This window comes from Sebastes umbrosus, chromosome 11 (genome assembly GCF_015220745.1).
Source record: "Sebastes umbrosus isolate fSebUmb1 chromosome 11, fSebUmb1.pri, whole genome shotgun sequence".
NCBI classification, from domain to species: Eukaryota; Metazoa; Chordata; class Actinopteri; order Perciformes; family Sebastidae; genus Sebastes; species Sebastes umbrosus.
This window is the reverse complement of record NC_051279.1, coordinates 29,735,380-29,838,731: the sequence shown is the minus strand read 5'-3', so window position 1 is coordinate 29,838,731 and position 103,352 is coordinate 29,735,380. Positions and strand designations below refer to the sequence as shown.

At 41.9% G+C, this 103,352-nt stretch overlaps 5 protein-coding genes across 9 annotated transcripts; 2 read left to right on the top strand and 3 right to left on the bottom strand.

Moving 5' to 3' along the window:
• Nucleotides 1–1,877: 1,877 nt before the first annotated feature.
• On the bottom strand, nt 1,878–8,912 carry prdm13 (PR domain containing 13). Its single transcript, XM_037785961.1, has 4 exons — nt 8,665–8,912; nt 6,969–7,100; nt 6,746–6,866; nt 1,878–4,599 (listed from the first exon to the last, which is right to left on the bottom strand). Exons 1-4 carry the CDS (start codon nt 8,830–8,832, stop codon nt 3,104–3,106), a joined length of 1,917 nt encoding a protein of 638 aa, XP_037641889.1. The 5' UTR covers nt 8,833–8,912; the 3' UTR covers nt 1,878–3,103.
• A 6,422-nt stretch (nt 8,913–15,334) lies between these two features.
• On the bottom strand, nt 15,335–20,537 carry zgc:172323 (uncharacterized protein LOC564165 homolog). The gene is made up of 12 exons (XM_037785960.1): nt 19,956–20,537; nt 19,575–19,734; nt 19,248–19,397; nt 18,733–18,852; nt 18,554–18,649; nt 18,336–18,470; nt 18,142–18,252; nt 17,945–18,055; nt 17,675–17,799; nt 16,222–17,128; nt 15,842–16,128; nt 15,335–15,694 (listed from the first exon to the last, which is right to left on the bottom strand). Exons 1-12 carry the CDS (start codon nt 20,177–20,179, stop codon nt 15,601–15,603), a joined length of 2,520 nt encoding a protein of 839 aa, XP_037641888.1. The 5' UTR covers nt 20,180–20,537; the 3' UTR covers nt 15,335–15,600.
• Nucleotides 20,538–23,666: 3,129 nt separating this feature from the next.
• tstd3 (thiosulfate sulfurtransferase like domain containing 3) lies at nt 23,667–27,429 on the bottom strand. Its single transcript, XM_037785582.1, has 4 exons — nt 27,143–27,429; nt 26,862–27,032; nt 25,638–25,797; nt 23,667–24,231 (listed from the first exon to the last, which is right to left on the bottom strand). Exons 1-4 carry the CDS (start codon nt 27,270–27,272, stop codon nt 24,174–24,176), a joined length of 519 nt encoding a protein of 172 aa, XP_037641510.1. The 5' UTR covers nt 27,273–27,429; the 3' UTR covers nt 23,667–24,173.
• An 836-nt stretch (nt 27,430–28,265) lies between these two features.
• usp45 (ubiquitin specific peptidase 45) lies at nt 28,266–73,334 on the top strand. Its single transcript, XM_037784530.1, has 18 exons — nt 28,266–28,654; nt 31,180–31,290; nt 31,685–31,854; nt 32,913–33,013; nt 33,447–33,547; nt 47,116–47,267; nt 49,319–49,414; nt 50,784–50,914; nt 59,260–59,347; nt 62,799–62,880; nt 63,285–63,376; nt 64,070–64,126; nt 64,358–64,489; nt 65,777–66,440; nt 67,754–67,851; nt 67,974–68,060; nt 68,354–68,498; nt 70,198–73,334. The coding sequence occupies exons 2-18, from the start codon at nt 31,188–31,190 to the stop codon at nt 70,326–70,328; spliced, it is 2,430 nt and encodes an 809-aa protein (XP_037640458.1). The 5' UTR covers nt 28,266–28,654; nt 31,180–31,187; the 3' UTR covers nt 70,329–73,334.
• Nucleotides 73,335–93,726: 20,392 nt separating this feature from the next.
• pnisr (PNN-interacting serine/arginine-rich protein) lies at nt 93,727–102,850 on the top strand. Of its 5 annotated transcripts, none has more exons than XM_037783962.1 (12): nt 93,728–93,890; nt 94,462–94,571; nt 94,736–94,912; nt 95,162–95,415; nt 95,795–95,954; nt 96,867–97,057; nt 98,292–98,432; nt 98,560–98,659; nt 99,302–99,355; nt 99,774–99,968; nt 100,856–101,954; nt 102,486–102,850. In XM_037783962.1, the coding sequence occupies exons 2-12, from the start codon at nt 94,484–94,486 to the stop codon at nt 102,517–102,519; spliced, it is 2,493 nt and encodes an 830-aa protein (XP_037639890.1). In that variant the 5' UTR covers nt 93,728–93,890; nt 94,462–94,483; the 3' UTR covers nt 102,520–102,850. The 5 variants fall into 5 exon arrangements, 4 of the variants coding, with proteins under 4 accessions (XP_037639892.1, XP_037639893.1, XP_037639890.1 ...); XM_037783963.1 differs by lacking the exon at nt 93,728–93,890 and adding an exon at nt 93,912–94,297; XR_005208746.1 differs by lacking the exons at nt 100,856–101,954; nt 102,486–102,850 and having other exon boundaries at nt 93,727–93,890; nt 99,182–99,355; nt 99,774–99,869.
• The last annotated feature ends 502 nt before the right edge of the window (nt 102,851–103,352 follow it).

Genomic DNA, 103,352 nt, shown 5'->3' with positions numbered 1-103,352 from the left:
AGCATTTTCTTACAAGTCTCTTGTAAATGTAATTTTTTCAGTATACCATTTCTTAAAGGGAATGTACCTCAATGTCACATAGAAGAAACCTATATACATAGAATGTACTCAAATGTGAGATTTATAAGAACTGGACATATAACCCAGTCAGCCTGAACACAGTGAAAGGAAAAGGGAAGATTTAGCGTGGCTCCTGCTATATGTATTTTTGAGCTGAAGTGTTTTTCCAATGTCACCATCACCACCATGACAAAATGGGTGAGGCAGATAGAGACTGAATATAGTGACACACTATAAGCAGATTCTTTCAACTTTTCACAGATGGATTCAGTATATGAAGGTCGCGCCTATCCTTACTGCCTTTACATCTGGTAGAAAGGACACAGTCATTCACCAGCGGCCAATTTAAAGTATTAAATTGCCAGCGACTGTCCTTGTGGAATATCTGCCCCGATATCTCAAACATAGCTGCAGTTGTTTCCTCTCCTGTTGTGTGAAGTGAAAGGTGGTTTGACTTGTCAGTGGAGGACACAGACCGCTGACATGACGGTGTACCAAACCTGCAAAAAGGAGGTGGCAGCTTTATTTTACCACCTCAAAACCTAATTAGTAAGAAATAATCAAGATCTGGTATTTTATGGTCAAATGGGACAGTACTGAAAGTAGTGGTGGAATGTAACTAAATCTATTTACTGTATTTAAGTACATATTTTAATTATTTTGTCTTTCAGTATTCCTATCTGATGCCACTCTATTCTTCTACTCTACTACATTTCACAGAGAAATACTCTGCTTTCTACTCCACATTCATTTGACAGCTATAAATACAAATCAAAACATATAATGAGCTTCTAAAATATGATGCCCTGCTTTATCTTTCCAGTGGTAAATAATGATTAAACTAACAGCATATAAATTGGTGAAAAGTAGCTCAACCTCACAACAGAAAAAAATGCTAATTACACATGATGTGATGATAGGATAGCGTAACACTGGCAGGGGGCCAATATTTTGCATTGAGTACTTTCACTTTTGATACTGTAAGTACAATTTGCTAATAATACTGACATGCTTTTAATTAAGAAACATTTTAATGCAGGACTTTTTATACTTGTAACAGAGGATTTTACATTGCAGTATTGCTACTTTTATTTCAAGTAAAGCTTCCTTTGGGAGAAATTATTATTATTATTATTTGATTATTATTTGTTTATTATTATTATTATTATTATTATTATTATTTAATTAGTAGTATCATTAGTAGTAGTAGTTTTGATTATTTATTTATTTATTTATTATTTTCATTTCTTCTTATTCTTCTTCTTCTTCTTGTTAATATTATTATTATTATTGATTCTTATTATTATTATTATCATTAGTAGTAGTAGTAGTTTTTGATTATTTACTTATTCATTATTTTTCATTTTTTATTCTTATTATTTTTATTATTTATTTATTATTATTATATTATCATCATTAGTTGTAGTAGTAGTATTATTGATTATTTATTATTTTTCATTTCTTCTTCTTATTATCATTGCTAATAGTAGTATTTATTTACTTATTTATTTATTTATTATTTTTCCTTTATTCTTATTTTTCCTTTATTCTTATTTTTCTTGTTATTATTATCGTTATCATTATTATTATTATTATTATTATTATTATTGAAAGGGGAAGAAGAGGGGGAAAAGGTAACTGACAGAAATATTGCACCCTTATAGCTTTCAGCTGTGCATTAAAGTTATTGATGCGGATTTATTTATTACTTCGTCATAACAGACAAAATTTACTCGACCATCTGCATATTGTCTGCCTGTTCAACTGCATTATAAAGGCTGAACAAAACACCAAGCTTACTGAATATTAGAGTACATATCATAGAGTTTAATACATGGAATATCCATTTTGAACATCTCACAGGTAGAAAAAAAAAGAAAAACAACTTTTTTTGATATTTTAAATTAAATTTATTCAAAAACCAACGACTTACTGGACGGGAGTAAAATATTGTGCTCATAGACAATATCACTTATAAACAAACGTATACAACACTTCGCCACTGAAATGTGAAATATCATACTTTACACTTCTTTACATAGGCTATAACTGTTTTCTTTCTCTAGAAATAATTCCTTAAATAAACTGGGCGCTGCTGCTGGCTGCCTCTTTAAGACGCCTCAAGAAGGCTAGAAAGTGCAAATTTAAGTGTTCCTCAGTGAGGCGCAGGGGATCTTTAATGAAGTCATGGAAGTAAGTTCGATTATAATAATCATTACGCATCTGTTCATTGCTGTTTTTAAAGTGCAACTGACAGTTTAAGAAGGGAATGTGGGGATGTTGCTATTTTTTCACAATAAAAACAAAATAAAAAATAATGATATTCTTTTGCAGCTCATAATGCGTCATAATGTCCAGTGTGATGGAATGTAGTGCTCTTCTTTTTTGGATTTAGTTAAATAAACCCATAAATCCTTCCTCAGGGGGAGACATATTACAAAAGACAACTTTTCTTACACTGCAAAAAAATATATATATATACCTTGACTTCTTTTCTTAAAAGGACTAAAAATGTCTGTAAGTGATGTTGGATCTTGTTTTGTGTGCAGTTGCTTTAATGGTTTTGTAGAATCGTCAGTATTTTACGCAGCAGATAAAGACAGATTTCTCCTTTTGCATAAAATAAAAAAATATGAAAACAATTATGGTTATTTGAAATCAAACGAAAGAATGTCTGCAACACCACTGGCAGACTTTGTTTTGTGCCAGAACCCAGAGGCCTGCAGGTTATTTGGCAGAGCAGAGGAACATTGTTGCAGTGTCCATGAGCAAGACAAAGAACATTTTACCTGCCGATTACTAGCAACTGAATATATGGATAATTATGATTTTTTTTTTTCTTGAATAAGTCATTATGAAACACCAAACAAAAAGTCCCCTCTAGGTTAAAAAGTAATATTTCAACTGAGAATCATCATTAAGTTTAGAAAATGTGGTGCCAGAGGCCCTTGGGTCAATGTCTAAAATGTAAAAATTCAGATTTTCTTGTGTACATAATTTAAAGTCAATGAGCAGTCTCTCTTTCTTTGTGCATGAAAACATGTCAGTCATTATTTTTGCTCGACTCTTGGTCGCTCTGGTCGTCGGTGAAGCAAACGTCCACGTCACTGTCATTGTCGCTCTTCTGCTCCGCGTCCTCGAACAGGCCGCTGGGTTTCTCCTCCAGCTTCTTGACGGTCTGACCTGGGTGTCTGGATTTGACGTGTCTCTCCAGGTCCCTCCTCCGCACCAGCACCTTGCCGCAGAAGTCGCACCTGTACGGCGTGTTGCCCTCCGCGTGGAGCCGGATGTGTTTGTTCAGGTTGCTCGGGTCTCCGAACGGCCTGAAGCACACTTTGCACTTGAGCGGCTTGTAGCCCGTGTGAGTCCTCATGTGGATCTTCAGGCCGTATTTCCTCGAGTACAGCTTGCCGCAGTACAGACACAGGTGGCCCTTCTTCGGCTTGCCAGAGCCGGCGTTGCTGGCGCTCCCGGCGGGCAGAGAGTCCAGCCTCGTCCGGTTCTTCTCCGCGGCGATCTCAGACAGCTGCTGGGTGTGCATGGCGATCTCCCGGTCGATGTTGGTGATGGATCCCAGGTCGTGGTTCAGCGAGGGCGCACCGAAGTAGGACATGGACTCCGGGTACTTGAGGAGGTTGCTGAAGTGGAACTTGAGCGGATAGTAAGGTGAGCTGTACAGAAGCTCTCCGTTATACACCGTGAGAGGCATTAGTGGGATGTTACAGTCTGCACCGTACGTCTTGACTCCGTCGAAGTGAGGCAGAGAGAACCTCTCAAAGTGGAGACCGGGGGGCATGTTGGGGTACCGGGACGGAGACAGACCGGAGTGCATCCGGCTCTCCACGTGCTTAAAAGCCGACGTCTCCTCCATGTGAGGCAGCAGCGGGAAACCTCGGAGAGCGTTTGCGCACGGCACCATCTGAGATGATGAGGAGTCCATAATCGCAGGTGCGCACTTGGGAGGGTGGTTTCCGGTCCCGTTTAGAGTCTCGCCCCCCACATTGCGGATCGGTTTCAGGTTCCCGATGAGTTTGCTGAACCCCAAGCCAGTGAGCTTCCCGGTCCCGTCCTCTCTGGAGGCCTCCGAGCCCGGGCCTTTGGAGCCGCCGGTGGGTTTGAAGGCGGAGCGGACACCCGGGTGGAAGCCCATGCTGCTCAGCACCGAGACCGAGGACGTGGCTCCGAGGCCCAGGATGTGTCCCTGGTTCCTAGCTGAGGTGACGCTCATGTCCAGGGCCCTGTCCTGCTCCTCTGAGCTGCTCCTCTTTGACTGTCCCGCTTTGTGTAGAAACGGAGAGGAGGACACTACCCGTCTCCCGGAGTCTGATGAGTTACTGTGCCCGCTCCTCGGAGAGGTGGACGTGTTGGGGATGTCTCCGGACTTCGGTGACCTGCTGAAGGTCTCCGTGCCTCTGACCTGCTCGCTGTTCACAAAGCCCCGTCCGTTGCTCAGGGCGCAGTGGAAGTGGACGTGGGCCTTCAGTGTGTTGGGGTATTTGAATATCCTCCAGCAGTACCAGCAGATGTAACGCTCCTCACCTGTAGAGACAAGAGCAGAACATGACATTAATTATCAGATGGATGCGGATCATTAAGTCACCCAACACAGCGTGAAGCCAGATAATACTCATGACATGATAATTCAGAATATATTCCCGTGCGTAAAATGCCAGGTCCCGTGCGTAAAATTAAAATAACAGGTTTGGCAACCTGTAGAGAAAAGACCTGTGAGCGCGCACAGACAAGTGACCCCCCTCTCCACCCAAATACCACCATAACCACATGACACGCGCACATTAATTGAATAAAGGGTGTGATGTAATAGAAAAATACATATATTATCTTATATTATATATATTTTGCAGTGCGTTGGCATCAAAATCAAGAGGTTGTCCTATTAAAATATTGCATTATAGCATCGTTATTCCCTTGAAAATGTCCCTTTTAAATAGCAACATGTTCCTCAGTCACTGCTGCACATCACCTGAGACGTAAAGATAATGGATGTGATCCGGTTTCTAAGATCTGGTGCCAAATGTTAATGGACACAGGAGGCCATTTGAATGACCCCCAGTCGAGCACTCCGAGGTTAATATAGATGTAATGATTTTGTAATCCTCATACGGGCCATTGTTTATGATCGCCATCAAAAGAGCAAAACGCCCTGCCCAATCTGGCGCTCAGTAAACCCGATGATGCATTGAATGCGGGACTTTCTCCTGTCTGTGCGCTTTCCCGTGGAAGTGACAGCAGCTGTTGCTTGAAATCGCAAGTCTCCAGAAACAATGACGGCGGCCCATCTGTTGACGCCTCATAATGGGAGAGAGCAGTATGTCCAGGAGCGCACACGGTGTTGGGCCGGACAATCAGGGCAATATACACCCCATATAAAAGTTAGCATTCATTAGGCCACAATACCTAGACGCACCCACCTAATTTACCGTGAAGCACTTGTTTTTGAATTTATTTGCTTTTGAATACATGAATATTAATGACTCGGTGACATTTGTTAACCTCCGTCTGAATCAGCAGCCTCTTCTTCTTCTTCTTCTTCCATGGTCGCCGAGACTCGTCAGTTTTTTGCTTTTAATTGCCTTTTTTATTATTGTGCTTCAAGCACCATAATTACTTTATCACACGCGCGAGTTTGATACCATTTGTCGCCGTTTTGCTTTCACATGTATTCAGTTAAGAGGCCCTTCAAAGTCCAGATAAAACAAAAATAATCCAAACTAATTCAAGTCAATTGATGGAATTCTCTGCAAAGTGTCTGTTGATACTAATCTTTCCTTTTTTAAACAAAACGGATTAGTTCCTGTTGAGCTGGTGTTTTGCCAAGATTAGGGAATAATCCCCAAGCGCAACAGACAAATTATCATTAGCAGCCCAAACCAACAGATTAAAAACCCAAACACACACTGATGACAAAACTCATCCCAACAAGAAATCATCAGATGTTCTGAAAGGAAAGAGTACTGTTGTCTAATATTCTTGCAATCGGATTTATTTTTGCTCTTCATTATTGAATTATTAGTGGCCCACACTAAATGATTAAATGCTACAACTTCGTTTGGCCAAATACCGATCCAGTCAATGCTGTTGTAGGCCTGAAGTAATATTTCCATCCCTTTTATGTAAACGAATTAAAAGAAAATTGCCAAAGAAAATGATTTTTAGATTAATTTTATTTTTTTTAAATGAAAAAAAAATGTTTTTTCGGGAATCTTCGATAAATAAGTAAATAAATTACAACAAATAAATAAATAGGCTGCCTGAGGAAAAAACAACAATCCAATTGATTCCCATCTGTGAGCAATAGAAGAGGGACATGACGGGTATTGGCAGTCATTTAACGGTGCAATGATGGACCGTCAACATGTCGATGATGTGTCAGAGTAAAGCTGAGGGCATACCACAGTTTGCTGCATGACACCAGAATAATAATAGTAAACATCTTAATACGCAAAAAAAAAAAACGTTAGTGTAGGCCTATGTGGTATTTGAAATTATTATTATTATTGTGACTACTACTATTATTATTACATCTAAAATTCTCAGAGTTCCACATCTGTTCACAGCCAGATATAGAAGCTTTTTTTTTTTTTTTTTAATTCCCATCATTTTATTTCCAGACAACAGGCCGTCTGGTTGAACTCTCTGGCTCATTATCAGCAGTGTGATTTACCTTTCTCGTCGTGCGTGGGAGTGGCCGTGGTTGGGATGTCGTACCACTGGGCCAGAGAGGTGGAGTACCAGACACTGAGCTCCTCTCCTGCAGGGATTTCTCTCAGCACGCGGTAAAAAATCTTAGAAGAGGAAGAGGAGCAGAGAGGCTGAAGTTACCAAAAGTGTCCAAATGGGGAGAAAAAAAATCTGACACCTTAAAGTGTGATGTGATGAACATTCACCTGTCCGCCAGGTAAATCCGACACTGCCTCCAGGTTTTGCTCTTGGCTGTTTCTGGCGGAGCGGATCAATCCGATCCAGTCTGACACGGGACAGCCCGACTCATCCACGAACTCACCCCGAACCAAGCGAATCTAAGCCAGCAAAGAAACGGTCACAATGAGCATGAGCTTGACAATTATGATAGGAATGATGGGAATATGCACACCAAGGCCCTTTAACATGTCTCCCCTCACAGACAAACATTATAACATATAAAATATTTAGACTACAGCTACACATTTGGCCTCTTTTGGGGGGAAAAACGCGCAACTTTTGTAGTTTTTCTTTCCAAACAAATTTACCAATCCCATTGTTATTGTTTCAATTAATCTACCTGTTTATTCATATTTTATTTAACGAATCTTGTCAATCCAATCGTGTCGCCCATGACTGCATATATATATATGCTGTATTATTACCTGGAGGTGCTGCGGGCCACGCAGGACCAAAACGCGCTTAATGCGTCTTTATACGCTCTGCTGATAATTTACTAAAGAGAATGACACTCGGGCCTAATTGACTTGATATGGGAAACGAATTTGAGGAGTGTCAGAGCGTTTCTAAACTGTTCAAGGACATTAAAGATCGAAGCGTGACATTTGACACAGAGATTGCACCTGATGATCGCCGGCAGCCCGGGGCCACGCATTTAGACGCATCAATCACATCCGATGACAGCTTCCAACAATAACAGGGTGCGGTTAAAGATGCGGTTCTAGACGCACTGAAGAGCGGCCAAGTGTTTACTCCTCCTGTGCGTGTAAAACATAAGTGTATTTTTAATTTTAAATTGTAATATCTGGAGACTTTTATTTTCTAATTCTTTGCTCCTCTGGACTTTAAAAATATTATTTCCCACCACATACTCAAAAATAATCCCATTCCAATAATAACATGGATGTTTAATTCTATCTTTTATCAGTGTTATTATTATTATTATTATTATTATTATTATTATTATTAATAATAATAATAATAATTTTTTATTATTATTATTAATATTAATATTTTCTCGTAGCCCCAGGCTGCGGGCCCCAGCCTCAGTGGCATCTTTCTGTGGCCGGATTACATTAAAACTAAACGGCTCATCGGGATAACAGGCCCGCCAGGCGGTGAGATGTGATCTGTGAGGCGGCTGAAGGCGGCTGAGGGCATCTAGTCCCGCACAGCGGAGCCGGGTCACCCATTAGGTCGGTTAAGTAGAAGCACAGACTGACAAGTCGGCCACTAATGGACCTCAATTATTTCCAACCTGACAGGCCAAACCAATTAATAAGAGAAGGCCCGATGCAGTTTGACAGTGCAGCTTTAAAATCCAAAATCAGTCCGTTCGTTTTTAATATGCGTAAATTTAAATATATATATATATTTATAGTGTGTTTAGATATTATTTATTGTAATTGACGGCGTAAATTTTGCTCACAAAAAATAGTTTGAAAAAAGTTTTATGCATTCTTTTTAATAGATAAATTGGTCATAAATGAATACATAAAAGTTTATTTAAAAAATATAGCAATACAACCTTCATTCAAAGCTCTTTAATGCACCCGATTAAACTCAAAATATGTCCAAATAAGACGCATTTTTGCGCTGCATAGTCTAAAAACATGCCTATAATAACTTCGAGATAAACATATATTGAAAAAATGTTTTTACCTTCTTCTTGGGTCCAACTTCTTTACGGTCCGACACGTACTTCCCGAGTCTGAAGACGCCCGGTACCGGTCCTACCCGGAGCCCGGCCGGGATGCTGCAGTCCGCAAACACACTGACTGTGGTGGACGCCCGGCTGGCTTGCATGGCGTGGGCTGAGACCAGAACCATGAAGACTGATGGAGACCAGAGTGGCTGAGTGCAGGGAAGGAGGAAGAGGAGGAGGAGGAAGAGATGGGAATGAGGATGAGGACCGGCCGATATCCGCCCTCAAAGTGACGCGGTGGCGTTATGCTGGCCGGCTTTTCTAGTGATGGTAACCCCCCCCCCCCCCACACCACCCCTCCCCTCCGTGCAGAGAGGTGATGCTGCGCTGTAAGGTGGATTAAAGAGGGGGGAGAGTGCGTGTGAGTGAGTGTGAGAGAGTTGGTCTCTCCCAGCAGCTGTGAGGAGAGAGAGGAGAGAGGAGAGGAGAAACAGGCCTGCTCACATGGACACTTTCCCTCACCCCGCCGCATAATGAATTGCTCCAAACCGGTCAAGAGACACAAAGAGCCAGGCGACCTTCCCATCCCCAAAATCCAATTTGTCAAGGGCAGAGAAAAGAGGGAGCAGAATCAAAGGTCCACAGCGACCATTAATCCTCAGCATGTGGCTTTGTCCTGCAGACAGTTCCGATATTTTAACTGACAAATCCACTGTATAATTTCTCCATAAATCCTCAAACCTTTCCCATTCTTCCCTTTCAAGCTGGGCTTTTTTTGGAAATCAGCGGCTACTTTAAATCTACTTGGCTGGCATTCTTTGGGTTTTATATACTTCAAAGCGCTTTATTCTCCCTCCTCCTTTTGTTTCCTCGGTTTAACAAAAGAGCAGGAAAGTTTAGAGGACTTGTTAACTTCTATTGACTCTCGGCGTGTGCCGGGTGGAGATCAGGCAGGTACTGAAAAGAACCAGCAGCAGGAAGAGAGAGAGAGAGAGAGAGAAACAACCATCACCATCTTCCCAACGCACACACTGAGCTTTACTTGTCCTCCTCATTCAACACCTATATTATTCTGATGTATCAACGTGCAAAAAATACAATTACACAAATCATTTTATGATATATATTTTTTGGGTAAAAATGACATTATTTTATCTTACATGGTAGCTCCATTCAGGCATCTGTTTTATTGTGATAAAACATTTATTTATGATTTTTTTAAGTTCTTCCTCAAAATCAGTGACAAAAAGGGAACTATGCAAAAACAGGACAGTTTCACAATATAACATGCAGGAAAAATCTTTATGGGAATATTATATAATAAACAAATTATGAATGAAGGTTAGACATATTAGGATAATAAAATATTTCAATATTTAGTTTAATATGTTCATTTTAAAATATGATCAATGCGTCCTAAATCAATATGATAGAAATTATTGTGATGAAACAATTGATTGAAAGTGTTGATTTGAGGGTCTTGAGCATCTTCATTGATTGATTGATTTTACAATATATATATAAAATAAATATTGTCCTGTTAAAACTATTTATCTCCAAAATTTTGCACAGCTAAGAAAATAAGTCTTGCTTTGCATTTTTCAGACAATCCAGTTGTTTTTTAATGGTTTATATAATTTAAAGTAGGTCTTTTTTTCTCAGAAGGATCATTTAATCCTTATTTAAATTGACAAATATGGAGATTTTCACTGTACAGCTTAGATTGGCAAAAATAAATGCAACATTCGACTTATAACTTTGATGGATTTATGTCACAAACAGCCCAACTAATTCAGATTATCATGGATATAATATCAAATAATATGCACATTATTTCAGATCACATGACTTTAATTGCAAAATGATCCAAAAGCCTTAAAAGATTGATCCAACAACATCCACTGGTATAAATGGCATCATCATATGTATTGTGATTGAATAGAGGGTTATAGAGGGTAAAGGGAGTCTCCAACATGTGTGTCTGTGCAGCAGGTTGTTTAATGGAGCCTTTTGATGCTCTGCTGATGATGAGTCTGAGCTGAGAGGAAGAACAAGAACCTGTGGGCGATCAGTTCAGACCATGAACATGTTGACCTCTGACCTGTCCTCTGTGACCTAGCAGCCTATATACTCCTGATGCCAGAAATCTCCAGGATATTCAGAACAAATAATCTAAAATAACAAAACGTCCGGAAGTGATGAGTTTTATACTCCCATGGAGTATTTAATTTAAAGAACTAATAAAATAAAGACAAAACAACATGAAACACAACCCATAGTTCAGATTAAATCAGTGCATTCATTAATTTCAGTATAAATCAGCTTGTTCAGGTCTATAAAATGCTGTAAATAAACTAATAGACATTAATCTCTCTCTCTTTCTCTGCAGGCATCCCGTATTGCTCCTCTCTCTCTCTCACTCTCTCTCTCTCTCTCTCTCTCTCTCTCTCTCTCTCTCTCTCTCTCTCTCGCTCGCTCGCTCTCTCTCTCTCTCTCTCTCTCTCTCTCTCTCTCGCTCTCTCTCTCTCTCTCTCTCTCTCTCTCTCTCTCTCTCTCGCTCCTCCACAGTCACTCAAAGAGGCTGAACGACACGCGAACAATCTCCTCAATGGTCGCAATGTTTGCGCCTGGCTGTGCGGAGAGGTTATTTATTAACGCGTCGCTATTTGCGGGCTGGTTCCCATCCACCCCTGCACCGCTTTTAAAGACCCGCACTTCTCCACACTGAAATGAATGATTCTCCGAGGAGGAGGAGGGAAAGTGGAAGAGGTTTCCTTCTTCTGGGGTGAATCCCCGCTCCGCTCTGCTGTGCGCTCCGGAGCCCTGAAGAGCGCTCAAAAGACTCGGTGTCAGAGAGAAAACAGTGTTGGAAGCAAATGGGATGGAAAATTAAATTAAATTAAATGGCTTGACCGGCGCTATTGTTCCTCAAAAAAAAAAGACACATTAATTACATGGTGTGATCTTTCTTTTGGGACAATATTGCGGAGTGAATCAGCAGCATTCCGCCAGTGAGCTCCTCCTATAAATAAACCCCGCGTCTCTTTAATAAACCTAAATAAACCCCGCGTCTCTTTAATAAACCTAAATAAACCCCGCGTCTCTTTAATAAACCTAAATAACGAGCCGAGAAGAAGAGACGGTTTTATGGGCCGGCTCTGCCCGGCTCTTGCCAGCCTTTTTTTGGGGTGGATTTGAAGTGTCTAAACGGTGGGGCTCTGATTGAACTGGTTGGGCCATTAATGAGCCATGAATATAGAGGAACAACCTGCCTGCAAAGCAACGCGGTAAATCCAGAGAGCAATGCCCCACCAGGGATCTCCATTCAGCCTGCCTGACTATACTTGAGGGGTGCCAAGGGTTCACCACCACCTCTCCTCTCTCCTGGACTGGTTTCAATGGCCTACCCATTTAAGACCCCTCCGAGCTCCGAAGAAAACACATTTTTTATGTCGACCCATAAACTTTGTTTGGGGTCTATTCAAGAAGGGCCCAATCATTGTCCCACTTAGCAATGTGGCCTATTTCTCACAGATTCCCACGTCTTAGAAATGACTCCGTGTTTGTCTAAATCCATTTATTCCCCCCCCCCCCCCCCCCCCACACACACCACATGTATAAGCCCGACACCTACAGCACCTCTCACATTTATTCGGTCACACTTGTTATAATAAAAAAAAAAAAAGACAACTTAAATCCTCTGGACAGGTTGAACTTCTTCCTTTCAGATGTGAGCCCGCTCTCAGACAAAGAGAAAAAGCTTTAGACAGGCCTGTTTATCTTATTCCTTTTTGCCTTTTCTTTTCTTTTCTTTTCTTTATTTTAAATTAAAGGTGTTGTGAGAAACGTGGGGAAAGACTCAAGCTGCACGGAGGACAGACCAGCTGCCTGGATGCGGGTGGGACATTAGCGACGCGTTTGAATAGTAATTATGCTTGTATGGGACTCCCACCAGATGACATGATTGGGATTTTAACCCAGACTAATATTCAAAATCGCATTAGAGAGAAGCCGAATAAACGGCACCTGATTCAACGCTGTTCATGCGTGATTTCATTCAGATTCTCTCCTTTTTTCCCTCCCTGAAGTGGGCTGAACCATTTCGGTATTCAAAGTCTCTCCAAAGTTTTTTTTCACATTTCCCTGACTTAAAGTCACTTTGTCTCGCATGAGGAGGCGCGGATAAAAAGCGTGTGAAGTTGCGTGAATTGATATGTTTCGGTGTACCTTATAAATTCATACCTTTTCTCACTCGAGCGCCTCGGAAAGAAAGTGTCAGTCAGGCCGATTCTCTCTGCTGTCCAACGCATTTAGCAGGAGATCTATGTGAGGAGTTCATTCCTAGGCAAATGTATGCAGCCAGGGCTCTGCATGAATGGAGCAGCGTGTCAGCCGACCCTAATTGGGATTTAGCCACCCAAAGCATATGCACAAAGTGACAGAAAATCGCAGGTTTCAAAGAAAGTCACAACTTTTGCCCTTCTGGGTGAATATAAGCAGCTCTCTCCTCTCAGAGAAGGCTAAAACTGCATTTCTCTTATAGGAAGGAGGTTAGTGACCCAATGTGTGTCTGCAAACTAAAAGTGTGAGCACAACAACTATGATGGCAAAGAGCACGTTTAAAGACACGCAACCTTGGCCTATATGTGTGTGAATGAGGCCAGATATTTTAGCCGGAGTCACGGTTATTATCTGAACAAATATCTGAATAATTGTTTTGCTTTTTTTCCCCCCTTTAAATATCTTCTTTTTTTTAGCCGGGTTAAATGTATAATTTTTAATGTTTTGTGGTGGATATTTTACAGCAATGAATCACATAATAATAATAATAATAATAATAATAATAATAATAATTTAATAAAATAAAATAATATTTCGTGTCTAAATCTGCATAATATTTAAAAAATAAAATCTGCGTCACATTTTCTTATTTGAATTTTAAAGGGAATGCTTTTTGAAAAAATAAGGTTTATGTCAGTTTTTTTTATTTATTTATTTTAATAATAAGACAACACGTCTCTTCCAGTGCGTCCGTTTTCCCACCGTGAAGTCGTCGCACCATGGAGAACTCCACACACCAAACACTCGCGTTCTCCCTCCTCCGTTCATTATATTGATAATAAATTGATGAGAAGTGCATCTATCTCCCTGAACTATAAGCCTAAATATATATGCTGCCGCTGATTGATACATACATATATATATACATCGTTGTGGTTGGATGCGCATTAATAATTGGCGCTAACAGAATGTAATCTAATGATCTGAGCGTCTCGCAGCTCCTCATTATATCTCCCTCCGATTGACAGTTCTGGGTTCAAACTAATTGTCTCCTGCGTGTTCGGGTGGGATGAGCTTGTGGAAATGATGTCCGAGAGAAATATAGATTATTTCCTCATGAAATGTGTGCATAATCATCGTGAAAAATATATTTATTAAGCAATAATATAATACAGTAAGAAGCTAATCTAAGAGCGGCGCAGTGGCTCCGACAAGGTCATTTCTCGTTTTTATTTCATCTTGCTTGTTTTTCTTTATATTGCTATTTGAATAAAAAGTCTGGCTGTATAAAAATGTAATTTTCTCAATTTATTTGTGAATAAAAATATAATAATAATAATAATACATTTAATTTAGTGGCGCCTCTCAAGACACCCAAGGACACCTTACAAAGATAAAATAAATATATTCAAACAGAAAAAAGATGACGAAAAACACCAGCAGAGCAAGCATAACTAGAGGCATTTAGGCTGACACGTATGAGGATAAATAAAACAGTAATAATGTTAAGGGAAGGACACAGAATGATGGGCACCACAGTGAATAGATGTGTTTTGAATATAAATACCCCAGTTATTCAGATATTTATCCTTTTTCTTGAGTGGGTAATGCTATTGCATGGTTGCACATATTGCATTCCAAGTTCTCAGGAAATTGGAGTGCTAATACCATCTAGTATATCTAGTCCAAAATGTTATCTAATCACATTTAAAGCATTACAAATTTAAATATGTGCATTTTTTCCCCTTTACTTTGATCAATCCCATCCTCAAAAAGTAAAATATTTTAGGGCTCCACTAATGTAGAAACATTCCTCTGGGAAACAATATTAGATTTTTGGTCTTCTAAGTCAGACGTGTTCCATTGTAATAATAATAATAATGATGGCACCGTAATGTTATTGCTGCCATAATAACACCGGTCCTGTTGCTATCTTTTGTTGCAGTGTCTCTCAGAGGATTGGTGTGTTGCATGTCTCCGCTCCGAGCCCCCTGAGCAGGACACTGAGCGTGTTTGGCATCTGCTGGCCAGATCCAATCGCTCCCGATCAGCAGCAGGAGGAAAAGGTGTGGATGTGGATGGAATGAGGACAGGAAACGGCTGTGTGCCGTCGCTCTGCTGCAGGACAGAATCTGACTGACGGATTCCTTGGCCCTCCAGAGAGTGTCAGGGCGACCGCCTCGACCCTCAGGTGATTCTGTCTTTCTCTCGGTGTTGCTCTTCCTCTCACTACTTCCATTCCCTTTTCCCACTTTTTATCCTTTCAAGCCAAAACTATCAAAATAAGCAACATCTCTCTCAGCTGAGCAAAAATATACTTTTACCAGCATGTCATGAAAATAGTATTGATAACATTCTGTGTCCTCATATATCCCCACCACATCAAATAAAAAGAAGACAAGGCAATTGAATGCTGATAGCTTTATTTGCGGCAAGTAGAAAAAAAGGGGGAGTGTAAGGCACACAAAAGTTTAGAGATCATGTTGGGTGTTACTAGTGAGGCATATCTATGTGGTGAAGGTTTCACTCTGTAGCAAAGGGTCAGTCATGGTCTTCTAGTCCGGGTTAAAGGGCAAAGGTCAGTGCCCAGACATGGGCTTTGGTCAGTGCAAAGCTCAGAGGGGCGTGGAGGTTTAAGGGGCGAGGGGAGGTCACTTGGGAATTCATGCTGCTCATTCCTCGTCGGAGTCGTCGGCTGCACCGGAGATGATGTAGGTTTGTTCCTGGTGGTCCATCTCCAGCACGTCGTCCTCGTTTTTAACAGTTCTGTAGGGGAGGAGAGAAAATGCAGAGGGGTTGCTGACCTTTTACGTAACCCATTATCGTAAAGCAGATTTAAGTCATTCATTCTTAATCAACGGCATGTTTGAAGAAAGTAAAAGAAATAGCAAAGATACCTGATGGTACCTTTACCTAATGAGCACCGTCCTCCTCTCCGTCAGCTCCACAGCCTGCTCTGCGTAGGGCTCATTGATGACGTCATATCCATCTGATCCGTATCCCATCCCGGCACCACTGGTGACACCCATTCCTCCGCCGATTCTCCCCATTCCACCAACGCCTGACAGTGCAACACCTACATCATCTCCACCCACACCGTCAGTTCCTCTACTGCCTCCTATTCCACGATCTTTACCTCCATCACCATTTATGCCTCCACTAACACCGCCATGCCCTCCACTAGACCGCACGCCAATGCCGCCCATGCCACCTGAACCTGCAGTGCCGAATACCAAATTTCCACCAGCGCCCACACCTCCGGCCCCAGAGCCCAAACCTCCAGCACCAGAGCCTACACCTCCAGCACCAGAACCCAAACCTCCAACACCAGCGCCCACAACTCCAGCACCAGAGGCCAAACCTCCAGCACCAGCGCCCACACCTCCAGCTCCAGAGCCAAAACCTCCAGCACCAGCGCCCACACCTCCAGCCCCAGTGCTCAAACCTCCAGCACCAGTGCCCAAACCTCCAGCACCAGCGCCCACACCTCCAGCCCCAGAGCCCAAACCTCCAGCCCCAGAGCCCAAACCTCCAGCCCCAGAGCCCAAACCTCCAGCACCAGTGCTCAAACCTCCAGCCCCATAGCCCACACCTCCAGCACCAGAGCCCACACCTCCAGCCCCAGCGCCCACACCGCCAGCCCCAGAGCCAAAACCTCCAGCACCAGTGCCCACACCTCCAGTCCCGGCGCCCACACCTCCAGCACCAGTGCCCAATCCGCCGACACCACCCATTCCTCCAGCACCCATTCCTCCAGCACCCACTCCTCCCCTGCCTCCACCAGTACCCACACCCCCTGCACCAGCTCCTACACCGACACCCCCTCCCAATCCATGGCCGCCACCCATGTCTGCCCCTCCTGCCCTACCAGCAGGACCCATCTTGTCATCCGGACCTCCAGCAGCCATTCTTCCGCCCATTCCTCCAGCTCCACTGCCTGGACCTGTGCCCATGCCTCCTGCACCTCCACCCATTCCTACTCCACTCCCCATGCCTCCAACACCTCCACCAATACCTCCCATCATCCCGCCACCCATTCCACCACTACCTCCCATCATCCCACCACCCATTCCACCAGCGCCACCCATGCCTCCTCCACTGGAGCTCATCCCACCACCAATGGCGCTCACGCTACAGGTGGTAAGAGACAGGGTTTGAAACATGCCAGAGAGCCGCAGATCCTCTCCTTCAATAAGTTTTCTGTAACAAAAAAAAATGAAAACATATATATATAACATTTATAACACATTTAAAACATTTAAATTCCAATATATTGCATGGCACTTAATCCATTTTAACCCTCTGAGACCCGCGATCCTGACCGACTTAACTGTCTTTCAGAGGCTGTAGCAGGTTAATAACGCTCCAAATTTAGGCTATATTTTGGCGAGGAAAAACTGGCATGGCCATTTTCAAAGGGGTCCCTTGACCTCTGACCTCAGGATATGTGAATGAAAATGGTATAAAATGACCTGTGGTGACCTCCAGGATAATCACAGCCTCATGAAACTTTACAACCACAGACTAGAGACGTAGGGCTCCGATTCATGACTAGAACAACTTGACACATAGTGCTGAGCTGCATCACAAATTAATCTTCAGGTTCCCAACTTAGAATAGAATCAGATGATATTCTATATGACATCTACTGATGACCTGTTATCTCCCCCTAGAGACGCCCCCCTAAAAAAAAGACAAAAACGAATCTATGTGTGTCTCTGAGGGTTAAAGTGTTTTTTCCTTCACCTGTATGTTGTAATCTCAATCTCCAGAGCCATCTTGACATTCAGGAGGTCCTGGTACTCGCGCAGGTGCAGCGTAATTTTCTCCTTGATGGATTTCAGCTCAAGCTGCAGGGCCTCAATCCGAGCCTGTTAGGTTATTAACAGAGCCATAAATCTGCTGTTACTAATGAATTATTGTGGTGGCTTTGTGTCTGCATGCATGAAAGTAAGCATATGGGTTCACAATTGACTCTGGTGTGACCAGGTGTGCGCCCTGGGACTACATCTTTACCTGCAGGTCTTCCAGTTCCTTCTTGTACTTTTCTTGTCTCTCTCGGATCTGGGCCTCTAGAGCTTCATTCCTGCTCTTCATGGTATCCAAGTCACGGTCTTTGTTTTGGATCTGGACATATTTTTATATATTTTTTAGTCATTCAATATCAATTGTCAATCAAGCCTCATTAGTTCATTTTCACTTTTGATACTCACGTCCTTCTTGGCTCCTGCTATTTCATCTCTAACGCTCCGGATTCTGTCTACGTGGCGTGACGTCTTACTGGTCAGATTTTCAAACTTGTTTTTATACCATGAATCCATCTCCTAAGAATAAGGGATGACATTTTTTTTTATCTAAAAACCCAGAGAACTTGACTTCAGACAGTGCTGATGTGCGATTATTTTACCTGGAGATTTTTGGCTGCGATGTCGTCATACTGGTTTTGGATTTGCTTCAAAGCAGCTGCCAGGTCAGGCAGGTCGAACGCACTCTCAGCCGACGCGTGAGCTGCGTAGATCTGCTTCATGAGCTCTTCGATTTCCTGGAAAGAAAGACATCTTTAGCAAGCATGAAAACGAAATGCAAAATCAATATACGTAATTGTTACGTGAAGATGTTATCCACCTGTTGATGGACCCGTTTCAGGAATTCAATTTCGACTTCCACCTGCTCCAGCTTCTTCTCCAGGGCGATGCGCGAGGAGGTGGCTTTGTCAACATCCTGAAGAACACACACCATCATTATTATTATGTGTAAATTCATTTGATGATGAAGGAGATATTGGCTAATTAAATGTTACTCACTGGACGGAAGGCTTCAATTTCTAACTCCGCTTTCCTCCTCAGCTCCACCGCCTCCTCATATTTGATTTTGATTGCCGCCAGTTGAACAGCTGTGGACTCCTTAGCCGCCAAGGAGATGTCCTGAAAACCAAGAAGCCAGAAGTAATATGGTCGTCTTTAAGATTTGTGTGCAAGTGTGTGCAAAATGTAGATCAGCCACTTTTACATCCCTGTGTGTGTCTGCAAATATACAATCAAGCCATCTCATCTGTGCATAAATCACAGCTGAAGACAGCTGTACTCCATGACACCTTAACATGCTGAGGCACCTCTCCATTTGCCTGCCGGAAATAAGCCTGTTACCAGGTGAGGAACCTTGAAAACACCAAGTTGACGTCTTGTATCGTTGCTTGGATAGATCCTCTATAGCTCAGTGAGGTGTAAACCTCGCCGGAAACAAAGAAGTCAGTCCTTCCGCTCTATTGAGCATCTGAAATGTAAAACAGAAACAGAGGTGATGGAGAAATCGGTCTCACCCGCTGAACTCTCATCTGGTCAGCGATCTTCTTCAGCTCCCTCAGCTGCTCCTCATATAAGAGGCGCAGACCTGATGGCTTCACGAAGCGGTTCTGGTAGGCCTCGATCTCTGCTTCCAGTAGCTTGTTCTGCTGCTCGAGTGATCGAACCTGTAAGCACAAGAAAACGTCCTCTGTGAAGCAGACACCACGGTATGTTTCCTGTCCATGTGCTCACAGAGGTGACAGTAATATGCTCCCATATTTCAATGCTTTTTTAGCCAGACCTGACAAATATATTTATCGTCACTGATGGTAAGAAGTAAAATAGTTTGAAGGCTGTTTTACCTTGTCAATGTACACAGCCAGTCTGTCATTGAGGACGACCATCTCCTGCCTCTCAGTTGTGCGGGTGCTGAGGAATTCTTGGTTTTCAGCTGAAGCCACATCCAGATCTATAGGAGCTTCTCCACTTGGCCCGACACAGACCATGGCTCCTGCACTCACTCTGAAAGGTTACCCGTGAGCCAAAGACATCAGATTCGAAGAAGGGGTAGATGGCATTTCATGAGAAAATGTTTCATGTAATAAAGTACCCTAGAGCTTGAGAAAGAGGAACTTACTTTCACATAGAACAGTTTACAATGACAAAATAATAGCCTAATCTAACTGTACAGGCTTCTTACTCATAACCCCTACATCTGTCCATCTGTAGCTGACAGAGCTTACCCTGCTCCAGCCATGCGAGTCCTGCGTGCGGTCGAGACGGTCCTCCGTCCCGCTGACTCCCCACGCATGCCGCCGACCCCGGCTCTGCAGGAGTAGCCGGTGGAGGCATGACGGGCGTCTCTCCTGGTGGGGGATGGGCTGGACACCCTGACCTGGTAGGACGAGATGCTGCTGTCCTCAAAGTGACGGCGGTAGGACGAGATCCTCTCCGGGCTGCGGCTCATGGTGGCAGCGGCAGCGACTGTGTTTCCTCTGGTTCTCTGAAGGGAGATGATACTCGAACAGGGCCTGTCTGTGGTTTACTGCACTTCACGGCTGTTCAACCTTGTTAGCACATTGTCGACCCAGTCTCAGGTTTTATACTTCCCATCGCCAGCCCTGCCCCAGCTCTGGACAAGGACAGCCCAGTTCATGAGCCAACACCTGTGGAATCTCGAACCTCTGCACCAACTCAGGCTTGACCTGCTGCTCAGACATCTGCCAGCAGCTTGTGAGGAGCATATCTTGGCTGGGATAGTGGCTGACGGCATCACCCATTAGTCTTTCTGCAAAACACACAATGTGATCCCGTCTCCTCTTTTATCAAAACCACAGAACCAGGATTATAATACATCCACCACCAACAGCTTCCACTCCAGCACTGGGCAGCAGACAGGCTGGCAGGCCAGCAGGGTCCGGTAGCAGCCAGTAGGTGCAGCGCTGATGTGATCTGCTCCGATGGGACGAGGGACTTTAATTGAATGCTGAGCCGAAGCTGGAGGGTGACCTGATGAGGGCTGCAGAGGGAACAAAGAGCCCCGGCTAGATCTGACATAAATTAGTACTTATTTGTCTGATCTGGTTTCAACATATTAAAACAATCTGAAAAAAAAGAAAATTAAATTAACTGCTGCTGAGGGAAAATAAGGAGGCAGAAGAAAAGGAGGGGCTGACGGGGGGTCAGTCTGGAGTTTATGGTTGACATGGCACAGTGATATGAGGGGAGAAAACAGTGTTCATGTCTGTTCAGGGCAACTCTTTATTGACACCTTCAGGGTCACTTGGTCAGGGGTCAGTAAACGCTGCTCTGTCCTAAAATGTACTGTAAACATGAACTACCAGCATCGTTAACCCTCATAGAAAACCACAGAACGCGTTCTCATCCCAACTCGTCATATACGTACGCTTTGTCAGACCCCTCTGCGTCACTCTTTTCGGTCGCAGTAAACATGTGCTTAATGTTGTGAAGTAAACAAAAAAAAAATAGGCTTAGGTTCTGGCAATAAAACCACTATACTTAGGATTAGGAAACAACAACATGGTTGGGCTTAAAACTACTACGTTTGTACAGTGAAAATGACACTGAACTTTGTGAACACGGGAAACGAACGAACAGCTGATTGTAACGTGACGCAGGGGACACAAACGACAGTCTTTTGGATGAAAGCCTTGTGTTTGTTGGACCCATCCACCTCCCCGACTGTATGCCCAATGTGTCTCTTCGCTCTTTAAACTACGTCACCACACTCCCAACACACTTTCCCTGAGCGTTTAATATTACATTGTAGTTAATGGAAAGCTCGGTGCGTCTCATACCAACACTAAAGGGTGCCTTGTGCGTCAGTATCTAACACCGACGGACGTGACAAAGCCTCAATATTTGACACCCTGGGAATGAGAACGGGCTGGAATAACCATTATAACCTGTCTAAAAGCCAGATGATATTGGCTGTCAGCACATTTAATATGTAAAAATCCAACTTATAAAATGCTTTTTAATTTATTGTTCTTGTGGAAACCCGTCTTGATGGATTAAGCAAGCATCTATTCCTTTCCATTGACCTCAGATCTTGCAGCAGCGTGGAACTTTTGGGAAGAGGTGGAATTAGTCATGTGACCAATCCGTCTCCACTGACCAGCTCTTTTCATGTTGCAACCGAATAACATCACTCATTATTGTGGTATTTTCTATTACAGTATTTATGAAGCCTCACTTCAAATGCTAACACAACCCCACCTCCCACGTTTAATTTTTCACTCAGCTAAATATCTAAGGGGAACACAAGATAAAGAAATGGTAAATGGTAAATGGACTTTTTTTTTGGGCTTTTTATATAGCGCTTTTCTAGTCTTCCGAACACTCAAAGCGCTTTACACTACATGTCAGCATTCACCCATTCACAAACACATTGATACACTGATGGCAGAGGCTACTAAGGTGCCAACTTTGCCCATCAGGATCTAATCTAAATACTCATTCACACACCGATGGCTATGCCTTCGGGAGCAATTTGGGGTTAAGTGTCTTGCTCAAAGACACATCGACATGTGACCTGGAGCAGCCGGGGATCGAACCACCCTCTGAGCCACAGCCGCCCAAAGAAAAGAAGGAATGGACATGCTTCGTTTCAGAGTCATTTATTTCATTTTGTGTTTTCCGCAATACTCACAGACCTGCTTTAACAGTTACATATTACATATGTCACCTGGAAGTTACCTGCATGGTTACAGATCGAGCACCTTTCCTGCAAGCATTCATGTCTCCCAGCACTCCTTAATGGTCCAACAAAGGCTAAAAAAGACACATACTGGAATAACCCCATAATTCTAAACTCTTTAAAAGTTTAGTCTCAGGTGTTATCAATATTGAAAGCCCCTAAAATATACCTCGACACCCCGTATATGCTCTTCACAACTTGGAGGGAAAGAGGCATTGTCTTCCTGGGAGATATATTAATGATCACCTCGTCTCTTTCCAGGAACTGCAGCAGACATTTCATCTTCCTAATTTCTACCGTTTTCTACAAAAAGCAACACTTTTTGAGGGCTCATGTCCGACTGCACGAGCAGAAACGTCACCATGCTGCTTCGGAGAGTCTCTTAACTATCAAACCATATACTTAAGGTGCTGTGTCTCATTTTTACAACATTTTTACAAAATTGAAATAGTCAAATTCCTTTAGGGAAGACTAGCAGAAAGAATTGGGTACTGAAATTACAGATGACGTGTGGAGAACCTACTGAAATTATTCGCAGTAGTTCAATACAATTCAAAGTGGTGCATCGATTGCACTTCTCTCCCATTAGATTACTATTTGATTTGCTGTATGTCTATACCTCAACGTACCGTCAAAATCAATAAACATGTTAAAGAAAAGTTAAATATAAATATGAACAATCATTTGCCTGCTTGGAGAATACAAACAGAAACAGCGTTACCACTTCTGAGCCAGATTATTGACTCATGCATCTGGAAAGTCACTAAGAGGTCAGTTCCCTATTCAGTGACAATGATTCAGTTTCAACAAGCTGCGTCTTAGTTTGGTGAGGCACTTGGTTTAACGTAGAAATCTCGATTAAACTAATCAGGAGACTGTCATTTGTGAGTTCTGTTTGGACTTTCAGCTCAAGCTGTAAAAGGGGAAGTTAACAGGGAACAAGGTCCACGGTCGACATGCTGTAGTAGAGGCATTCTTCTCTGGTGAAAACAAACACATCCATTATCGTGGATGACGAAGGAACCTGTTAATGTTCCCTGGAGGGTGGGTGGCAAATTCATACTGAGACACGGTGGATATTAGACACGGCCCTTCAATACCGTAGATCATCTTAGTCCCAGTGGCTGTCACCTCAGCGAGCCACCCTGTGCCTATTTATATCACAAATTATTCAAATAAATGTCTTCTTATGTTGCTTTTAATGACCTGATGGACAAAAAAAATACAAACTAAATTTCACTGTTAAACTATAACTTTATTTATTGAATGATTTTGGCAACAACTGCAGATGCATCTATGAGCAACAAGATATTTAATATTTACAACACATCAGTTTGACGTGTGGAACTTCATTTGAACTCACAGTCGTACACAGTTGAGTAGTCATTTGCATAGATAGTATGGAAACAAACGCTCTGTTCATTGTCTATTAATAGTTGTGGTAAGGTTTAGATTAGTCACTGGTTATATATTTGTCTCTTTAGAAGTTGTAAAGGGTTAATAAATAGTTGTATGATTAAATCAATTTACGAGTAACTTCAAGTAACATTGCAGTTTTTAAAGTTTTTCAGCATCTGACGTGTGACGTGTTGATGTTTTCTCTGGTTTCAGTCTTTGGGATTCACAGATGAGGAAAACAACTTCAATCGCCGGCTCTTTAAACAAACAGAGGAGTGAATGAACTTTTTTAAAAACCCTTCACAAGACACCCTTTTTTTTTTTTTTTTTTTTTATCCCTGGATCAGTTCTCCTGTTCATTTTTCGACCAGTCTTGCCATCCGCCCAGGTAATTATGAATGCTGAAATGGAGAGAAAAAGGAAGGAAGTGAATGAAATGTTGTATAAACAGAGGTGCGTCAACAATGAAACTGCATCTGTGTTTGACTTCACTGGTATTAACACAGTAATACGCTGCATTTAATCATTACATTGTTAGCCCCTTGATCCAAAGAGCACTGCATGATGGGTAGGCATTATGCAACAACAGGTCAATAACCTCAAGTTGGAGAAACTTAATACTAACTCATGATGAAATATAACAGTCAGATAGAACATTCAGCTATAAAAAATGTACTGATACTGTAGCCTCTGCCCGGACTGTAAAAACACTTGCTTCCACGCTACCCTTACCAAATAGAAGTTTATTCAAGTGTGCTATTAGTATACTTATTTTAAACTAAAAATAAGAGGGTATACTTTCAGTTTACTTTTGATGTACTTATCAGAGATATACTTAAGTACACCTAGCTTATACTAACAAGTATAAAAAGTCTAAGTATACTTGGCTTATACTGACAAGTATACATAAAACTCTAAGTATACTTGGCTTATACTGACAAGTATACAGAAAAGTCTAAGTATACTTGGCTAATACTAACAAGTATACAGAAAAGTCTAAGTATACTTGGCTTATACTGACAAGTATACAGAAAAGACTTGGCTTATACCGACAAGTATACAGAAAAGTCTAAGTATACTTGGCTTATACTAACAAGTATACAGAAAAGTCTAAGTATACTTGGCTCATACTTGTACTTAATCTTTTGATCGAGATATATTTAAGAAAACTATGGTTAAGTATTCTTGCTTTAGAGACCCACAGAAAAGATTACTTGGCTTGTAGTTGTGCTTACTTTTAAAGTGTGTGAGAGTTTGTAAAGAATGTTTTGATATGAATTTAACTTCAATTCATCAAAAATTGTCTACGTTTTGGATTCTGCGTATCATCACAAAACATCAAGTCAAATAGCAAAAGGACCAAGTCTCTTTATTTAATACCTAAATCATTGGCTAAGTACTGCAAGTTAAAGTATACAAAGTATACTTTCATAAACTAAAAAGTGGGTTACAAGTATATACAAGTATACTTGCAGTGTAAAAACTATTAAACTAGTAGTTTACTGAGAGTACTTTAAAGTGTACTTTCATAAACTAAAAAGTGGGCTACAAGTATATACAAGTGTACTTGCAGTGTAAAAACTATTAAACTAGTAGTTTACTGAGAGTACTTTAAACTTTAAAGTGTATTTTCATGAACTAAAAAGTGGGCTACAAGTATATAACAGTATACTTATTCACTTGTAGTATAGTTCATAGTATAGTTGCAGTAGTATACATGACTATGATAGTTCAATAATTTGTGGACTTAACGATGAGTTGAGAAGGAATGACTTTGACAGATATATGCCAGGGAAACATGTCTCACTCTTTGTATCCCAGCGAGGCGGCTGTGTTGAACGCTGTCTTGCTCCTGACTCCTGCCAGACAGGTGAACACTATGCTGTCTGTCTGCTGGGGCATCTCATCACCGTACTTCTCATTGAACTCTTCCGGACCCAGCTGGAGGGCAGTGTCCACCTGTCCCACTGCAAAAGAAAGAAAGAAGCACAGACAGCTCAAGTATGGCCAGTATAGTACGTTAGATATGTGCTTTAAGGTAAAACAACGCTTTGGCAGGTCTGGTGTTTATGGGAACTGTTGCAAGTAGCGTCAAAGGATTGCTCCGAGATACACTTATCAGGATCATCTAAGGAATGTTAACCTTGAAGACAGTTGGGAGGCTCGTCCTTCCTCATACAATTTACCAAGTTGTCTGCAGGTGTCATCCATGTTGGAATCTTTTTCATTTTACTGGGAATGTATGAAGATATTGTGACGATATTGTAGGGTTAGTGCTTTTACAAAATATTTTCACAATGAGATTTGTTTTTATAAATAATGATCAGTAATGTGGATATAATGACTAAGTGGGTAAAGGCAAATAATAGAAGAGCTAGAACAGTGCGGTGGGTTCAGAAAATGATATCCCTTTACTGTAACGCAGCCTTCAAAACCAGGAAAAGACAATATTTATACCATAACAAGGACACAAGGGCCGATAACAGGAAATCTTTCCTGCCTGATGCAATAACACTGCAACACCTCACCTCTGTCTAACAGAGAACTCTCAGCTTTATCGTTTTTTGTCACAACCACAAACTCCATCCTGTTTTAGCCCTGTAATAAATGCTGCTGACCGTCTTGGCCAGGTCTCCCTTGGAAAAGAGGTTCTTAATCTCAATGGGACTAACTTGGTTAAATAAAATAAAAAATAACACCATATTTCAATATCCAAAATCTAAGACGATATCTAGTCTCATACCACGATATCGATATTATATAGATCTATTGCCCAGCCCTAGAACGTAATATTCAAGCAATCTTTCAATTAAATAAGCTCGCCACAATAAAAAGGCCTGCAATTATAAACTGAGACAGAGTAAAACCAAGCAGTTTGTGTGACAGACTTAATATGATTCAGGACATTCCTTAATGTGTTAATGACCCACAGACCTTCTACATTTGGTCTAACAAGTGGGTGCAACGTTACATCACTGCCTTTCACACACAGTTTCTGTGTATTTTGTTTAGGAGGAACAACAACACTCACGGGGAACGTTAATGGAGCCGGGGATGGATCCGTACTCCCGGAGCTCCCAGGGCTCTCTGACATCTATAACTACAGCTTTCTGTCCAGCCAGGAGCTGCTTCAGCTGATCATAACTCACATCCGAGCTGCTCGGCGGCGCTGAGCTCAACCTGCGGAGCAGCAACTCTGTAGCTGGAGAGCACAACACAAAGCAACCCAGACACATCAACAACTTCAACACATGATAGTGAGCACAACCAGCTGACATTGCCTTCAACACAACAGCTAGATGTGAAGCTCACTTCTGCAGCCGTGCTGATTGTTGACAACCAGGCTGAACGCGGAGCCTCGTCCTCCGCGGAGCTGGACGGTGCTGCTCCATAACAGCCGCGGAACAAGCCCTGCAAACCCGCAGCACCTTCTGAGAGCCATCTGTGACTAGTTACACCCTATTTTACACTCTATATTTACACTCAGTCCACATAAACCCCTAATTACGCAATAATAAAGAGCCTACTGCGCGTAACAGCTGCTAGAATAAACCACCACTGTTCACCCTGTATACATTGACCTGCGCATGCGCAGAAGAAGACGGATCCCCTAAAGGACAAAACACCTTTCACTTGTTATCAAACGCCAGTCATTAACCTAATATTTCAAAGGTCAAACCTTTGTCAGCACAAATAAGCGCTATGTGCCATACGTAGCTAAAACTAACACACTAAAGACTTATCAGATATATAATATATGATGCATTCAATGTCATGGGAAAGGGGATAGTGATAATCACACGTCTGTCCAACCTTTACTATGAAAAGAGCCATTTCAGGCAAAAAATAAATAAATAAATCTGTCTGGAGCTGCAAAACATTTGAGTATTGTGATGAAGGTAACACAGTTTATAGTCTAAGTATATAGTATATAAGTCTAATGCAGTGAGGGCCAAAGAGCAAATGTACTACGGAGTATTAGGGCCACATTTAGGGAAAAAAAACATCTGAGATTTACAGAATAAAGTCATAATATTACGACTTTATATAGTCAACTTTTTTTTCTTAAATTTATTACTTTATTCTCGAAATCTCTGATTTATTTTTTTCCCTCAATGTGGCCCTTATATTCCGTCGTACCGTCGTACATTAGACCTACAACAATGATAAATAAAAATGTAAATGTAAACAAAAAACAGTTATTCATTTTTATAAATCCACAGGGAGCCAATGGAGAGGAGCTTAAGAGCCGCATGTGGCTCCAGAGACGCAGGTTGCTGACCCCTGGTCTATTCTCATAATACATCCATGTCCCATGCCCATCCCATATTCCATGTGTGTTATAAAAAAGCTCTTCTTCCTCAGAACATGTCATCACAGAGATAGAATAGTATCATATGATACCGGTATATCTCTATGCCTGTGACGATTCGCCTCTTTTCGCGAGATTTCCCAATGTACGTGAACGCAGCATACGGCCAAACCGAGCCTCCGTAGTGCGTCACATGTTGACTAGGTTAGCTAGGTTAGCTCGGTTAGCTAGCTGATGCTACCGACAGCTTGGAGAAGATTAGCAAGTCAAAGACAAAAACGAACAATTATCAAGATAATTGTGCTGCTGTTGTCGGCACGCTGTACTTTGCTTTGACATGCCTTAATAGCTCCGCGTGTAGTTGGATAGAAACACACCTGTTAATGTTGTATTTATTGTGACAAGCTAATGTAGCTAGCTTGTTTGCTAGCTAGCCAGGAAGAGCTGACATCTCCCTGTTGGCTTCAGGTGAGCTGACACAGTCAACATACTGTAGGAGCTGGAATAAAGAGGTGAGTCCAGACAGCGTTTTACCCCCCAAACAGAACTGTGGACAAGTAGTTAATTGGTTGTTTAAATGTCTTTGATAAACGACATAAAGGCCTGCTATACTCTCATCAAGTTGACCTGTCTGTGCTGACTGAGGCTTCTTAACCGTGTTAGTGCACATTACTGGGTAACTTATCCTTAATATAGTAGCTATCACCTGTTATTTTATTTGGCTGGCTATGTTTAGTATCAGTGACTTACTATGCAGTCTGTTAGTATTTGGACAGTTACTCATTTCTGTTGTTTTGGCTCAGTACTACAGTGGTTGAGAAATGGTAATGTGCCTTTCACTCTATCACCAGGAGACTACAGTCCAATACAAGCACTGAGTGAGTGCATTGAAAAGTCAATAATTGGATGTGCCAGAATTTTCTTCAGCTGAACAAAGACAAAACTGAGGTCGTAGTTTTGGGAGCCAAAAAGGAAAGAGTAAAGGTTTAGTGCTCACCTACAGTCTGTAATGTTAAAAAGCTCGGTCTTGGTGTAGTCATGGACTCTGACCTGAGCTTTAACAGCCATATTAAGATAATTACAAAGACAGCCTTCTATCACCTGAAGAATATAGCAAGAATTAGAGGACTGATGTCTCAGCAGGATTTGGAAAAACTAGTCCATGCATTTATCTTCAGCCGACTTGACGGCGTCTTTACTGGTCTTCCTAAAGAATGGATCAGACAGCTGCAGCTGATTCAGAACCTGCTGCTGCTAGAATCCTCACTAAGACCAAGAAAGTGGATCATATCAGTCCAGTCCTGAGGTCTCTACACTGGCTCCCTGTCTCTCAGAGAATTGATTTCAAAATACTCCTGCTGATTTACAAAGCACTAAACGCTTTAGGGACAAAATACATTTCTGATATTCTGCTATGTTATGAACCATCTAGACCTCTCAGGTCGTCTGGATCAGGTCTGCTTAGTGTCCCCTGGATCAGGTCTGCTTAGTGTCCCCACAGTCAGAACTAAACATGCAGAAGCAGCGTTCAGTTTTTATGCACCAAATATTTGGAACAAGCTCCCAGAAACCTGCAGGACCGCTACAACTCTGAGTTCTTTTAAATCAAAGCTTAAAACTTTCCTGTTTGCTGCTGCCTTTTATTAAACCAGATAATGATCTTATACTGCACTAGAGCTTTTACTCTTGTGTGTTATATTCTATTTTAGCTTCTATCCTAGCTTTTATTTTAGCTTGTTTTTATTTTCTAATCTTTAATTTTTTTATAAGTGTTTTAATTATGTCTTAATGTTCTTTCGCACTTTGTCACAATGCTCTTGAATGTTTATGTAAAGCACTTTGAATTGCCCTGTTGCTGAAATGTGCTCTACAAATAAAGCTGCCTTGCCTTGCCATGCCTTTCAGCTTTAAAGATGCTTGAGGGTGGATCCATGTATATACAGTAGGGTGAACAGTGTAGAAACGGTTTCAAACATGACCCCCCAATTTGTGCACATGCCAGCAGGATAATCATCTTAAACCTCCAAGCTACCATGGGATTATAAGATACGAACAGTGGGATATTATTGACTGGCAAAGTCATTCACCTGAGCTGTGTTTCAACTGATAAAGATTTAGACTGAAGTTTTAAATCCCCCCAAAACAAGCAAGAAATGAACATGGCAAGCACCAGTACAGGCCTGATATCACCAGGGAAGATACCAGGCTGATATATGTAGGATGTAGACCAGACATTGGTTGCGTAGGATTTGCAAGTTTAAAAAGATCTTTAATCAAATTTAGGTTCATTTGTCAGCTAATTTTGGTTTCTTAAAAGTGACACTATGTATTAAAAGTGCTCAGAGATCAACTGATGCGAATGTTAACACCCTCAAAATAACACTTAAAGATTGCTCACAGTAATTAATTCATTTTAGATCCACTATAATGTAGAGATACCGATACCAGTATCGGAAATACTGCCCAAATTCGGTATTAGGTATCGGCCAGTACGCCAGTCTATGCACCGATCCGATAATTTATTAACCCAGAAAAAAAATTAACTTGTTTAACTTGAAATCAGTTCTTCCTCTTCGCTTAGCTATTCTTCATTCTCTGTATGTATTTGTTCCTGTTTTACAAAGGGTTTAACCTAAGCCGGGCCATACAACAAAGATAGTAATCATATCACATCCATACATGGTCAGTAGTAAACAGCTTTTAAATATTATTAATAATAACTACATCATTTTTAAACACACCGGTATCGAATCAGTACTTAGTATCGGCCGATACTGCAAGTTCAGGTATCGGGAAGGAAAAAATGGTATCTGAACATCTCTACTATAATGTGTTACTGTACAGATACTCATGACTGCACTGTCGCTGGTTTTCAAAGTACTCTGTGCTACAATAAGTAAAATGATCATGGCAGTTATAGACTAGTGCAAGATTTTCTACATTCAAGTATCTTTGTTGAAACACAGAGCTATGAAGAGGTAGTTTAATTGTGTATAGCAACACCTACAGTATGTTTGTCCTCCATCTTCCCATTCAGAGCTCCAGATGCGGCTAAAGGACCCCTTCTCTTTGAAAGCCGCCGATATGACTAAGCGGACTAATAAACCGAGGAAACCTCGAGATGAGGAATCATCAGATGAAGTCAGTGGTAAGTCACTGAAGCAGTACAGGGCACCATACTGTTGAAGTTGGTGCTGTGAGTTTTGATTTGGCGGCCGAGCACAGTGAATGGCATTAACTCTTTAGTAATGCTCAGAAAGCAGGGTACGGTTTTATGACACATCATAGTACTTGTAGAAATGTTAATCAAGTGATTTACCAAGTACATTCATCCTCAGCCCTTGACTGTTTCCAGTATTGGAAACACAGCATTGGTTTCACTAGCTAAACTTGTAATTTTTTGTCTATTTTGTAGATAATATTATACATTTGTAGTGCACCTTGTCTTCCTTTCAAATCATAATGACTCAGAGTAATAAACTGGTCCCTAAAAGTGACTGGAAGGTAAAATTGTCATTACAGCATAATGTGTTTTTAATCAGGGTTGACTTGCCAGCATGTGAGTAAAGCAGTGGACCTGAGCTCAGTGAAGAAATCAGTGCTCTCCAACGTGTGGTTCGTGTGCTCTGAGTGCCTAAAGGAGAGGACCATGATCGATGGAGAGCCGGCAGCATCCCATGACATCCTGGTGTGCTTAAAGTGTGGCTTCCAGGTAAGAATTGTTTTAGTTGTTTACACAATGTAAACACAATACATTATGTCATTTATTTACTTTTACTAGTGCACTACTGCCTGGGGAACCAAACAGCTATAGATTTATTATGATGTTTAGATAAATAGATTACTATTCTAACTCATTGTACCCCAAAGTTACTCAATGCCCCCAAAGCACACAACTGTAAGCCTATACTACTTACTGTGTACTTCTACTTCAGAAGAAAACATTGTAGTAAAGTGCCATGTCAGCGAGCCACCAAATCATTTAGAACAAATTTAACTGGCACCCACATTACAATAAATTGTTGACTAGTGAATTATTGCGTCAGAAATTACAAAGAGGCAAGTTTCTTTAATTAGAAGAATTAAACCTACGTGTTCTACAGTGAAATGATGACAGATAAATCTTGACATTTTTTTCCAACAGCACATGGTTACTCTTAAATGTTGACGACTTAAAGGGCCAGTGTGTAGGATTTTTAAGGGGATCTATTAGCAGAAATGGAATATAATATTCATAACCATGTTCTCATTAGTGTGTAATCACCTGAAACTAAGAATCGTTGTGTTTTGGTTAGATTTTAGAAGTTTTAGCTTAAAATGAGCCCTTCATATCTACATAGGGAGCGTGTTTTACAGCCATGTTTGCACCAAATTCGACAAAGCACTCCACAGGGTCCCCAGCAATACACCCGCCAAGTGTGAAGTAAATCAGATGAACGGTTCTTGAGATACGTGAAGGACATATAGAAAGTCAGACTGACAGACAGAGATTCCTGGCTTCATAGTTAGATAACTGACACACATAGTTATTGTTTTAATTAGACAAATACCTTTGTAAATCAAGTCACAAGGCAAATGCATAAATAGGTACATACAGTACGAATTGTATTATAGATTGCCAAAAGTCTTAAAAAATATTATAGCTCTAGCTCTCCCACATGCAAATTTGGCTTTGGTCTTTTAAACATGGGTATATGTGCACTGTGAATGTATGTTGTGCATGTTTACAAAGATTTTCAACAAAACAAATTTAAATCAACTATCTTCCAGGGTTGCAACCAGTCAGGGATCCAGCACGCTGTCAAGCACCACCAAGCTTTCCATCCAGAGTCTCACTGCATCACCATCAGCTTGAGCACGTGGAAGGCCTGGTGAGAAACCTCAAACTGCTTTATTGTAAACTGTAATGAAAAGCCAAGACTGCACACAGGGCCACTGTGGTTCAACTTGGGACGACACGTGTCAAGATGCCGCCAGTGTGTGGGCTTACATAGAACACAATAGGTGTGGGTGTTTTGTGTGACTCATTTCATACACTGAAGGTTTGTGTTGTCCAAAAGTCTTCCTGATCTTGGCTACCACAATTTACAGGGCAGTTTCAGTTCCAAACCAATGTATTATTATACTTCATTTCACTCCATTATTATATTTGCTTGTGTGTATAAATGGTTTTACACTTCAGCCAAGTAATTCTGTTCTCAAATAATAGTTCAGTTTAACAATAGTTTCTTGAGGGTTTTTTAAAATTCCACAGTAACTTAACGCTTTTCTGTGTCTGTCGTTGACACTGTCTCATTGTTACAGGTGTTTTGAATGTAACGAGGAGCTCTCCACTCACTGCAACAAGAAGGCTTTGGCTCAGACCCTGGACTTTTTACAAAAGCACTCTGTCAAGGCAACATCAGGTAAGGTGTTTGGCAACATCCTGGAGGTCTCGCTCCCTCCTGATGGAAAAAAAGCTTTTATTACACACGTGTTTCTTCACTGCAGGTTCAGCAAGGCTGAAGTCAATTCATGAGGAGTTTTATACAAACCTTTAATTTAGCAGCCAGGTCAGTTAAAGTAAAAAATGATTGGCCTTGAACACAGACAACCTCTAATGATATTAATACTAGGGCTGTCAATCGATTAAAATATTTAATTGAAATTAATGGCATGGTTGTCCATAGTTAATTGTGATTAATCGCAAATTAATTGCACATTTTTTATCTGTTCAAAATGTACCTTAAAGGGAGATTTGTCAAGTATTTAATAGTCAAATATTGGAAATCAATTAACAACACACAACAATGACAAATATTGTCCAGAAACCCTCATAGGTACTGCATTTAGCATAAGAAATATGCTCAAATAACATAACACATTGCCATAACATGGCAAACTGCAACCCACCATGCATCAACAGCTGTCAGTGTGTCAGTGTGCTGACTTGACTATGACTTGCCCCAAACTGCATGTGATTATCATAAAGTGGGCATGTCTGTAAAGGGGAGACTTGTGGGTACCCATAGAACCCTTTTTCATTCACATATCTTGCGGTCAGAGGTCAAGGGACCCCTTTGAAAATGGCCATGACAGTTTTTCCTCACCAAAATTTTGTGTGAATTTGTAGCATTATTTAACCTTCTTTCCGACAAGCTAGTATGACATGGTTGGTACCAATGGATTCCTTTGGTTTTCTAGTTTCATATGATACCAGTATCTTCACTAGATTTAAAACGTAGCCCGCTATAACCTAAAAATCACAAGTTGCGTTAATGTGTTAAAGAAATGAATGGCGTTAAAACAAATATGCGCTAACATGCTAACGTGCTGACGGATTCAGTGTTTTGTGTTTAGCTGGGCTTGACCAGGGAATATTTGGTTAAAGCAGATTAGTGATGCTATTTTTTAGGGGTGTAAATCACAAATTTCATCACAAAACAATATTATATTTTTTCTTTGGACAACAATAGGATATTTGCTGATATCAAAGTCTGCCATGATACGATTTTGATTCAGTTCAGGAGCCTGTGATCAATATGCTTATTTACAATCAGTTACAGTTATATAAACTCAAAAAAAGCAATAAAAATATGATTTGACAATTTTATTTCTGGGCGCTGCGGGCAGGAGGTGCGCTTGGATGGAAATGGTGACAGATGTGCCATGGGAATTTCATAATAAAGGCGTATCTTAAAGATGATGATATGTATCAATGTTTTCACTTTGCATCGATGATATTGGATCGTTGATAATTGAGTTGATATATTGATCCAGATCGATGTAACACCCCTAGTGTTTTGCCCTCAGTATTCTCCGTGAAGTTTGCTGGCAGTGATGAGCCCCGGTGCATTTTACGTGGAAGGAGCACTGCGCCAGACTCTGTTTTGAAAAATAGCCTTTTAAATGCTTGATTGCTTGTCAGCAACCAGTCATATGGTAACAAAGGAGGCAATTTGGCCTTGTGTGCTCTGATTAATTTGGCAGGCAATTAACACACAACAGTCATAATGTTGTTTTAATGAAAACTCCTGGCATTTTCTCCTGTTGTTACCACTGTTTTGTGGAGAAGGAAATAACGGGAGTGACAGGCGAACCAGCTTTCAAAGTGACATATTTTCTTTTTAAGTCAGTTTATTCTTGATCTAATTTATGTCGATGTGAAGAGTGGTTCATGTGGACTTTGAAAAGTGACTGATACATATTTAAAGACACTTTGAGAATGGAATTTAACATGGTTTAATTGTGTCCTCCCCACCCCCGGCCCCGGCCCATCCGCTAGGCCAAAGCAGTCAACCTAGGGGAAACACCGACCATGACTGTATACCAGACTATTACTAGCTGTCTTGTTACTAGATCCATGACTGTTGAACAAAGTGACCTGTAATACAGGTAAATTGGTTGAAATGTGTTCTTATCAGTGATCCACCTCCTTAGCAGGGATTGACTGCAGTACACCTACTCCCCCTGGTGGCAGTGGTCACCTGAATCCCTGGATTTAACCTGTTTTATCATCAGTGTAGAGACAGCCTACTGTACATATACATTATTAGGCAATACTGCAGTGTGACGGGTGAGACCACTCTGTGTTACGGGCATTATTTCTTCTGAATACAAGTTACTTCTCCTTTGATTTACTAAGCTGCTTAGGGCTTGCCAAGCCTTTTTTCACGCCTTCTAATGGTTCTAAAATTAGAAGATATCTTTGTCATTGAAGAGCAGTGTAACTGTCACTAAAGAGTAAAAAGAAACACATGACATACAGTATATGTTACATATTGCTTGATTTTGATGATTTTCCCAGTAAAATCATGTGAAGAATTTGAGTTGTGTTGCAGCTAGGGTTGTGAATCGATTAAAATATTTAATGAAGATTAATCGCAAATTAATCGTACATTTTGTATCTGTTCAAAATGTACCTTAAAGGGAGATTTGTCAAATATTTTATATTCTTATCAACATAGGGGTGGGCAAATATGCTTGCTTTATGCAAATGTATGTGTAAATGTATTACTGGAAATCAATTAACAAAACAATGACAAATATTGTCCAGAAACCCTCACAGGGTGGGTACCCATAGAACCCATTTTCATTCACATATCTGGAGGTCAGAGGTCAAAGGACCCCGTTGAAAATGGCTATGACAGTTTTTCCTTGCCAAAATTAAGTTTGGAGCGTTATTTAACCTCCTTCATGAGCTAGTATGATATGATTGGTACCAATGGATTCCTTATGTTTTCTAGTTTCATATGATGCCAGTTGAGCCTGCTACAACCTAGAAATCACAAGTTGCGTTAATGTGTTAAGAAATTAGTGGCGTTAAAGCAAATTTGCGTTATTATCCCGTTAACTTTGACAGCCCTAGTTGCAGCAGGTTGCTACTTTCAGTCTTATGTCCTCTCACCTTACTCAGGCCATCTGAGCCCTCCTTGCCCAGTTAGTCAACCATATAGATATTACCCCCCCACCCCCACCCCCTTTCCATACATACACACTCATACACCTTCTGTTCCTGCCTCCCCGCACCTCTCCTACTTTGTGCTGGCATGCTGAGAGGCCTCTTAACAGGCTGTAGCTGATCAGGGTGGTGGGCATCACCACTTTCGGTCTCACTGACCGCCTCACTTTAGCCCAGTGGCCAGAGGCCCAGTCAGGCTGGTCCCCAATCAGTCTCTCAGCCACAGCCTCATAGTCGCGAGATTGATGCTGTAGCAGCAACCCCCCCACACCCCCACACCCCTACCCTCGCCCCCACCCTGCACGTCGCATGACTGCACACATTAGCGGAATTAGGCGCTTGAGCGATGCTTCCCGGCTGGGTTCCCTGAAGAACAAGAGCAGCTGCGTGGGGTTCAAGCCACTGCTCTGTCTTTCTTTGTCTTTCCATCGCTATCTGTTTCTGTCCCTTGCTTCCTCCGTCGAGCCGCTGTATGTCTCACCACCTCTGGGCCTGTGTGCTGCACTAGTGGGAGCCAGGGTCCTCAACAAGTCAGAGCGACTGGATCCGAACAGCTGGAGCGCAATAACTCTCAGTGGACAAATGGATACACACATACGCAGAATGTTGAAAATATGGAAGCAAATATACTAATATATTTGTATTGTATGTTGGCCACTACAAATAGTTTTAATTTTCAGTATTCTTTCATTAGAATCAGTTGAATTCTCAGGTATTCTTTGTAACAGAGAGCACAAGCTCTCCCTGGAACAGGATCTGAATAACTTTTATTTGGCAAGCACATTACATACCTGAGGAATTTGCAGATTCTTCGAGTAAAATGTGTTTTTATATAGTTTGTGCGACTCGGCTACACCCAGAAACACAGTCTTTTGAGTTTTTAGGGACAAACAGGACCTCAGTAGTACAAGAAGAGTACAAGAAATGAACAGAAGTATTTAGAAATTACACATACTGTACAGTTGGTTGACAAATGTATACATTTTAGGGCTGACCTGAATGCTTCGATGCTTAGACCGTTGTCATGGTAATCGACCTCCACATCAGTATTTGAATGCTTCGTTTTTTTTATATGCAAGTTTGTAATAATAATGTATAGATGCCAAAATAGCCCATGAAATATGGAATAATCCCACATTATTCATGTTGAATATTAAATATTATTTGTTATTCTTAGGGATGCACTGATACGACTTTTTCAGTCTCAATACCGATAGCGATACCTGGGCTTTGGGTATCGCCCGATACCGAGTACTGATCCGATACCTGTGTTTAATTAATAAGCTGTATGCCTCACTGTGTGGAAGTGACTGGGATCATTCTTTTATGTGTGTTAGGCAACATCAGGCTTGACTTAAACATTGTTTTCCTAACAAAACGTAACATATAAATACATAAATATAACATAAATTTACTGAATTTCTATTTATTATTAAAATAATAAATCGTACACCAACAACTTGGCAAAAAAATCTTCAAAATGAACAGGAATTACAATTCAGGTGTTAACCGTTTTAATGCAACAAATTGGTCAAAACTTTAATAGGAATTAATATTCCAGTATATAATGTATACAGTATATAAACACAGAATTGAATTTAATAGATCAGCCCCATTGTCACCGATATCTGATCCAGCTATTTGAGTCAGTATCGACACGACATCTGATCCGGTATCGGTGCATCCCTAGTTATTCTCAGATGATTGCTGTTTGTTGTGTGCAGAGGTGCGTTTGTGATCAGTAGTGCGGTAGCAGCATCTTTCAAATATTTCTCATTGAAGCTTCAAAGCCCAAAAAATGGTATTCGGGACAGCCCTATTAAATAGAATATTTAGATAAAAATAGATAGATTCCACGTTGTTCTTTCAGTTTTGCTGTTTCTTCATCACAATATGTGGTTTTTCGACTGTGGATGAGCAGTTTGTGTGCATTTTTATATGTCCGTGTATTTGCAAAGCTGCCCTTTAGTGGACATGGTGTCAACTTTGGTGGGAAACGATCTGCTGAGCTGGACAGTCGCTGCCTACAGCTTTCCCCTTCGCCTCTTTAAATTACCTGTCACCTTTCCTGCCACCCAATTGTTCCACACCGGTCGGCCAAATGGGTATAGAAGCAGGCAGCCATTGTTGCAGCAAAATAGGCGGTTGTTGTCTGTTGAGGAGCTTGTGAAATTGCATTTCAGTATGAAGGCCATGTTTTCAGAAGAAGCTGCTGTTGTGTGTTTTTTTCCTATAGACCCCAAGCACAAAAGAGCCTCAGCAAGGATTTTTTTTTTCAGAATCTATAATAATTTTGTACAACAGCTCAGGGTAGAAAGAAAGTCGATTAACTGTGCTCTCTCACCATCAAGGCTTTCAGCTCAAGTACCAGAGTCCCAGTAAAAAGCGAATTGACCTCAGGGAGCTAGACTCCAGCTTGTAACACAGCTGTGGAGTCTTTGTGGAGCAAATTAAAATGTTGGTTCTGAATAGGCATCAGAGCTCGTTTCTCATTGGAATCTGTCAATTCTGTCTTGTTTTATGGTAGCAATTGTTATTAATTTCTATATTACTGCGTCATTATATTACCATACTGTGTGTAGAGTTTATAGAAACATAATACATTTCATTTCATGGATTCCTGACATTGTGTTGGTTGGGGAAAACATTTTGAAACAAAGGCTATATATATCTTTATTTAATATCTATATTTATTTAAGGGTCTGGCCCATCTTTCAAATACATTTGTGGGTTGTATAATAATGCAGAATTTGTGTGTGGTAGAGCTGGGTCATTTGGCTAAAATCTAGATTTATAAAGGCATTCTACAGTTTGTAAGTTTTAATTGTGTGAAAAATTACATTTTATAGACCAAACAATTTATCGATTAATCCAGAAAATAATCGACAGATTAATCGACAATGAAAATAATTGTTGGTTGCAGCCTTATTTTTTACAGCTCATTGTGCTGAATAGAGTGCTGTCATGGTGGGAAGGTTATCATATGCTTATATAACGGATATTTACTTTCTGTTTGTCTGCAATGCCTGTTTGATAGAGAGATGCTACATCTACATGTTAGAACTTGCTCCTAACAGAAAGTAATTTAATAAACAGTCATGTGTCCAGTTTGCTCCTGGGCTCAATTTCCCGAGATTGATATCTCCGTCGACTTGTCCTCCTCTGAGAGACCTTGGCTGAAGTAGATGATATGTGGTGTTGTATGATTACTGCACCTTTATCCATCTGGTTTCCTGCCTCTGGTTGTTGATTTTGGAAAACCGTAGTCCTTCGTTTACTGTCAGTTTAGCTCAGCCGAGTCAGCAGCCAGCAAGATGCTTGTCCCCTGGTGGTGCTTTCATGGAGGTAATCAAGGGTGATCCTGTCTTTATTCCCACCACCGCACATGAAAGTAGGCCAGATAGTGGGTAGCAAAAGCTGTGTGTGTGTGTGTGTCTGTAAGTAACATGGCACTGGGTCCTTTTGGCCTCAGATGGCAAAGAAACAGGCTTTTTGTGCCCTGCAGTCACAACAAATTAGTGAATTAATAAGACATTTGGTGTTGCCTGGCCTTCCTCTTGACTGCCTGCTCTGCATGAAGGGAGCTGGCCTTGAACCTCCACACTGCTGCACTGTGAGTGAACATGGAGGCATGAAGCCCACTGGCCATACGATTTGACGGCCTCTCAGTCCAACTGTGAACGAGATCAGGAAAAGCCACTAAAAGCCTTTTTATGGAAAATACATTTTTATATGCTCTTGTTTTTGGCTTTATTATATGAACAAAGTGACTAAAAAAGGGCATTGAGTTAGATCCTGGCACTTGTAAGAAGTAAATATTTGTGTAAAACAAACTTGAATATGTTGTGTTTATGACATTGTTTCATGGGCTTGACTTTTCTTACATGAGGCCTGGTGTTGCCCTTGCTTCAGCTCGAAAACAAATGTCAAAACAATGCAAACATGCATGACAGAACATTATGTCTTTTGAAAGATTTCAGGTAAGCTTGCGTGTTTTGTTTTTTTTCTTTTGCAAGTACTCTGAAAAAGTAAACAAGGCCCATGTTTCTTTGTGTATCTCTTGTTTGAAAAAAGAGCAGGGAGTGCAGGAGGTGTTGGTGTATATACAGACGTAGGCAAAGTTGTTGGTAACGTTCCGTTAAAGAGAGAAAAACCCACAATGGTCACTGAAATAACTTGAAACTGACAAAAGTAATAATAAATAAAAATTCACTGAAAATTAACTAAGGAAAATCAGATATTGTTTTTGAATTATGGTTCAGCAGAATCATTTAAAAAAACAAACTAATGAAACTGGCCTAGACAAAAATGATGGTAACATTAACTTAATATTTTGTTGCACAACCTTTTGAGGCAATCACTGCAATCAAGTGATTTCTATAACTCTCAATGAGACTTCTGCACCTGTCGACAGGTATGTTGGCCCACTCCTCGTGAGCAAACTGCTCCAGCTGTCTCAGGTTTGAAGGGTGCCTTCTCCAGACAGCATGTTTCAGCTCCTTCCACAGATGTTCAATAGGATTTAGATCCGGGCTCATAGAAGGCCACTTCAGAATAGTCCAATGTTTTGTTCTTAGCCATTCTTGGGTGTTTTTAGCTGTGTTTTGGGTCATTATCCTGTTTGAGGACCCATGACCTGCAACTGAGACCAAGCTTTCTGACACTGGGCAGCACATTTCGCTCCAGAATGCCTTGATAGTCTTGAGATTTCATTGCACCCTGCACAGATTCAAGATACCCTGTGCCAGATGCAACAAAGCAGCCCCATAACATAACCGAGCCTCCTCCATGTTTCACATTAGGTACAGTGTTCTTTTCTTTGGATGCTTCATCTCTTCGTCTGTGAACATAGAGCTGATGTGACTTGCCAAAAAGCTCCAGTTTTGTCTCATCTGTCCAAAGGACATTCTCCCAGAAGCTTTGTGGCTTGTCAATATGCATTTTGGAAAATTCCAGTCTCGCTTTTTTATGATTTGGTGTCCTCCTCGGTTGTCTTCCATTAAGTCCACTTTGGCTCAAACAGTGACGGATGGTGCGATCTGACACTGATGTACCTTGACCTTGGAGTTCACCTCTAATCTCTTTGGAAGTTGTTCTGGGCTCTTTGGTTACCATTCGTATTATCCGTCTCTTCAATATGTCATCAATTTTCCTCTTGCGGCCACGTCCAGGGAGGTTGGCTACAGTCCCATGGACCTTAAACTTCTGAATAATATGTGCAGCTGTAGTCACAGGAACGTCAAGCTGCTTGGAGATGGTCTTATAGCCTTTACCTTTAACATGAAGGTCTATAATGTTCTTTCTAATGTCCTGAGACAACTCTCTCCTTAGCTTTCTGTGGTCCATGTTCAGTGTGGTACACACCATGACACCAAACAGCACAGTGACTACTTTTCACCCTTTAAATAGGCAGACTGACTGATTACAAGTTTGAAGACACCTGTGATGCTAATTACAGGACACACCTTAGTTTAATATGTCCCTATGGTCAAATTATTTTACATCTTTTCTAGGGCTACCATCATTTTTGTCTAGGCCAGTTTCATTAGTTTGTTTTTTAAAATGATTCTGTTGAACCACAATTCAAAAGCAACAGCTGATTTTCATTAGTTAATTTTCAGTAAATTTTTATTTATTATTACTTTTGTCAGTTTCAAGTTATTTCAGTGACCATTGTGGGTTTTTCTCTCTTTAACGGAACGTTACCAACAACTTTGCCTACGTCTGTATATATGCGTGCATGTGGACAATCCTGAGCACCGTGATGCTTTTCCTCCACCCTGGGGAAAGGCTCCACAGTGTCACTGCTGCCCATACTCGGTGGCTGAGCAAGGAGGGCCAGGTGGTGGTGCCGAGTGCAGCACAGTCAAGCGTGGACGCAGCGCATGCTGACATTTGCCTTCGCTGACTGCTGCAGGGAGAGGAAAAATCTGCTTTTCCATATGCTTGTGCTCGTTGCAACCCTTCCCTCCACCCACTGCCTCATTCTGCCCCCCCGTCCCCGTCCCCAGTCTCAACCAGATGGCTCCCTGAACATTGTTTACCTTGGGTGACGGTCCCAGATGCAGAGTGTGTCCATCGGCATCCCCATTCCGCCCAGTTAGTTTCCTCATTCCTCTGCTCCCTCTCAGCTGAAGTGCCATTCGCAGCTCTTATACTCAAGTTACATTAAGTCTGTTGGTTTTCGTGGATCCTCTCACAAACACCGCAAGTAGACACACACACATTTACACACTCTTTCTTTCTCTCAATTACTTTCTCTCAGTTGTTCACACTTGTGTGAACACATCTCTTCACACCTTCTCAGTCTCACACCAAATCCAGAAATACACACATTTGTTTTCCTGATCAGGGCTGCAGTCCCCATCTCCACTTGTTTTACATGCATTGTGTGTGTGTGTGTATTGACATATGGGAGCTCCCTTATGGCTGCATATTGAAGATGGAAATAGGCCTCCAGATGTTGCCAGCACGGAGGGCCAGATGCATTTAGCACCACTGGGTGGAGCGCCACAAAAGCATGTCGTCCCGACAAGCTGAACCTCGCCCCTTCTTAGTCCCAAAACTACAAGACGAGCTTAAAAAGGCTCTATTCATTTCTCATCTGTGTTGAACATTTTTCAGAGGCCTGTTCTACGAAGCAGGATTCGGGGTTAGCGAGGTAACTTAAAGTTTAACCCTGGGTTTTTTCCGTCCTACAATGGTGGTTCACTTCTTACCGGTGTAGATCGCCATGGTAACTTATGCTGAACTGCTTCGGAGCAGGTTATGTTCCAGATAAGAGATCAACTCGTATAAAAGCACCGCCTACTGACCAATCAGAGCCCGGTGCGCAGATCGTATGATAATATTACATAAATATGAAGAAGTTTAAGTCATAATCCAGACCAAAAACAACAGTTTGAACTGACAAACGCAGAAAGAACAGCTGGCTGTATGCTGTGGGTGCTTACTGCTTTGAATTATGTTTTCATATTTATTTCGGGGACGCTGCTGAAAGAAGGCTGAAATAGTCATACACGCCACATACTTACTTGAATGTAATTTATTCTTCCAATTTATTGTGAAAGCTAATTTATACATCACCGCCTCATCTAGATGAATATATCTGACTTTTGAGTATTCCGTTAAATTAAGTATGTTAATTTACTCACACACATCGTCACTTTTTCTTTTGCCAGCTGTCTTTCCTCCATTTAACAGCTTCAATTGTGTTAATTTTAGTCTGGATTATGTGTTTAACTTCTTTATATTTGTCTAATAGTACAGTTGCTGACAGTAGACTTGTCCATGTCTGTGATTGGTCACATGCTGCAAACACCGCCCCTTTCATGTGAACGCGCTCGTAGCCAGACTGAGAAACCCTGGGTTGATTTACCAAGTTGATAACCACCGTCGTAGGACCGCTTAGCGGGATCGTGTTTGTTAGGGTTAGTTAAGCCAGATAACGAGAAGATACCCTGGGTATGTTGAACTCGCTTCGTAGTACAGGCCTCAGTTAAAGCAATGTAAATTTAAAACAGCACAGTTGGTGCAGCCATGAAAAATATAATAATACAGCAAACCTGAAAGAGACTATGCGTTGTATATGTGTATGTTCAAGTAAGTGTGTTTTTTTTCTTCTCAAATCTGTTTAACAGAAAAGTTGCCCTTTAACCCTAATTCTATTGAGTGGAATTTGATTGAGTATAAAATGCAAATTGCCAGGCCACGAGAGAAATGCCTACGGTTCACATTCCGCCAATGTCCTTGGCCTTGAAGAGGAGAAGCTTGCGGTATAGCGGCCAGCAGTGGCGTTACCACCGCTGCAGGTTGAATAGCTTTTTCAATAAATGTGATGCGCGAGGAGTGGTTCTATGAATTGAATATGTTCAAGGGCAAGGCCATTGTATGTTGAGGAGAAGAACGGTGAGAGTAGAGGTGCAGGTTATTCGGATGATTATGATGGTTTACGGTTCAATTGAATTTCCTAAGTTTGGACATAAGCGGGTTCAGGCCAGTGACCTCGCTGGCAGCCTGCTCTCTTGACTGGCTTATATGGGTGAAGTACTCATGGACCAAACTCTTTTTGTGTTTACCAGCATTTAGTTGATTCCTCTGCAGCCTGCAGGCCTTAAGGTACTGCCATCATCCCTGTAAGAACTTGCCATTTTGCACTGATACGTCTTATTATGTGCTTACAGCAAAGGAACTTGTAGGATAATTTACTAGAAAACCCATTGAATTATATAAGAAAATAATAGCACTTTTATCGATCATTGAAATTGTACAACAATAATATTCTAATGAATGTGAAAATATTCTTCCTCCTTTGACTTATAATTTTCTGAAATATATTAAAGAAACCATTTGAATAATTTTTCATTATATCATGTGGCTATTCAGTTGCGGCGATGGAGCAGCTACTGTTGTGCGTTGCAATCTCCTCTTGTTGATGTATTGAAAGATACTCCAATGTCTGAGATTTAATTTGTGAAAAATCTTTCTTGAAATCTCAAGAAACTTTGTAACGAGAGGGTGGAGCTAAGTACAACGAAACGCTGAATAAGACATTTTTAGGCGACCAAAAATGTTACAATTAACTTTCATGAACAGAAAGCACACTGTGAAAGGGTGGTAGTGACCTGTAATTCACAAGGTAGCCCCCGCCCTAAAGCGTCCCCTGCTTTATGGTCTATTTGACTCCAAATGGGACCATAATTTACTAAATGAACATCATGCTGTATTGAAGAAGACTTGAAACTAGCGATTGACACCATACATCATGTTTACAATGTTTACTGAGGTAATAAATCAAGAGAAAAGTAGGCTCATTTTCTCATCTATACAATCAGACTTATTTTTGTAACCAGATGAGTCTGGCTGTTAGAAAGAATGCAAGTTTAAAGCACTTCCACATTGGCTTCACTTCTCAGAAATGGACGTTGCCCGTTGGTGAATAAATACCAGTGAGTTAAAGTTACCGTATGTTGTGCCATAGAGATCATAGGGACCATGTATTACTATACTGAGCTCATGATATCCTGCATGAAGCTAAATGCGTGGGATTTTCTGGATCTGTCAAACTTCTCCAATATCACATTGAGTGAACACCTCTCTGCCTCAATTAGCACCTTCTAACTTATCTTCCATTCGTTGCTTCACTCGTCTCCCTCCCTTAACTGCAAATCCATTAGCACCACCTCCATTTCTTCATTCTTTCTGAACGTAGTGTCATAGTGTTACAGTGTGTTCACACACAGACATTTTTGTCCCAACTGCAGCTACCAATTTTACATAGAAAGCCGTGAGAAGTCTAGTTATTATTTATTGAAGTCTTTAAATTAATGTTACCTTTGCAAACTCTTTAAATCATCCATATTTTGTCAAGCCTGCATGAGAGACATGTTTCAACTCTGTTACTTTTTATAGCTGAAATTTGTAGTAGTGTTTTAGCAGATTCCAATACACTGAAATTGCATATTTGGTTCTACATTGTTATATTATCTCTGGTTGTTTTTCTGACTTAATTATACTTTAAGTGTGCTCTGTGAATGTGCAGGATGACAATGTGAATCTTAGAACAGGAGTCTCTATCAGCAGATACTTTATACTAACTGGCTCAGTGGCAAAAAAAACTAATGACAACACCCATAACTTGTTGCACATAAACCACTGCTCAGAGCTAATGTACCTTTTTGTTTCTCCTGACCAGTATGACACTTTAATAACAATGTAAAGTTTAGGAGAATGTGGGCTGCTCTTTGACCCCAAAGAGTGGCTTTAACCTCCTTTTAAACTTGCTGACAGGTCATGCTTTTGGCTGAATACGCATCATTCCTTTTGACACAAAAATGTTGTGCACCACTCCTTTTTCAGGATTCCTTACTAGTTAGCGAATCAGTTACTACTAACACGTGTCAGTAACACAATTATTGGTATTGAGTCATCATGGCGGTGGCTCTTTTGTTAGCTGCTGGCACGCCATCAGCTCGCACATCTACACTACCTACTCTAGTCCATCCCCCAGCAGACTATCTGTATGTCACCGTCAGATTCTGACCATCTGTGTCTGAGTTTCTGTTTAAGGTTAGTTTTCATTGGTGATCAGGAGTAACAGCTGGCTCTGGAGAGCCATCTCTCTAACCCCAGCCCCCACCCCTTCCTCACTAACCAGCGGAAACTTCTACAGCTGTCATCTGCTTTCCCAAATGACCCAGCATTCCTTCCAGCTGCCATTCTAGCACCCTGCTCCCAGCCCCAGTCTCGCTGCAAGGCTAAGCCTAATGTTTCCTGCAGCCAGCCGCAATCTCAATTCAAGGGAGGCCGACTTCTACCCTCAATCTCAAAATAAACTGCCAACTCAGCCACCATCTCAGCTTCATCTTTAAGCTTGGCTGCCAACAAGTCATATTAGCCAAAAATAACCATAAAGTAAATTCAATGTCAATGACAAACACACCCCCTCCACACACACCATATCCCCCATTATGTATTGTTTTTGAGTTTCTACTACTGTGTATCGCTGACCTGTTTTGTTTTTCTTTGTTCCAGGAGCATCACCCAAGATCATCAAGCTGCAAGAGGACCCATCAGATTATACTGACTCGTCCAAAGGCAAGAGTCCAGCCACCAACAGCACCTTGGTCCCCGTCAAAGGCATAAATAACCTCGGTAACACCTGCTTCTTCAACGCCGTTATGCAGGTTGGTTTAACTATGAGTCAGTTCAAACATGAATATTTTCTGTTTATGTGTGTCTCTATACTGTTAGGGCAGAAACTAATATGAAATGTGTTGCAGTTATATTACTATTTAGTCAGAATGAATACCTTAGGAAATAACAGAAGTAAGTGTGATTAAAGGGATGCTTATAAATCTGAAGCATGACCACATTATTTTAAAGGAGCAGTGTGTAGGATTTGGCGGCATCAAGCGGTGAGGTTGCAGATTGCAACCAACTGGAACTTCTTCCATGTGCCAAGCATTTACAAGAAATATGGTGGCCGATATAAAACATGAAAGCACGAAAGGCTTTGTTTGGGCCAGTGCTTGGGTTGTCCGTTCTGGGCTACTGTAGAAACATGGCGGCTGGCTCCATGAAGAGGACCCGCTCAGTACGTAGATATAAACGGCTCATTCTAAGGTAACGAAAATAGAGGTTGACCTATAGTGGATTTCTTTAAAGGCCAATATAATAATGATAGTTTGGAGCAGGAAAAAGACGATAGCCGATTAATTGCCCGATATCTTCTTTACTTCTGAAGCAGCCTAGTCGGCTACTTTTGCATATGCCGATTTTAATAAATCCGTTTCTTGTCATTCCGAATTTAATCATTTGTATGAGAATATCCTGAAGTGTGATTTGGTGGATTACATCGTTGGAATATGTTATTTGTAACAGTCAGAGAACTAAGGTGTCCTTCAGGTAATGTAAAAATGCTAAAGGCTCTCTCTAGAGCCAGTGTTTGGTTTGTTCGTTCTGGGCTACTGTAGAAACATGGCGGACTCCATGAATAGGAACTTCTCCCTATGTAGATATGAACAGCTCATTCTAAGCTAAAAAAATACAACGATTCTTAGTTTCAGGTGATTATACACTAATGAAAACATCGTTATGAATATTATATTCAATTTCTGCTAATAGATGCCCCTAAATGCTACACACTGTTCCTTTAAGGTGTATTTGTCACTGCACATAACCTGCTTGCTGCTTGATGATGAGCCTAATGAGTCTTAGGGATTTCCATTCTAACATGACAATATGAATATGTATGCCTTTACAATGTGGAAACACTCATCAAGTGCTGCTTCTGAGTCTGGCCTATAGTAAACCAGATTACAGCCTTACAATGGCTGTGAGCGCAAACAGGCTTGGCCTTGAGGTCATTCTGAAGTATATTCAATGCAGCGGTAAATGCAGTGTCGGTTTGGACACGTTCACCTTCCCGTACATGAGTGGCACTCAGTTGGTGCAGAGCATGTTCACCATACAACACGGCTATAGAGCCCTCCCGTCTTTCTCTGGTCGTGTCATGGTGACTGCAAACCAACACGCCTCTTCAACAATGAAGCTGTTTTTTTTCCGCCATTTTGTTAATCACCCTCAGGGCCTTCCTCGTTGATTGAAATTTGAGTGAGCGCGCTTTACATGCTTTCCCCCATCCCTCTCCCTGTCTGTTTGTATTGTCTCCTTGAAAATTGCAATCTTTTTGGTGAAAACACATAATTGTCAGAGGATGAGCTGTGTCTGCGTTCACAATGCCGGCCCCATTGTGCGTTTTTCCATAGCAACTGTCTTCGTTGCCAGGATGTGACAAAACAAATATCTCTTGAAAGGGAAGGAAAAGATGTTTCTCTAACATGAAGGGACAATGACTGCTTCGGGCTCCTCTCCTCACCAAGGATCTTCTCTACTTTTCAAACTCACAGATCATGGATAGATTTGAAAGCCTCTTTCAGAATAATGAACTCACCACAAGTTTCCTAAATCCTACTACAATTGAGATAACATTACACAAGGGTATTTTAATTGACCACATTGGATTGCCACAAGCAAAGTTTGAATACAGTTTAATATCTTTGAAGGATTATAATGTTTCATTTGATGAATAGTAAACTCTGTGCATATGACCAATTTGATGATCCAGTGATTTTATGAATAGTATTGAGCTGCTTGACATTTGTTGATCTTATGAACATTCAATGCATGGATGGATTAATAAAACGTTAGTAAAACAGTTGTGTTCTCCCAACAGAACCTGTCTCAGACTCACATGCTCATCGACCTCATCCAGGAAGTGAAGGACAAAGGATACAAAATGAGGATCAGCCCCACTCTTGATACCAATGTGGTACAGTTTGCCCTCCATCTCTTCTACTTTTCTAAAGCTTTAGTCTTCTCCAAACCAGACAATATATTTAACACATGCAAATGACTAACTGCTTTTGAAATGATCATCCTAATGCTGTATCTGTCTGACCCACTGTACCCTGTTGTATCATTTGCATTCATTAAATCAGTCTAATTTAAAACAGTCTAATTTTAAAGGAATACTTCACCCACAAATTGACCATTTGTATATCAATTACTCGCCCCATGTTGCCTTGAATTCTTGAAGAAAACTTTGTTTTTCTCACATGCCTCCACAGTGAACGGAGAATCTGAAAACGTAGAGAAATCTTGATGAGTTGAAGTAAATAGGGCCAAACGGTGGTATACAACTTCCGTGTCCATCACGTGATGCCATTGGGCCCAAAAAGACTTTATCCCATAGACATACATTGGGAAAGAGACGTCTGTAACTCAGCGGATAATTTTCTTTTAGGTAAATCAACACTCGAATAGCCCTCATTTAAATTGTTAGGTCCAAAGTTATTAGCAGCTAGACTAGGCTGGGAAGCGGGGTTAAAGGAAACACTACTGCGCCTGCTCTACGGGCCCAGTGGATACGGAAGATCGCCTCAAGATCCGGGTACTTTATCACTCAGCAGTCGAGCCATTTTGGCTTCATGCACCACTGAGCAACTCTCATAGGAATGAACGGGAGCCCGCCTCCAACACTGCATCCAGTTCTCTTTATACATCCATGGCGCAGGCGAGCTACTCGTCAGTACGAGTCCAGACAAGTCCGAAGTGTTTTCAATAGTACGGTTTAAGCGAAGATGCATATGATTGGTAAAAAGTGAGCATAAGAGTAGATAAATGAGACTTGGATTATACTGCATGAGTTGTGAGAGTTTGTAAACGGATGTTTTGATATTAGTTTTGCTGTTGTTAAACACAGCCTCCATTTACTTCAATTCATTAAGACTTTACTCCGTTTTTTGATTCTCTGTACACCGTGGAGGCATGCGAGAAAAGTTTTCTTAAAGAATTCAAGGTAACGTGGGGTGAGTAACTGATATACAAATGGTCATTTTGTGGGTGAAGTATTCCTTTGAATCTATAACGTGTTTTATGAAGTAAATTTGAAACTTCTTTATAAACATTTGAGACAAATTAAATAATTAATTTTGTTCTCATTGTACTTCTGTCCTTATTTAATAAATAGCGAACTAATGTATAAAAGTAAATGAAAAAAATCAACTCTGAGTTGTCCAAAACTGTCATTGTATAACTTGTATTGGTACATTAAATTAATAGGTGGATCCCGTTTTGTTAAAGTCTTTTGAAATTTGGAAATAGATGTCTTATTTGCGTTTGGTCTCTTCCTATTCCAGAGTCCTTTGACAGTAGCGCTGCCCAGTCCAGAGCCCCTGACGGCGGCCATGTTTCTCTTCCTCCAGAGCATGAAAGATCCGGGGAAAGGCCCGATCAATCCCAAGATCCTCTTCAACCAGCTCTGCCAGAAGTAAGGCACTTCTCTTCATATCAGCTGCTATAAAATCACCCAACGATGATTCACTAGCTTCAGACTCTGTATGCAAATGTTTAATCCCAGGGTCAGTGAAGTCGTCAAACTGTGCAAATAATTGTTAGTATTGCAGTTCTACATCAACACAGCAGCAGTTTACAACAACACAGGAGCCACAGCTTTCACCTGCTTTCATCCCCTCATTGCGGTGGTGACCACTTTAACCAGCCAGACCCAGGTAGCACCTGGTCCCAGCTGAATGCCTTTTCATGCACTCTAAGCTCAACATACACACAGCACACTACAGGCACTGTACCTTTATTAAATGTGTAGCAGCAGCTACCTATTTGTAGCTCTTTCTGCTACTTGCCACACTGCTGTGCCACCTGTGTCACATTTGATCCAGAGCAAGGTCCGACAAGCCCTACTTTTGTGAACTGAACAGTTGTTTTGTTCTCTTTTATGAACAGTGTGAATGTTTGGTTGGCTGGGTTCAGGTTTGAGCATGGTACACTGCTGGTTGGGTCCATCCTGTGTGTGTGTGTGTGTGTGTGTGTGTGTGTGTGTGTGTATGTGAGTGGAGGGGGGGGGGGGGTCCTTCACTGTTTAGTAGTGCAGGTGGGTGACCTGGGCATTTGACATTGGATGACTGGGTACGTCTCTGGTGCTGCTTTGACAGTTATTCTGGTACCTAGCTTTCATCAGAAAGGCGTGTGTGTGCGTGCGTGCGTGCGTGCGTGCGTGCGTGCGTGCGTGCGTGCGTGCGTGCGTGCGTGCGTGCGTGCGTGCGTGTGTGTGTGTGTGTGTGTGTGTGTGTGTGTGTGTGTGTGTGTGTGTGTGTGTGTGTGTGTGTGTGTGTGTGTGTGTGTGTGTGTGTGCGCTGCCACATCACCTGGTACCACCTCAGCCTGCAACACACATGCAGGCAATTGTGCATTCAGACAGTAAGCGTTGCACACACCTTTATGCATTCATACGCGTCTAATTTCAAGTAGGGCTTATCTATTCCACTGACATGCATTTGAATAGAGAGATATGACTTCAAGCCTCAGCAACCATTACCCATATAGTACACATATACCACAAGTGAACCTTTATTAAGGCCAGTATGTAATCATTTTGTATATCCAAACAGTAAATCAATCAATCAATAAAACTTTATTTATGTAGCACCTTCCGAACAAATGAAATGCACTTCATAGTGCTTTACAAGCGATTGACAAATAAATTGACAAATGTCATTATCATCATTATTAACAGTTACTCAAAGTAGTAAAATGTTGATAAAAGAAAATGAGTAAAATACAGTATAAGATAGTATAAATAATAAAACCAATAAAATTGTAAAACACAGATGGTTTTTTTCAGTTTATGTTTAAAAATATCAATATTTCAGCTCTTCTCAGATCCTCTGTTCCAGCGGCTGGGAGCGTAATGGCTGAAAGCAGCATCGCCAAATCTTTTTGTTCTGCTTTGCGGAACAACTAAAAGAGAAGAACCGGAGGATCCAATGCAATGCAAATATGCGGCCCTAATATCCACAATGGTTTTCAATAACAAAAAGGGTAGCAAACAACAACAAATGTGGGGAAGCTAGAAATGTCAAAACAAAAACAAGAAAATATTCCAAGCGTTTTCTTATTAAAAATGTTTTTGCATAGGTATAGAGCTGAATCGATCAGTCGATTGACAAAAAAAAAATCAATCTATAACAATTTTGATTAAAATAAAAAAATAAATTGACAGAACTAAGAAATTGCGCACACTGTTGAGCACTTAAACTAATTTTATTTACCTTTAATCTTTACATCTTCACAGGAGTTTCACAGGAGGTATACTGTATATGGGGGTGATGTATTATCTGAGCATCTTTTACCAAGAATTCAAAAGTGCTGGCTTTTTTCCGAGTGACCTTGTTGATTTCTTAAAAAGAGCTCCTGATTCAAAGTGATGGAACCGAGTGAGCTGAGCGCCAAGAATGAAAAAATACCAGCTGGTAACAAATTCAACAAAGTTGTTGCACACCAAAAAAATCTGGCTTGGGGCCCTTCTGTGTGGAGTTTGCATGTTCTCCCCGTGTTAGCGTGGGTTTTCTCCGAGTTCTCCGGTTTCCTCCCACAGTCCAAAGACATGCAGGTTAGGTCAATTGTTGACTCTAAATTGCCCGTAGGTGTGAATGTGAGTGTCCGCGTCAGATGAAAAGCTTTGATTGTGAAAGTACCAATAAATCAAGATTGACGGTATGTGGGATTTCTTGGTTCTCCAACAGACTTTCTGCAAGACATTTTTTCAAATTTGCTATATACAAAAATAAAAGTAATTCTTTTGTCCCAGCTTCTCAAAACGTGAGGATTTGCTGTTTTATGTCATTGTAAATTAAATATCTCTGGGATTGGACTTTTTGTCTGACAGAACTGGCAATCTTGAAGACGTCCCTTTGGACTCTGGTAACTTGTGGGCAATTTTCTGACATTTTATAGACTAAACATTCAATCAGTTAATCAGAAAAAAAAAATCTGATTAATCAATAATGATAATATAATCAATAGTCGCTTCAAGACCAAATCCTCGTCTTGTCTGTCAACTCTCTCATCCGGTGTTTGTAGAATCTGGCTCCTGCTACTCTGCGCTGAGACTCTATATGGAGCAGACACTTTTTGACACACGAAAATTAACTAAATGGGTTTGATTTCTGTAAAAAAAAAAAAGACGCAAAATGACAGTGGGGGCGGTGGGTATGTAATGTAATCGGTGTATGCACGACCACCGTGTAACACCGACTACCGTGGCAAGCCTAGTGTAGCCTAATCTTTATCTGCAACTGTGCAGAAATATCAGGTTCAAATAGAATGAATAAACATGCAAAAAAAAAAAGCTGCGCAGCATTCAGATATTGATTTAAAATTCAAATTTGAATGTCAACGTTATGAATGAAGCTTTGAACTATTCGGCACAGCCCTACTTGCTTTAAAACTTTTGAGGACATTTTGATTAATCAAATGATGGTCATCGGGATTTCAGCTGCTTTTTCTGATTTATTTGGAAGAACTGGAGATTTATTGTACTTTCAAAGCCGTATTCACATGTATGCTATTCCTTTTAACATCCACAAAGTGTACATGATTGCAGTAGCGTCCCGAACTATAGCCTGAACTCTCACATGCTTCTCTAAAGGACTCCTCCACACAGCAACCCATCTACAATCAGCCAGGTTTACAGCCTTGAGCTGAAAGGACAGACAGGGTCAAGAACTGCTCCCGTTTACGGGGACATTTTTCTCCATTTTAGTGACCTTTGTGCTGGCTACACTCTGAATATAGCCCTCTTGTCACTGCAAGATCTTGACACTCAAAGAGGTTTGGGTCTGCCCTTGGCCTGTGGGGGCTGAGAGCGCTTTTCCTTTTCTCTTTCAGTGTCTTTCCCGGTATGTTGGTGTCGACAGGCAGGTTAATATGGATGTCTGGCCCTGATGGGGGCCGGTTTGAGTGTTTATGTGCAACACTGGAGCCCTGTTGAGCCCAGGTTTGTTTGAGTTTATGTGTGTTTCCGTGCATGTGTGCGCACATGCATTTGACCTCAACCAGCTGAGTACCCCACAGCCTGCCTGTTCGTCCTGCCAGCGGAAGCGGTCTGGTCTGGGCTCGGACCAGTGCCAAGCTATGTGGGTTGGATGGTCAGTACCACACAGTCTATCTGGTGCCAGAGAGGGTCCCAGCTTGTACTCAGGCCTTGTTTTACTACAAAGCTTGTCAGTGGTGTCAAGGAAAATAACATTTGATTAAAGACTCAAATGTTTATCTACTTCCTCCTGGGCACGTTGAGTCTGAGGTTAGGGACAGTGGTTTTCATACAGCCTGTACACTGCTTCTATTTATTGAGAATAGGATGCCCTCTCTATACATATCTAATGCATAAGCTGGTGAAAAAGGCCACACAGAGGCATCCATCTACACCTGCTTCTTTCAAGAACTGATCCAATTTTCAGGACGGCCACTGGACGCTTTCTTGTGTTGCAAACAAAAAAGAAAAGTATGCTGGCTCTCGGCTCCGTCCATGTGTTGTGTGTAAATGTCTACATACCCACATCTTTCAAATGTTCTTCATCAGCCTTTATGAGAAGCCTTACATCCTCTGATAGAAATAGCAGAGGACAACAATAGATCCCATCTAGGGCTCTGGCATCCAGGACACAGACACACACACACATAGAGGCAGGGCTGTCATACTGGTCTGCTCAGGAGGAAGACCTCTTTCAGGTTGAAGAAAAGAGGCAGATATTCATAAAAGTAATACAAATATTGGTTTGTGCACATACGCTGAGCCGAGAGCCACAGCCCGAGGACTCTACAATCCCAATCTGCTGATTAGAATCCATTCACTTTGGTCTACCTGTGAATGTTAGGAAGCCTGAAAATAAGGATGTTGACGGCCCCTTTGTGTCCAAGATAGGAAAATGTAAAACCTGTGCAAATGAGCACAAGTTGATAAATACATTGTTTTCTTTATTTTCTGACCATGAATCATCTCCTAAGGCTGGTGTTGGTACTGGTGCTGAACTCTCACTAGTAATTAACTCTCACTGCAATAATAAAAATAGCCTGCTGGAATTGTGCAATACACTGCCTGTGCAATATTGTTACGTCCGCCAAGGCCAAAGGCCTAGGAAGGAGGTTATGTTTTATCTATGCTGCTACTAGTTTATTTATTATATATGTGAGTTGTTGGGTCTATATATTGTATCTTTTTATCTTGCGTTTATTCTTTCGTTGTACAGCTGTGCAGTAAAGGTATTGATCTATTAATTCGTATTGATTTTGTTAGTGTTCTGCGGTCTGTTATTTCTTTATAGCAGACCGTTGCTATGGGTGCAGTTCTGATGTCGAACTCTGGATGACAGTTTTCGTGTCAAATTATTGATTTCTTCAGTAAGTAGGCGTGTAATAAGCGGGATAATGTACAGCTAGCGGGTCATTGTTGTAATATAAACCCCTTCAGGGTGATGCAGCACCCTGACGTGAAGGGAAGGTCCACCACTTCGCGTCAAGGTGCAGCATTGCCCTGAAGGGGTTTATTTCACAAAAATGACCAGCTCACTGTACATTATCCCTTACATATACCTTGCATAAATATGACTTTGCATTTTTGATCCTTTTTATATCTGTCACCTAGCAACATTCAGCCAGCAATCATATATCCCAGCAATATCCCTTCTATTCTCACTCTTTAAAACTGTTTACAAAAAACTGCATGGTTGCCTGTGTGAGAGGCAGGAGTTTTATTGTTTAGTTTGAAACAATCAGACAAATCAATAGAAGAAATTTAGAATGCAATCAAATTCAGATAAGCTTTTCTTTGTACAGCACTCTGTATTTGTACGATACACATTTTTATGAACATATTGTAAACCAGTGAGTCATGGTTATGTTTTATATGCCTACGTGTGAGTAAATGCTGGATGGATTTAATATGTGAGCTGTGTGTGGGTGCATTGTGTTGCTCATACAGTGTGTGTGTGTGTTTGGGGGGGGAGCTTGTGTGGCCTTGTGTCTGGTACTAACTCATCCGGCTATTAATTGTGTTAGCACCGCAGCTGTTTGCATTGGCCAGATTGAGAGCAGCGCTAAAGGGCCCTTCTGCTTCTCTCCACTGGGATGAGCTTCCAGACCTCCTCATTCCCACTGATCCCAACCAACCTTTTCATTTTTTCTCTCTATGCTCTTATCTGCGTCTGTCTGTCTGTCTGTCTCTCTCTCTCACTCTTTTTCTGTCTCACTCATTTTCCTTCTCTGTTGTTGTGCTATATATTCCTCTCTGTGTGTGTCTCTCTCTTGGGAGATCGACAGACTAGTTAGCGGAACAAGAGGGAAACATTCCTTCACATGCTGTTCATTTTTAGGGCTGGCGAGTAGATGACATATGTGCTTTCTACCATCCTCAGCCCTCCACCCACCCTTGTCCATGTGTCTGCACGAAAAGGGAGAGATCGTGCCTGTATGTGAGGGGGTGGGCGGGTGACTTTAGGCTCCTCCAGACTTCCTGGTTATGACCTGTGTTGAGGGCAGGTGGTTGGCCATCTCTCCCCCAACCACGGACATCCATTCTGGGGCCACATGTCAGCGTGTCTCAGAGAGATGATTCATTTTAAGTGAATTCTTCCAATAAGTAGGATTAGGAGTGGCATTAATGGCTACAAAACACCGTGGCCAGGTTGTGTCTACATTAGGGATGTGACAGTGAGGACATTTTCGGCAAATAAGCACTTTTGCTTTTCGCTTTGACACCAAATCCCCGCCGCCGTCTTCTCTGTCAACTCTCTCTCATTCCGTGTGTGCGAAATCTGACTCTGTGCTGAGACTCCATACGGAGCAGACACTTTCACTTTCAGTTTGTAGCGTCCGTCCTCCGCCTATGTATTGATAACACGGTGCTGATACGCCAAAATTAACTAAATTGGTTTTATTTCTATTAAAAAAAAAGCAAAACAACGTTGGTGGTGGGGGTGGACAAGTAATGTAATTGGTGTATGCACGACCACCGTGTAACACCGTGGAACACCGTGGAACACCGTGGAACACCGGTAACACCGACTACCGCGGCAAGCCTAGTCTACACCAGGATAATAATTACAGTGTTTAATTATTAATGAATCAGAGTGGTACCAGCTATCTGCTGTGTCAAAGAATTGGTGGCCAATTCCTCTTAAAAATGCCTTGTCAAACCACAGTACACAAAAGATGCAATGGTTGCGTCTTTAAAATGACAGTAGAGCCATTAATATTACGCCATAAAGCCCTGAGGACCACTGGTGTAATCCATGAAATACCAGTAAAGGACCTCCACAGTACTATTAAAGGAATTAACCCCCCGCCCTCTGAACATCTTCACCATTTGACCGATGGCTTCTAAAACCAGTGATGTGGCCTCTCAGTGTGTGCTGTGCCCGTCGGACCAACCTGTCCTGTGGTTATGTGGCTGGCTCGGCCCAACAGGTTGCCGTGACTCCAGCCTCGGCTGCCCATCTGCCCCTGGCATCTGTCCTCACATCTGTCCTCACATCTGCCTCTCTGCGGACGGCCAGGGGACGGACCCAAGGAGAGCCTCCCCTCTAACCGCTGTGGCATTAATGTCCAGGATGGATATCCCCCACAAAAATGACATAACATGCTCAGCAAAATGTCAAAGCGATAAATTGACTGCCAGCGTGGTAGAGCTGTTGTTTGACTACCGATTTTTATTGTTATCTTTGTAATCCTTGTGGAACAAAGATTGTGTAAATTGGCTATTCGTTTTATTGCATTGTCTGCCTTTTAAGACTTCCTGCCAGCATACATTCTGATTAAAAGTCTGTGTAATTATTTAGAATTTTAGAATTACATAAAAAACATGCATGAGGAGGACAGGATCTAATATCCAAATCAAATATCTTCCTCGCCACATGTGAGTCCATATATACGCCGGCGCCTCTTTTTTTTTTAGACGCTGCAGCAGACAGGATGGATCAATGCTGCCTTGTTTGCATTGTGACCCGTACAGACCTCTGCTAGCAAACAAACTTTACCTGCCTCAGGGCTTTCGAACAAATCTTTATTGACAACTGTCAACAACCAGAACGGTCCGTGTTTTCTTTTCTATTTTACACGTACAGTGTGAGCACTCAGGTCGTGGCTGACGATCGGATCGTACAGTGTGAGCACATAAATCGTGAGCTTTGGCTTTACATCGTAAACGATCCACTCGTACAGTAGGAGTAGGAAATACACAGCAACAGTTCTTTAATCAATAGAGTTTCTCCACAAAGAATCACACAAAAGCACCACTTTAAATCTTGTGTTTACTACAGATGTGCTCATAAGTTTCTTAGAAATAAGTCATTCAGCATGAAAAAAACTAAAGAAATCTTAGTAGACTACTTTTTTAATAACTTTTTGCTGTTTGAATCTCTGAAAACATTACATGGCGAACATTGTAAGAGTGAAGCAAACTTTCCTCTTTTCAAATCTTAGCTGTAATGTTTTGATATGTGAAGGTCATGTCTCTCTATAGATTTCAATAGCTTGTGTGATAGTTTCCTTGCTGTTGATTTGATAACTGGGTTTGATATTTGTCGACAAACAATTGAGTGTTTTGAAGTTAGAGATTCACTTCCACCATAATGTTGTTTGCCTATTATCACATATACTGTAGAAATGTCTAACTTTGATAAAAGATTGTAGACAAACATTTCTGGGTTTTCATGTCACTAGATCTCAACTATATTCTGCTTCATTTCACTTTCTTTTCACAAGTTTCTCTTTCTCTATCGTTCTTGACTTTCATGTGTATTTTTATTTTCTTTTTTCCAGGGCTCCGCGCTTCAAGGGCTACCAGCAACAAGACAGCCAGGAGCTTCTGCACTATCTACTGGACTCCATACGAGTAGAGGAAACTAAAGTAAGCTTACATATACTGTATATATACATACACCTGAAATGGCTGTAAAAAGGTCAAACCCATACAGGTTTTCCAAGTCAAGAATATATTGGGTGGGGATTTTTTTGTCAAGGTTTTTTCAAAGTTTGTCCAAGTTTTACTTTTTGTTACAGAAAGCTCCTTTAAATCTCTACAAAGTACTCCTTGTACTTCTGGTATTTGAGGTTTCTTTACAAGTGCATTTTGAACATTTGGTTTTTAGAAAATGTGCTAAAAGTGAGAACAGACACCGTATGTACATGCTTAATCCGGTTATAACAAAACTCGAGGCAATCCAGGGATATAAAACTAGCTTTCATTTTTTTAGCCACGCTAATGCTAACAGACCCATCATCCTCTACTTTGTGTTTCGTTCTTCTTATAAATATATCAAATTTTAGCATGCTGCTAACATGCAAAACTAAGATGGTGAACGTGGTAAACATTATACCTGCTAAACATCACCATGTTAGCACTGTAACTGTGTTTTTTAGCATGCTGATGATAGCATTTAGCTCAAAGCACCGCCGTGCCTAAGTACAAAACCGAGATGCTTGCTGTTTTCTTCTATTAATTTTTTTTTTTTTTATATTTATTAACTATTTTCAAAAGGTGGCCTGGATTGCTTTAAGTTGCGTTGTGTTTTATGGACTACATTGAACCATTTATTTAAAAAAAAAAGATGAATCTAATTTCTGTTTTGAAAGCCACCCTAGACTAGTGTGGGTGGCTGTGTGCTCTGACATAACCCAATATGTTGTTGTTTTTTTTGGCTACCCAGTTTTTGTCTTTTAACCTTATGGTGCCATGTTTTTGGCAAGTACATAGACTTCCCCCCTCCTCCCCTCAACACTTCACAGGGCAATTAGGAAACCCCACAGCAGCCCTTTGCAGGGCTGAGCTGGCCCCTGTGGCCCCACCAGTGGCTGTGTGAACCGGGGAGGAGAAGTTAGCGGGTGTGTTTAGTGGTCAGCTCCAGACCCAGGAGGGGCCGCAGGCTGGGCTCCCCCTGCTCCCCATTCAAACTTGTGAACGCTGACAGTTGTGCCACTTAGGGGACTTGCAAGTGGCACGACCGGCATCATTGTGTGATCTTGGGAAACCCACAGCTGCTGAATGAGCTCCAGGGCCGTCCCATTGTGCATGAGGGTCACCCACAGCCCCCCTCCTACACACACACACACACACACACATACACACACACACTCATCAGCCCATCTCCCAATCCAATCAAGGAGGTAAAGAGAAAGGGGGGGTCCGGCCTCCTCTATTCATTCACTCAGAAACTCATTTACACGGCCAAGCACATTCACAGATACAGTGACATTTTAGCCTACGTTACTGAATGATTTTTAAAATTAACGCAAACATTAAACTAGCTACTAACTTTTCTGATAAATATGAAATGTATGTATACAGGGTTTGTTCATATAGTTAATTTAAACTAGGGCTGTGTTTTGGCAAGAATCTGGCGATACGATACGTATCATGATACAGATTACGATTCAATATATTGCAAAACATTGCAATACAGTAAGCAAGGCAATATATTTTTTTTTATTTTAGTAAAACTGTCATATAGTACACACCACCATATGCATAAAATCAGAGTTAAAAAGAAGTTCACTTTTTTTATGCAATCAGAACAGTGAGATCTGCATTAGGGCTACACGATTATGGCCAAAATGATAATCCCGATTTATTTTTTATCGATACTGAGATGACGATTATTCATGGATTTTAGGGACAAAATAACATTTAAATAAACACAACACTGCTTTCACTTCACGCTGTGCTACATTCCTGCTAATTAACAAGTCTTTGCATCAAAATAAGAGTTAAAAATAACGTTCTTATTCACCCGAATTTAGTGCATTTTCGTTTTGCAGGACTGCAGCAGCAACACTCAGGGAAGTTTTTCACAGACTGCCGATGTAGGGTATGCGCCGGCGGCATGACAGCAACCCAAAAGTGAAGCCAAAACAAACCTCGATCGCCGGCTGGTGGCTGGCTGTTAGTTTAGGAAGCGCTTGATTTGATAGGCAGCAGAGTTTTCTAGGAACGGAGCACGTATTTTAAATATCGCAGTTGATCATCTTCATTTAATTGTGGGAAGCCAAAATCTCGATCGCGATTAATATTTGATTAATTGTGTAGCCCTAATTTGCATTTACATTTATCACAGTCTCTGTAACATCCAACATCATAGCTATACTTTGAGAGGGCACATACACTGAGATGGTATATATCTTTGCAAATGCATTAAAGTATTGACTGAGTTAATCTTTGCATGTAAACTAATAATTAAAAATCAATAGTGTTTTTGCGAATTGATACAGTATCACGAAAGATAATATCGCAATATTTTTGATATTTTCTTACACCCACTACTTCAAACACTGGATTTAAGCTGCCAGCGATGAATCTATACCTAGTGAGCCTGAATAAACACACTCACTTTAAATAGGCAGATTTGAGTAATTCATAAATCCTGTATAAATAATAAACACACTGTCCTGATCAAGTGTGTGTCACGGAGGGAGACTGGTATTTTTGCAGTGGGTGTCACCAACCTTTTAGAGGCCCTAAGTGTTTGTGTTGATTGGCCATTAGTGTCAGAGATCTAAATATGCTAATTTGGGCCAAGACAATTATCACCAATTAGCTGAGATGGTAGGTATTACTCTCTGAGGGCATGGACTGTCCTTCTTTGCCCCGTCTTCATTTTCAGTTCCACCCCTGCACCCCTTGTACCAGCAGCCCTCTCCACCCCCCTAAACCCTCTCCCTCGGCCCATCCCGTGTGGGACAGTGCACGCTGTTACTTTGGGGAGAGGAGGAGGAGGGTGTGGGGTGTTACTGGTGATTAATTAGTAGGGGAGGCTCAGCCTGGTTTGACTGCTGACTGAGTGGGGTGCACGCTGGCCAGGCTGGGATTAACAGGACTTTTTTGACCTAAATAGCCAGTCCAGTGCGTGGGTCCGGGGACAATGGGGGGCTGACTGGTCTGAACCACAGACACAGACCGTGGCCAATTATCTATTGATTGGTGCTTTTTTTTTTTTTACTGTGGCTGTGCCTCTTCACAGCTCTGTCACCAACACACTCACTGACCACGTCACCTTCAATAAGAGGGCCCCGCCGAGAACTTATAGACACACACAAACATGCGCTGTTAATTAAGAGATCTACATGTTAACGTCTTTAGACAAGCACAATAATTATTTTACACTAATGATGCTTATAATAGGTATACCTGTCACACTGAGCTGGAGGCTAGATGTTGATATTTCACTAATGGATGTAATGGAGAGAATTCAAGGAAAAAACACACCCCAGAGTGATTTTTTTATTTTAATGAATGTATTTATTTTGCGTTTGGAATATCACTTTAAGCCTGTGTTGTTGACTTATTTTGTGTTTGTTGTGTCCAGAGGGTGAAAGCGGGAATCCTGAAGGCTTTCAACAATCCCACAGAAAAGACGGCAGATGAGGAGACCAAACGGCAAGTCAAAGGTTCGTATACTCGCTGCAGTGGATGGATGGCCAAGATCAATAGTCCCATCTTGTGGCAGTTAATGGAAATACAACTCAGTTACTAATCAGGCAAAAGGGTTGGTTTGATGGAAGACAGAGCACAATGTAATCTTTAGATAAACCTAAATCACTGTTACCTGCAAATTTTTATTCTTATTACCAACAAAACTACCTGCTAATTGACCAGACCTAATAAAACTGATGAGTGTTATCTCCTGATTTAATGTGTCACCGTTAACACTGAAGAATAAGACGATTAATGCCATCTCAAGTCGTTCTGAGCCTTCATTGGATGATAGTGACCATAATGGTTTAGTGGAGTGAATTGACAGAGGATTTGTTCCATTATTCATCTGAAAACGGTGTCTCTCTTTTCCCACTAGCGTACGGAAAGGAAGGTGTGAGGATGAACTTCGTTGACCGCATTTTTGTGGGCGAGCTGACCAACACAATTATGTGTGAAGAGTGTGAGCATGTAAGTGTACGTGGGTGAAACGCAGAATAGTCTGGAACACAGGGTCACAAAGTTCACACTTTCTCTAGCTGACCTTGTCTTTAGACAGCAGTTGCTTTTGAATACAGTAAATGTGTGACCTTCCTCACCTTTCTTCATATTTCATTTATATTTTTCTGCAGGAAGCGCAATAGATTGCCATTCAGTTCTCCATCATTCATAAATTCACAGATATTTGTCACTTGCATGAAGTGAAGCTAACCGACATTAAATTGCCATTTCTCTTCTAGCTGTTACATTCAGGAAACATTTTTACTTCGATACCCACAACCATAGGATGTACTGGAAATAATAAATCAAGAAAAAACAGAAGTCAACAGGGAAAAACAAAACAAAAAAAGCCCTTCAAGGACCAGCTCAAACACCAACTGTTTGCAGCAGGCATTTACAATAACATAAAGCAAATGGCACTATGAAAAGTAATGAACATCCTTGAAGGTAGAAAGCACCAGGTGTGGAGCTAGAGAGGAAAAAAAGCAGAAAAATAGCCGCTTCCCTGAGCTACTCTCAGACTGGTTGAAAATCTGCAGCAGAGGTTTACCGCTATGATTTTAACTATTTAGAAAGGTGATGAATATATATATTTATTTATATATATATATATATATATATATATATATGCTGACACTGACTAACATGTGGTTTCTCTTTCAGATCTCCACAGTGAGGGAGGCTTTCATAGACATATCTTTACCCATCATAGAGGAGAGGGTGAGCTGCTACAATCGTTCATAAGAAAATCAGTGCAAATAATATTAAAGGATGATGTTTATCACTCTCATACAGACAGTTTACCAAACTTAATGAGTAAGAAAAATAAAATGCCACAGTTATTTGAAAGGTGGCAAGATTGGTTTTGCATGTTTTAAGTGTTTTTTAGCAGACAAAGTTCCGCCATATTGTTTAATGGTTCCACTTAACTGATGATGCTTTATTTGTCAGATGTCAAAACCATCCAACCCTAGTAGGCTGGGGAAGGGCAGCCGGGAGCAGGACGCCCACGTGACTCACAGTGACCAGGTTCTTTCTGCAGCACACTCCGTCAACAGAAACACCAGGAAGCTTAGTGGACAGGTATGTTTATGTAAATCAGGGCTGTACCGAGTAGTCCAAACTACGGCTGTCGATCGATTAAAATATTTAATCGCGATTAATCGCATGATTGTCCATAGTTAATCACTATTAATTGCAAATTAAACACACGTTTTTTTATTTGTTCAAAATGTACCTTAAAAGGAGATTTGTCAAGTATTTTGTAGAGTTATATTCTTTAAAGAAAGTTGATTTTAAATTAAAAAATCTAAGTTGTTTAATCTGATCAATTACTTTATTAAAATTGAGGATTTTTGTTGTTTTTATTTTTAGGATGATGACGTCCTAAAATAATGTAAATGTGATTGTCTTCCCTTTACTGTTAAATTCATGCTTCTCATAAAGAAATGATCTGCCGAGTTTGTTCATTTCTTTTTTTTTTCTGTATTATGCCAGTGTTGTTTTTTCTCCATTGTCTGCAAATGGATGTAGATGCACACATGTTTGCAATGTTCAAACCAACATTTTATTCATTTCATGTTAGTTTCTTTTTTCTTAAGCTTGGCCCTTTTAGATTATACAAAAATAAATTCTGAGTAACTTCACCACCAATAGAAATAAAAAGCAATTACAGGATGCCAAACATGGTATAATGGTGGGTAAGCTCATAACTAATTTTATATTTGTTTTGTAATTATCACTACAATATTTAACATATTTGATACTTGTCCTCTAAAGTATTTCACATCCATGTCACACTTTATTTCCATGTTGCTTAATAAAGATTTTACCCTCACAGATAAAGCCTTACACAATATTTGGCATCTGGCACACCAGACCAAGCAGCACAGAATATTTCATATGATTTACAAGGTGGAAGATTGTTTACTGCAACGTGTCTTCAAGCTGTATTGCTATATCTTATCGTATATTGAGAAGTTTTGTCATTTCAGTGCCAGTTTCCAGCCATCTTTACAAAAGTAGTATAGCTCTTGTAGCTTGCTAAAAGTCTCTCCTCAGAGTCAAATGTGCTGCTTAATAATGATCTCTGTAATCAAGGCACAGCATTTAAAGCATCCCCTCCCAGTCTCTTGTGAAAATGTCATATATAAGATTGTCAGAATCTTTTGCATGCCTGTACTGGAATCTGAATGCTTGAATTCACATTTGAACTGTGCAAAAAAAATGGTTATGTCGGCAGATGACCAGAAACTTTTATGGGGAAAATGAATCAAGATCCTTTTTAACCGTGACACCAACATGTGAAATTGCCACGAGTCTGCATCTCTGAAAGGGGACTAATGTATATGTTGTTCTTTTTTCCCCCAGAAGCAGCAGAGCAGGAGGTCTTCGAGCTCCGTGGAGGAGAAGGGAGCAGGCTGCAGTGCAGAGCGGCCAGAGGAGGAGGGGCTAGCTGGTGGATCAGCCCGCGGCGTCTCCGTTTGCAAGATGGCCGCTGCCGGCAGCCTATCAGATGGCAGTGAAAGAGACTCGGGTGCTCAGGACAGCAGTAATGACGCTGACAGCGAGGCCTCAGAAAGCGAGTGGGCCCCGCGCACCTCCTCCAGCCACAGCCACGGCCACATGTCCACTCCATCGTCCACGTCCACCCTCACCCCGTCCCCTACGCCCGTCTCCGCCTCCTCCCCCTCGTCCACATCCTCCATGAGGCAAGGTTGCGTTGTGGATCAGCTAGTTACTGCGGTGTCTAAAGTCAACCTCGGGTTCACTTCTGTGGACTGCTCTCCTTCTACGCACTGTTCTCCAGAGGAGCAGGGAGAAACGCATTCACGAGATAACCTCCACCATCAGCACCACCAGGGGGCCTTCCAGGCGCTGTCCCACAGTTACACACCCAGCTCCAAGGAGTGCTCCATCCAGTCCTGCCTCCACCAGTTCACCTCTGTGGAACTGCTGATGGGCAACAACAAGCTGCTGTGTGAGAGCTGCACTGAACGCAGACAGAAACAGCTGCGTAAGAGCAGCTCAGCCGGTAAGACAAAAAACATCTGGAACGACAAAGAGCTTTGAGGATGAGCATCCAGGGCCTGTAAATAATTGATATGGTGCAGTTTCATTACAAAAAATATTATAAATTATTTGCCAGATTATTGCACATCTGATCATGACATCACAGGTTGTCCATAGGAAACCCTTAAAGTCAAAATCCATCTTTAGAATATCAAACTCTCATCCCCTGTAGGCTCGATTGTTGGCTGTAAAGAGTTTCGTCCTTCGTGGAGCATGGCGACCGTGGGCAGTTTGAGTTCTTGCCATTTACAATAGATTCCAATGAACAATGACCAGATTTTGCTCTGGGAAAAAAAAGCATCAAAACATCCATAGAAACTTTTCAATCCACTCCTGCGGCGTAATTCACTTTTTTGCTCTCTGACTGTGTGCTCACAATGTTCCAAACTCTCATATTTCTGCCGTAATACAACTGACCGTGTTGAGTTCATCAGTAGAAGCGTGTGTTTGCACACAGCACAGCAAGAGCGAATTCTTACTAGTGTCAAAAGTCAGGGCTACAAGGGCTTCAGGTTCTGAGAAGTAAAGATAAAGCGGAAGTGCTTTAAACTTGCATTCTTTCTAACAGCCAGCAGGAGGCGACTCCTCTGGTTGCAAAAAGAAGTCTGATTGTATAGAAGTCTATGAGAAAATGAGCCTACTTCTCACTTGATTTATTACCTCAGTAAACATTATAAACATGAGTTTATGGTCTCAATCGCTAGTTTCAAGTCTTCTTCAATACAGCATGATGTTCATTTAGTAAATTATGGTCCCATATAGAGTCAAATAGACCATAAAGCAGGGGATGCTTTAGGGCGTGGCTACCTTGTGATTGACAGGTCGCTACCACGGCGTTGTCCGTTCTGGGAGTTGTCCATGTTTTCATCTTACAACTTTAACCCTTTCACAGTGTGTTTTCAGTTAATGAAAGTTAATTTTAACATTTAAAAACGTCTTGTTCAGTATTCGGTTGTCCTTAGCTCCCCACTGTCGTGTCACTTCAGGTTGCAAAAAAACAAGATGGCGACGGCTAAAATGCCGAACTCGAGGCTTCAAAACCGTAGTCCCCAAACCAATGGGTGACGTCACGGTGACGCCACTTCTCATATACAGTTCAGGTTTCACCGTAGCTCCAGATGTTCCTATGATCCTGTAATGAACACTTGAGATTTTCACTCAAATCTTTTTTCAAGAGATTCATGACTTTGTTAGGTTGACTAAAACAGAATGAATGTTTCATTCAAACAGTTAAACCTGACATGTCTGTCTGTGTGTTTTGTGTTGTTGGCGTAGACAAGAAAGTAGAGAAAATTTACACCAGTGCTAGGAAGCAAATTCTGATCTCCTCGCTGCCTCCGGTCATCACATTGCATCTGAAACGCTTCCATCAGGTGAGCAGCCACAACGCTGCCTTTTCTTGCCCTCCGTTTTATCATGCATAGTCAAATGTTGTATTTGGCTTGTGCTGTGGCCTAAATTTTAAAGTGCTGCCGTTCTATTTTTGTATTTCAAGGCAGGGATGAACTTAAGAAAAGTGAACCGCCATGTTGATTTCCCCCTGATCTTGGATCTGGCTCCATTCTGCTCGGTCTCCTGCAAGGTAAACTATACTGTGTACTTGAAATTTAATCAATTTCTTCTTTGTCAAACTTAAGATAAAAGGCTTTTTAAGCTCTCTCTTACACATGTTTCACTACATTACTATTACATTCAATACCGAACTATTGAATTTCTAGAAACCATAGTGTGATATGGTTTCTAGTTATTCAATAGTTCAGTTTGTAATGAATGTCCTTGGTTTGTACTGTTCCTCCTGGAGACCTCTTTCTCTGTATCTTTCCTTTTTAAGCTTTTTTCCCTCTTTGACAACCTTCTCTTTCGTTTTTTTACTAGAACCTGGCAGCTGGTGAGCGTGTCCTCTACAGCCTGTATGGGATTGTCGAACACAGCGGCTCGATGCGGGGGGGCCACTACACTGCATATGTAAAAGTGCGAGCTCCCCAGAGGAAAATAGAACAGCACCACAGGAACCTGTCAGGTCAGGATTTGGCCCTTTTGATCTCCCTCAAGATCTTTTATCTATTTTCTGTGTCGGTGTGTTTGTTTGCTGTCACTGAAAGCGGTCAGTATTTTGCCTCACTTCGTGTGACCTCGAAGATGTCCTCTACAAAAGGCAGGATGAATACAGGTGTTTATGTTCTATAGATCCATGTTGTGTACTATTTTTCTATTCTTCTCAAGAAGACTGTCTAGATTTACAGACTAGTGCGGAAAGGTAGTTTAAAATCTCAAGGAAGCAGATGTCCTTGCTGCTTCAGTTCCCCGTCAGAAAGGGTTTTCTGACAGCAAGGTAAAGCCGTGAAAATATTCTAAATACAGTTTTTTTAGGTAGGCCTGTTTGTAGGTTAGTAAAATATGTTTTGCTGCTGCCCCCTTCCACAGTAGTATATTGTTTTGCTTCTGTGCTGGTACTCCTGCCTGTTTCTCCAAACTGGGTTTTTTTTATCTGTTCAAAATGTATCTTAAAGGGAGATTTGTCAAGTATTTAACACTCTTACAACATGGGATTGGACAAATATGCTGCTTTATGCAAATGTATTTATATATTTATTATTGTAAATCAATTAACAACACAAAACAATGACAAATATTGTCCAGAAACCCTCACAGGTACTGCATTTAGCATAAGAATATGCTGAAATCATAACATGGCAAACTGCAGCCCAACAGGCAACAACAGCTGTCAGTGTGTCAGTGTGCTGACTTGACTATGACTTGCCCCAAACTGCATGTGATTATCATAAAGTGGGCATGTCTGTTAAGGGGAGACTCGTGGGTACCCATAGAACCTATTTTCATTCACATATCTGGAGGTCAGAGGTCAAGGGACCACTTTGAAAATGGTCATGACAGTTTTTACTTGCCAAAATTTAGCGCAAGTTTGGAGCGTTATTTAACCTCCTTCATGACCAGCTAGTATGACATGGTCGGTACCAATGGATTCATTAGGTTTATAGTTTTATATGATTCAGTATCTTCACTCTAACTTTACAACTGGAGCCCACTAGAACCTAAAAATTGCAAGTTGCGTTAATGCTTTAACGCAAGTTTATTTTAACGCCACTAATTTCTTTAACGTGTTATTAACGCGTTAACTTTGACAGCCCTGAATTATTGTAATAGAGTGTTTTGGTCTGAAACACAAACACATCCAGGTATTCATGTTTCTATTCTGCCGAATGAAAGGGCGACAATCATCCCATTTGTTGTGGGTGTCTAATAAAGTGCTTGTGGGTACCCATAGAACCCATTTTCATTCACAAATCTTGAGGTCAGAGATTCAAGGGACCCCTTTGGAAATGTCCATGACCGTTTTTCCTCGCCAAAATTTAGCGCAAGTTTGGAGCGTTATTTAGCCTCCTTTGCGACAAGCTAGTATGACATGGTTGGTACCAATGGATTCCTTTGGTTTTTGTAGTTTAATATGATACCAGTATCTTCTCTCTAGCTTCAAATCTGCCCGCTACAAGCTAAAAATGACATGTTGCGTTAATGCCACACTGGCATTCAGTCAGACTAAGAAAAGAATAGACCGCCACCAAAGGATGAATGCCATTTTATTTTATTTTTTTATGACCATCCCCACCACGAGGCAAATCCAGCACCACATAGCTGCTTATTTCTCAAAAGAGTCTCTGTGCCCCACAATATTGACACTGTGTGTGTGTGTGTTTCAGGAGCGAGGGACGCCGGCAGCAGCTTCCAGGGCCAGTGGGTGTACATCAGCGATACCACTGTTCAGACGGTACCAGAATCAAGGGTACTCAACTCTCAGGCATACCTGCTCTTCTACGAGGAATTGCTGTAACGTGACTAGCAAAAGTATTTTTCCCCCTAGATCTCCGTTTTGCTTTGTATTGTTTGTTTTTTTGGTACAGGCCTGTAAAACTCCTCACACTGTGTCTGTGAGCAGGTGGAGGGAAGAAAAAGGGAAAGACCTCACTGTACACTCACTTGTCTTACATGAGCGGAATTTTGTCATTTGCATTCAAATTCTCTATAAACCCAACCCCCTCTGAATATCTTAGATACATAAAAGATAAACATCAGATGTTATTATTTTCATCCATGTTTCAAAACTCCTACCCTTTAACAAGAGGTCGGGAGAAAAGAGTGTTACTGAGCCTGAGCTGTTCTAAGTTTATCGTCTCTCTCTGTCACGAACGCGTGCCTGAGGTATTAACTGCATGGAGTTTTTTCTACAGTTACAGGAAATAAGCAGAATGATCGCATGCTAAACTGTGCTCAGCACTGACTAGTTGATGTCAAGTGTGTGTGTGTGCGTGTGTGCACATACACACATGTATGAGTGAATGAGTGAGTGAGAGACAGGAGAATGTAGATTTAAGGTGCTATGTGTATCATTTTCACACCGTAAACCATCGGCACATTCAATTTGAGTTAGTAATCGTAGTCAGTGTAATTAACGTAAATACTTGTTCATGTCTGCGTTTGTTGTGGAGGCACCGGCTCAGTTCAGAAGTGTGCTTACTTGTTTCTGGCAATGGCAGATGATAGATGATAAGAAATGCCATAAGAAAAAGACATGTTTGTCCTTTTCAGTAGAGAGAATGAAACATGAGGACAAGTAGCGACATCAGAGTTGATGGGAAATACAGGCGTGCATTTGAGAAACTCAAGCACTAATAATGCAGCGCTAATAGTGTTAAAGGACCAGTGTGTAGGATTTAGGGGATCTATTGGCAGAAATGAAATATAATATTCATTATTATGTTTTCATTAGTGTATAATCACCTGAAACTAAGGGTGCGTTCACACCTAACCTGTTCGGTTTGGTTAAATCGAACTCCAATCGGTCCGTTTGTCTGGTTAGTACGGTTTGTTTGGGCTGGTGCGAAAGCTGTCGATCGAACCCTGGTGTGGACCAAACAACCGAACCGAGACTGCCTAAAAAGGCGGTCTCTGTCTGCTTTCAAGTGGACGGTTCGTTTGTGGTGTGAAATCAAACAAACAACCACAAGACTTTATGATAGCAGATTTGTGATTTTAGCATAATTTCAACAGCTAAACTAATAAATCCAATTAAAGATCGTGACATCTGTTCAGGAGGCGATCTTACTGATCTGTATTTAAGGCCATGCCAGGATTTTTTCCCTCATGAATATGTCAAAATCTGTAAAACTGCTGTCCTTGTATCCGACTCCGTGTATTTTGTCAGTTCAATAACTCGATTAAAAAGTGTACGACAGCGACACCACAGTAATACACCTCATGCGCATATCCGTGAACTCCCCGACGTTCGCACCAGTCATCTGGGAGCATGCAAGTGGGCTTTTATACAGTCCTGTCTCTGCTATTATTCATCATAACATGTGGTTGATTTGCAGTCTAATAATGCTTATGAATAGTTATTAATTAAAGAACATAAATATTCACATCAGAAGCATTAAAGTGCTGCATAAAATTCTGCAAGTCACTGGAATTTGATTTCTCCAATGTGGGCCCTGATGATGCAGCATGATAATCAGTGAGTTACCTGTCAGTCTGTATGAGCCCTTCATGTCTACATACAGTAGGGACTGAGTCCTCTTCACGTAGCCGGCCATGTTTCTACGGTAGCCCAGAACGGACAAACCAAACACTGGCTCTAGCGAGGGGCTTTGCGCGTTTTCACGTTGCGAAGAGGCAGCATGAATTTGGTGACCACCTGTCGTATACACGCTAGATGCCACTAAATCTTTTACACTGGTCCTTTAAATAGCAGCTAGTAATTGTCTCAGTCTTTGCCCTATTTATTTATGCTTATGTTAATAACCAAGCTATCACAGCTTACAGTAGTTTACATCTCCGTACTGGTTTAAATTGTTACACATAGCACCTTTTTAAAGAACAGCACAACAGTTATTTTACAGCCTCTTTTGAAAAGGATTGTTCTTTTCTTTTTTACATCAGAATGTAAAAATGTAAGACTATCAGTGAATTACATTTGCCAAAGACAAGTTTTTTGCAAATCAGAGCAGAAAATCCAAACCAAACACACGTGGAGTTGACTTCATACGGTTTTCTTTAAAATTTGTCCTCTCAAGGTCGTCAGTGTGGTTCTCGAGTGGCGTTGCACAGGAACAAAAACGTACTCGACGTGTATCAGCACCTTGTCTGCCTTCATTGTGTTTCAGCTCTACTGTAACTGTGGTAGGAACGCTCACAAACCCATTAAGATGTTCAACAGAGAGTCAGCGCCGTGACGATCCCTAACACTATCAGCGAGGTTGAGCAAAACATAACTATAACAAAAAAAGAAACAAAGGCTTTAAAGCCTGACTATAAAAACACATCGTTGCTGTAATGTGCATGGGTCAATGTTCTAATGAATGTATTGCCTATTCTTGAAATGTCTGTCAAATGAGCTGTTCATCTTTTTCTATGAAAATATTTTAGATGAAAAAAAAAAACTTGGTTTGTTGGACATTTGCCAAAACAGTAGAAGGGAGCGGGTTGAACATCACAATCTGTATTATTTTCTTTTGAAACGAGGACAAATTCAGTGCCTATGCTTCAGGTTTAAGAAACCTGTGCATGGTGAAAAGAGATATGCACAGTCCAATGCAAAGAGGGACATGTGTGGCGTATTTATGTACAGTATAAGTTACTGTAAGCAAAAATAATAAGGAGCATATGTAATTGTACATACTAGAAACGATACAAAAACCATGGTGCTTCAGGCCTGCAGGGTTTTCTCCTCAAGTTTTTTTGTTTCCGGGGAAAACATTTAATTCCATTTATGAAATGATAAACATTTGGAATGAGTATAACTATAAAACGGTATCAAAATAAATCTAATTTATGAACTGAATATTCTACGAGTCTCATCTTTCTCTCTAGCTTCTCTCTAGCAGAAGAGAGAACACGAGGGAGAAGGTTTTTTTTTTTGCTGTTTTCTGCTTTGGACTTGATGTCATCCTGTTTTTTACTCCAAGCGAGACGTTGTCCACCATCGCTCTCTGGGCTGTCGCAGCCGATCCCATGGTGCCATATTCAACCCATCCTCACCGGTGATCGGCCCCGACGGGTGCAAAGCAGCACTGCTTCAGAACATGTCGCGAGCTGGTGAAGAGGAGGTGGGTGTGGAATCAGGGAAAAAGGGCAACGTCCAAATGCATTGCCACGCACGTCCTCTCGTTCCCACACGCTGTGACATCCCAGTCGTGCCGCTGGAACATTAAAACAGGTTGTCAAAGCCGCCACCAACAAAAAGAGCAAATCTTTTCTGAAATGCATTTGTCTATTTTTAAAGCGGGAGGGAGGGAGGGAGGGGGTGGCGGCTTTTGGCTCGGGGACACGCTGCTGAAGCATTAGATGTGATTTAATCTCACTTAATGAAAGGCGCCCTCCCCCCTCCTGTTGTAAGAAACTAATGCTGGAATGCTCATTACTGTCTACCTATCTACCAGCAGTGGAGGTCACATTTTACTGCTCTCACCACGCACGCCATTGTCACTGTCAGTGTCACCTAGGTTGACACCACACAACACCCTGCATCAATCCACAACCCAGTCAACACATTTTTCTCATGCAAACGTCTACACACGCCTTAGGCTCTGCTCCTCACAGTGCATAGACATCACCACTATTTATTAACACCAACGTGAGCACATGACAGAGCACTGGACAACACCTGCACATGACCCTTTCTTAAAACAGAGTATGTGTTAAATAGATTGCAGACACGTTTTGGGAAAATGGTGACACCCAGTGAGAGCTACAGAGCCACCGGACACTTGACCTAACACTGTAGGTACCGGCTCATAAGAAGCTCTATATTGTCTAAATGTCTTCTTCTTCTTTTTTTGCTGAAATCACACTCAACAATCTGTTATACTGGACTATCACTAACTAGGTTATATATAATTTATGGCTTTATTTTGCTGTTGCCATTGAAATTTATCCAGCCAACCAACACACGCTTAGCGTATGCTGCCCTCTACTGATATAGACACATTTAATGATATTAATAAACTTTATTTGTATCACACTTTTCAATTTAATTTTTATTTTGGAAAAGCATTCACTTCACATTACAGAATCAGTATTACTGCCAACAGATTAACAAAGCATTGTGCACATTTAAAACAAAACATTATGCAGTACAATTGACAACCTTTTAAAAATAAAATTATATATGTATATATATATATATATACATATATATATATATGTGTATATATATGTATATATATATATGTATATATATATATATATATATGTATATATATATATGTATATATATATATACATATATATATATATATGTATATATATATATACATATATATATATATATATGTATATATATATATATATACATATATATATATATATGTATATATATATATATATATATATATATGTGTATATATATGTATATATATGTATATATATATATATGTGTATATATATGTATATATATGTATACATATATATATGTGTATATATATGTATATATATGTATACATATATATATATATGTATATATATATGTATATGTATATATATATATACATATATATGTATATATATATATATATATATACATGTATACATGTATATATATATATACATGTATACGTATATATATATATGTATATATATATATATATGTATATATATATACATATATACATATGTATATATATATATATATGTATATATATATACATATATACAGACGTAGGCAAAGTTGTTGGTACCCTTCCGTTAAAGAGAGAAAAACCCACAATGGTCACTGAAATAACTTGAAACTGACAAAAGTAATAATAAATAAAAATTTACTGAAAATGAACTAATGAAAATCAGATATTGTTTTTGAATTGTGGTTCAACAGAATCATTTTAAAAAACAAACTAATGAAACTGACCTGGACAAAAATGATGGTACCCCTAGAAAAGATGTAAAATAATTTGACCATAGGGACATATTAAACTAAGGTGTGTCCTGTAATTAGCATCACAGGTATCTTCAAACTTGTAATCAGTCAGTCTGCCTATTTAAAGGGTGAAAAGTAGTCACTGTGCTGTTTGGCATCATGGTGTGTACCACACTGAACATGGACCACAGAAAGCTAAGGAGAGAGTTGTCTCAGGAGATGAGAAAGAAAATTATTGACAAGCATGTTAAAGGTAAAGGCTATAAGACCATCTCCAAGCAGCTTGACGTTCCTGTGACTACAGCTGCACATATTATTCAGAAGTTTAAGGTCCATGGGACTGTAGCCTACCTCCCTGGACGTGGCCGCAAGAGGAAAATTGATGACATATTGAAGAGACGGATAATACGAATGGTAACCAAAGAGCCTATAACAACTTCCAAAGAGATTAGAGGTGAACTCCAAGGTCAAGGTACATCAGTGTCAGATCGCACCATCCGTCACTGTTTGAGCCAAAGTGGACTTAATGGAAGACAACCGAGGAGGACACCAAATCATAAAAAAGCGAGACTGGAATTTTCCAAAATGCATATTGACAAGCCACAAAGCTTCTGGGAGAATGTCCTTTGGACAGATGAGACAAAACTGGAGCTTTTTGGCAAGTCACATCAGCTCTATGTTCACAGACGAAGAGATGAAGCATCCAAAGAAAAGAACACTGTACCTAATGTGAAACATGGAGGAGGCTCGGTTATGTTATGGGGCTGCTTTGTTGCATCTGGCACAGGGTGTCTTGAATCTGTGCAGGGTGCAATGAAATCTCAAGACTATCAAGGCATTCTGGAGCGAAATGTGCTGCCCAGTGTCAGAAAGCTTGGTCTCAGTTGCAGGTCATGGGTCCTCAAACAGGATAATGACCCAAAACACATCTAAAAACACCCAAGAATGGCTAAGAACAAAACATTGGACTATTCTGAAGTGGCCTTCTATGAGCCCTGAAGGAACTGGCCTTCTACCTCCAAGAGGTCAAGGCCCAGTTACGTGTTGGTTAATCTTGTGTGACAAAGAGATTTTCCAAACAGACGGGTTAAAGCATAATAATACAATTTATTCCGAACAATTAATGTTGCATAAGTAAAATAAAAGAGTTTACAGATATCTGGATCCAACCTACATGTCCCTGACAACATACAGTGCATGGGTCAGTTCGTGAAGTCTGAACCCCGAGCTCTCCCTGATCCAGTCTTTTATGGTTTACACAATATCAATAGTCATGAGGTGTGACGCGTGATGCCTCTGCTGCATTCCTCCTTCCTCGTTATCACCTTCTGGCTCCGTCCTCATGACCTTGGAACATAAAACATCATCTGCCACACTCCCCTCTTTTCTCACCCTTGACTCTATTCATAAAACATCCAATAGTGAGGCCTTTGTATGCATTTTTAGAGTATAATAAATCCAACAGATATTTTAGAGTATAATAAATCCAACAGACCCTCTTTTGAACTTAACTAAGTTCACCTACAGATAATGTTACATACAGATATATTTATTATACGCATAGATAATGTTACGTACAGATGTTTTAATTATAAGCATCATCATGTTACGTACAGATGTTTTAATTATAAGCATCTTCACACAACCTCTTCAGGATCAACATCTTCACTATCCCCCACCATTTCCAGGAGACCCTGTCTCTCCGCTTGGAACATGGCCATCTGATAAGGAGGAGGTGCATCCGGATGCTTTCGTTGCACAGCTGAAATGATCACACGCTCAGTGAGGTGGCGAATGCATGGAATACAACAACAACCACATAGTACTAAGCATCCACACACAGCAAGGATTGAGGAGAATAGAGATACCACCATGGACTTCCATTTCCCAAAGGTACGGTCTAACCAGTCGTTAATGGGGCTGTTGATACCTGAGTCATCGTGCATGGATTCAGACAGCGTCCGGAGCCCCTCTAGCGCCTTAGTTACAGTCCCGTCCGGCGCTGTATTGTTAGGGATGAAAATACAACATGAGTCTTGGAACATTGAGCATACACCGCCTTTCTCTGCCAGCAGCATATCTAATGCCATTCTATTTTGGATCACCATCAGTGACGTAGGAGCCATTTGTTCAGCTAGTCCGGCAATTGCATCACGAGTTAGATTAGTCAAACGGAGAACATTATAGTGGATGTAGTTAATGCGGTCAACATTTTTGTTAGGAGTGATAGGGATCAGAGCGCTCATTATAGGTATGTTTTCAAAACCTGCAGCTATTTGGTCAGCTAGTTTATATTCATTAGGGGAGCTACCTCACTACATCATTCTTTATAATCTTGGTTTAGCCTTCCCCCCCTTGTAGCCCACACCTTCCACCCTGCTTCTGAGTGAAAGCATTGTCTATTGTTAAAGAGTTACTTGTGATTAGCCAGTTTTAGCAGAGTGCAGAGGCGAGGATGATAAGTAATGTATCTAAACTAGTACAGTCTGTGCTTTCCCAGGTTATTCAGATTTATCTGAGTACACAAACTCTACACAAGGGTCATGGTATTTTCTCTCACATTCCCTAAAACATTTAAAATACATGACAAATCACATGAAGAAAGTTTGTACAGAAGAACGAGGACAAGAGAGGTAAACACAAATGCTACAGCAAACGCTACTAGCAGTTTGCCGTACTGCATGATGCTTCTAGTTTGTTTTCCTGCGCGCAACTGAAAAACTTTTATCTGGGTGATCCTATTTTATACTGGTTTGGGAAAGGAAGTGAAATTTCTCTCTGGTGGATTCTCCCCACCCCTGGTTTCTCTTTTTTATCTATTTTTATCTATTTTTGTCTATTTTTGTCTATTTTAGCATTTATTCTAAGCAACAATTTTTAATACAATGTGATATATAATGTTTTTCAAAAACCACCTAGATGAGTCCACCTAAACAACCATGTTAGCCTGATTTAACTGTAAATACAGGCAAGACCTTGTAACCTTCTTTCCCTTATGTGTATCTCATCACAGTCACAGTTTATACAGTATATGAAAAATAAAAAATTATACGTGACCCTCTTTTCACGTAGCCTGGGCTCCTTGTGGGGCTGCCTCCTCTGCTTCAGGTCCTGTCCTGCTGCTGGAGCACTGTGTTAGGTGCCACCAGTTGAGTCCTTTTCCTGCAAGCTGCACAGCTGTTGCAGTTCTGGCCAGAACCTTGTGTGGACCTGTCCAACGTGGCTCCGACCACTTCCTCTTTAACACCTTCAACCAAAGGTGTTCCGGGGGTCCGGAGTCAGGTCCTGGAACGTCCTCTGTGACAGGGGTGACAGGTTTGTCACCTGTATAGGAGAGAGCTGACACAAGAGCATTAGCCTTCAAATAGTATGGTCTGTAACCGAGGTCAGGAAGGGGAGAGGGGTTTTGGGACGGCCCTGGGAAAGGTCGGCCACACGTAAGCTCAAATGGTGTGAGTCCTGTGATTGTGGATCATACACAGTGCCAAATTTGTGTTTTAGTCCCAGAGCCTTTTCAACAGATTGCAGGTCTTTATTTTTGAAATGTGAACCATTATCTGACCTGATCAATTTAGGAAACCCATGTTTCGGAATGTACTCATTCACCAGACATTTAATGACTGATTTTGCGTCCTCTTTTCCCGTAGGGTAGGCCTCAACCCAACGTGAAAATGCGTCCACAATTACTAGGAGGAATCTTTTCCCCCCAGCCCTTACTCCCATATCTGTAAAATCCATAAAGATTTCCTGTCCCGGGGCAGTGGGAGAAGGATGTTTTCCTGCCCTAGGAGTGATGGTCGGTCTGATGTTACATGTACTACATACGTCACACTTATTCAAGAAGTCAGTTATAGTAGCATGTTTCCGGGGAATCCACCAGTGGCGGAGATCTCGTAACATCTGTTTGTGGCTTTTATGGTCAAGTCCATGAGTCTGAGTCAGTATTGAGGACATCCAACAGGGGGGCATAACTATTTGATCTCCGTTATACCATATACCATCAAACTGTTCTATAGCTCCCTTATCTTCCCAGATGGTTCGTTCTGCTGCTGTGGCAGATTCCTGAGCTTGTATGATGGAGAAATCAGTTATCTCAGAACCGAGATCTGCTGTGGTCATGACCATCATAGTAGGTAAATACCCTGCCGCCTTTTTAGCGGCTGCATCAGCTGCTTCGTTTCCTATACTCTCTAAATCAGTGCCCTGACTGTGTCCTTTCACTTTGATCACAGCTACCCTCTGTGGTAACTGGATTGCTTCCAACAACTCTTTCATCAACTCCTCATGAGCCATAGGTTTATTCTGACTAGTCTTAAAACCCGCTTGCACCCAGCCAGACATATCTCTGTGAATTGCATTGCACACATACGCAGAGTCTGTGAAAATATTCACTGCCTTCCCTTCCGCTAACCGCAGAGCACAAACTACAGCCGTAAGTTCTGCTGCCTGAGCAGATTGTTTCCCATCAAGAGGTAACACATTATATGTCAGCCTTTGGCCTTCATATGTAAATGAGAAAATGTCCTGTAAATGATCTGCTAAGGGCAGGCAAAAGAAGGCGTTAGCCAAATCTATACATGTGAAAGATGTATGGGCTGGGGTGAGCATCGAGAGAGCAGAGTGGGGGTTCGGTACTGGAGAACAGGAGTCAAAACCAGCTCATTGATGGCTCTTAAATCATGAGCCATTCTGTATGAGCCGGAGGGTTTGATTACTGGCAAAATGGGAGTGTTCCACTGAGAGTAAGATTTTCTTAATACTCCCGCCTTTATCAGTCCTTCAATCGTAGGGGAGATACCCTGGGCTGCTTCCACTTTATGCTTATACTGAGGTCTCCAGATAGGGCAGTAAGTCTTCATCTCGAAAGTTACCGGTTCCATGCTGCACCTGCCAACATCAAAGGGGCCCGTAGACCACAGTGAGGAAGGGAGAGCTGCCAACATGGAAGTGGCTCCTTCGCCATCTAACATCTCCCTACCGTGGTGGCGTGTTAGTAACTCATGTTTGCAAATACCTGACACTGCATTGTAAAAGGAGAGTCTATATATGTTAGAGGATGGTGAGATTGAAACCCCCAAAAGGGAAGTGGGAACCCAGTCTGTCAGAGCGACTGCTGCTTTAACCATGGGGCCTAAGTCTTTAGCCTGATGTTTTGGAGCTATGGCTAGGGACACATGGGGAACAGCTTCTTCTGACATGCGATACCATTGTTCTTGTGCTGGGGTTAGTTTTACTGCGGCTGCTACTCCTGCTGGTGCTATATAAACATCTCTTACTCCTATCCCCCAGGTTGTATCTAACAGGTTCTGTTGGAACTCATCTTGATACGTAAGATCATTATTTCTGTCATAATTCAGAGTGCAGTGGAGAGGATCGGGAACAGGGAGGTAAGGGTGTAGAGCCCTAATCCATGGTTGCCACATGTTGTAAAAGTCAATCAGAGGGTTTCGGTCGGCTAGCAGGGCCCAATATATGTCCGCACAGGGTGGTGGGGCATCAGGTGAGGTATCAGGACTCAACATGCACATGCGATCAGCACTGGAGGGCGAGGAGCACACCATTTTTTCTCCTCCGGGGAAACTCACTATCACAGCTTCTGGTGAACAATGTACAGAAGCCCCCAGTGCTGCCAAAACATCTCTTCCCAGGAGATCACGTGGACAATCAGGTGCATACAAAAAAGGGTGCTCCATCACCTGTCTCCCAAGCCGGACAGGAAGGGGAACAGTAAAAGGCAGTCTTTGTTCAGTGCCGGAAAATCCCAAAACGGAAACATAGTGAGAGGAAAGGGAACACATAGGTTCAGCTAAGGTGGAATAACGTGCTCCCGTATCCACCATGAACCATCTTCGTTTTCCGTTCACTGTCAACTGGAGACAGGGCTCTGCCAGCCCCTGTCCCTCCATCTCCGTCGGGCACCCCTATGGGAACATTCCTGGTGTATATGGACCAGGTGGAGGTCCCTGCGCAGAGTACCCGCTGTATGCCTGCATTGGAGCTAGCTGTTGGTTTGGTGGAGTCTGTATTGGTGGCTGATATGACTGCTGTGAAGGCCATCTCATCTGCTGTTGTTGTTTCTGAGGACAGTCACGTGCCCAGTGATCTGGGTTTCCGCAGATGTTACAACTGCCTCCTCTTGGTTGGGCATACCCCCTCCCCCTGCCTCCTCCTCCTCTCCCTCTGCTTCTATTCCGGCCTTGATAATAAGGGGGCCGCTGATATGAGGGCTGCTGAAAAGGCACATGATACTGGGGTTGATACATAGCCTGTGGCTGGCCCTGCAGTGGATCAGGATTCTGTGGCGGGGCTGGAGCTGGTGCTACATATTGAGCCATCTGGGTATCTTTTTCTTTCCCTCCCTTTTTTTTATCTGTCGCACGGACTCGTGCGTCTGCCAACTGTAATTTAGTCAACTGAGCTACCATCTCTTTTAATGACTCACTTTCCTCTTCCTCCTCCTTGGTTTCTGCATCCTGATGATGACAGAAATGTGTTTCCCATCTTGATGATTTTGCCCCTGCCATATCTGGATTCTCTTCCATCTTTCTCTTGACTCCTTCCGGAGCATGTTTTAACAGAGCTAGTCTGAACAGAGACTGCTGTGTGTCTTTATCTGGGTTTACCCCCGTAGCCCCCACCCACTCTGTCTTTGCTCTTTCTATGAACGTGCGTCCACTCTCCCCGTTCTTAATCTTAAACACCAAGCTGTGGAGCTTACCCGCTGGTATGGGATACTTTTGTCTAATAGCATTACCAAAAGAGGTAGCGTAGGGGTTAAGGGGGCTTCTATCTGACACCTGACCTGTTCCGGCCGCTGTTTCTAATTCTTTCAGTGCCCAGGCCGAAACCGAGAAACCCAAAATAGCCCTGAGATCACCCATAGCTAAAGTCTTCCCTCGGGTCTTGTTATACAGGCTCGTGAGCCACACTCCCCCTCCCTCTTGAATTCCTGGAAGGAGCTCACTCAGTGCTTGAATGTCACCTAAAGTGAACGGCTGATACTCGTCTCTACCGTTGCTTTTGGCCACAATGGGAAACATGCCAACGCACTGACTCAACTGTTTGTCACCTTTGTCTTCGTACTTTCCATAAACTTTACGTGACCTAGTTTTGGGGGGTGTATATGGTGTCGCCTCTTCGTCCCCACCCTCCCGTCTCCAATGTATCCCTCTTTTGGAGTGCGTTCTCATGGTTCCCTCTATAGTGACAGAAATGTTTTTATCTTCATCCTCATCACTCTCCTCTACTGCTCCACCATCCTCGTCATCAGTGTCCTCATCTACCTCTCCACTAGTTGGAACATCCTGATACTCTGCACGGGATAACTCTGTGTCTCTCTGTATCCAATCACTTATGTCTGGACTCTCTGTGTGGGGTTTAGGGGTAGGTTGAGCTCTCCTTTTTACGTCTCTATTACGCAAGTCTGGTGGTAACAAGGCTTGTCTTAACCTGAACTGTTCAGCCTGATCTCTCAGTTCTTCCCTTAGCCTGTCTATTTCTCTGGCTACATCAGACCCACTACCCGCCTCTGAGGCTGAACCTGCTCCTTGTTCTCTTTCTATTTCCTCTTCTAATTCCAAAGTACCACCTAACACTTGAAACAATGGTGCCATAACTTTGTTTGTATGATCACTGTCCCGTGGGGTTGGTACCGGACTAGGGGTAGGAGGAGGATAAGGAGGGGGGTTAGGATGTGGGCCAGGTGTGTACTGCTGATGGAGTGACATGTAATGTGGAGGCTGGCTAGTATGTGGGTTTGGAGGTGGGGGAGGTGCGCTAGGAATAGGTGAGGGATTCACTAGTGGTTTTGCTTCAGCGGTTTCTGCGTGGGTGGCTTTCGTCTGGCTGCCTAAGGCTGACAGTGCAGCCATCTGTATCACATTATATTTTACCAATAAACTTGCCAACTCGTCTTCTTCCTTCCTCAATTTCCTCCTTACAAACATATTTCCCTTTTCTTTGTCTTCTCTTACTTGCAGCAGCTTTCTATGAACCACCTGGATTAATGCTCTCATCACTGGCATGAATTTGGCTTCACTTCCCGTGGCTGGAAAATGCCCTTCCTTCACTGTCATGTTATACCAGTCATCTAGGTCTTGAGTCTCTTTATTTCTAGTCTTGGGATCAAATGTACAGGTTACATTGTTCCTGACTTTAGCCCATTGTTGTCCAAATGATAAACGGGGAGGCCCACAGCCACCCCGTTCCTCACAGTCTTTGTCAAATTCTCCGTCCATTCTGTCCAGTACTATTTCACACAGGTTTATTCAGTTTATGACAGTAACTAGATTCAGAGTAAATGGGTCGCTATGCCCCTCGCTGTGATCCTACCAACATAAGCTTCTACTGGACACTTTGATGTTCCAGCGATGTTGGCCCAGTATCAACAGTAAGTTTTAATTTTCCTCTGAATACTAGTTATTAATGTACACTCATACAGTTTTTATTACTAAACGGGCAGCTTTCCTCCTCTTAGTCTTTACCAAAAGGGCAGCTTGCTCCCCTAAATTAATTCAGCTTTCCTCCTTTTGGATTTACCAAAAGGGCAGCTTTAATTCAGCTTTCCTCCTCTTGGATTTACCAAAAGGGCAGCTTTAATTCAGCTTTCCTCCTCTTGGATTTACCAAAAGGGCAGCTTTAATTCAGCTTTCCTCCTCTTGGATTTACCAAAAGGGCAGCTTTAATTCAGCTTTCCTCCTCTTGGATTTACCAAAAGGGCAGCTTTAATTCAGCTTTCCTCCTTTTGGATTTACCAAAAGGGCAGCTTTAATTCAGCTTTCCTCCTCTTGGATTAACCAAAAGGGCAGCTTTAATTCAGCTTTCCTCCTCTTGGATTTACCAAAAGGGCAGCTTTAATTCAGCTTTCCTCCTTTTGGATTTACCAAAAGGGCAGCTTTAATTCAGCTTTCCTCCTCTTGGATTTACCAAAAGGGCAGCTTTAATTCAGCTTTCCTCCTCTTGGATTTACCAAAAGGGCAGCTTTAATTCAGCTTTCCTCCTCTTGGATTTACCAAAAGGGCAGCTTTAATTCAGCTTTCCTCCTTTTGGATTTACCAAAAGGGCAGCTTTAATTCAGCTTTCCTCCTCTTGGATTTACCAAAAGGGCAGCTTTAATTCAGCTTTCCTCCTCTTGGATTTACCAAAAGGGCAGCTTTAATTCAGCTTTCCTCCTTTTGGATTTACCAAAAGGGCAGCTTTAATTCAGCTTTCCTCCTCTTGGATTTACCAAAAGGGCAGCTTTAATTCAGCTTTCCTCCTCTTGGATTTACCAAAAGGGCAGCTTTAATTGAGAAAGTCTTTACTCCTGCAACATTTATCACTACAAAGGAGATTCAGCACAACAAGAGAGATAATTTAGAGTAAGCCAATATGCAGAGTTCGATAAAACAGGTTCTGCTCACCTTTAAGATTTCAGGGATCCCTTTCTCTCTCTCGCCGGTCTGTCCGTCCTTTGGACACGCTTCTCAATGCCGAAGATCACGTCGGGGTCACCAATTGAAGGAACTGGCCTTCTACCTCCAAGAGGTCAAGGCCCAGTTACGTGTTGGTTAATCTTGTGTGACAAAGAGATTTTCCAAACAGACGGGTTAAAGCATAATAATACAATTTATTCCGAACAATTAATGTTGCATAAGTAAAATAAAAGAGTTTACAGATATCTGGATCCAACCTACATGTCCCTGACAACATACAGTGCATGGGTCAGTTCGTGAAGTCTGAACCCCGAGCTCTCCCTGATCCAGTCTTTTATGGTTTACACAATATCAATAGTCATGAGGTGTGACGCGTGATGCCTCTGCTGCATTCCTCCTTCCTCGTTATCACTTTCTGGCTCCGTCCTCATGACCTTGGAACATAAAACATCATCTGCCACACTCCCCTCTTTTCTCACCCTTGACTCTATTCATAAAACATCCAATAGTGAGGCCTTTGTATGCATTTTTAGAGTATAATAAATCCAACAGATATTTTAGAGTATAATAAATCCAACAGCCCTGATCTAAATCCTATTGAACATCTGTGGAAGGAGCTGAAACATGCAGTCTGGAGAAGGCACCCTTCAAACCTGAGACAGCTGGAGCAGTTTGCTCACGAGGAGTGGGCCAACATACCTGTCAACAGGTGCAGAAGTCTCATTGAGAGTTACAGAAATCACTTGATTGCAGTGATTGCCTCAAAAGGTTGTGCAACAAAATATTAAGTTAATGTTACCATCATTTTTGTCTAGGCCAGTTTCATTAGTTTGTTTTTTTAAATGATTCTGCTGAACCATAATTCAAAAACAATATCTGATTTTCGTTAGTTAATTTTCAGTGAATTTTTATTTATTATTACTTTTGTCAGTTTCAAGTTATTTCAGTGACCATTGTGGGTTTTTCTCTCTTTAACGGAACGTTACCAACAACTTTGCCTACGTCTGTATATATATATATATGTATATATGTACATATATACATATATATGTACATATATGTATATATGTATATATATATGTATATATGTATATATACACTGTACATACGCATACACACATATACAGTACATATATACACACACACCCATACATATAGACATAAATGGATCAAGAGTGGGTTGTTAAACGCGATAAAGTAGCCTAATATAAACCACATTACGTTCTCCCTAAATTATTCTATCAAATCAGCTGAAGTCTGAATTTATACGTTTAATATATTCAGTCCACCTAGACCAAATTCGGAAACAATTTTCTCTCTGGACTTTGAGGGAAAAAGACAGTCTTTCCCTGATATATATTTAATGTATTATTTCTATCCATTCGTCAATGGTGGGTGGCTTAGATTTTAGCCACTTCCTTGTAACAGCCTTTTTGCTTGCTGTCAAATGTATTTGAACCAGTTTCTTATCATTGATGTTCCACCCTTCAAATGGGATGTCACCCATGTATACAGCATCACATCTAAAAGGAATGTCGACTCTAAATAAATTATTAATATGTTTATGAACTTCCTGCCAATAAGGCACAATAACCTGGCAGTTCCACAAAATATGGAAGTGATTGGTGTCATTTGTTCCACATAGTCTCCAACATCCACTGCCACTTCCCTGATGTCTTTTCTGCAGGGGCGTAATAAAAAACCTTACAATATTTTTCCAACAGAATTCTCGAAATGTGGTTGAATTAGTTGAGTACCATTGTGCTTGACATATTCTTCTCCAGCGCTCCTCCGAAATATCAGAATTTCCCTCCTTTTCCCACGTTTCTTTTATATACAGTGTGTTTTCACATTTGTGCTGGAGAATCCCATTATACATTCTGGAGACAATTTTATTACATGTTGTAGATTTGGATGTTGACAAGACTATTTCCATGATTCCAGTCTCTCCTGCTTCTAAAGCTACAACCATGTTCTGGTGGAAATAGTGTCGAACTTGAAGGTATCTATAGAAATCATTTCGTTCCAGACCGTGTTTTTTCTGCAAGGAGTCAAAGCTCTGGAATGTCCCCTTGTGAACAACTGTATAATAATTTGTCAGGCCTTTTTGTGATCCATTTTTGAAATCTGTATCACACTTTTCATACAAGACGTGCAGAACAAAGTGCTTTACAGTAAAAGAAAATAGACATAGAATGAACATAAAAACAGGGTAAATAAGATGCAAAATAAACACATACTTGATAAAATAGGATAAAAAATATAATAAAAAAACAAAGATGGAAAATAAAACCCAATGAAAAATAATAATATGAAAATCAGTACCCATATTTGCAGCTTGCATATAATATATATATATATATATATATATATATATATTGGATTTATATAGCGCTTTATATTTATCTCAAAGACGCTTTAACATAGTCGGGGGGAAAACGGTGTGAGACAGACAGACAGGAGACGAACGACAAAAAGCGACATACACAGGAACAATCACATACATACACATGGACTGATGGGTAGGGGGAAGGAGGGGGCTACGGGTAAGCAGATGAGAAAAGATGTGTTTTGAGGCGGGACTGGAATGTGGTGAGGGAATCGGAGTCTCTGATGAGATTGGGGAGTGAGTTCCAGAGCTTGGGAGCTGCCCTGGAGAATGCTCTGTCCCCAAAGCTGCGGAGTTTGGACGTGGGGGTGGAGAGTAAACCAGCCGAGGTGGATCTGAGGGACCGTTGAGGTTGGTAGGGGGAGAGGAGTTCAGAGAGATAGGGGGGTGCAAGTTGGTGGAGGGCTTTGTAGGTGAGGGTCAGGATTTTGTAGGAGATCCGGTGGGAGACGGGGAGCCAGTGAAGGTCTTTCAGGACTGGGGTGATATGATGCCATGATTTGGTGTGGGTGAGGAGTCGGGTAGCTGCATTCTGGACCAGTTGTAATTTATTTATGGAGGTGTTGCTGATGCCATAGAGGAGTGAGTTGCAATAGTCAAGGCGGGAGGAGATGAAGGCGTGGATGAGTTTCTCTGCTGTAGGGGGTGTGAGGGACGGACGGATTTTTGCGATATTGCGAAGGTGGAAGAAGGATATTTTGACCAGTTGGCGGATGTGGGGCTCAAGGGAGAGGGTGGAGTCGAAGATCACGCCAAGGTTATGTGCCTGGGGGGAGGGGGAAACAGAAGTGCCATCGATGTTGAGTGTGAGATTGTTGGTTTTGGTGAGGGTGGATTTGGAGCCGATGAGGAGGAGTTGTGTTTTGTCGCTGTTGAGTTTTAGAAAGTTCTGTTGCATCCAGGCTTTAATTGCAGAGAGGCAGGAGTTGATGTGGGAGAGCGGTGGGTTGTGAGGGGTGTTGATGCTGAGATAGATCTGAGTGTCGTCAGCATAGCAGTGGAAGTCCAGGTTGAAGTGGCGTAGGATCTGACCGAGGGGGAATAGGTAGATTATGAACAGGAGTGGACCGAGTACAGAGCCTTGGGGGACACCTTGTGTGACTGTGGATGTGGCAGAGGAGTTGTTGTGAAGGGAGATGAAGTGAGATCTGTTGGTGAGGTATGACTGGAGCCAGCTGAGTACAGTACCTTCGATACCGATGTCTTGGAGTCTGGTGAGAAGAATGTTGTGACTCACGGTATCGAAGGCTGCACTCAGGTCCAGGAGGATGAGGATGTTGAGGGCTCCGGTGTCAGCAGAGGTGAGGAGGTTATTGAGGACTTGGAGGAGTGCAGTTTCTGTGCTGTGGAGGGGGCGAAAGCCAGATTGGAGGGGTTCAAGCAGGTTGTTGGAATGCAGGTGGGATTGGAGCTGGGTGGAGACGAGGCGTTCGAGGGTTTTGGAGAGGAAGGGGAGGTTGGAGATAGGGCGGTAGTGATTGAGACAGGAGGGGTCCAGACCAGGTTTCTTGAGTGTGGGGGTGACAGCAGCAGTTTTGAAGGCTGAGGGGACAGTTCCATGGGACAGTGAGGAGTTGAAGAGGTCGGTGAGGTAGGGGCATAGGACAGGGAGGCAGGACTTCAGCAGGGGGGTGGGGAGGGGGTCCAGGGAGCAGGTGGTGGGTTTGGATGTGCTGATGAGTTTGGCAATGGTTGCTGAGTCAACAGGGTCGAACCGGGAGAGGCGGTGCTGGGGGGAAGGGGTCAAGGGGTCCAGAGGGATGGAGAGAAAAGGGGTCGGTGTGGTTGCTGCTGGGTCAGACACGGGGAGCAGTGAGTTGTTGATGGTGGTGATTTTGTCGCTGAAGAACTGAAGGAATGAGTTACATAGATCGGGTGAGGGGTCAGAGAGGGTGTTGGCACGAGGCTTGAGGAGAGTGTTGACAGTGGAGAAGAGGGTTCGGGGGTTACGGGTGGGGTCATTGATGATGGTGGAGAAGTAGTCAGATTTGGCAGCAGTGATGGCGTCTTTGTAGGTGATGAGGTGAGATTTATAGGCTTCGAGGTGAACAGTGAGTGATGATTTTCTCCAGAGGCGTTCAAGTTGGCGGCCGGTCTGTTTGAGTTTTCTGAGGTGGGGTGTGAACCAGGGGGAGGAGGTGTTGAATGAAACAGTTTTGGTTCTCAGGGGGGCCAGTGAATTGAGGGAGGCAGACAGGGTGGCGTTGAGGTGGTTGGTGAGATCATCGGGCGAGGTGGGGGGTGGGTCCAGGTGGAGGGCAGCAGATAGCAGGTCGGAGAGATGGAGGGGATCAATGGACTTGATGTTGCGAAATGAGATGACTCTGGGGAGTTTCAGACGGGGTGATGGGGAAGGGATTGTGAATTGGATGAGTTTGTGATCAGATAGGGGAAAGGGGGATGGTTGGATGTTCAGAACTGGGACGTTGGCAGAGCAGACGAGATCCAGAATATGGCCTTTATTGTGTGTGGGGAAGGTGATGTGCTGGGTGAGGTTGAAGTTGTCCAGTAGAGTGGAGAAATCAGAGGCAAGTTTACAGGTGGGGGAGTCCATGTGGATGTTGAAGTCGCCCAGTAGCAGTAGGGGTAAGGGGAGGGATGATGCTAGGATGAGGAGTTCAGACAGATCGGAGAGGAAGGATGAATTTGGTTTAGGTGGGCGGTAAATAAGAATGACTGTGTTGGAGCAGGTTTTGAAGGCGAGGGATTCGAATGATGTGACTGTAGGGAAAGTGAGTTCGGTGGTCCTGAGGTTCTTGTTGAATAAGACTGCGAGGCCCCCTCCACGCCGGGAGGGGCGGGGTTTGCAGAGGTAGCCGAAGTTGGGGGGGGGGTGCTTGGTTGAGGGAGAAGAAGTCATTGGGTTGTTGCCAGGTTTCAGTGAGCAGGAGGAAGTCCAGTGAATTGTCCAGGATGAGTTCATGGAGGATGGGGGCTTTGTTGTTGAGTGATCGGGTGTTGAGGAGGGCAAAGTTGGATGAGTGGGAGGGTGGTGTGATGGGGGCACGCTGGAGAGGTTTGAGGTTGGCCAGGTTCACAGTGCGGCGGGGTCCAGTGGAGGGGGGGCGGCGGGGGTGGATGGTTTGGATGTTGTAAGTCGGGGTGGTGGGGGTAATGGATGACTGGAGATGACGGTTGTGTTTGGGGCCACGGTGAAGGTAGCGTTTACAGATGAGGATTCCAGCAGATTGAGCAGAGGAGAGAGCAGTGGAGGATAGCCGGTAGTTTCTCCTGAGGCGGAGGAGTTGACAGCGAGAGTAGGGGAGGGGAGGGGAGGAGGTATTGAGGGGACAAAACAACTGTGGGAACCAGGGGGGTCCTTTGAATAACAGGGGGGGTAGTGTAAGAAACAACAGGAGAGGGATGAGTAGGGTTGATGGTTCCATGGTTTAGCAGACGGGTTAGCGGTTAGCAGGCGGTGAGAGGGACGGTAGAGGCAGCACAGGATAGCGTTAGACGGGAGGGGGTGGTGGTACTCACGATACAGATGGGTACAGATGATGAGGAGAACAGCCAGATGATTAATGTAATTCCAGTGGTGGAGTGTTCGAGAGGAGTTGAGGGGGACAGAGAAACATGCAGGGCAGCTCCGCTAGCGAGTTAGCAGCTAACCGGCGAGGAGAGTGCAGCGAACGGGAGCAGAGGGAAAACAAAAAACAAAAAACAAAAGACGGAGAACAAGAGTGGGAACGAGACGGAACACAACAAAACTCAGGAGAACAGTGAAGAAACAGCAACAAAACGAGAGGAAAGACAGCTGACAGAGGGAGAAGCGGCAGTCAGGAGGCGCCAGCAGTGCTCACCCACCGGCACAAACAAAAACAAACACACGCGTACGGAGGCATATATATTAATAAACACTACTGCAGCAGCAGCACCATAAGGTCTCCGTTCTCTTCTACTCTGTTCTTATCTTTTCTACATCAGTGCTGGAGATCTGAATTTTTAAGACCAAAAAGTATTTCCTCTCAAGTGCACTCTACCATTTGGTCTCCGAGGCTATAAATAAACATAACAGAACCTGTTTTTCCAGACTGACACAGATACACAGAAATAAGTATTTCTCAGCTCAGAACATTTTCCTGCCTGTAACCTCCCTGTTGGTCTTATCTGTGTCGGGCACAACCCGCAGTTGCCCCAGAGTTGTCGCGGGGATTAACAAACACACCATGTTGTTATCTCAAATCTAATGGCCTACCACTGATGTTGACATTTAACTTAACACACTTGAGTTAGGGCTGACCCGAATGCTTCAAAGCTAATAGCATTTGCCTAAAAAAACAACTGTCACTTATCCTGATGGGTCTGTAGATGCTTCCTTCAATAAACTCCATGGATGCTTTGCTGCTGTATATGAAAATACAGAACAGGTTTAACGGTCCAAAGCGACAACGACATCTTCACAACAGTTTCTCAGTTCAGTAATAAACTGGAGAACACTCAGACACCGTTGATCCTCCAGATACTAATGAACAGTGTGTGTTCAGGTTGAAGAGTGTGTTTAGTCTGCTGGAATGTAGATTTCAGAAATAAACAAGTTTTAGTTGTAAAATAGAACTAGAGCATATTTGGGTCAAAGGTCAGCTAGTTGAATGACCAAGGGACATTTTGAATATTATAAATTGTTGTAATGCACATGGAAATATCTGGATATGTGTGATGATGACCAGATGCATCAAAACTAATCTAGTTTAAGTACTTACATTTGTGCAATCAACCGTGCTGAGGAAGAGCACAAAACCTGCCACGGTGCATGTGTGCTTACGTAGTCCAAGGCTGATTTACAGCTCAATAAACTACAGCAAAATGACAAAGCCTGGCAATGTGACTAGATGTTATTATTACTAAATTCTACACCAAATATTTATTATAAGTTATTTTTATTTTTTTTACTCACACTCCTGTAATAAATGCCTTTTCAATTCATTACAAAATTATTTTTTTTTAATCACATTGTAGACAAGATGGGATTAAAATACACATTTTGAGTCAAAATCTTGTTCCAGTTTAGTGGCTGTAAGGCACTGCAACCTACTGCAGAGTACAGTTACAAGAGACCGACACTAAAATAATGAATTTTATCTGTCAGTAATCGGATGATAAAACATATCTATGAACCTGATGTTGACAAAGGTGCTCTCTGAGTAGTAGCAGCACCGTCAGCGGTAATACTGTACATATAATGTATTTGATATATCACAGTGTGATGAAACTAGATCACAGCATCAGTGTTTTTATCATCATAACAGCTTTGACAATATCTGCCTACCATTTTCAATGTGTAGGTCACTTAAAATGTTGCCCTCATTGTAAATATAATGGACAGGAAAGCAGACTCATGTTCATATATGTGTGTGTGTGTGTGTGTGTGTGTGTGTGTGTGTGTGTGTGTGTGTGCGTGTGTGTGTGTGTGTGTGTGTGTGTAGGCCCAAGCAAACTTGTTGATTACATCAAATAGGTATAAGTAGACAGTCATGTAACTTTTATCGACCACATAATTTGGGGATTTTAATCACAGCAATCACCTGAGTGATGCACGTTTTAAATGGTTCAGCATCATTGTGCTCATTAACATCAACCTCATCAGCATCTGAATGGCTCTGTGCTGCCTTTACGTGCTGCTCGTAAACTCCTACTTCGGAATAAAGTAGTCATAGTGAAAAGTAAAACTCGTTGCTTAAGTGGAGAAATCAGTATCATCTGCTAACATGCGTGATGTTTGAACTAAATAATTCTCCCAAAAATAAACCAAGACTAGGTACAAGAATGAGCAAATCCACTAAATCCAATACATGTGTTGACACGGTTTTAGGGGGAAAGCTATGTAAATTGATTGATACATTAGTCACATTAAATGTAGGGTACTGAGTCAATAATGTGTTTACTATATTTACTTGTTTTGCCCCAAACCTTGGCGTTTTATTGAAATGTTTTTAATGCAAATGTTTTTTTTATTTTAGAAAATATAAGTACAATAACAATATATACACATACAAAACTGTTCATACCAGGGGTACATTAAAAAGTAAAAAAAAAAAAAGTTTTCCTTCTTAAATAATGTCCAGCATCCACCCAAAATATTCTGGTATACATACAGTGATAAAAACAAAAACAAATGACATATTGTTTCTTCTTCTAATTCACAGAAAGTACAAGAATATTCTAAATCAATTCTAAATCTCTACTTGCTACTGGCCCCCCCATCTGCATTAAAAGGCAGGTAGCGTCAAAATAACAAAATAAAACCCTGAAATATTTGTATTGTGGGGGTTTCGTTCCTATGCAGAGGGTAGTTTAGTTTATTTATTTACTACACTGAGGGCGTTTTATATTTTAATAATGTATCTATTCATTGTGTTGAGTTGAATGTGCTTATTTTGTACTGTAATTAACCTTGTGCCTTTTCTACCTTTTTTCTTTTCTTAAAGCTGACTGTTAAAGCTGACAGTAAACTGCTCACCAATGTACTTATAGGTGCAAATGGCAAATACAACTCTTGAATCCTGAATTGTAATATTCCCGACCGCCTCTGAAGGCAGCAGCACCTCGAATCACACTTCGTCAGAGCGACTAGTTCACTGAGGCCGCCATTTTGATCCGCAGCCGCAGCAGCAGAGAGACAGAAGACAGACTAGAGACTAGAGGGACAGAGACAAGAGGGACAGAGACAGCCGTCTGGTCAAGGTGGGGTTATGTTACTCTAAGCACAGTGCTGTCATGACTTTACCTCACACGTTCCTCTCAGTGTGGAACTAGAGTTGAATGTAAAGGCTCATTAGATAACTGCTAATATCTTTAGCTTCAATGTTAGCTTAGCTCCCGTTAGCTCGGGCTAGCTTCCTCTGCGTTAGCTCAACAACACATGACCAGCAGACAGTCTGTAGAGAGACCGGGGGGTTCACCGGCCACACGTTTATATCAGTATCACGCGTCAGTACTGCTGCAGTAAGTGAACCCTCAGTATACAGATAGAGCAACAGGGAATAGCCTCCAGCTAACGGAGAGGCTGACTACAGCTAGCCGGTGAGCTAACGGAGCGGCTGACTACAGCTAGCCGGTGAGCTAACGGAGCGGCTGACTACAGCTAGCCGGTGAGCTAACGTGAGATCAGTAACATTAGCTCCTGAAGCTAACGCTAGCTCCTCTCTGGCCATTAGAGGAGCTGCTCAAACTGCAGCAGCTCTCCGTCACGTCAGCAGAAGAGATGCCGATGGTGCACATCAACATCTAAATGTAGCTGTGCTGCATATTTCAGGTGTGAATCCAGAAGGGGAGAGATGTGGGACCAGGGAGGACAGCCCTGGCCGCAGTGGCCTCTGAGCCAGCAGCAGTGGATGCAGTCTTTCCAGCACCAGCAGGATCCAGGTTAGTGACTGATGCACGTGCAACATGAAAGCCTTTCTTTTTTTTCTTCCCTCAAAAGAAATGTGCCCCTGCAGGGCTTCTTTGTGCATTGCTCAAACAGCCTATTGGTTTCACTACACCTGTAATAGCTTCTGCGTGGGTGTGTTTTCTTGGCTGTGTTGCAGGTCAAGTGGACTGGGCTGCCCTGGCACAAGCATGGATTGCCCAAAAGGAGTCGACGGGACCAGAGCAACCGAACATACAGCCCAATGGCCAAGACATCCCAGCTCTTGAATCAGTTGGACAGGGCAACCATGGCGCCTTCCAGGGTGACCCAGCGTTTGGCAGAATGTGGCAGCCAGGTACAAGTTGAATCCTCTGAATCAGAGCAAGTTTCTCTATTTTTTCACACTGTTTTTCTGCACACCAATCTGAATAAGTTAGCACATTCAGTGCCGACTTGCAATCATTTATTCGACTGAAGAGAATTAGTGTGATTTCTGACACGGTTCCTCTTGAGTAGATGTTGAGAAGAATAAACAGAAATTAACTTGTGTGTGCACTTATATGTTCACATTACTTTAGTTTATTAATTATGTTGTCCTAAACAGAATGGGGAATGCATGGCCAGCCCCCTCCTCCTCCTCCTCCTCCTCCTCCTCCACCCCCCGAACAGGCCTGGATCCCTCCAGGGTCCGGACCGATGGATGTGGTGAACCCCAGCGAGGACAGCAACAGCCAGGACAGCGTGGAGTTCAACTCTGAGGCCCGCCACGGGGTTTACCCCCAGAACAGCCATGGGTATGGGGCACAGCCCGACAGCTACGCCATGGCCCCCATGGCCATGAACCAGTTTGATTATCAGGTATGCAGATGCTACAGTAGAAATTGTACAAGCGTTTGGGGTTTTAGTGTGACAACCAAGTAACACAAGAAGGAGCTATCCATAGAAACTGTGCCGGGTCCCAGCATCTAGGTGTATCAGTCGTTGCTTTCTTGAGGCGGTGCAGAGGAAAGGGATGGCTTGTTGAGGATCCAGCATGGTTTGGTATTATTTATTAACTGTTTTTAAAGCAAACAGACATCGTAGCTCAGGCAGGAGTGATAGATGAATGTCTGCTAACCTAATCTGGGGAAAGAGAATAACAACAACCACCCCACACTTAGTGAATGCCACTTGGTGGCAGTTAAAGTTCTATTCTTTGAACTACCTTTAATTTTCCGTTTGTGCCATCTCTCCACAGCACGGAGCGGCCTCATCCTTCCCCACATCCACAGGCTTCCACTCCCCATACTGGCAGGGTCCTCCTCAGAACAGACGAGATACCAGACCACCCGGCTTCAGAGACCGGCCCAGATCCCCTATTCAGCTCCCTGTCAAACAGGAGACCCCAGCAACGTTAGGTGAGTGTGTTCAGCTTGAAGACTGCCTGAGGTGCATGAATGTACTGCAGAGTTTGTTTGTTCAACTCAAAGATGGCGACTTCTGTTCTTTTCTTTGTGCAGCGTAAACTAATGCTCCTAATTTTATGACAGAAGTAGGAAAATTGACTTTCAGCTAGGCATGCCAGACTAGACATACAGTATTATTATACTTACTTTATTTATTAGTAGGTACTGTTTATTATGAAGTACTATTTAGATTTATTTTGCCATGTATTAGTTGTCATCCCTTACCTGTTTGCACTCATGTACGTGAAAGATGTAACCAACAGTAAAATGAAAACACCCTTTTATCTCTCAAATTGTAGTACTGTTATAACATTAGAGCAGTTACTCGATTGACAGAAAAAGAATTGGCAACTATTCTCATAGTAAATTGATTGTTTAAATCAGTTTACAGGTTATATTACCTGATTCCAGCGTTTGAGTTTTGAAGATTTGCTGCTTTTCTGAATGTCTTTGGGTTTGGGGCTGTTGGTGGAACAAAACAAGCTACTTCATGACATCACTTTGAGCTTTAGGGGACTCTGATGGGCTTCTTTCATTATTTACTGACATTTTATGATAAAACATATCAGTAGTAGATAAATTGATAATGAGAATAATCCTTTGTTGCAGCTCAATGTAACATACAGTGTTCAGCTCATCAGCTCATTGTAGCTGGAATCCCTCTATTAGAACAGATGGCTGAAACCGATGTTATATTTAGTAAACTGATGGAATTAAGTGTTAATGTAACACAAATCACAGCTCAGGAAATGCATTTACAAGTTGTTGTAAACAAGTGTGTAAAGGCTCAATAGGGGTTTATGCATCTTAACAACATGCCGGTATTTGTGGATAACTCATTCTGACCTCGTATTTCACCTTCAGATGCGGTAAAAAGGCGCACACTACCCGCATGGATCCGAGAGGGCCTTGAAAAGATGGACAGAGAGAAGCAGAAGAAGATGGAGCGAGAGCGGATGGAGAAGGAGCGTTCAAAAACGGCAAAAGAAGATCGCAAAGAGCACGAGGCAGAGGAGGAAGGTGATGGGCCACGCGTGCCCCGCAAGAGCAAATTCGTAAGCAACTAATTTCTGGCCTTGACAGCAAAAATGGTTTCCTTTTGAAAAACAGTTTACACTTTGTGTGTTGTGTTCTTGACGTAAGGTCATCCGGGGTCGTGAACCGCTTTCTGTGGCACGTGTATCAGGACTGTAGGTATCGTTGCCTTCACAAACGATGCACTGTGGTTGTGCAATTCATCGAATTTCTGCCACAATTTTGGCTTCCAACAATTGTGAAAACAAGATAATCGACATTAAAACGGTTATTGTGCCGCATTCTATTTCGCAATGGCGCTCTCGTTTTGTCTTGTGTTACAAATCCAGCGCACTCCTTTCCTTTACAGCGGAGTGTCTCACACAGCGCTGACTTGCCCTCGCCGGGCTTATTTCCACTGTAGTGTTGCGCCGCGACCAGCTCTAGGTCGGCTTGGAAAGGCCTGCGATGGAGGTGGTGCTTTAAAGCACCCCTCACCCGGACCTCACTGCTTAGTGCTCGCTGTAGCCTCTCTCCCTGCTGGGAGGGACGGGGCTCACCTGACCCGTCTTAAAAACACGGACCCTGTCTTTTGCCGTGTCATCACTATTCATATCTATACAACCAATGTGTTTATAATTAAATCGTTTACTAGAGAACAAAGTTCTTCATAGATCTAGCCTCTTGATTTTGCTCTTGAAGTGCACCAGATTGATGCATTTAACTTTAAAATGTAGGCTAAAACTAGGGACACACCGATACAGATACCAGTATCGGGTCCGATACTGTGCTCATGTACTTGCACTCGTACTTGCGAAACAGCACCAATACCGCTTTACGGCAGCGTGACGTTAACCCCTCGTCACCATCTTTCGGGTCCTATCCCCGGCGGGGAGGGATGGGCGCAGCGAGCACTTTGGCCACGGCCCGGGAAGCACCTCCGCCCCGAGCCTTTACTAGCCGACCTACTAGCCGAACACAAGGGTCTTTTGTCAAAGAGAAGTACACGTGTCGGTACTTGGTATCGGCGAGTACCTAAATGTTAGTACTTGTACTTGTACTCGGTCTGAAAAAAAGTGGTATCGGTGCATCCCTAGCTACAACATTTTCTTTCTGAATGCATGATGTTTCCAAAGTCGATGAGTAGTCGTGTTAAATAATCGTGATCTCAGTATTGACCAAAATAATTTTGATTATGAATTTTGCCATAATCGAGCAGCCCCATGATGCACACTTTGCCGTTTGTTGATTTGTCCTTGCTTCTGTCTGCATCAGGACAGTGACGATGAGGGGAATGATGACAATGACGATGAAGAAAGGGCCTCCATCAAGAAAGAGTTTTCTGGTCGGAGCCCATCGCCTCCTGCAGAGGACAGCGAACCTGAAATGACTGAGGAGGAAAAGGAGTTCCAGCTGGTCAGTTTGACCATTCAGATTCTCTTGTCTGCATGTTGACAGTTGTTAGTTGATCTATTTTTGAAGAGGATTTAAAATAATGGATTTTATATGTCTCCCCCCCCCCCCCCCCCCCCCCCGTCTCTAGATGGTCATCACAAAAACCCTTCTGACCGAGATCCTTCTCGAGGTGACCAATGAAGAGATCGTGCATGTGGCCAAAGAGACTCACCGGAAAGCCACTAGAGGTCTGCTCTTGACTTTTCCAGTTAATGCATCATCTATGCTTGTCATCAAGACATTGTGTTTAAATCTGAAGAGATTCCATCATGTGCTTAATGATCTCCTCTAAATGAAACTCCATTGCGCCCTGTAAACTCGGGCGATTGAGCGGCAAACATGGGAGTATATGCACATTCAACCATTCTCTGCTAATGCATCAGAAGGAGAGAGAGAGAGAGAGCAGAGCAATGCTTTCCACTAACACTATTTGAATACCTGGTCTTCTGGTACATGGTATTGAAGGTCCGGCTGAAAGACTGTTTGATAAGAGTGAATAGTATCTCAGCACTGAATCTGACCAGCATCCACCTTTTAGAATCAAGTGACTTCCTCCTTTGAAGTGACCCAGGGTGCATTAGTACAGATTGGTTCTGTCCGACTGTTTGACCTGGATTGTGTGACAGAATTTTGTTTGTTAACCTTCTCTCTTTTCTCCTTTTTTTTTTTTTTTTTTTTTTTTTGTTATTTCTTTTCTCTTGTTACCAAAGGCAGCTCTTGTGAATAGTGCTTTATCTGTGACCCCCCTCTTCTCTTGCGACTCTCTTGCCTTTGAGAAAATGGCAGTATGTGTTTTAACGTGTTGTTCCTGTTGTTGATGTGAATCAAAGCTCCTGCAAAACAGCTGGCACAGTCAAGTGCACTGGCTTCTCTGACTGGTCTCAGTGAGTATCCCTTTTTCTGTCTCTGGGGGGGAGGTATTTTTATAATAAATGGCGGGGTGTTAGTAGGAACATGGGAAAAAGCTGTTAGTACAAGCCATGAAACCCAAATACACTTCCTAATTTTAAAGATTGATTTAAATAGAAGTGGAATCGCAGTGATGGATTTGGGTTTAGTTTTGTGCTTTGATGATAGAAGCATGCTCTCAAGTACAAAGTATTTCTAGTTGTTGTTCTTTAAGGGCTATATTAGTTTGTTTTTAAGGGGTTTATCAGAGTGAAATATAAAGTCATACAGGATTAAGTGCCTTACACTGGGACCTTGGGTTGGGATTGAGGGCTTTTAGAAGTGAAACCTGATTGTGAGAATAGATCTTGGTCCTTACCAACACTCAACAACCCGGGGGCTCTGTTGTGGCAGGTGGGCTTGGTGACTACGGTTCGGATGAGAGCGACGACGAGGACGAACGCAGCGTGCGAGGGTCCGAATCCTCCGACACCGACGACGAGGAGTTGCGCCACCGCATCCGAGAGAAGCAGGACGCCTTCCGCCGCAAAGAGCGGGAGGTGCAGCAGCTGCTCGAAAAACAAGCGCAGGAGGCTCTGCTTGCACGTGGTAAGACGTGATGTCTTTGTCAAGTTAGGACTCAGAACACACTACATTGCTATGGAGGATGGAACCTGCCAGAATCAAAAATAAATGAATAATAAATGACAGCTCTTCATTTGCATAATGAGGCAGGAATGCATAGAGAAATGTAAAAAGACATGTATAAAGGAAAGAAAACAGTTAATAATAATAATAAGTTAATAAAATAAATACATTTGGTGAAATGCACAGGGAAGATTTTGCTTAAACAAATGTAGAAATACATTAATACATGCATTTAAAAAATATATATAAATAAAAAATTAATGCAAAAATTAATAAATAATAAAATCAAAATTAAATACATTTAAAAATGTATAAAAATAAATAGATAAAAGGGAAAATAAAAAAGGATTAAACAAATAAGGGGATTAATAAAAAGATAAATAAAGAAGCATATTAAAGCATAAATATCAGTTTGTCACATTTTATCAATTAATTAATGGCTACATTTATTTTGAATACTATTTTTGCTACATTTAATGACATTTGTTTATTTATCGAGTCTTTTATTTATTTATTTATTCATTTATTTTTGACACGTTCCTTCCTCCATATATTGCTTGACTGCTCGCTCAATTCCTCAAAATGTTTGAACGGTGTGCTGCAACACTGAACCAAAATAAACATGATGGTACAACTTTTTTCCATCGTTTTGCATATTTTTACCACTTACTGCATACTTAATTGGCTTTTTCTGATTCTATTAAATTTGGAGAAGTAATCCACCAACAAAGAAAGATGTTGATAATTACACCTGGAGTGGAAAGTTGTGCAGTGTGTTCCTCGTCTTCACAGCACCTGGTGTTTCCTTGTTCATTTTTAATATGAGTCTTTGTTGTTTGTTTCCACAGAAGAGATGGCGAAGGAGAGATTGAGCAGAGAAAAGGGGGATTATGATGAGGGCCAGCCAGAGAATCCACACAAACAGGAAGTAAAGGAGAGGGAGGCGGAGCCCTTGGTAGAGAGGCGTAGGTCCCGTAGTGAGAAGGAGGGTAGCGAGAGCAAGCACTCGGGCAGAGGGAAGGAGCGATCAGGGCGAGGCGGCAGCAGTTCCCCAGCCAACGGTCGCAGCAGCAGCTCCCGCTCCACTTCAAGCCACAGCAGCCGTAGATCTTCCTCTTCCTCGTCTTCTTCTTCCTCTGCATCTTCCCGCAGTTCATCGCGATCCTCCTCCCCACGAAGGAAGAGGAGGCGTAGCCGCTCCTCCTCTCACAAGGCTCGCAGGCGCAGCCGCAGCCACAGCTCCCACAGGCATCGCAGCGAGAAGGTCAGGGACAGGAGGAGGAGCAGCGCTGAGAGATCAGGCCGCCACAAGAAAGATCGCAGTGATTCCAGGGAGCGCCGGAGCCGCAGGAGTAGATCCAGATCCAGAGAGCGAGACAGGGGCAGAGCCAGGGCCAGAGACAGCCGCAGTCGCAGCAGGGAGAGAGAGAAGGAGAAAGAAAGGGATAAGGAGAGGAAAAGGAGCCGGGATGGCCGAGACAGCAGTCACAGTCGTAGCAGCAAACACAAGCAGAAGGCCTCCAGCAAAGACAGAGACAGGAGGAGGGAAAGGAGTCATAGCCACGAGAAAGACAAGAAAAAGAAGGATAAGGATAGGGAGAAAGAGTCCGATAAAAAGAAAGAAAAGCCAAAGGCCAAGGAGAAGGAAAAAGGAAGCTCCGTAGTTGTAGAGGAGAATGGCAAATCGAAGAAAAGGAAAGAGAGTGACTCGTGTACGGACTCGCAGAGTGACAAGCACTCCCGGCAGGATAGCAAAGCCAGCAAGAAGGGCTCCGCAAAAGCTAGCAAGAAGCGCTCAGACTCCGACTCAAGTAGATCCCCTACCCCCGAGGTTAGCAAGGAAAAGAAATCTAAAAAATCCAAACGTAGTCGCTCAAGGTCGACGGAAAAATCTCACAAGTCTGGTAAGAAGGCAAGCCGCAAACACAAGTCTAAGTCGCGATCAAGGTAGTATTCGTTTTTTTCCCTTTTTTCACTACTGTATGTTTTCATTGTATGTCTCATTGTGATTTCGCTGGAGTCCCTTTATTTAATCAATATATTTGTAGTAACTTTAAACAGGAAAACTGAATGTTATGAACATGTGCCGTCAGCTGCAGTCACATCTGCTTAACTGTGTAAAGTCAAGTCTGATGCAATAAAGGGTTTTAATGCTTCATGACGGTTTTATCTATCAAAATGTAAATCTGCCATATCTGACTTTCTAACAAGAGTCGCATGAAGTTTCAACATCCAACCATGTTGCCTTAGTAGAGTCTGTTTTGCAGCACCTTGTTAGGATGTGAAACCAGCTGTCGTTCTGCCCAGAATAGGCACTTACTCTAGAGTCTGCAGAACATTAGTTTTTATGGAAATTGTGTTTAGTATTTTGTACTCTGGGAGTACAGTATGTCTGGTGTGCATGTTTGTATTTTGTAGTCTGCGTGGGTGAGTGTGATTGGTGCAGTATTAACGTCGTGTCCCACGCCTCTCTTTCAGGTCAACGTCCCCCTCCCGTCGTAGCAGACGCTGAGGAGCACAGTTAACCTCCTGATCTGTGCACTTTACCATTTTTAAATTCCATGAGTTGAACAGGCTTGTCTCATTATAGAGGCAGTTGTGTAGGTGAACCCTCCCCTCATACATCCTTCATCTTTGTAAATAATGTTGTTATTTTTAAAGTGTGACTGAAGAACAAGACTTTTTGACTGGTAGGAGTTTTCACTTGTATCATTATGCAAAGCTTAATAGGACTCTGTGGACACTAAAAACTCAAGTTGTAACATTTTAAACCATAACAGGATTAACTTTTTTTTTTCTCCAAACATTATTGTAAGATGTCCAATAAAACTGTTTGTTCATTGTCTTGCCTCAATGTCTCTGTTTCTTGATGCGACATTCAACAGCAAATGGCATTTCTTACATTTGTAAGTCAACACATAGAATCACATAGGACAGATGGCTCCCTGTGGGTCCATTATGGTTCCCAAGTATACTTAAAGTAATAAGTATACTAATATTAATGTGCTAGTAGTATACTTGTAAGTGTACTACTTCAATACTTCTTGGGACTAAATTGGCCCACTTTTTAGTTTATAAAGTATACTGTAAATGTAAGAGCAGTAAACTTTGAGTATGCAACTAGTTTATATCCATGTTGTATTTTGTACTGCAACTGTAATATGAACTATACTACAAGTGAACTTATAGGTATACTGTTTAGTTATACACTTCCAGCCCATTGTTTTAGTTTATGAAAATATATTCAGTAAACTACTAGTTTAATATTTTTTACTGCAAGTATACTTGTAAGTTTTCTGAAGTGATATTGTACTGTACCAAATATACTTTTCAGTATAAGCCAAG

What these genes read in the sequence shown, in the direction of transcription:
- zgc:172323 (XM_037785960.1), bottom strand. Translation starts at nt 20,179, where the DNA reads ATGAGCCGCAGCCCGGAGAGGATCTCGTCCTACCGCCGTCACTTTGAG. An exon ending in ACCAGATGAGAGTTCAGCGG is followed by an intron (nt 18,853 to 19,247) that starts GTGAGACCGATT and finishes CTTGGTTTTCAG; the next exon opens with GACATCTCCTTGGCGGCTAA. An exon ending in TGAAACGGGTCCATCAACAG is followed by an intron (nt 18,471 to 18,553) that starts GTGGATAACATC and finishes CTTTCTTTCCAG; the next exon opens with GAAATCGAAGAGCTCATGAA.
- prdm13 (XM_037785961.1), bottom strand. Translation starts at nt 8,832, where the DNA reads ATGGTTCTGGTCTCAGCCCACGCCATGCAAGCCAGCCGGGCGTCCACC. An exon ending in CGGATTTACCTGGCGGACAG is followed by an intron (nt 6,867 to 6,968) that starts GTGAATGTTCAT and finishes TCCTCTTCTAAG; the next exon opens with ATTTTTTACCGCGTGCTGAG. An exon ending in TCCCACGCACGACGAGAAAG is followed by an intron (nt 4,600 to 6,745) that starts GTAAATCACACT and finishes TTGTCTCTACAG; the next exon opens with GTGAGGAGCGTTACATCTGC.
- pnisr (XM_037783962.1), top strand. Translation starts at nt 94,484, where the DNA reads ATGTGGGACCAGGGAGGACAGCCCTGGCCGCAGTGGCCTCTGAGCCAG. An exon ending in CCAGCACCAGCAGGATCCAG is followed by an intron (nt 94,572 to 94,735) that starts GTTAGTGACTGA and finishes GCTGTGTTGCAG; the next exon opens with GTCAAGTGGACTGGGCTGCC. An exon ending in TCACCGGAAAGCCACTAGAG is followed by an intron (nt 98,660 to 99,301) that starts GTCTGCTCTTGA and finishes TGTGAATCAAAG; the next exon opens with CTCCTGCAAAACAGCTGGCA.
- usp45 (XM_037784530.1), top strand. Translation starts at nt 31,188, where the DNA reads ATGCGGCTAAAGGACCCCTTCTCTTTGAAAGCCGCCGATATGACTAAG. An exon ending in TACGAGTAGAGGAAACTAAA is followed by an intron (nt 59,348 to 62,798) that starts GTAAGCTTACAT and finishes TGTTGTGTCCAG; the next exon opens with AGGGTGAAAGCGGGAATCCT. An exon ending in ATCTGAAACGCTTCCATCAG is followed by an intron (nt 67,852 to 67,973) that starts GTGAGCAGCCAC and finishes TTGTATTTCAAG; the next exon opens with GCAGGGATGAACTTAAGAAA.
- tstd3 (XM_037785582.1), bottom strand. Translation starts at nt 27,272, where the DNA reads ATGGCTCTCAGAAGGTGCTGCGGGTTTGCAGGGCTTGTTCCGCGGCTG. An exon ending in CGGCTCCATTAACGTTCCCC is followed by an intron (nt 25,798 to 26,861) that starts GTGAGTGTTGTT and finishes TTTCTTTTGCAG; the next exon opens with TGGGACAGGTGGACACTGCC. An exon ending in GCCTCGCTGGGATACAAAGA is followed by an intron (nt 24,232 to 25,637) that starts GTGAGACATGTT and finishes TCTCCATTTCAG; the next exon opens with CATTCATAATTACCTGGGCG.